Below are 143272 nucleotides of genomic sequence, written 5' to 3'. Positions count from 1 at the left end.
GAAAAACAAATGGTACAAATTGCAAAAGCAAGATTCATCTCTCCTTAACTAGGAAATTAACCCTCCTGAATTTCAGTGAAGAACCTGAAGAGGGGGGAGGAGGGGCAAGTTATACTTGCTATCTTACTACACCAACCCCACAAAAGTTCTTTTTTATTAGTAAGCTAATATATGTATTTTTTAATCCATCATAGCACAAACTACTATATGCTTACTCTCCTTTTATTATGTGTGATCTGCCTTCTCAACTTCTAAGAGGCAGGAATGCTATAATCCAACCGTGTTACTTTCAAATATTTTGTTTTTCGGGAAAAATCCTTTCCTTAAATGAAATTTACTCAGAAGCTCAAAATGAAAAACAGGTAAAAACTGATTTTCTGACTGATAATAAGGGTAGGAATGTAAGCCATTCTTATCTGCAGAGTATTTCCATGGCAGATTAAAAATCAATAGTATAAAGCAAAGTTTCTCAGCCTTAGCAGTACTGCCATTTTGGTCCAGATAACATTTTGTTGTAGGGGACTGTCTTGTGCATTATGGGATGTTGTTACCTCTACCTACCATAGGTTAGTAGCACCCCAGTTTTGACAACTTAAAATGTCTCCAGATACTGCCAAATGTCCCTGGGGTGGAAGGTAACATGGGGGGGAAAACTGCCTCCCCAGAATCACTGGTATATATTTATGTAAGTACCAAGTGGGAATGGAGAGATCTCTTTTAGTTTCTCTAAAAACCAAACTGATTGAGCGTATGACTACACTTTAAAGAACTCTTAGGTGGTAGTTAAGGATATTTGTAATTTGCAAATCTTGCATGCTCTGTATCTTAAGCATGAACCCCTTACCAAACTTCTGAGATGACTTAGGTCCAAATTTCTTGGCTGCCACTGCCGCTTTGTGGATCATGTGTATCCTGAATCCTGTTCCCTCAGAGATTTTTACTAACTCTCTGTGAATCTAAAATGGCAAACGACAAAAAGTTTAGCTGCTAAGATACTTAGATAAGATGTATAGTCTTGTTTACATTATTAAAATAAACCTATTACCAACCCACAAATAACTGAAATTAAACCCATAATAGTATGTGCATTAACCTGGAATCTCAGCATTTTGCAATCTGCTACATACTGTTTTTGGAATACAATGCTATTAGAAAACTATCTCATGCTTGGCATGTGTCTTCTATTAAGTGCATTGGAAGCGTGAAGCAGGTCACTGTGTAGTTTTTCTTTCTCAAAAACTGAGATGAGGTTTCATTTTTCTAGGTGAGAAAAATACATTTTAAGAGAGACTATATATTCCAGTAGCCTCAACTTAAAAGATCTTAGAGCATTTACCAAACAATATCACTAATGTTTAAATCATTGTTTTAAAAAATTATAAAAAGACTCAAAAAACTTGCCCATGTGCAGTAAGATACAAAACAGAGTAAGATACAGTACAGAATATCACATCAAAAGACATGGACCTTACTCTTTTTGAAACCTTTTTCTTACCCTCAAATAAGAAATGACTAAAGCAAACACCAAATACATCCTCCTTCAAAGATACAAGTCATACCTGGTTGGCAAGTTCTCGTGTCGGTGATATGATCAGAGCTCTGAAGCCTTTATTTGTGGGTTGTTTTAGGTGCATCAAAATGGGAATGCTAAAAGCCAAAGTCTTTCCAGATCCAGTAGGAGCAGAAGCCAGAAGTTCTCGGCCCTAAAAACAAGGTATATTAAGTATAAAGTAAGTACATAAATTTTTCAGAGCCTGCCATAGAAATAATGCAACCAGTCATAGAAATAATAAAATAGGGGCGCCTGGGTGGCACAGCGGTTAAGCGTCTGCCTTCGGCTCAGGGCGTGATCCCGGCGTTATGGGATCGAGCCCCACATCAGGCTCCTCTGCTGTGAGCCTGCTTCTTCCTCTCCCACTCCCTCTGCTTGTGTTCCCTCTCTCGCTGGCTGTCTCTATCTCTGTCAAATAAATAAATAAAAATCTTAAAAAAAAAAAAAAAAGAAATAACAAAATAATCATAATGCAACCAGTATAGAAGTAACAAAATAATCATAATGAATGCAATCATTCATATTCCCACCACTTATCTAACTTTTCCCATATTTGCTTTTCTTTTTTTTTTTTTTTTAAGATTTTATTTATTTATTTGACAGAGAGAGACAGCCAGCAAGAGAGGGAACACAAGCAGGGGGAGTGGGAGAGGAAGAAGCAGGCTCCCAGCAGAGGAGCCGGATACGGGGCTTGATCCCAGGTAATGTAAATAATGTAAACGAGACTATAAATCTTGCTTTTCTAACATCATCCACCCCTGCCACCAGTGCCCCAAAGGAGTTTCTGACCATTGCCACCACACACCATTTGACCTGGGTAAAGAATATGGATAACTAAAATCCAAAGATAATTCAAAACCTCAAGTATTTCCTTTATTTCAATTTTTCTTTCCCACCAAACTCTCTTATCAAAGCAAAATTATAAAACCAACTTCCCCCCCGATATCTGTACTGCTTGATCCCTAGGGATGGTTTTAGTAAGTAACAGAATGGCTAAAGATAAGAAATAAAAAGTGGCAATAACCTGAGTGACAGTAATTTATAGGTGACAGTCTTCAAAAAGTCACTAAGACTTTTAGAGCTTTAAGCTGAAGTTGTAACAGAAACAATCTTAAGTGAAAATTAAAAGCAAATTTACTATAATGTGAGGCAACATCATTCAAATGTATTCTCACTTCAGTTCCCAAAGAAAACAAAAAGGGCTAGAACGGATGAAAAGGTAACTCCGACCCTTTGGCTACCCGAACCAAAGGCCATCTTGGCTACATGGGAGAAAAAGTCAGCTCTCATCGGGACAAAAAGAAACCTCAGTAAAATTTAATTTCTGAAACCCTAAGTGAACCCATGCCTCTATCAACAGTAGTTAAACATACTGTGGTATTTTCAAATAACAGAATACTACTCATTGACAAGCTACTATAAATGCAACGTGAATGATCTCAAAAACAATATGCAGAGTGAAAGAAACCAGAAATTAAAAAATAAATAATGGATGATACCACTTCTATGACATTCTATAGAAGAGGCAAAACTAATACCTGGCAACAGAAATCAGAACAGCAGTTCCCTCTGGGCAGGGGTGAGGTGAGGACTGAATGGAAAGGACACAACAGAATTTTCTGAGGTGACAGAAGTGTTACACGTCTCCATTGGGGGGATGGTTATATAGGGTATGCATTGTTGAAATTCACTGAACTGTGAATCTATGTATTTTATTGTATATAAGGTATATTTCAATAACAAAATGTACTGGGGAGAAAGAAGTCAGGCCGTGTACAAGAATTCTGTATTTCTGAAATAGCTCCTGGAAATAATAAACTAAATCATGGATGAATAAACAGAACATAGTCCCTATCCTCAGAGGGTTTACACTCTAGCAAAATGTAAAAGGTAAACACAATTAGTATAACTATACAGTAGTGTAAAGTGTAAGATAAATGTTGCAAAAAAAACAAAAACAAAAACAAAAACACTGAATACCTTGGAGAACTGGTGGCAGAGGAAAGAGTGTTGGTCAAAGAAAAAGATCACATCTAATTGTAGTGATGCGGGGGCCCAGGCATTTGAGATGGACCTTAAAAGCAAAGGAAGGATTTCAACAGGGAGAGAGAAGGTATAAAGGAATACTTCAAAAACAGGGAACAGAATGCGCTAACACACAAAGGAAGGAATGTTGGAGGCATTCTAGACCTTCCTACTCACATGCAGCATAACTGGAATGGCTTGCATTTGGATTGGTGTAGGCATCTGGAAGCCTGCATCGAGAATGTTCTGAAGCAGTCGAGAATTGATTTTATATTCCTGGTCAAGTTGCTGAAATGTAGCAATTGGGTCAGGAAGATCAGTTCCTTGGACATGAATTTTGTGTTTATTCCGGAAGAAGTTTATCTGAAAAGTGAAATAAAGGGTCACCATAGATATGGTCACATATAGTGTCAGATGTTGTAAAGCAACAGTAACAGTTTCTAGGATAAGCTTTAGTAATATATGAACTTTTTGGTTAAATTCAAGCCCTAAAAGATACAGATATTAGATACACTTCATTCCCTTTCATAGACAGAAGACCTTCATAACAATAAAACCTATCTATCTACTTTCTTGTATTAATATGTCAAGGCCATGAGTAATGGTTATTTATATTAATGTCCCACCATGATCATCACAACTTGTAACTTTATATAAGCTTCTAGAAGGCAGACACTGAATCCATCTAGTATTCTCTTTATATGGCACTTAGCACACAAATGCCAATGCTTTTTGATGATTTACTCTAAACTCTAATTATTAAAATTGAGGGCCAAAAGCAGAGTCAAGTGGTGTTGATTTGGTTTGTATTCCCATTCCAAGACAGTGACAGCCAAATTCTGGATTCACGGTTACTGAAGTGAGCTGAACAGTACTCTCCATCTGCAACACAGCAGGTGTGCAGCAGACAGACAATGGTGTATCTGTTATTTCTTCTGTATTCTACTCCCCCAAGGTATAAAATAGGTTTCTTAAGAATTCTAACTCTTGGGGCACCTGGGTGGCTCAGTCTGTTAAGCATCTGCCTTTGGCTCAGGTCATGATCTCAGGGTCCTGGGATGGAGCCCAGACTCAGGCTCCCTGATCAATGGGGAGTCTGAGTCTCCCTCTCCCTCCACTACCCTCCCACCCTGCTCATGCTCGCTCGCTCTCAAATAAATACATAAAATCTTAAAAAAAAAATAAATAAATAAATAAGAGTTCTAACTCTCGAATCCATGTCAGAGGAAATCTTTCTAAACCAGTGAGCTTTGGGTCATAATCCCGGGACCCTGGGATGAAGCCTCAAGTTGGGCTCCCTGCTTCTCTCTTTCTCTCTGTCAAATAAATAAAATCTTTAAAAAATAATAAAAAATAAACCAGTGAGCTTGACAAAGAGAAGAAAGGGGGCAAATTTTACGTTTATCAAGGGGATATGAAATTTTTAAAATTTCATTCCAAATAAGAAATCAATCTTGGAATTTGGACAGGTCAAAAATTCATAGTATATAGTATATGAGAATTGTGTGTGTGTACACACACGCACACACACACACACATCTTTTGACCTGTTCAAGTTTCAAGATACTTCCAAGAATTTTAAACTTTAGGGGTGCCTGGGTGGCTCAGTCGATTAACCGTCTGCCTTATCCCAGGGTCCTGGGATCGAGCCCCGCACTGGGCTCCCTGCTCAGCAGTGGAGTCTGCTTCTCCTTCTCTCTTTGCCCCTGCTCCTGTGCTCTCTCTAATTTGCTCACTCTCTCAAACAAATAAATAAGAAATCTTGGGGGAAAAAAAAAGGATTTTAAACTTTAAAATTTTCAGCCACAGCACAAATACTTAAAGTTTTCATTAACATGAAATCTAAACTAATAAAATTAATCTTCTATCTTCACAAAACTGTATTCACTTTTACCAAGAGAATAATCCAAGGACAAGGAAAAGTTCACTATGTCAGAAAAGCAGCTAGGGCTAAGACATTTTTCTAACCTTTTCTTTTCTGAGATTCTCCAACTTTCCTGAAGTTAGTTTATTTTCTCTTTTAATTTTTTTATCTTCAATCTTTGCTTCCACAGATGATATCCACTGTATAGTAGAACCTTCTTCTTGAGAAGTAATTTCTAAAATATATGTTAAAAATTAAAAGATTTTGAAATGCAACATTCCCGAGAGTAACCAACAGGCCACAGCATCACACTAAACGAAAGTAAAGTACTAGCTAATACAACTAGAGAAAAAAAAGTAATGGGAGGAATAACAATTGGAAAAGGACAGGCAAGTTCTCTGTTGGTAAAATCAAGAGCTCTTCTTTTTGTTAGTTAGTTCAACTGTGTGATATGTAGATAACTGTATACTTGAAAACAGTAAGATTAAATTGAAAATACTTAAGAGATTTCAACAAGGCAGCCAGCTTTTCCATATCCAACCAGTTAGGAAATAAATATGATGAAAGAATAGATTTCACTTATCATAGTGATGAACATAGCACAGTACTTAAGGACTAGTCACTAATATAAAGATAGCACTTCTCACTAATCTGTAACTAAAACTAGTTCAGTGAAAAGTCATGGCAGGATTGTTTTGGAAACCAGACTAGCTGACTTTAAAAGTTCATGTGGAGGGGCGCCTGGGTGGCTCAGTCGGCTGAGCATCCAACTCTTAGTTTTAGCTCAGGTCATGATCTCACGGTTGTAGGATGGAGCCCCGAGTCAGACTCTGCACTCAGCACAGAGTCTGCTTCAGGTTCTCTCTCCCTCTCCCCTTGCCCCTCCCCACTCACGCCTTCTCTCTCTTTCTCTAAAATGAATAAAATAAAATCTTAAAAAAAATAAAATAAAAATAAAGTTCATGTGGCAAAATAAATATGTAAGAATAACCTTAAAAATTCTAAGAAGAGCAATAAGCGAGACCACTTCTGGTATTTCTTTTAAATTTTCTTTCACTTCACTGAGGTAACACTGATGTATAATAAATTGCATTTATTTAAAGTATACAATTTAAGGAATTTTGACATACGTATACATCTGTTAAATCTTCACTACATTCAAGTTTATTTCCATCACCACCCAAAATCTCCTTGTGGCCCCTTGTAATGCACTGCTCCACCCCTAAACGACCACCTACCTGCTTTCTGTCACTCTAGATCAATTTGCTTTTTCTGGAATTTTATATAAATGGAATCATGTAGTATGTACTAAATTTAGTCTGGCTTCTTTCACTCAGAATAGTTATTTTGAGATTCATCCACGTTGGAGCATGTATCAATAATTAACTTTTTATTTAAAGGTAGTATTCCACTGTATGGATATATAAATTGCTTACCCTTCACCTGTTGAAGGACATTTGGGTCATTTCCAGTTTTTGGCTACTGAAAATAAAGCTGCTATGAACACCTGTGTAGAAGTCTCTGTGAGGACACAGGTTTTCCTTTCTCTTAGGTAAATTCTTAGAATGGAATAGGTGGGTCATATGGTAGGTGTATGTCTAACTTTTTAAAAAAGTCCTTTGTCAATTTCTACCCTAAAAGCCTACTGGAATTTTAATTGAGTTTATTTTGCATTGATTCTATAGATCACCTTAGGGGGAAAATATTTAGTTGACCAATCAAAATATAGCATGCCACATTACTCTGTACTATGCCACATATGTGCTACGTTATAGTATATATCTGTGTGTTACTGGTTGCCCAATAGTTCAATCCTTTTCCCAAGTTTGTGGCAGGGGTTTTTTTTTTTTTTTTTTTTTTTTAAACTAATCTTGGTGGAAGGCTTTATCAAACTTCCTTGCAGTCAGGGAAGTAAAATGTGTAACACTGTAACAGCAGAAGTGTGGAACCGGAGTCAATGTCCATACACATGGACTTGTCAAGTCAATTATGGAACATCCCTATAATGTGTAACGGCATACTATGCTATGATTCAATGAACAAAGCAGTGGACTTCCTACTGATAACAGTGTTTCTGGTGGACAATTCCAAAATACCTGAACTTAAAATAAACCCACTGGTTAACTCTGAAATTCCATTTCTAAGAATTTATCAGATATACCCCCCCATACACACAAAGACAAGTGGAATGGCATTTACTGCAACACAGTAATAGCAAAAGTGAGGAAACAAACTAAAGGTCCATCACAAAGGAACTTGTTAAATCAATTATGGAATGTACAATGGGATATATTTTGTGTTAAAATGAAAAAGGCAGGGCACTTCCTACTGATTCCAAACAATCTCCAAGATATATGTGTGTGTGTGTGTGTATTTTTTTTTAAGTGGAGGAGGGGGAAGGTTCAGAATAGAACAACATATACAGTATGCTATTGTTCAGGTTTTTTAAGGGAGGTGTAAATATGGTTAATAGATATCTTTATAAAAATACATAAGAAAATGATTAACAGCAGTTGCCTCTGGAAAAATAGGGGACTAGAAATAGTGGGAAGAAAATTTGCTTTTCAACCCTGTATAACTTTTAAAGACTAGGTGTTAAATATTTACTTTATTGAAAAAGGTAAATGGCTAAGAAACTTAAGAGATATAACAAAGAAAAAGATAAATATCCCTTAAGTACAGGGAAAAAAAACACCCTGTGAAAAACAGGCAAAGAGTAAGAACAGACAATTCACAAATGCTGGGATGTAAATACCCACTAAAGCATATGAAAACATGCTCAACCTCACCAGTTATCAAGAAAATATAAACAAGGGGCGCCTGGGTGGCACAGCGGTTGAGCGTCTGCCTTCGGCTCAGGGCGTGATCCCGGCGTTCTGGGATCGAGCCCCACATCAGGCTCCTCTGCTATGAGCCTGCTTCTTCCTCTCCCACTCCCCCTGCTTGTGTTCCCTCTCTCGCTGGCTGTCTCTATCTCTGTTGAATAAATAAATAAAATCTTTAAAAAAAAAAAAAAAGAAAATATCAACAAAAATTAGTTTCATTCATTAGGTTGACAAAGAATTTAAGACCAATAGTATCCCAGCATTGATATAGGTGTGGGAAGTCATTTTTCATTGTCTGTTCAAAGAAAGAAGTGTGCATACCCTTTCAGCCAATGATTGCACTTTGGAGATGCTAATTACAGAAATAACAGGACCTGTACAAAAGGATATATATACAAGTATCTTTATCGTAGCAATATTTGTAATGGCAAATACCTGGGAACAACCTGAATGCCATTAACTAATGAATGACAGTATACTGTGTGATTTGAACCTTAAGCCTGTATTATTTTTGTAACTGAAAAAAAAATATTATAAAGAGGAAAAAAAAAAGAAACCAAGAACTAACCTGACATCATCATCTTCCTCTTTTTCTTCTGTTCCCTCTTCCTTTCAGTTAGGCTCTCTTCTTTTTTCTCTTCATCTTGAAGTTCCTGATGAGTTCTTGATGCTCCACACTCACCTGGGACAGACTTCTTGTTTCCAAAGAAGTCCAGTCCCTGCAGCACCTCTGAAGAATCAAACTCATGTTTCCTTTTTCCTACCTAAAACCCAAAAAATTTAAAATGCAATCTACTGAAAGACTGACATTGTTTTCACTCAAGCAGTACTGGCAGTAAGGGCATGGGTCTAATAACTCCCCATCTTTTTTTGACCCTTTCACCGAATTTTTTGAGCTGCCAAGTGTGTTTGAGCTAATGGAATACAAGATGACAACTTTTCTGACCTTTTAACAGTAGTAATAATCAAAATAGCAATTACCATCTTTACGCTTATCAGTGTAACACGTATATGCTGTCAGGCAGACTTCTAAGCATGCTTATATATATTAAATTACTTCATCCTTCAACAATGCTAACGGATAAACAGAGATATTACAGATGAAAAAAATCAAGGCATTAGGAGGTCAAATAACTTGACCAAGGTCTCAAAAGTTGCAACTGAAGAGACCCAGTATTTGGACCCAAATAATCTGGCTCTGGAGTTCAAACTCTTAACAACTACACCTACCGCCAGAGAAAGGAGAAACATACGTGTTGCCCAACGTCAAGGTTGATATTGAAGATTTTCTATAATTGGGGCCCAACTAACTTCTCCCGATTTATCATTCACCCACTATTTTCCTATGTAAGAGTCCCCATTTCTAAGTCGCTCTTCTCATTGGTTACTTAACACACCACGAGGTTACAGGAATAAAAAGACCCACGCCCACTAAACGTATATACATGCCAAGCCAATCTGGATAGACTACGGTTAAATGATCTGTTCTCTTCATTTTGGGTTCATTCTGTTTTCGAAATTACTTTCTACCAGTTTCGGAGAAAGAGCTACTTTTGAAAGGATTCTAACTGTGCTTAATAAACTAAAAAGCGGGGAGGGAGAAGGGTTTCTGTGGTGGCCCACCTAAATCTACAAAAGAATAGTAAGAGTTCACTCCGAAAGGCAGGACTTGACCAGGTAGGTCTGCGCGCGAGCCCAACGCAGAGCGAACATGCCCCACGACCAGGCCACGGTCTCCCAGTGCCGGCTCTCCCAGCAGCCAGATCATTCTCGGGCTCCTGTGCCTCTCAAGTTACTCGGGCTTCTGTTTCCCTGCGTATCCTACCTGAAATCGAGCTGCGTCCGCAGAGAAACGTCTCACGTCGAATTTGGCCCCCGCGCCAAGCCGACGAAAGAGATCGTGAGCATCCATTTTTACCCAAAAGGCACCGCGATCCCAAGACGCCTGCGCAGAGGACTTCCTCCCCCGGAAGATCTGGGGCCGGGGCGTTGGCGGAAGTGGCTCTGGGGGGGCGGAGCCTGGGGACTGCGAGAAACTAAACCGGTTTAGCTCGTATAGCCCGATGTTGTTCTTTTAAAAAAATGTTTATTAAGATCCTCTTACGCCGGGCTGTTCAACACTTTTATGCGTACTTTGGTGAAAAACAGCTTAACATTCCTCACCTCAGGAAACTTAGATTTTAGTGGAGACAAAGATATTGTTAATTGAGCAAGATAATTTCTTGAAATTGAAAAATGCTGTGAAGCAAGTAAAGGTGTAATTGATAGAGAAGGGGACGGGGAGCCACTTTTAGGTAGATTAGTCCGGTTCATTCTGTAGAAGTGATATTTGAGCTAAGAGAAGGGAGCCTTTCCCAGATCTGGGAAATGGCATTCCAGATAGAGGAAACACACTTCTGAAGAAGGGGAAATGTTTGCAACAGTGAGGAAATAGAAGGCCAAGGTGACTGGAGCCAAGTTCTAATGAGGAAGTGTGGTACAGATAAGGTTGAAGGGGCAAATAGAAACCAACTCTCACAATCGTATAACAAAGTCATGGTAAGGAATTTGGATTTTAATCTAAGCTCACTGTGAAGGTATTAAATTTTTTTTGTACTGAGAAAACAACATGATTTAGCATATCATTTTATATTTATTTTCTTTACTGTGTTTGTACTGTACAAAATTATTCACTCATGCATTGCCTCTCCCAGGTCTAGAATGAAAGTCCATGAGCACAGGGATCTAATTTGCTTCATTGCTGTATTCCCAGTTTCTGTGCACTCTTCAATAAGTATTTGGTGACTGAATGAGTGAATGCTTTACAAAAGTTTACTCTGGCTATTTGGAGAATGAATCGTAGAAAGACTAAGAGTGGAAAGATGGAGGCTAGTCAAAGTAGAAATGGTGATGGTGGCTTGGATTAGGGTGGGTCTCTGTGCTGATGGAAATGAATGGGTAGATTTGGGATATATTTTGGAGGTAGAGCTAAATGCACTAGATCGATTTTATGTGGAGGTGAGGGAAAGGGAGGAATCACAGAGGCCATTCCTAGGTTTTTTGCTTGAAACCCTGGGTAAATGGTATGCCATTTACTGAGCGAGGAACCATTAGGGAAAAACAGCTTTTTGGGTGAGGTTGAGGCATGGGAGTGGTGGTGGTGGTGGTGAGGAATCAATTGCTATGTTTTGGACATGTGAAGATGCCTAGTTGACTTTAAGTGGAGAAGTCCAAGTAGGTAGTTGGTTCCATAAGTCTGAATCTCAGGGGAAAAGGTCAAGGCTGGAGGAAATAAATTTAGAAGCCATAAAAATACAAATGGTAAAACGGAATGCTATATAAAAAGCGTTTAACATGCTAAAGTTGAGTTATATATATTCAACCAAAGAGTGTAAGAAATACTTTAAGTAGTGTATGTAATTCCTTTACATTCAAGGAAAGCAAGTGTGGAGTAAGCACGAGATGGGGGATGTAAATCTGTTGTATTCTCAGATGGATTCAGCCCCTGATTCCCTCTCATAGTGGGAGAATCTTGCTGTTCCAGTTGTGTCCACTCTTAAAGAATAAGTATTTTTCATGAAACACAGCCCCTACATGAAAGCCCCAAGTACTTCATCCGTTGCTTCATAAAACAACTTATCTCAACATGGGAGGAAAAGAATTGACTTAGAGCTTATTAGGAAATGAAGTGTTGGCCTTCAGTTCAGCACATAAATATGGCCACAACCATGTATAAAATCAACATGTATGAAACCACAACTACCAGACTTTATAGGTGATTAAAGGAATTTCCAAGAATGATTCTACTTCATGAGGTTTCTTCTCTTTATGATCTGACTTCAGAATCCAATTCCTATGTAAGTGGTGACAAGCCCATATCTAAAAGCATGATCATGTGGGGGTGCCTGGGTAGCTCAGTCAGTTAAAAGCATGATCCACATGTGGCCAACAGACACATGAAAAGATGCTCAACATCACTCATCATCAGGGAAATGCAAATCCAAACCACAATGAGATACCACCTCATACCTGTCAGAATGGCCTTAAATCAAAACAATAAACAAGTGTTGGTGAGGATGTGGAGAAAAAGGAACCCTCTTGCCTATAAAACAAAAGGCATTTATATGCCTATAAAGCAAAAGTTTGAGAAGAAGCAACCACTGATAGAAGACAAGGAATATGGTGTCACCAAAGTCAGAAGAAACTTTCAGGAGGAAGGTAGTGATAAGCTGTTTCAAAGGCTGTTGAGAGGTTGAGGAGGTCTCTAGTGACCCTGATAATATCAGTTTAAGTGGCACGGTGCATGGAGATGATTGAGTTGATAAAGGTGGAGGGCGGAGACTGTGATGAAGCCAACTGTTTGCAAAGTTTAGCTGAGAAGGAAAACAGAGAAGTAGGGTGATAACTAGAAGCAGATGAGGGTTCAAAAGAGGTTTTTGCTTTTTGTTTTTGATGGTTTTAAAGATTGGTGCCAGGGGATGTTTGTAAATTGTAAGGAATGATCCAGTGAAAAGACGGAAATCACTAGTGCAACAGAGGATGGAGACTAGTGGACTGGGGGTGGGATGAGATTTTGTCAGGGAGCACTGGAGGGTTGAGAATGGAAGAAATGATGTGAAATAATATCCTCTCGAGTGCGAAAATGAACTTAGTAGGAAAATGCATAACTCAGAGCAATGAATGCCCATTTGAGTTGGAGACAGTGAATTAAAAAAAGAAGCCAATCAGCATAATTCAGCTGCTTAGATAAGGGTGTGAAAACGTTGTAGTGTTGAACTTAGCCAGAGTTAGTTTTTTCAGGTAAATATGATAGAGGGTTATGGCAGAATTCTTTGTCCCACTTTCCCCCAATAAAAAAAAAAGTACCCTGGAATTGGTGGTTCAACAGAGGTTTAGCCTCCTGAGACCCAAGAAGGAAGGAAAAATCCCTAGGGATGGCTCTCCTTATTAAGAATAATACTCTGGGGGCACCTGGGTGGCACAGTTGGTTAAGCCTCTGACTCATGGTTTCTGCTCAGGTCATGATCGATGGTCACAAGATGAAGCCCAGTGTTGGGCTCTGCACTCAGCAGAGACTGCTTAAGACTCTCTCTCCCTCCCTCTCCCTCTGCCCCTCCCCCATTCTCTTTCTCTCTCTCAAATAAATAAATAAATCTTTTAAAAAACAGAATAATATTCTTTTTATTAATATATTAATAATCCATCATGCCTTTATTCTTTCAGAGCAATGAATTGTATTGAATGTTGAATATGTGCTATATACTTTACTATCATAAGCATGTAGCTGGTGTTAAACAAGTCTGAGTTTAAAAACCTCCCAGCCCCTCCACCTAATAGCTGTGACTTATTCAAATTAACCTGTTTAGAACTCATTTCCTCATCTGTAAAATGAGGATCATGACACTTACTTCAGGATTCTTCAGAGAATCAAACTAGGCTCATAGGCAATGGTGTATAGTGGAAAGAGCATGAGTTTGGAGTATCAGAAAGATTTATGGGGGAATCCAGTTGTATCTATTAATGTGATAATCTTAGGCAAGTTATTTCACTGGTCTGTACCTCGATTTCCTCATTGGTAAAATAGGGATTATAGGATTATAATATCTACCTTGAAGGCTAGGAATAATATGATTGTTCACCACACAGGGCTCAAAATGGTAGGAGTGGGTCAGGATCCCATATATATACATTTCCTAACATATAAAGATTACGGTTATTGAATAAAGCATTGGAACAAACTTTCATATATAGTACGTGCTTAATAAATATTAGTTCTTTTCCATCTTTCAGCCCATTCTTCTAGTTGAGTAGTTTTTGACCCTCACTGCACATTAGAATCCTCTGAGGAACTTAAAAAAAAAAAACAAAATAAAAGATGGATTCCCTGGGTGCCTCAGTTGAATGTCTGACTCTTGATCTCAGGGTCATGAGTTCAAGCCCCACATTGGGCTTCACGCTGGGCTTGGAGCCTACTTAAAAAAAAGAAAGAACGAAAAAGAAAACTGGGTCCTGGAAATTCTGGTTTAATTGTTTTAGTGTAGCAGGCCTATAATTTCTGAAAGTTTCTCAAGTGATTCTAATTGCAGTCAGGGTTAAGAATGATTGCTGGGGTGGGGGGATGGGCAAAATGGATGAAGGGGGGTGGGGAATACAGGCTTCCAGTCATGGAATGAATAAGTCATGGGAATAAAAGGTACAGCATAGGGAATATAGTCAATGATATTGTAATAATGTTGTATGATGACAGATGGCAGATACACTTGTGGTCAGCACAGCATATATAGATAACATAGAAACTTGTGGAATCACTATGTTTTACACCTGAACCTAATGTAACATTGTGTGTCAACTATTTTCAAGAAAAAATTTTAAAATCATGAGTTGTGAAGAATATGATGAATTAGATTACACAATCATAATTTGATCAACTAGATGCTATCTGGCCTCATTATGTCTTAAAATATCAGTTCCATTTCTTTCCTCTTTATAGCCCCACACTACATTTTGAACATTTAAAGTAATCGGCATGTATTTGCCAAATTAGTGAACATGGAGAAATAGGAACTCTCATACACTGTGTTAAAAATATATGTATTTGGGGGCGCCTGGGTGGCACAGCGGTTAAGCGTCTGCCTTCGGCTCAGGGCGTGATCCCAGCGTTATGGGATCGAGCCCCACATCAGGCTCCTCCGCTATGAGCCTGCTTCTTCCTCTCCCACTCCCCCTGCTTGTGTTCCCTCTCTCGCTGGCTGTCTCTATCTCTGTCAAATAAATAAAATCTTTAAAAATATATATATATGTATTTGTGTTAAAAAGGTAAAAATGATTCAGCCACTGTGGAAAAAAATTTGTTGGTTCCTCCAAGCGTTAAACATAGAATTACCATATGACCCAGAAATTCCACCCCTAGATATATACCTAAAGTAATTGAAACCAGGTACTCAAACAGCTATTCAAATATATACATGCACATATATGTTCATAATAGTGCTGCTCAAAAAAGTGAATGAATAAATTTAGTTTTAATGTTTGAAAAAATATCACTGCTAGAATTATCTTTCTGAAGTCCGAATGGGAACATGTTGTTTCTTTTTTTTTAAGATTTAATTAATTAATTTGAGAGCGAGAGAGAGCATGAGTAGGGGGAGGGGCAGAGGAAGAGGGACAAGCAGACTCCCTGCTGAGCAGGGAGCCTGATATGGGGCTCAATCCTAGGACCCTGAGATCATGACCTGAGCCACCTAGGCACCCCAACCATGTTGTTTCTTTGCTTAAAAACCTCTCATAAGTCCCCATTGTCTACTAAATGTAGTCTGAGCTCCTGTAACTTGTATGCCAGGCCCTGAACAGTGAGTCTCCATACTCTCAAGAAATAGGACACCCTCCCACGAATAATTTCAGCTTGGGTTCAACTCTTCCCCCACCGCTTTTACTTACCAGCTGTGTGACCTCAGGCAAGTTATCCTCTCTAAGCTGTAATTTTATCATCTCATTTTGGCTTTGCTTCTTCTAACTCAGAACCTTTGTCCATCTTTTTCTTTCTTTTTGGAATGTCCTCTCTCCTTTTCCTCCCTGGCAAACTCCTGGTATTATCCAAAACTCAGTTTTGTATCTCCTGTCCTCTGTGAAGCTTACCCTGAATGTCCCCTCCTTGACATAGTCTATCTTCTTTCCATGAGTTCTCATGCCACTTCGTAAATACCTCTATTTTAGCTCTTTTCCTGTTGCATGGTTATTATGCTTCCACATCTGTCCCACACCAGACTTTAAGCTTTTGGGGGGATTGGGCCTGTATCTCACTTATTCTCATATTATGTTTGCCTGGCATGGAGCCTGTTTCATAGTCAGTGGCCAATAAATCTTGTTGAGTTTAATGAGGTGAAATAAAATAGACAAAGATCCCTGAAACAGCCAACCCTGTGGATTTAGGAAAGGACCTATGTCTTTTGCTTGGTGCATTGTAATAAATTGGGGCTGAATAAATAAAGTCAAATGGAAACTCTCAGACTTATATCAATTCTGATCTTGACAATGTCCAGGTGACTCATTAAGGGACAATTTCCTCTTGGGAAAAAAAAACAAAACAAAGCAATTTAGAACCATTGTCAATAAAAGTGGCAAGGAAATTGAACCATGTTTTGTATAACTGGAATTTCTCCAAAAACCAGTATGGTCTGACTGGTAGACACACATGGTTTCTCAACCGTAGCAAGTGAGAACACAAAGTCTGGACGGCACTGTAGTGGGAGCTAGTTGGTATATCTTGTTTTTATGAACAGAGTGATCACTCCATGCCTTAAGATTATGTTTTTGAAAATATTTTTTTTCTTCTCCATTCCCCGCCAATAGCACCAGGACCAAAGCTACCCCAAATTTGTGGTTGTTGTTTTCAGTGTGCTAGGCGTAGACTAGGGCCTAGGGATACACAGACAGATTGGACATGGTCCTTGCTGTCGAGAAGCTCCAAGTCCGCTAAGGACAGAGAGCTCTTTTCAGACAAAGCAAGAAGACTCTCCAGGTACAGTCGTGTAAGTTATAGCAGGTGAGGGAGTAGGCACTCTGTGTTGGCAGGATGGGATAGGCTTTCCGGAAAGTTAGGAAAGGTTTATAGGGGAGATAAAGTTTGATACCCGTAAAAAATAAGATGTCAACAAATTAGACAAGACACGTAAAGCTATTTTAAGTAAGGGGAACAGTAGCAACAAACATAAAGAGGTATAAAAAAAGCCTGTTGTGTTGCGGATCTACTAGTGGTTCAACAAAGCTGGAATTAGATAAAAACAGACTCTTAATAGAGAGCAAACTGTTGGTTACCGGCGGGGGGAGGGGGTGGGGTGGTAAGTGGGGGGACAGGTGAATAGGTGAAGGGGAGAAGAGTACACTATCAAGATGGGCACTGAGTAACATATAAAGTTGTTGAATCAGGGGCGCCTGGGTGGCTCAGTCGTTGGGCGTCTGCCTTTGGCTCAGGGTGTGATCCCGGCGTTATGGGATCGAGCCCCATGTTGGGCTCCTCCGCTGTGAGCCTGCTTCTTCCTCTCCCACTCCCCCTGCTTGTGTTCCCTCTCTCGCTGGCTGTCTCTCTCTCTGTCAAATAAATAAATAAAATCTTTAAAAAAATAAAATAAAATAAAGTTGTTGAATCATTATATTGTTCACCTGAAACTAATATAACACTGTATGTTAATTATACTGGAATAAAAAAATAGAAGCTTAGTGCAGAGTTCAAGTGGTTGCCAAACAGAAGAAAGTGATCAGCCTCTCACTTTTTAATATTCCTCATCCCGTGAACCTCAGTGTAGGGCTATCCTAGAAGTCCTTTCATTCTTTACATTCTTCACAGAAATTTCATAGTTGCGACCAAAATAAAACAAACAATAAATCTTTTTGCCATCAATATAAAATATATTAAATTGCCCTATTTCTGGATGGGAAGATATATGACATAAGTTACTTATTGACATGAGGTTATAAATTTTATTAATTAAGGCGTTACTATGAATAAATAATTTGTATGCATTTGTATTAATTTAAAAAAAGGTGGAAGCAATAATGCAGCAAGAGATGGAGTTGGATGGTGGGTAAGGACTAGGTTCCATACCCCTTGTAGGATACGAAGGAGTTTTGACTTGATCTTGTAGGCACCGAGCCATTAAAGGATGTTAAGCAAGTGATACAAACAGTCCTTAATTTTACAAGCTCCGTCTAGTAGCAACATGGAAGGAGGCAAGTCTGAAGTCAGAGACCAGAAGAATACTGCAGTAGTTAGTCTAGTGAGGGGATAAGGCGGCAGCAAAAGGGAAGAGGTTAAAGGAGCAGAACTAAGGGACAATAAGGTGGTAACATTGATACGACTCCCTTAGTGATTGAATGTAGGAAGATGGGGAGAAGGAGAAACCTAAGATAATGCCCACATCTCTACCTTATGCAACCGGGTAAGGACGGCTCTGTTCGTGGAGATGGAGAATACTGGAGGGCTAGGTTTGTGTAAGGACCATATAATCAGTTTAATTTGGAAAAGGCTGAGTTTGAGATTTCTGTGGGACACCTGTGTGGAGTTTCTAATGGTCATTTGGAAATGGGAATTATTTCTTTGCAAAGGGAAATCTCACTTTCCCTGGAGCTACATTTTGAATTTTAAATTCCAAGATTCACCTGTACCATAGTAGGTTAGAAATCCAAATCAAGGGGCACCTGGGTGGCACGGCGGTTAAGCGTCTGCCTTTGGCTCAGGGCGTGATCCCGGCGTTATGGGATCGAGCCCCACATCAGGCTCCTCTGCTATGAGCCTGCTTCTTCCTCTCCCACTCCCCCTGCTTGTGTTCCCTCTCTCGCTGGCTGTCTCTATCTCTGCCGCATAAATAAATAAAATCTTAAAAAAAAAAGAAAAAGAAAAAAAAGAAATCCAAATCAAGCGGGTGCCTGGCTGGCTCAGTCAGTAGAGCATGGACTCCTTGATCTCAGGGTTGTGAGTTCAAGCCCCATGCTGGGTGCGAAGCCTAGAAAAAAAAGGAAGGAAGGAAGGAAATCCAAATTAAGTACTATAAAGAATCCAAATTTTTATACTTTCTGTATTTTTTTTTTTTTGCCATCAAGGGTCAACAGAGTGTACTTTTCAGGCTTTAATGTAAGTAGAATGCAATGTAAATGTAACCTCTCAAATATTCTTGTAATCAGGACAGAATTCAAGTAAATAGCCAGGACCAAAGCTGACCTCATGGTGGCACTCCAGTCTTGTCGGAATAAAGTGCTCTGGAATCATGTTACTAACCTGTAAACAGATGGTCCACATTGAAGTAAAGAGTTGGCATAAACCCTAGGTCCATAGACCCCAGAGGGAAACTTACAGAGAAGGATATGCTTTTCTGGTTTTAAGATTTTATTTATTTATTTGAGAGAGAGAGAGAGAGAGTGATCGAGAGAGAAAGAGAGAGTACGAGCGAGGGGTGGGGGGCAAAGGGAGAAGCAGACTCCCTAAGGAGCAGGGAGCCTGACCCCAGGACCTTGTGATCATGACCTGGCCAAAGGCAGACGCTTCACAGACTGAGCCACGCAGGCGTCCCTGCTTTTCTGGTTTTAAATCATCCCTGACCTGAGGCTGGATCAACAATATAGGTGTATAATATAGAAGAATGTCTCCATTGAAAACAGAAATTCCATCAGGGCTTAAAGCTAAAGCAAAATAATATCCACATTATTAGTTTTTAATAGCTGCCATTTATTGGTGCCTATTGTAGGCTGCACACAGTTCTGGGTCCTTTCTCTATTAGAAGAGCTCATCGAAGCATCAGGACAACCCTGTGAGGTTAGTAATTATTCTTGTTTTTCTAAAGAAGGAACTGAAGCTCAAAGACATTAAGTAGCTTGCGTCTGAAATTGCATAGGTAGTATGCAGCCATGCTGCATTTTGAACCCAGTCTGTGTGATTCCAAAACCTGAACTATTTAAGCAAGGCTGCATTCCTTCACCTTATTGATGCCAAGGTGAAAGCAGTAACAAATGAAATGTAGTTTTCTTTGGGTATAGCGGTTTGGCATGAGGTGATTCGCTAATCCCCTATTTAAGGAGACCCAGTGAGGACTCCTATTGCGAATTGGAAGGCTCTTCGTGAAACTCTTCCCTGCATATGAGAAACATACGAGGATATTTAGAGTCCCATGTATGTCCCACAAGGTACTTATTAATTACAAAGAGAAAAACAATACATTTACAGTGGAGAACCCTTGTGGACACTATGTTAACAAAATCATCAAAGTAGAAATGATAAAGCAAATGTGGTAAAATTCCAGTATTTGTACCACAGAGAAATTCTTTTCCTTTGATAGTGGAAAAAAAGAGGGGGGACAAGGGAGGATTTGTTGACATCAGTCAGCAATGGAGCAGAGGACTAATTTCTGTCTTTGATCTTCATCTGTGAAAGCTCAAATCCTGCAGAGGTTTCCAAATGAAACATTTACCTTTCTAAGGGGTAGAGAATTATTAGGGAATCCTAGACTCTGTATAAAGGAAGACTCCCAAAAGAAAGACATAAATAATAAAACTCCAGAATAATGTTATTATACTGACCATAGAGGTGGGAGTTGGTTGTCCTGACTTCTACAGTGCTTAATCAAGAGTATCAAATCATATTTAGAAAGCATTTTTAAAATGCCTTACAGACTTCAAAGCCGTAAAGCTTCTCTGCATCTCTAGGCATTAATGTCCACATTTTGTATATTTTCAGCTTAAGATAATTACCAGTCTGCCTATTTTTAAAGGAACTGTTCTTTTAGTGAGAAGGAAATGATGTCTGGAGAGCTTTTTGTTTGAAATGTCGGTGTTTGCATGATTTACAGTATAATTAACCAGCCTTCTAGCACCAGCAAACTGGCTCCCCTCTATTCATCATGTTTCCAGTGACTTCAAATCATCAATTCCGCTGGGAGGAAATCCCTCCTCCTTAGTGATGTAAAAATATTATGTCATCCCATAGTCAGAATGTGATCTATCCTTATATACCTTTTGTTTTTCAGATCTCAGGGATTTTTCCTTCATTATTTTGGACACTACCTTTGGTGCTAAAATCTAATTAAATACACACATACAAAATCTAATACTACTTAAGAAGAATTTTGTCATTCAATGGCTTATAATCACCAGAACACATTTGTTAAGATATAATTGTGCTGCTTAAAAGGTATACACAGTCTAGTAGCCCAGAATCTAAAACAAAAGTACCTATATGGATAAATACATAATGAACATTATCACAAAAATGACTTTAAATCGCTACATAAAAACTTATTAGGTATCTAAAAACTTCAAAAGTGTTTACTTTTGGCCTAGTAATCCTATTTCTAAGAATTCACCCTAAATATACACTTCCAACAATATGGAAATACATGTGCACAAGGTCAATTATTGCTGCATTGTTTGTATTTGAAAAATATTGGAGACCATCTAAATGCCAATATAGAAGGGAGTGGTTGAATAAACTATGGTACAAGCACATAGTAGAGCAACTATACATCTGTAAGAAAGAATGAGGTAGATGTGGGCAAACTGATACGGAATGATTTCCAGGGATATACTGTTTAATGAAAAAAGCAAAGAACAAAAGAACATTATGCTAACTTTGTGTAAGAAAAAAAAGGGAAGTGAGAAAATAGGCATGTGCTTGATTTTTTTTTTAAGATTTATTTATTTATTTATTTATTTGACAGAGAGACAGCCAGCAAGAGAGGGAACACAAGCAGGGGAGTGGGAGAGGAAGAAGCAGGCTCCCAGCAGAGGAGCCTGACGGGGGGCTCCATCCCAGGACTCCGGGATCACACCCTGAGCCGAAGGCAGATGCTTAACGACTGAGCCACCCAGGCGCCCCCATGTGCTTGATTTTTTACCAAAAAGGAAAATAGGAAAAATAAACCAGAGACTAATGAGACTGGTTATTTACAGGAGGTGGGTGGGAATGTGGTTGAAAGTGTGAGGGGGGTTGGGTACTGAGCAGAAGATGGAGAGTGAAGTTTTTTCTAAATATTACTTTTTGTATGGTTCTGTCTTTTAGAGCCATGTTAATCATTCATATATTTAAAAAAAGAAACACATATACACACACAAATAGGAGAAAATCCTAAAAACAGAATATGAACAAATCAACCTAAGTTTCAAAGACTAATACAGTCACACTGAAATGCAGGGAAGGGGAACTAACTCAAGCCAAATAACTTGAAAATATAATTTTTTAAAAACTATATACTCTCAGACTAAAGAAAAAATGAACTATAAACCTAACAATTATGGGCTTTTGTCTTTGTTTTGTTTGTTTTTGGTAGCAATTCTAAACTTTCTGTGTATTCTGGGATTGGGTAAATAAGTAAAAATATTATGGACAATGGGATTTAAATTTCTCACTGAGAGAAAAGAGTTACAAATAGGGAAAGAGAGACGAGTAGGATATATCCTATAGTACTGGATTAGAATTGGACAAGAGAGATGAACTCATGGCTTTTAATAATAGATAAATATGGATGTGTGTATATATGTATATAATTTTTTAGCTCTGTCCACTGAGAAAGCTCAGAAGCAATGATACCCCAGGAGCAATAAGCACACCTAGGACCCAGGTCATGGTTTCTAAATTCCATTTGCTACTGAAAGGAACCAGGGATCCTTGGAGAATTGGCTGATTCCAGAGCTAGAGCTGGGAAAGAATAAGATGAACCTTATATTATGCCTCATATTAAGCTACTAAGTTAGAAAGAGCTCAAAGAATAGTGGGACATATCCAAATGATAAAGAGCCATACTGAAAGGTCTCCTACCAGCCAAATCTGGGACAATTAAGCATAAAAATAAAAAATGACAGCAATGTATTTTAACCCATAGAATAAAATAAAAATATGTAAACATATAAATAAATAAGAAAAGTGGGAGAAGGGAAAGTAAGTCTTTACAGTAGAATGTCAGCTAATAAATGTAGAAGGATTGATGGGATTAGAAAATCACTATTTGGCAACCATCATAGTAATAATTGAATCATTAATGGATGGTCAAGCTAGTGGGTGAAATTTGGATGAGAAACAGGATATTTACATTGTCACAAAGTATGTTCTCACAAGATATTTATTAATTACAAAGAGAAAAGTATTAAATTTTATAGTGGTAAATCTGGGAAATCTTGGTGAGAGGTAGACAGGAATATTTTTGTACTGTTTTTACACCTTTTCTGTAAGTTTCAAATTATATAAAAATTAAAAATTAAAAAGAAATGGTAATTAAAGGACTTCCAAGGAATTTCCTAAGCTACAGCAAGACAAAAACTCTCATCAATGTAGAGCGAGTTAATTCTGCCTGCCTTCTTAGAAGAATAGCTTATGGGAAGCCATCATTTGGGGAGAAGGGAGTGGTGGGAGGTCAAAAACCTTATTAGATGTTTCCTTGAACAAAATTGTTAAAAAATATTTTTTAAAGATTTTATTATTTTTTTAAGTAGCCTCTACCTACACCTAACGTGGGGCTCGAACTCACAACCCCGAGATCAAGAGTCGCATGCTCTACTGACTGAGCCAGCCAGGCGTTCCTAAAAATATTTTGTTTTTGAAAAGATGTAAGCCTGTTGGAAAAGAGTTTTTGATAGGAATTTTCAAAACTCCCTGTTACGTACCAGGGACAAATTCTGTTTCTAGCTGTTAAAAAACAACAACAACAACAACAACAACAACAACAAAAACAGTTGGATGAAGATTTCAATCCCAGGAGACCTAAAAATCAAAGAAATTGAACAATAAAGAAACGGATTAATTTCTGTTCTCCTCCCAGATAGTAAATTTAAATAGAAACTTACGATTATTACAGCAGTTATAAAGTCTTCATATGACTGATGCTATTTTTTCCCTATTACATGGAAATAAATATAAGATCACGGAAAAGAACTGTCCTGGGAAGAGGGGACCCCGAGGGCCTGAGGAGCCAATTGCACCTCCCAGTGGTCTGAACTTTGAGCCTCCTGTAGTCCTGCTGAACAATTTCACTTTCCTCGGGCTTATGACACTTGAAACTTCAACAGTTGGAGGTTCATGCATTTTGGGACTGGTCAACACTGTGCAGAGTTCAAAGTACTGAGAGACAAGTGAGCAAAATGCCTTCCAAAGGAAAGACAGAGACAAGCAAATTAAAGCGGAATTTAGAACAGTTGGATAGACTAATGCAGCAATTACAGGACTTGGAGGAATCCAGAGAGGGACTTGTTACAGATGACTATGAAGAAACCAAAAAGGAAACTCTGGAGCAACTAAGTGAATTTAATGATTCACTGAAAAAACTATGCCTGGAAATATGACTTTGGTAGATGAGCTAAGTTGAGTGCAACTAGCTAACCAGGCAGCTATCAGCCAGGCCTTTCAAACCCTGGAGGTGATCAGATTACCTGCAAAGAAACAACCAGGTCAGCTTCGGACAAGGTTAGCAGAGATGGATAGAGATCTCATGGTGGGAAAGCTGGAAAGAGGCCTCTATACTCAACAGAAAGTGTAGATACTAACAGCTCTCAGGACACTTGGAGAGAAGCTGACTGCGGATGACGAGGCCTTCTTGTCAGCAAATGCAGGTGCTCTACTCAGCCAGTTTGAGAAAGTCTCTACAGACCTTGGCTCTGGAGACAAGTTTCTTTTTTTTTTTTTTTTAAAGATTTTATTTATTTATTCACAGAGATAGAGACAGCCAGTGAGAGTGGGAACACAAGCAGGGGGAGTGGGAGAGGAAGAAGCAGGCTCATAGCAGAGGAGCCTGATGTGGGGCTATCCCGTAACGCCGGGATCACGCCCTGAGCCGAAGGCAGATGCTTAACCGCTGTGCCACCCAGGTGCCCCTGGAGACAAGTTTCTTGCATTGGCAAGCTCTGAGGTTGAAAAAGCAGAAAGTGACATGGTGTGGAAACGTGGCACATGGAGCACATTCTTGCTGCAAATGGCCATTTGTCTTCTAGGGATTTGGAATCATTGCAAAGAAATCAAGAGACTCTTGAAATGCACTGATAACCTAAGAAAAGGTGACAGAAAAATATACTTGTGGCTTCTGGTTATACCCTTCCTCACTGAGCTTTGTGTAGGGCTGCCTGCCTGAGTGATCCTAGACTTGTGGGAATGAGGGACCCTTTGGGCCTTATTCGTTATGCCTTGTGCGTTCGAGAGAAAACAGAAAGCAGTTTCTCTGCCTGTTTCTATTAATCCTCCTTGTTCTTTTTGTTTGTTTGATTGATTTTTTTAAAATTCATTTGCTGTTCAATGTTTATTTGGGGGCTTATTTTCCACAGGAAATAGAATTTAGGTGTGATATGAGAATCAACATTGGTTTGATTCATGTTCTTTTTTTTATTTTTTAAATAATATTTTTTATTATATTATGTTAGTCACCATACAGTACATCCCTAGTTTTTGATGTAAAGTTTTAAGCCTGCATGTTTTTTTGTTTTTTGTTTTTGTGTGTGTGTGTTTTTTAAAGATACTATTTTATTTATTTGACAGAGAGAGAGCCAGCGAGAGAGGGAACACAAGCAGGGGGAGTGGGAGAGGAAGAAGCAGGCTCCCAGCAGAGGAGCCTGACGTGGGGCTCGATCCCAGGACTCCGGGATCACGCCCTGAGCCGAAGGCAGACGCTTAACGACTGCGCCACCCAGGCGCCCCTGCTTGTGTTTTTTTTTTTTAAGATTTTATTTATTTATTTGAGAGAGAGCACAAGCGGGGGCAGAGGGAGAGGGAGAGGCAGACTCCCTACCGAGCAGGGAGCCTGATGTGGGGCTCAATCCCGGGACCCTGAGATCATGACCTGAGCAGAAGGCAGGTGCTTAACCGACAGAGCCACCCCGGTGCCCCAATCCTCCTTGTTTTTAAGTGCTAATAATAAATGAAAAGATGTGAACTAAAACAAAAAAGGAAAAGAAAAGAAAAGCAAGAGAAAGAAAGAAAGAAAGAAAGAAAGAAAGAAAGAAAGAAAGAAAGAAAGAAAGAAAAAAAGAGGGGCGCCTGGGTGGCACAGCGGTTAAGCGTCTGCCTTCGGCTCAGGGCGTGATCCCGGCGTTGTGGGATCGAGCCCCACATCAGGGTTTGAATTCATGACCCTGATATCAAGAGCCACATGCTCTACCAACTAAGCCAGCCTGGCACCCCCTCCAGATACTATTCTAAATATTGTTCATATATTTATTCTTTTAATCTCACTGCAACCCTGTGTATCAGACACTGTTATTAGACTCAGTTTACAATTGAGAAAATCAAGGTTCTCACACTTTCTTAACTGTGGTCTTAATGTCTCAGTAATTTTTTCATGGTAACTCACACCAAAAGAAATACTTAATAATCCCATTCATAAGTTGTTAGATCCAAATATCTTTTTTTTTTTTTTTTGAGAGAGAGCATGTGTGAGCAGGGGAATGGGTAGAGGGAGAGAGAGAGAGAGAATCTTAAGCAAGCTCCATGCTCAGTAAGGTGCCTGATGTGGGGCTTGATCTCAGGACCCTGAGATTATGACCTGAGCTGAAATCAACAGTTGGATATTCAACCAACTGAGGACCCAGGTGACCTGTTAGATCCAAATATCTTAACATATATTTATGATTTCACAATTTAGTAGCCATTAAAAATAGAAACTGGAAGAGCAAATAGTATTCTTATTTCATTTTTAAATAGTCAGATTACTTGCTAATGGAATGTGTGAGCCTGTTGGGTTTGCACAACTTCAGAGCTCAGATTAGACACGGCCACACTCATTTCCACCTCCATACTGATACTCATGCGGCACTTGATTTCATCAGGGCAACTGCAGGAAACCCAGCTTTGCAAAGATATGACATCATTGAAACCATGATCTACCTCATACTAGAGGGTCACATAATTTTTTTTTAAATTTTATTTTATTATTTTTTTAAGATTTTATTTATTTATTTGACAGAGATAGAGACAGCCAGCGAGAGAGGGAACACAAGCAGGGGGAGTGGGAGAGGAAGAAGCAGGCTCCCAGTGGAGGAGCCTGATGTGGGGCTCGATCCCATAACGCCGGGATCACGCCCTGAGCCGAAGGCAGACGCTTAACCGCTGTGCCACATTTTTAAGTAATCTCTACACCCAACATGGGGCTTGAATTTACAACCCCGAGATCAGGAGTCACAGGCTCTACTGACTGAGCCAGCTGGGCGCCCCTTTTTTAAACTTCCTTTAAAAAAAAAAGAAGTTCACATAATTTCTTTTTTTTTTTTTAAAGATTTATTTATTGGGGCGCCTGGGTGGCTCAGTCAATTAAGCAACTGCCTTTGGCTCAGGTCATGGGATCGAGCCCCACATTGGGCTCCCTGCTCAGTGGGGAGCCTGCTTCTCCCTCTCCCTCTGCCTGCTGCCCCCCTGCTTGTGCTCTCTTTCTCTGTCTCTGTCAAATAAATTAAATCTTAAAAAACCCCAGTAAGTATCACACTCAGTGGGGAAAAACTGAGAGATTTCCCCCTAACATCAGGAATAAGACAAGGATGTCCACTCTCACCACTGTTATTCAACATAGTACTAGAAGTCCTAGCCACAGCAATCAGAGAGCAAAAAGAAATATAAGGCATCCAAACTGGTAAGGAAGAAGTAAAACTTCCACTATTTGCAGATGACATGATACTATACATAGAAAACCCTGAAAGACTCCACCAAAAAGCTACTAGAACTGATAAGTGAATTCAGTAAAGTCATAGGATATAAAATCGATATACAGAAATCTGCTGCATTTCTATACACTAATAATGAAGCAACAGAAAGAGAAATTGAGAAAAAATCCCATTTACGCTTGCACCAAAAATAATAAGATACCTAGGAATAAACCTAACCAAAGAGGTGAAAGACCTGTGTTCTGAAAACTATAAAACATTGGTGAAAAAAACTGAAGATGATGCAAAGAAATGGAAAGCTATTCCATGCTCATGGATTGGAAGAACACATATTGTTAAAATGTCTATAGTACCAAAAGCAATCTACAAATTTAACGTAATCCCTGTCAAAATAACAATGCACTTTTCACAGAACTAGAATAAACAATCCTAAAATTTGTATGGAACCACAAAAGACCCTGAATAGCTAAAGCTATTTTGAAAAAGCAATGCAAAGCCAGAGGTATCACAATTCCAGACTTCAAGTTATATTACAAAGCTGTAATAATCAGAACAGTATGGTGCTGGCACAAAAATAGACACATAGATCAATGGAATGGAATAGAAAACTCAGAAAAGCTTAGGGGCGCCTGGGTGGCACAGCGGTTAAGCATCTGCCTTCAGCTCAGGGCGTGATCCCGGCGTTATGGGATCGAGCCCCACATCAGGCTCCTCTGCTATGTGCCTGCTTCTTCCTCTCCCACTCCCCCTGCTTGTGTTCCCTCTCTCACTGGCTGTCTCTATCTCTGTCGAATAAATAAATAAAATCTTTAAAAAAAAAAAAAGAAAAAAGAAAAAAAAAGAAAACTCAGAAATAAACCCACAATTATATAATCAATTAATCTCTGACAAAGCGGGAAAGAATATCCAAAGGGAAAAGACAGTCTCTTCCACAAATGGTGTTGGGAAAACTGATCAGCTGCATGCGAAAGAATGGAACTAGGCCACTTTCTTTCACCATGCACAAAAATAAACTCAAAATGGATTAAAGACCTACATGTGAGACCTGAAACCATAAAAATCCTAGAAGAGAACATAGGCAGCAATGTCTCTGATATTGGCCGTAGCAACATTTTTTCTAGGTATGTCTCCTGAGGCAAGGGAAATAAAAGCAAAAATAAACTATTAGGACTACATCAAAATAAAAAACTTCTGCACAGTGAAGGAAACAGTCAACAAAACTAAAAGGCAACCTATGGAATGGAAGAAGATATTTGCAAATGACATATCCAATTAAAGATTAGTATCTAAAATATATAAAGAACTTATTCAACTCAACACCCCCAAAACAAATAATCCAATTAAAAAATGGGCAGAAGGCATGAATAGACATTTCTCCAAAGAAGATATCCACATGGCCAACAGACACATGAAAAAATGTTCAACATCACTCATCATCAGGGAAATGCAAATCAAAACCACAGTGAGATATCAACTCACACCTGTCAGAATGGCTAAAATCAAAAACACAAGAAACAAGTGTGGGTGAGGATGTGGAGAAAAAGGAACCCTCTTGCACTGTTGGTGGGAATGCAAATTGATGCAGCCACTGTGGAAAGTAGTATGGGGGTTCCTCAAAAAATTAAAATAGAATTGCCTACCCTAAAATCCTGTAATCACACTACTGAGTATTTACGCCCAAAATACAAAAACATTTGGAGAGGATGTGGAGAAAGGGGAACTCTCTTACACTGTTGGTGGGAATGCAAGTTGGTGCAGCCACTTTGGAAAACAGTGTGGAGTTCCCTCAAAAAGTTAAAAATAGAGCTACCCTATGACCCAGCAATTGCACTACTGGGTATTTACCCCAAAGATACAGATGTAGTGAAAAAGAAGGGGCACATGCACCCCAATGTTCACAGCAGCAATGTCCACAATAGCCAAACTGTGGAAGGAGCCGAGATGCCCTTCAACAGATAAATGGATAAAGAAGCTGTGGTCCATATATACAATTGAATATTACTCAGCCATCAGAAAGAACGATTACCCAACATTTGCACCAACACAGATGGAACTGGAGGAGATTATGCTAAGTGAAATAAGTCAAGCAGAGAAAGGCCATTATCATATGGTTTCACTCATTTATGGAACATAAGAAATAGCAGGGAGATCAGTAGGAGAGGGAAGGGGAAAATGAAGGGAGGATAACAGAAGGGGAGGTGAACCATGAAAGACTATGGACTCAGGGAAACAAACTGAGGGTTTTAGAGGGGAGGGGGGTGGGGGGATGGGCTAGCCCGGTGATGGGTATTAAAGAGGGCACGTATTGCATGGAGCACTGGGTATTATACACAAAAAATGAATCATGGAACATTTCATCAAAAACTAAGGATGTACTGTATGGTGACTAACATAACATCATCATAATAAAAGAAACATTAATTCAAAGAGATACATACATCTCTATGTTTATAGGAGCATTATTTACAATAGCAGAAGTATGGGAGCAGCTCAAATGTCCATTGATGGATGAATGGAGAACGGATAAAGATGATGGGATATATATATATAATGGAATGTTATTCAGCCATAAAAAGAATGAAATCTTGACATTTGCAACCACATGGACGGAGCTAGAGAATATAATGCTAAGTGAAATAAGTCAGTCAGAGAAAGATAAATACCATATGATTTCACTCATATGTGGAATTTAAGAAAGAAAACAAAGAAGCAAAGGGAAAAAAAAGAGAGAGAGAGAGAGAAACCAAGAAACAGCCTCTTAACTATAGAGAACAAACTGAAGATTACCAGAGCGGAGGTGGGTGGGGGATGGGTGAAATGGGTGATGGGGATTAAGGAGTGCACTTGTCGTGATGAGCACTGGCTAATCTATGGAATTACTGAATTTCTATATTGTACACCTTAAAAAATATAACACTGTATGTTAACTATATTGGAATTAAAAGAATAAAAATAAATAAATAAATAAAATATTCTATGTTGCCCCATAGACTTGCTGCTATGGCGCTCTGTGGTGCCTCAGGACCCAGTTTGAGAACTGTGGATCTAACACAGAATTATTTCAGTTTGAGATACAAAACTCTTGAGGAAAAATAAAACTCAGATTGTCATATTTGATATTACTTAATTTGTGTGAATGTTAACAAATTGCATAAAAAGGATTTTTATTCATTCATTTATTTATATATTTTTTAAAGTGTTTATTTATTTGAGAGAGAGAGAGAGAGCATGTGTGAGCAAGGTGGGGGCAGCGGGAGAGAGACGGGGAGAGAAGCAGACTCTGTGCTGAGCTTGAAGCCCGACACAGGGCTTAATCTCAGGACCCTGAGATCATGACCCAAGCCAAAATCAAGAGTTGGATGCTTAACCAACTGAGCTACCCAGGTGCCCCAAAAGTTAGCATTTTAAAAATCTTGCTCTCCATGTATCTTTTATTTGTTTCTTTGTTTCCATGTATCTTTTATTTTTTATTTTTAAATTTTTAAAAAGATTATTTATTTATTTGGGAGAGAGCAAGAACGAGCAGAGGGAGGGGTGGAGGGAGAGGGACAAGCAAACTCCCTGCTGAGACTGACATGGGGCTTGATTCTAGGATCCTGGGATCATGACCTGAGCCAAAGGCAGACACTTAACTGGATGAGCCACCCAGGTGCCCCTCCATGTATCTTTTAAATGTATGTCTCTTATTTTGTTTTGTCTAATTGCTTTGGGATAGACTCCTATTTTGCAGATGACAAAACAGAAACACAATCATCTGGAATGAAAAATGAAATGTTACACCTTATAAGTCAAAGGTGAATCATTGCATTTAAGGAGTGGGAAGCAAGGGCAGTCCTTGATAAACACTTCAGCTGATAATATATTTTCAGCTGATATACATATTTAAAAAATGCTTTATACCACCAAGTGCATAGGGTGAACTCTAGGAACTTTGCAAGTTTAGGTGAACTTCTTCTGTTTTAAGCAAATTTATTATTGAAAATTTGAATGTTCCAAACCAGTATATGAGGGGCTTGTTTGTTTTACAAAAGAATATTATTTGAGACTCCTTGGTGCATTTTTTTTAAGAGAGGGAAAGAGGATGGTGCACAGGGAGAGAGAGAGAATCTTAAGCTGACGGAGGGGTTTGATCTCACAGCCCTGAGATCATGACCTGAGCCAAAATCAAGAGTCAGACACTTAACCAACTGAGCCACCCAGGCACCCTGACATTCCTTGGTGCATTTAAAGTATGAGGTGGTTCCCTGAACTTAACATGTCCTCTAACTTTTTTGAACACGTTATTTTAGAAAATATCTTGTTCACATTGCATTTTGAGTTTCGTCTTGAGGAGGACAGGAAGCAAAACATTCATCTCCTAATTGTGTACAAAGGGAAAATGAGGCACAGAGAGAGTTTACCATCACACAGTAAGAAATTAGAAGGCATCATCTACTTATTTGGGTTATAAAAACTCACGTAAGGCATGTTAGTCTCTAACCATCATAGTTCTTTTCACAATTAGGTGATGATATACAACAATCAAAAAATTAAAAATACCCATTTTTACAATGATTCTGTATTAAACTTTGTGTATGTGGTTTTTGCTCAGGAATTTAACTCTCAATTCTACTGACTGTGCTGACGTAGTCAAAATAATGCCAGCATATGGTATCCCACGGGTGATGTGATTGACACAGGCTTAATGACAGACGAGGGAAATGCTCACTGCTAGTTTACTCCTATAGCCATGATAAAGGGTTTACTTTGATTAGTGTGACATCAGCGTGTATTAGTAACATGAAGAACCAAGAAAGTTTCGCTTTACTTGGCCATCATCATTTTGACGGCAGATTGACTCAACAAACCTGGGGTTCCCAGAGCATTGAGGAAAACAACTCTGAAGCATCTTTGCAAAGTTATTCTGAGACTGAGATCTTCCCGGGGGCCTCTGTTATTCTAATTATGGGGAAATTACGGAGCATTGCCTTCCATAGCCAGTCAACTGCATGTCGCCCCTTTCTTTTCACTGCTCAGACTGAGTATCTGGGATTCTTTAGGATAGAAATAAAGGCATTTCCCTGGGTCCTTGGGAAAAGCAGGGAAATCTAAGATAATCCAATGGAGAAGGCATCTTTTACAGATCTGAATGCTAGACCTATTGTCGTTCAGGTGTCTTCAACAATTGTCTTCAGGACTGTGAGCCATAGTTCCCTATCCAAAGCTTCATTTAAATGTCATGATGAATTGGTTGCAAAAAGAGGATGGGGTGGAATGTGAAAGGGTTTGTATAACAAAGAACCATAAATCATCTCTAGTGCAGTGGGCCCCTATCATTCAGCCTGTGGGCCTCTTGTCAGAGGAGCTGCAGGGAGAAAGAGAAGAGGGACAGGGTCTTCCCACTGCGGGGCGGCAGCATCCCCCAAACCAGGAAGGCCACTTACCCCCAACCAAATCCTTCCTGAGATTATTCATTTATTCCCTTAGGGAATGAATGACAGGGACAGGGAAATCTCCAGCGAGCAAGTGTGTACTGTACTGCAAGGTCCCACCCTAGACACTGCTGGGGTGGGAGGAGGAAGGTGGGGGGGAAGTAGTACCGAGATGAATAAGATACAGGACCTGCCTTAGTACTTACTAGACATGCCTAAGGCAAGGACTCTGTCCACCCCTTCAGCATAAACACCGGGACGTAATTAGGGTGTGCCTCGCTTTATGAAACGCACAGATTTCTGAGCCTTACCGGCATTAAAGTGGATTTCCATCCAGCGATTCTCCTCTACATTCTCCATAAAGCCGTCCGTGTTCCTCTCGGTTGGAATTAGTTTCCTCCTTCCTCACATTCTTCGTCACATCATATCTTCGTCAGCAGGCCTTTTGGAGGCAACCGTCCTGGGGCAGAAAGTAGAAAGAGCCTGGGCCTGGAGCCAAATGGGCTCAAGATAGAATCCCAGCCCCACGACTTATTAGCCGTGTGCCATCTGGATTAGTTTCTCTGTCTCTCTAAGCCTCAGTTTCCTCCTCTATAAAATGGGAATAAAAGTAGTTTCTATGTTTAGAACTTGGTGACGATGAAACGAGATACGGTATGCCTGTATTTAGAAAAGCGCCCGGAATATACTAAGAAGCGTTCAGGAGCTGTTAGTCATGAGTGCCAGGTGCTTCACAGGTGGGGAAACCAAAGCTCATACAGCTTGAATAATTTAGCTCCATCATAACCGGGAGGAAGCGTGGTGCTGCTCTCTCACCTTCCTTTCCCGCCATCTGCGAGTCATGCAACCCTGAATAAATAATTTCATTTTTCTCAGCCTGCATTTCTTTATTTGCACAATGAAGATGATGGTGGCTTATAACATCTGCCTCCCTGCTTATATTCTGGGAATTAAAGAAGATGATGGATGTAAAGTGATTGGCATATGGGATGCTCTCAGAAAACTGGAAGCCGCTACTTTTACCAAGTCACCCAGGTGACAAGTGGCAGGATCTGGATTTAAATGCAATGGGTCTGACTGCCCCAAACTTGGCCTTTTCTAATAAACTCACCACCAGCTCCCTTGCTCTCTGAGCTAGAATTCTAAAGAATTAGCAGATGCAATTTACACTTAGAAGGCTTTTCTCAAGCGCAATAAAAGTAGCTCATTTTCCTCTTTTGATGACTGCTTTACCTTATCTCACAAGTAGGTATTCACACACCCATAATCTTTAACTAGCCTTTCCTGTCTTAATCAACTATATATATGATACACAGAAATTGTGTGTGTGTATATATATATATTCCCCCCAACCTCATAGAAAAATAGCCAACATCTCAAAGGAACACACTGCTGACTTCCCAACTGACAGAAATCTTCAAAACACTTGCCTTTGAAAGAAATCCTCGTCCCACGGAAAGCATTACAGGGACTTTCTTTGCGAGGAGGAATAGGATTAAAACTCAAGCGTGTGGAATGAAATCCAAGCGAAAAGGAAAATCAAGAGCTTGCCCTCTTCCTCCCAGCAAGCCCTGCCTTGCCGTACTGCCCCTCCCCACCACCAGGACGTGAGAGCCCAGCCTAGGGTCAAGGAGTGGTGACCAGGTTAGCAACAAGGGCAACAGAGGGAGGAAGACAAAGGAACAGCATGTGGAAAGGGCTGGCTGAATGCCTGAGCATGTTTTTTTGCTGAAAGAGAATGGCCCGACAACGGCTCAAACTGGGAGAGGGAAGGGTGGAGGGGAAGAGGACAGCTAATGGATGGGGTGGCCCAGCAGGAGTCAGAGGTCATGAGGGCAGTCAGTGAACTAATTGGCCACTCTGTGCATATTCACTTTCTGCTTCTAGCCTACAGCTGGGCCTTAAGAGAAAGCCCTGCGGTTGAGGCAAGCTTTATTTATCCCCCAAGATTTGAAGCCGACTGGTGAAAAGCAGGTGAAACCAAAGAGTGAGATCAGGACACTGATTTTTTTTTTTTTTTTTTTTTTTGGACTCTAGGATCAGTTGACCAGGAACGGCCTTCTGCAAAGCAAAACGCTAAATTCTACTTCATTTGATCATTCATTCATTCATTCATTCATTCATTCACGTATCCCTTCTCCTAATCTCCATATGTTAACTAGAGGCCCTAGGACACATTCCAGATGGGAAAGGATTGTAGACACCTATAGTTTAGAACCCAGATTATCAGAGTGAGGCCTGGCTTTAGGGATCATCCGATACTGCTCTGTTTCACACTTAAGGAAATGGGGAGAGCAGTTTGCTCAGACCCACAGAAAGGTAGCAGAAGGAGGAGCACAGCCCCAGCCTTCTCACTGTGTTCAGCGATTTTTCTAGCACACTCTTCTCAGAAACACATTAACTTTGAAAACTTGTACAGACGGGTTTGGCTAACAGCTCAGCCCCTGGCCAGACAGCCTGAGCTGGAATGCTGGCAACCAGCTCCGAGGCCTTCGGATAGTTACGTAACCTTTCCAAAGCGTCAGTCTGCTCATCTGTAGAAAACCAGGGTTGTTATGTGGATTAAATGAGGCAAATGCATGTAAAGGGAGCACGTGCTGCACTAAATGTTAACTATTACTATTACTACTGCTATGGCTTCAGAGCCTGGGAGAGAGCGGGCTTACGGTGGTAAGCACAATGCACACCAACCCTGTCTTCCCCTGTCGTCTCCATGGGCAACCGTTCTGATGTGAAAATCCTCATTCCCCCTCAGATAAGAAACCTCGTGAGGATCGGAGGGAAACTGGGGAGTCCTGTCTGGACTTTCTGCTGACAGAGCTGTCCAAATTTGGAACGAGCTGACTTGCCGTGAGTCAGTCAATACATGCAGAGGGCTGAGAACAGCGCCAGGCACACGGGCAGCACTCGCTCAAGTTCACTAGCCGTTGTTACTGGTATTGTCACCGGGAGGCAGAATCTCTTTGTCGTCGCGGAGGTCCAAGTGTAAGACTGGCTTACTCTCGGTCAGGAACGTTGTCAGGGAGCATCAGAGACGGGAAGGAGGGTTACCCAAGATGAGATCTGAGCTTTATGATTTTTCTTTGTAGTTTTTTGCCTACGTCTTCCCAGAGTTCCAAAGCAGCCCATCGCTCTGGTACCATTACATGTGGATTCCGGAGCAGGTAAAAAGATGAAAATACATAAAGCGATGTGGACCTTCTACAAACATGGGCTCTCCAACCCCACCTGGGGCTTTACATTAGGGACACGTGGGGTCACAGAGTGGAGACCATGAGCTTCAGCCCAAAATTTATTTATTTTTATCCCTTTTTAAAAAAAAATTAAATTCAATTAATTAACATATAATGTATTATTGGTTTCAGAGGTAGAGGTCAGGGATTCATCAGTCTTATAAAATACCCAGTGCTCATTACATCACATGACATCCTTAATGTCCAGCACCCAGTTACCTCATCTTCCTACCCCCTCAATTGCTTGCTTAGAGTCTGTTTTCTCCAGGTTGCTTTTTCCTGTTTGTTTGTTTTGGTCTTTATTGTTCATGTTAGAGGTCTTCCTTAGGAGTCTGGTGATCCCTGGATGCACTAATATTTAAACATGGGGCACTAAAAAAACTGAAAGCTCTGAGTTTGAGATTATGGTGCTCACTGTAGGGTTACCTTGGTGGGCCGTGTCCTTGGGGGAACCCCTGATATCAGAAGTGTTAAGCTTTTCCCCTTGGACTAGTCAGAATCCCTACAGAAGCATTTCCCAATCTCCTTCCTGGAGGGCATAGGCTCTCTTCAGTTTCAGCATTTAATATATAATCCTCTTGTTCTCTGTATAATAATCTGCCCTCCCATTTGTCTGTTTTTTTTTCTTTTCCACAGACTCTTTGTTTTATTTTCTTCAAAGTTCTGGCTGCATGAAGCAAGAAAGGAAATCTGGGAGCCTATAGGCTTTTTAAAGATTTCCATCCAATCTTGATTATTTTTCACCCCTTCTTCGTCCTCATTGCCTGAGGTATCTGGTAGACTAACATGGGTTACTTCCCAGCTTTCTTCACTTCTACATTGAGATTCAGCTTTCTTCGGTTTTCTTTTCTTTTTTTTTTTCAGTGACCGATTTTATTTATTTAATAATAATAATATTCTTTTATTATATTATGTTAGTCACCATACAGTACATCCCTAGTTTTTGATGTAAAGTTCCATGATTCATTACTTGCGTATAACACCCAGTGCGCCATGCAATATGTGCCCTCCTTACTACCCATCACCAGTCTATCCCATTCCCCCACCCCCCTCCCTTCTGAAGCCCTCAGTTTGTTTCCCAGAGTCCATAGTTTCTCATGGTTCATTCCCCCTTCTGTTTACACCCCCTTCTTCTTCCCTTTCTTCTCCTACCAATCTTCCTACTTCTTATGTTCCATAAATGAGTGAAACCATATAGTTGTCTTTCTCTGCTTGACTTATTTCACTTAGCATTATCTCCTCCAGTCCCGTCCATGTTGCTGCAAATGTTGAGAATTCGTTCCTTCTGATAGCTGAGTAATATTCCATTGTATATATGGGCCACATCTTCTTAATCCAGTCATCTGTTGAAGGGCATCTTGACTCCTTCCATGATTTAGCCATTTCTTCGGTTTTCTGAGTCAGTTATCTCTCATTTGTTTGCTTTCTAGCTTCCAAAATTTATTGCTATAGTCTCCTCTCCCATCCTCTTTATCTTTGTGAGTTTATGCCTTTTATAAAAGAATCTGCTGTCATCTTAGTGAGGTTTTTGGAAGAAATGACAATATGCACAATCTGCCATCTTTACCTGGAAGTCATTCTTATTGTGATTTTAAGTTGCATTTCTCAAAATACTGGTGAGATCAAGTACCTTTGCGTATATTTTTTGTCCACTGTATTTCCTTTTCCATGACTTTCTTGTTCATATTTTTTGCATATTTTTTCTCTTAGTTGTGGGTCCTTTTTAAAAAATTGATTTGCTATAATTTCTTTTTTTAAAAAGAGTTTATTTATTTATTTATTCGACAGAGAGACAGACAGTGAGAGAGGGAACACAAGCAAGGGGAGTGGGAGAGAGAGAAGCAGGCTCCCTGCTGAGCAGGGAGCCTGCTGTGGGGCTTGATCCCAGGACCCTGGGATCATGACCTGAGCCAAAGGCAGACACTTAATGACTGAGCCACCCAGGCGCCCCTGATTTGTTAGAATTTTTTATAAAATCTGGAACTTACTCTCTGTTAGTAGTATTCATTGTAAAGGTTTTTTCCCACTTTGGAGCTTGCTTTTCACTTTGTACTGATTTTTTTTCTATTACAATATAACTAATAAAGGGTTCCTGGGTGGCTCAGTTGGTTAAGAATCTGCCTTTGGCTCAGGTCGTGATCTCAGGTTCCTGGGATCGAGCCCCCTATTGGGCTCCCTGCTCAGCTGGGAGTCTGCTTCTCCCTCTTCCTCTGCCCCTCCCCCTGCCTATGCATGCTTACGCTGTCTCTCTCCAATAAATAAATAAAATCTTTAAATATATATATATAATTAATACATTAAGAATATTTAACATATTAAATCTCCATTTTAACATAGTCAAATTTATTCTTTATAGTATTGTGCTTTTAGGATCTTACCTAAGAAATCCTGCCCTACTCCAAGGCCACAAAACTATTCTCTGATATTTTCTTCCAAGAGTTTTAAAATTTTGCTTTTTCACATCAAATCCTTTAAGTTGCTCTTTATATACAGTGTAAGATAGGAAGACAATTTTAATTTTATTTTTCCATATTGATAATCAATTGTTCTAGCACCATTTATTGATTGTCCATAATTTTCCCAGTGATCTGTGATGCCATTGCTGTAATATACCAAATTCTTAAATGTGTGGGTCTATTTCTGAGCTTCCTATTCCATTTCACTGGAGTTACTTTTCTCTCACTGTGCCAGAATCACGCTGTTTTAATTACTATAGCCTTATTAAAAAATTTCATTTGTGGTAAAGCAAATGCCTCCTTTTCCTTCTTCAAAATTGTCTTTACTATTCTTGGGTCTTTTCTATCATATTTTAAGATTAGCTTGAATGTTTCTTTTACACAGATATGGACAAGTTGAAATTGTTATTAGAACTATATTGAATTTGTAGAGTAATTTGGGATTTAAAAAATAATATTGGGTATTCCATCCATGAACATGGTATATTACTCTATTTATTTAGATCTTCTGACTGTCAATAAAGTTTTATAATTTCTCCATTTGAATGAACACTTCTTTTATTAGATCCATTGCTAACACCTATATATCTTTTAGTTTTTGTGGATATGGTGACAGGAACTCTTAAAGATTATGCTTTCTTTCTTTTTTTTTTAATGATTTTTTATTATATTATGTTAGTCACCATACAGTACATCCCCGGATTCCGATGTAAAGTTCGATGATTCATTAGTTGCGTATAACACGCAGTGCACCATGCAATACGTGCCCTCCTTACTACCCATCACCAGTCTATCCCATTCTCCCACCCCCCTCCCCTCTGAAGTCCTCAGTTTGTTTCTCATAGTCCATAGTCTCTCATGTTTCATTCCCCCTTCTGATTACCCCCCCTTTCTTTATCTCTTTCTTCCCCTACCGATCTTCCTAGTTCTTATGTTCCATAGATGAGAGAAATCATATGATAATTGTCTTTCTCTGATTGACTTATTTCACTTAGCATTATCTCCTCCAGTGCCATCCATGTTGCAGCAAATGTTGAGAATTCGTTCTTTCTTATAGCTGAGTAATATTCCATTGTATATATGGACCACAGCTTCTTAATCCAGTCAAAAGATTATGCTTTCTAATTAGTTTTTGCAGGCATATAAGGATGCTTTTGATTTTTTGATATGCTGAGTCTAAATTCAGCAACCTTGCACAATTCTTGTAATCATTACCATAATTGGTCTATAAATTCTCTTGGATTCTCTATGAAGACAATTACATTGTCAACAAATAGCAATTTTGTTTTTTCCTTTCTAATCATTATACCTTTTATTTCTTTTCTTGCCTTATGGTTTTGCCTGGAATAGCCAGTAAAATATGGATGAAGGTGGTGAAAGCTGATAGCTGTTAAAGGAACATGTCATCTTAACTCTGATATGTCACCAGAACTACAGTAGGCTCTGGAGCTATGCTGTGCCTGCAGGTCTGTACCAGCAAAATGTATATGCCTTTGGTATTTGAGAATAGGTATTTTTATTCTCATTTAATAGATGAAGAAACAGGAACTCAAAGAGGTAAATAACTTGCTTAAGACCACATAGATAATAAGTGGAAGATTCAAACCAGAATCTTCCAATTCACAGTCTAATACTATTTCCATGATTCCAAACTTCCTTCTAGCTATTTGTGCCAATGTGTCACCTTTCTCAGACTACATATTGCATTTTAAAAGGATATTTCAGAACAAACCATGGTTTTACCCAGTTAGATGACTCTAATAGTGGAAGTGTGTTAGGCAGATGTTGTTTTCCCTAAACAGAAGACTTGTCCTACTGATAACTTAAAAAAAAAAAAAAAAACAACTCACAGACTCTTAGGGTTGAATGGCTTCTTATCTTTTCCAACCTCCTATTTAATGTAGTCATCCCTATACCACATACCTGAGAGATCATCCTTCAGCCTTTACCTACTGCTAAGGTAGGCTTACTTCATTGACAAAACAGTTAAATAATAGTCATGTGGATCCACAATTTGCCCACAATCTGGTCCAGAGAGCAATGCATTTTCTCCCTACATTACATCTTTTCAAGTATTTGTTCTCCTTAGATCTTCCCTGTGAGACTACTCACCTCTAGGATGTTTGCTATTGTCTACATGAGATAATTTCCAGACTTTTCACCATTCTGATTATTCTCCTTTCAGTGCTTTCCAGTTGGTCAATGTCCCTCTTGAAAGTGATGCCCAGACTTTAAGGTGTGGTCTGATTGCAAATAAGTGGGGCTCTTGTGTCACATGATAGGGACACAGTCACTTCTATTGATGCACTCTAGATTTTTGTTTTTTTGGCAACTATGGTACATTGCTGACTTAAGTTTAGGGTTAACTCTTCAGCTTTTTTCCCCGTTCCATCCCCTGTACCCTTTCCTGCAGCACTTTGGAGCTCTCTAGGTCAGGGCGAGGTCTGTGCGGAGGCAACTAGGACAGAAATCTACTCTGTTACAGGAACGAAAGGGGAAGCATCTGCAGGTTGGAGGCTGCCAACAGGTTACCAGGAAACACCTGATTAGTCAGGGGTAGGTGAAGTCACTTGGGGCTGCTGTCCTGGGACAGGATAAAACTTAAATTTCAGAGCATTGGTACTTTGAGATTTTAGCTATAGAGTTTAAATTTCTTACATGAAACCAGAAATCTCATGATTTTTAAAACCTTCTTAAGAGATGTTAGAAGAACTCCAGGAAGGGAAGGGACAGCAGGATTCAGAGTTCTTTGCTCCGCTTTATACCATCTGGTTTAGTGGGGTTACCATCCATCCATCCCTCTAGCTGATGAACACAAATGAATTTCAGGGCATGCCTTTGAGCCAGAAATCCTCGCTGCCCAAATCTCCCTTGCTCCTGTCCTGTTCACAAACCCATACTTAAAAATCAATAACCATGTTCCTTGTCTCCACCAAATGTGTGTAATTTTGCCTAGACAGTATTTACAAGGACAGCATTGTGTGACTCCAGTGTTGACAATACAATAATAAAAATTGCAAACATGAGATGGCACTTAGTATGGGCCATCCATTTTCTGAGTACTTGATACACATTAACTCATTTTGTCTTGGCAATAGTCCTTTGTGGTAGAGACTATTATCATTGTTTTACAGGTGAGGAAACTGAGGCACAGAGACTAAGTGCCTGCCCAAGGTCATGCAGCTGAAAGTGGTGTGTGGGATTGGACCCTGGAGCCCCGCTGTGGTGTCTGGGCTCTAAACCCCTGTGGGTTCTGCGTCTCTAAACTGGGAAGGGAGCTGCCATGGATGCCCCATGTGTGGGACCTGCAGCCCCAGACCTGGGTTCCTGCCCCCATTGGTTCCTCCACCAAATAATTTCCTCCTGTTATAATCACCAGCAACATTCCTCTCCAAGGGCAGAATCTTCCAGTAGGCTTCAGCCCCTTTATAGATGAAGAAATGTAAGATCCAAGTGTTAAATCACGTCCTCAGGGTCATGCAAGGAGTAAGTGACAGAATTAGGATGTGAACCCAGGTCTGGGTGACTCTAGTGCCCGCACACCTTCCCTTACACTACAGTGCGTCTACTGAGGGGCCATCTCTCCAGAAACAGCCTAGACACTCTCAGTATCCTTGTCTGTGCGGGATGGAAAATGTGGGGGTGGGGGGGCATTCGTCAGGGAAAAAAATTATCATTGTCATCGTTATTACCAAAAAGTCTTGTTAAAGGTCTAACTGTATGCTGGATGCTACAATCTGGGAAGACTCCTCATGCCTCTTCGAGGGTTCCTGAAAATATGAGTGTTTCATCATTGACCTGGCAGAAGTAAGTTGAAGGGTAAGTAAGGCCTCTGTAAGTCCTAAGATACGTTTCTCCATTTCTTGAGCTGATTGGCTGGATTAATTTCCTGCTTCTCATATACCATTCTCTGCTCTTGCATTCAGATCAAGCATGTTTGTTTTCAGAATGTGAGTCAGGGGCATGACCCCTAGAGAACCACAGGCTGGCGTCTGGGATCACAGGGCTACGCACATTCCCGTGCACACATATGTGTATGGACACACGTATACCTGGCATGGACAAGCGCACACTATACCACCACGTTCAGGGTGAGCGGTTCCTGGAACAAAGGATCGCCTTCAAGGAGCAGCTAGTGCATGGGGTCATGGTGTCCATTCCCGGTACATTCGTGTGGCCGGTTATACCATCCTATGGTGGGGGGAGCCTGCCCTCTCTGAACTGAGTCCTGGCTGGGGCAGTCCTTCCAGAGGTCTATCCAGGGCCCTGTGGACGCAGTTCCCATCAGTCCTTCTCAACACATGCCCTGGTCTGGGACTGGCAGGGCAGGCCAGCAGGAATGCCCACCTCACAGCCCCCTATGGCAGGGTCCTGTGCTCTCGGCTGCTCCCCCCTCTCCACAGCCAGCAGTCCTCTTGCAACGATGGAGGGATGCTTCCTTAGGTCAAAAGGGAAAGCACTGATGCTCTGTGGCCAGGCAAACAAGCAGCCGGCTTTGAAGTCCCAGGGGGGATGTGCTCAGGCTGGAGTTGGGGGTATGAAGGAGCGGCTGCAAGCCTCCCTGAAGCCTGGCTGTGTTTGTCTCGGGCGGAATGGGAGGAGGGAGGCATACTTTGGGGGGGATCTTCAGAGGGCTATTTTCAAGTCCTGCTGAGCCTGCGGTCCCGCTTAGGGGCTGCACGCGGACTGGGGGTGAGTCCAGCAGAGGCCTGCCATGGAAGTCCCCCTCCTTCGGGGTGCTCTACAGGGGTGTGGTCCAGGGCAAACTGCGGAGTGTGCTGCTTCCCTTGGGCCATATTCTTATTCAGGTAGCATCAGGTAAGAATGAACGCAGGGAAGACTGGCATCGAAGGCAGCACTGGTGCCCTTAGCGTCCACGGCCTGCCCTTCCCACTTGCAGCATCTCCTTCTCCCCTTCTCTCCTCGACCAGCAAAGCAGCACAAGGTGGGCCATTTGCCTTTCCCCAGGGACAGACAGCTCTCTGTGCTCCTGCCTCTGAAACTACAGCTATGACCTGAGACATGGCCCACCTGCCCTCTCCCCCAATAAAATGCACTGGGTGAGGACCTCGGGGGTGGGGGAGAAACTTCTGGAGAGTAGAAGCCTGGGTAAGACAGTGCCTCCCTGGACTGGCTCTCTGGGCTTGCCTCGGGATTTCACGACATTCCACAGCATGTTTAAGGCCTTTCAGGCCTGGGCCACAGAGAATGAGATGAGAGATCAAGCATTATTTTTAACCAGTTCAATATCCCATACGATATTAGCCACAAACAGCTTCCCCCGCCCCCCGCCTGTCTCCTCACTCCTGCTCTCCCTCCCTCCTGAACTCCTCTATCTGCTACACAAACGTGCACACTTCTGCCAGATTCTCCCCTCCCCAATGCCCCTCTCCAGTCTGTCCCTGCCTACCTGCCCCCCTGCCCTGCCCCCAATGTCGCGATTGAGAAAGAGCTTGTGGACGATAAGACCTGGAAATCTGGAGCTATAAATCCTTCCAGCACAGCTGCCCTATCTCCGTGCTGATGCTTGTGGTGCCACAGAAAGGAGGCTCACCTGCTTGTGACCCAGCCCCTTCCTCCCCGGAGCTCTCTGCTCCTCCTCTGCAAACAGGGGACAATGAGCAAATGGGAGGTACCTGTCTCAACAGGTGTTAGCCTGGCCTCACTTTCCTCCAGGGTGATGGGGAGGTCACCCTCCGGCCCACCCACTCTGGGCATTCCCGCGATTGTGGAAGGCCCCCTTCGCAGCCAACCCCCTGATTTTAGGTGTGGGGGGCCAAGCCCACCTCAGTGGCTTTAGAAGTTTCCACGTCAGCTGCCGTGTCTGCCGGCGAGAGAGCAGGCAGCGCTCGTACTGTCTGGGAGCGTAGCTTTCCCTGCTAAGCCACAAGCCGCCTGAGGGAAGAGTGTTTCTTATTTGTCATTGAATCCCTATGCCCAGCAGACTGCACAGAGCACAATTACTTAGTAAACGACTCATCACTATCTAGGAAATTGCTGTCATACTCATCACCAGGAAATATTTGAGAGCATCTCATGTGCAAAGACCCCCCCCCCATGCAATAGGGGGCACAAAGATGAATTAGACATCATTCCCACTTACGCCAGAGTCAGGAAGACCCAGAGGAGCTTCCCTTGCCAGGCGGTCACAAGAGGGAGCTGGAGCTGGGGCCCCCGGGGAATCTGCTTTGACAACCAAAGTTTGACAAAGAGTAAACCAACAGCAGATAACCCCAGACCCAGGTCCCCGTCACTGTGGATCTCTGCATATTCAGAGTAGAGCTGTTAACTCACTGGCCATCTGCCTGTCTGGCTTTTTCCTATGTCATGTCAGTGTCCTTGTCTCAAAAATGTGAATAAAAGTAAAAAAAAATAGCGTCTCTATTTGGAACAAATTTCTTAAGCCATGAGCCTGGGCACAGAGGAAGTAAAATTTGCCCCCGCTGCACGGTGACTGGAGCTGCACTCCAGTGAGCTGTGGCTCTGCTCTTGGGTTTGGGCTCCCCTTGGGTCTGTGGCTAGGGCTGCCACTGCCCTCAGGAGGAAGGAAGGAGGCGGTGCAGTTGTCTGCCGGGGGTTCAGCTCATCCTAACCCACCTTAACGGAGTGGCTCATCCGTGCTGAGTGCTGTGCTGGCCAGAAAGAGAGCAAATGATAACGGGAGTATCACTCCTCTTCTTGGACAGGGGACTTATGTCTCCGAGAGCCTGGGAGGAGAAGGACAGCAAGCTGATCTCTTGGAATCTGAGGGTCAGCCCAGATGATGGGAGAGGCTGTTGCTATACCAATGCCATTGTCTCATCAAGGGTACCTTCTCTGCACGGAGTGGGGGTCTAGCATCATGCATGGGCAGCTTGTCAATGGGTGGCATTTTCTGCACGGCTCTTTTAGGCCCATGCTTCTGAAACGTTTTCTATTGAAGTATCATTAGTGGCAGAGAAGAGCGAATTCACGCTTCTTAAGGGGCCTGGGGTTTTAGATCCCTAAAAACAGGAGATTTCTTTGAAGCCCCATATTTCATCTCAAAAATGTGTGCCAATTTTGTATCATGATCATGCATTTGCTTTTATATAAAAATGCAGTTAAAATTGCTTATTTCTGAATAAAATTGATGCCCTGGGAAGATGAGCTATTTTTCCCATGGCCTCTTGTACTCCCTATGGCTCACTGCCCTATGCCCCAGTTTGAGATGCATGCCATGTAGGACATCAGACCCAGACACAGGCACCACATTCAGGGGTACCATCCTGAAGTGGGTCCCGAACCTGCTTGCATGGCCACGCCCTTGATACCAAAACACTCCTCTGAGTCTGTCCTATGCTGCCCTGGCCACACCCTCCTCTGGGCTGACCCACAGGATTATCCCTTCCCCTCTGGGCTTAGCCTGGTTCCTCTAGCAGGATTTGGAGGACAGGTGGCCTGTAACACTGTTCCCCAAATGTCTAGGGACAGTGGCTCTAAACCCTTTTGCAGTCTCCTTCACAGGGGATGGGCAGGGCAAGGCAGGGCAACAGCAGCATGAGATCCCGAGGGGCTTGAAAACAACTCCTAAAGTAGATACTTAAGGAACTGATTCCCTAAAGGGCTAGGAATTGTCCTTGTGGCTCCTTGGTGGACTTTAGCACCATACCCCACCTTGCTTTCCCTGACACAACTGCTCCGTCTGTATAAGGGAACTAGGAATCAAGGCAGCTGCTTACCTGACAAGGTAGAAGCTAGGTGATCGGAAGTCCACCGTAGGTTTGTTATGGAGTCAGGATATCAATGGTTTTCAGATTAAAAAAAAAAAATACAACCCATTGATTTAGTCATTCATGCATTCACACACGTGTTTATTCATTCCTATGAGGTCCTGGAGATAGAACGGTCACCAAGAGGGACACAGTCTGGGCCCCTTTAGAACTTGCAAATGGGAAGCCCTCCTGTGCCACCTTCCCCTCTCTTCCTCGGCACTGCCTGCAGAGGTGGCAGCCATCTTCTACTTGGCAACATGGCCGCCCTCAGACTTCTGGGGAAGCGCAAGGTTGTTAAAAAGAGGACAAGCAGTTCATCCAGCACCAGTCAGACCAATACGTCAAAATTAAGTGCAACTGGGGGAAACCCAGAGGCATTGACAACAGGGTGCACAGAAGATTCAGGGGCCACATCTTGATGCCCAACAATGGTTATAGGAGCAACAGGAGAACAAAGCGCATGCTGCCCAGTGGCTTCTGAAGTTCTCAGTCCACAATGTCAAGTGCAACAAATCTTATGTGCAGAGATTGCTCACAATGTCTCCTCCTAGGACCACAAAGCCACCGTGGAAAGAGCAGCCCCGCTGGCCATCAGAGGCACCAAGCCCAATGCTAGGCTGTGTAGCCAAGAAAATGAACAGACAGTTTACGTGCACGTCGATTTTATGTTAAGAAAACTACAAAAAAAAAGATGAACTTACAAATGGCAGACAGAATTAAACAAGAATCTCCGAGGAAGTGAAAAAAACCTCAGCCAGGGCCAGCCCAGGGCCTTCTGCCACCAGCTGCTCCTTCCCCGGAATGTTCTGTCCACAAGTGTAAGGACACAAACAGCAGGCTCTGGACTAAGTCAGAGGTAACGGTGGATTTACCATCTGCAACTTCTCGTATGAAGGTAAGAAGCATAAAACAAGATTCCCCTCCAAGTCCACCTGCCCGACTGCCCCAGGACAATGCACCAAACCCTAGGTGTGTGAACACCCTTGAGGGTGAGGAAATTCACTGGATCCTCACTTTGGAGCTATGACGGTTAGTAGCACCTGAAGTCCCCCATTTCACAGACGCACAACCCGAGGCCTCAGAGAAGCAAAGCAGCCCCTTGACGCTCACCTGGCCAGGACAAGACCGAGATGGGGTCACCAAGGGGGTGGGAAGGAGTAGGGCCGAGGATGTGACTCTTGATTCTAAGGAGCAGTGCTGGGTTGGAGGCCTCCAGTAACTTGCCAGACAGACCCCCATGGTTCTGGAGACACTGGCCCCTGCCCCTTATCTTTCCTCCCCATGACATGTGCAGATCTGATGGCTCTCATGCAGAACTCTGGACTCCAAACCTCAGCCCTGAGCTGGTGGGACAATGGACACATGGGCTTTGGAATGTATGCAAACAACCCCCAGCCCTGTCCCCCTCCGCCCCAAAGACTGACCAATGACCCCTACGTCAGTGCCTGAATTGTTCCTAAGAAACCTAGTGTGGCTTTGGCGACTGCCTGACAAAAGATTGTCACACTTGTCTACCCTTCACTTTGGCAGTATCTTCATCTGAACCCGCGCTGCCGTTTATAGGGGAACTCAACCAAATGTGGACTAGGTTTGGTCATATGGCTAATCACGTTGAGAGTCACCTTCCTATGACATTAAGGCCTCCAGAGAGTCACTGAAAATTGTGTGAGGTCTGCTAATTCCACTGTGAGCGAGGAATGTGTTTATTCTTCCATGGGGCAAAGATCCCCCACTCGAAGTGACGCCTGCCACATTGTGTAACCAGGAACATGAGTTGTTGCTGATGTAAACACAGGGCCAGGGGCAGACCGGCCAGGAGCCCAGTCTCCTTTTCCCAGAGGTGTTTCTTATGAATGGTTGTGCCCAGTGAAGCAATTTCCTGCCCTGTAAACTTCTGCCCAGCAAACCACATCTCCTATCTCTCGCTGCCTGGCTCTGGGTCATAAAGCAATTCCCCAGAGACCAATCTGAGCCCGATCAAGAGTCCTTGAGTAACAAGAAAATTACCCTCCACCTGCAGACGTAATGACACTTTGCAAGCTAGTGGCTTTGCAGTTTCTGAACGTAAACATCACATGCCTTACCCCATGCCTTCCTCTGCTCATCAGAGATGTGGGGCCCACAGATTTGATTCTCAGACTCTGGTCTGCTCCTTGGAGGCACTGGCTGGCTAGTGACCCATTACCTTGACCTGACGACCTTGCAGCCTGGAGAACATATTTCACTGTGTCAGATCATGATTTACAGAACCAGGGCAAGAGAAGTTCAGACAGGGGTCCCAAACATGCAGAAGACAGAAGGTTTGGGCTCAGACAACACTGGGAACTCATTGATTTGGACATTCATTTTGCATGTTGTGGTCCCTTGATGTGGAAAGTCGCCCCCCCCCGTGAACTGTCACTCATTCTTTATGACGTAGTTCAAGTGTCTTTCAAAGAAACTTCTCTGATTTCTATCTAAACAGAATTGCTTCCATTGTCCAACCAGTCTGCCTTCTCACACCTGCACACTGCAGTGCAATCACCTGCTAATCTGTCTGTCTCCCCAGCCAGGTTGGGAACTCCCTCAGGGCATCTTGGAACCCCCAGTACCCACCACACTAAACCGGCTCAAAGTCAGTATGCAAAAGAGGTTTGTTGAATGAATGAGAGAATGGGAATCTGTTATGTGCCTCTCCACCATACTTAGATGCTTTGTATAATGAAAACATGCAAAGAACACAGTTAAAGGAATGAAGACCTGGGCTGGGCTGGTAAGGAAGGCATAGCCTAGGGCTTCTGTCCTTGAGAAGGTGGCAATCTGGTCATCTTCCTGTGGATGACAGGAATATTTGGAGATGGAGTATAGATAGGGCCCATGGGCAGAGGGAAGTGGTCTGTTGTTGGTTCTCCTCCTTGAACGTCAGCAGAACGGGTTCCAAGCTGGTCTAACTAGCGCTACTTAGCTTCTATACCAGCCATAAAACATTACCTAGGACCTCCATTTAAAAAAAAAAGATTTCAGGGGCGCCTGGGTGGCACAGCGGTTAGGCGTCTGCCTTCGGCTCAGGGCGTGATCCCGACGTTGCGGGATCNGATTTCATTTATTTATTTGACAGAGAGAGAGGCAGCAAGAGAGGGAACACAAGCAGGGGGAGTGGGAGAGGGAGAGAGAAGCAGGCTTCAGGGAAAGCAGGGAGCCCGATGGGGGCTCAGTCCCAGAACGCTGGGATCATGACCTGAGCTGAAAGCAGACGCTTAACGACTGAGCCACCCAGGTGCCCCCAGGACCTCCATTTTTACTTATTTCCTCTCTTATCCCCATGTATAAAAGTAATAACAATGAGGGGCACCCGGGTGGCTCAGTCCGTTGGGCGTCCCACTCTTGGTTTCGCTCACGTCATGATGTCAGGGTCCTGGGATGGAGCCCCGTGTCAGGCTCTGCACTCAGCAGGGAGTCTGCTGGAGATTGTCTCTCTCCCTCTCCCTCTGTTCCTCCCCACTGCTTTCTCTCTTAAAAAAATAAATAACATCTTTAAAAAAATAGTAATAATGACTTGCTCCTTCCTTTGAAGTTTGAGGAGTTTGAGATAGTGGTGGTGGTAGGTGGACAATGGGTCATTTTCCAGACATTGGACTAGTAAACTCCATGACGTACATACACACATTCATTCACTCAAACAGTATTTACTGAGCACCTAATATGTGCCAAGTACCGAAGGATGGGTCCAAACATTGAAAAAACACCAAGTGTCTGTTCTCACAGAACTTACATCCTGGTCGGGGGAAGACAGTCAGGGACAGTGGGTTGAGGCCCGTCATGTTTTCTCACATGGTCCTGGAAGGACTGGAGGCTGATAACGAGCACGTTGTGAGCACGTTCTCTATACCAGGCAAAGCGCTTGACGCACCTTGCATCTCCTTTAATCCTTATGACCACCTTATTTGCAGATATGGAAACAGGCTAAGGAGACGTCCCAAGATCACACACCTAGTAAGTGGCAGAGCCAGGATTTGAACCTCGATTTGTACTGGCCTTCTGCCTGAGCTCTTCACCACCACTCCATACAACAGCAGCAAATATTTACCAGACGAACAAAGACGTGGATGAATGGTTAACCCTAACTACAGTGCTAGGCTGTTGTTTTGTTTCCGTGACACAAACGTGAGAAACGTGTTTAAGTTTTTCATTTACTTATTAATTCAAGCTCCTCCAAAGTATGGCCCCTGTTGAAAGTAGGTTTCCCAAAGATTGAGAAACAAGCACCTTTCTCCTTACCATTCACGTTTCCTGGGCACGGCAATCTGTCTTACAAATATGATTTTTTTTCTGCTAGTTTTATTGAAAAATAATGGATATATAAAACTGTGTAAGTTTAAGGCATGCAGCATGAGAATTTGATTTATATATATTGTGAACTGAAGAAGAATTTTTAGAAAAGATTTTATTTATTTGAGAGAGAGAGAAAGAGAGAGAGAGAGTGCGTGCAAGCAAGAGCAGGGGGGAGGGCAGAGGGAGAGGCAGAAGCAGGCTCCCCACTAAGCAGGGAGCCTGACGTGGGGCTCGATCCCAGGACCCTGAGATCAGGACCTGAGCCAAAGGCAGCCACTTAACTGACTGAGCCACCCAGGTGCCCCAAAATAATCGTGAATTTTAATTGAAAAAGTTGTACAAAAGAAACTATCACCTTAAGTTCTCTTCTGGGTTTGTGGCAAAGTCTGTATCTGGCTATATGATGACCCCCAAATATATCAGGTCTTAAACCCTGGAAGTTGTAAACGTTACCGTAAGAGGAAAAAAGAGTCCGTGCAGATGTGATTAAAGGAACTATTTTAGATAATCCAGTGGGCCCTGAATGCGATCACACATATCCTTATGAGAAGGGGAAGGGGATTCGACACTGCAGAGAAGGGGACAGGACCATGGAGGCGGGGACTGGGGATGCGGCCACCAGAAGCTGGAAGAGACAGGCAACGGAGCCCCCCACAAGCTCCAGAGGGAGTATGACCTGCTGACACCCTGGTTTTGGCCCAGTGATACTGGTTTTGGACTTCTGGCCTCCAGAGCTGTGAGAGAACATATTTCTGGTATATTGCTGCAGGAACCACAGGAGCCGAATACAGTCTCCCACAGAGATCCCCCTACCATGAGTCCACCTCTTTCCCCACCCCACCCCCTTTCTTGGCTATTTGTTTCTTTCTAGTATCCATCCATACCTGGCATAGGGTATGTTTCTGTACCATTGTTGGCTTCTCCCAGCCGAACATAAGCTGCATGGGAAAAGTGACTTTTTTAGAGAGAGAGTGAGTGAGAGAGCGAGTGGGGAGGGGCAGAGGGAGAGAGAGAACCTCAAACAGGTGTTACTCTCAGTGCAGAGCCTGACGTGGGGCTCGATCTCACGATCCTGAGATCATGACTTGAGCTGAAATCCAGAGTTGGATGCCCAACCAACTGAGCCACCCAGGTGCCCCAAAAGTGACCTTTTTTAACAGTTTTTTCCCTGAGCCTAGAAGAGTATGTAGCACATAGTAAGTACTCAATAAACATCGGTTGTATGAATGACTGAATGTCCTGTTATGGCCCCGGGAGACCTCCGACACCACATCAGGACTGTGATAACAGCAGGCGCGACCCCTCGGCCTACTAACAAGGTGCTTCCTAATGTGCCACTTTAAACAATATCCGAGGCAGAGTCCATGGTCCGACAGCCTGTCTTCTATTTTCTACAACATCAGTTGCTATTTCCTCCTTTGTTCAGGCCCCCAAACCTTGCAACACCCTTTAGTGCCTCTCTCACCCTCCATGTGCAAACCGCAGGAAATCGTGGGGCCTCCAAGTGCTCTCCCTTCAAGAGGACATCCACAATCACACCGCCTCTGTTCACCGCCACCGCCGCCCTGGTCTCAGGCCGATGACGGCAACAGCCTCTGATGGTTTTCTGCTGTCCCTCTTGGCCCCTCCCTAGGACTCAGTGGCCAGAGGGATCCTCTGAACACCGAAGTTCTGTCTTGTCCCTGCTCTGTTCTAACCATCTGACGGCTTCAGGTCCCTTAGAGTAAAACCCGGGTCCTTGTGGCAGCTTACAGCAGTCCCTTCAGATGGCGACAAGGCCCTCTGTCATCTGTGGTCATGCCTCGCACCCTGCCTTCCTCCCTGACCCATCGTTCTGTCACTCAGCTCCAGCTACTCTAGCCTCCCTGCTGGATCTTTCATAGGTGTTTTTTGATTTTGCCTTTTTAAAAAATATTTTATTTATTTGTCAGAGCACAAGCAGGGGGAGCTACAGGCAGAGGGAGAGGGAGAAGCAGGCTCCCCACTGAGCAGGGAGCCCGATGTGGGACTTGATCCCAGGACCCCGGGATCATGACCTGAGCCAAAGGCAGACGCTTAACCGACTGAGCCACCCAGGCGCCCCTCATAGATGGTTTTGTCATCACGCACCATTCACAGTTACTGCTTGCCTCCCCCATCAGAATAAACTTTAGGACGGGAAGGGTTTTTTAAAGTAATCTCTACACCCCGAGCAGGGCTCGAACTCACGATGCCAAGATCAAGAGTCACATGCTCTACTGACTGAGCCAGCCGGGCGCCCCAAGATGGGGAAGGATTTTTATGTATTTGGTTCACTGATGTATCTTCAGTGTCTAGAACAATGGTGCCCGGCACACAATAGGTGTCAGTAAATATTTCTTGAATAAATAAATGAGAGACATTATTTTGGACTAGATGATGTTTCCAAAAGCAAAGGGATACGTGGAAGGTCAGGAAATCAGGGATACTTTCCTTATAGTGGGATTTTCTTTTTTGTCTTTAAAAAAAAAATCAGCTTTCTCTTTTTATCCCATTTGTAATTGAGAATAATTTAATATAGTTGGCTTATTAGGGTTGTGTGGACAATAGGCACAGAAGAGAAACCTGCATTTTGGGAATGTAACAGTATGTAAGAAAATTAAATAGGTGGAGACTGCAAAGAAATATCTCGTGTTTGTGTTGTGTGATCTCTTGGCATAAACATACATATGCGGATGGTGTGAAAACCGCTTTGATGATTCCTGCTTTTGATGTTACCCCCCCTTGTTTGCTCTGCTCTGCTCTCCCTTAGAACGTGTTTCCTCTCTCTATATGCGCACAGCACTGTACATACACCCAGGAAAAAATGGTCATTCAGGCGTGTGTGAAGTCCTGCATACCCCAAAGATTCATTTAAAAAAATACGGTCATGTTATAAATCTTGGCTGACAATCTAGTATTTGCCTAGCCAGAATGACCTCTGCACCAGAACTGGGGGCAGAGAAGGGGGGGAAGAGAAGAAGGGAGAGGGAGAAGGGGGAGAGGGAGTCAGGAGGGGGAGGAGGAGAGAGGGATGGAGAGGGAGGGACAGGCTTTATAGGCATTTGGTTTAGCGGATTGTGGCTTCTCATGAATACTCAGCCTGTTTGACGCAACTGGGTGTGTTTGAAGTATTAGAACATGGATATGTCATATGTCACTGCATTGGCAATCTTATATTCCAGAGCAGATTTTGATGGTGTGTGTTTGAATTAATTCCTAGTTCAAAGGGGACACATCAGCCCTGATTTTCCTTTGGAAGGAGTTTGCTCCCGTTTCTTCCTGACCCACACCATTCCTTGCTCTGGGCAGTCCTCCTCTGTGGCCCCCACCCACCTTTAAGTCTGGGCCCCCCGGCTCTCACGCTTCCTGAAAGGTCACTGCATTTTACCTTCTTTTCTTCCCTTAGGAGACAAAGACTCTCCTCGGTCAGGCCTCTCCTCTCTCCGCAGACCTCCCTCCCGGACGCATCCTTGGTTCCCGGCCGGATTTGCCGTGTACCATAGAAATGAACAACATCAGTTTACCAGTAATTTGGCAGTTTTCTTTACCAAGCATCAAACTGGCGATGAGGTTCTCTGGAAATAGCCACAAAGCCCAGAAGACAACACGAGAAGCCAACGTAGGATGACAGGTGTCCACGTAGCAGGTACACTTCCAAGCGCTCGACATGTATCAACTCACGTACTCCTCAAACCACCTTATTCAGTCGGTACTGTTATCATCACTCAGTTTTATGCAGGCGACAACGAGGAGGGGGTGGAGTGCTGGAGTTGGAGATTCTGATCAAGGCATCCCGGCTCCAAAAGGGCTATCAGACACTTGCCCCCCTCCCCAGCTGTGGGCCAAGCGCTCGGCTTCCCCGGGTGTCTGCATTGTGTCCTTATCCACCCGAATCTAGCAGCTGACCCTGCAGTAATCTCCGCCCTTGGTGGGGACAGTCCACGGCTCGACACGGAAAAGGTAAAGGCGGGTCTTCATTGTCGATTTCCTCTCGCACCCATGAGTTAAATGAAACTAAGTTAAAATGAAATCTGCTTCCCTAGAGCTCACCCTAGAAAATTACAGTAGGTCATGGAAAAAACAGGTCCATCTGTCTGTTAGTCTAGGCCCCAGGTGTAAAGAGAGAGCCTGGAAATGTCGGTCCGTAAAGTTCTGGAGGAAGAATGGGGGTTTTTAGCTGCAAGTGAATCTTCAGTGTTGATAATTCCACCTGAACCCTCCATGGTGACCCCCTGCCCCGCTTAGAGCCAGTGTAGGAGGGTCCCTGCTTGATTCGGAAGGGAGCTGCTAACCTTCCCAGCGTTGTCTCCGTGTGTCTTGGTTTCTATAGGGCTTGGTTAGGAAAAGTCCCTCGAGACTTGCCCCACCCATCCATCCTCGCTCCCCTCAGCCTCCAGCTCTGCCCACATGACCTCTTAGATGAATAAGGCCTTCTGGGTTCTCAGGGTTATTGCAACAACGCAAGATCTGAATCTGTCAAATGCAGATACTTGCTGTCCCAGAAACAACGTGAGTCCGGATAGAGGGTTCCAACTGAGGCTGCGGCTTGAGGCCTACGTTCCCTTCCTCTTCCTAGAATTCACAGGAGCCATCCAATAGGACATCTCAGCAAGTGACAGGGGATCTTGGCCTCTCTTGGCACGTGATGGTTGGCCTTCGCACCCGCTCCTCTCAGCCCAACCATGAGTTTTCTCTTGACCCCTTTGGGTCCAATTACATTTTCTAGGGGAGCCAGGAACCAGAGAAGGTCGGCATTTCCGTATCTAGAAATCCCTGTCCTGGGCACGTAATAAGTAGGTTCTCCATAAATCTGCAGAGTTCACTGAAGTTCATCCCCCAATGTGCTGGGATTTTGTAAAGCCTGTTTCTTGGGGCCCGCTCAGCAGAACTCCCTTGCTCACACCTCGCCTAGGAAATGCTTGGATGAGAAGCAAGAAGCCACGCGCTGGTAGGGCCCATGCTGTACAGGACACAGCGAAGCAGACAGATACCTCCTCCTTCCAGTGGATTATCTGCGGCAAAGCCCCTGCAGGCAAACAGTCCAGGCCTTTGGCTTTTTGCCTTTTGGACTATTTTGTGTTTATTAGCATCCTTGTCAGAGGGGAAAACCTGGGCAGGAGGCAACACTCACGGGAGCCCGTTCTCTTAGTGACTAATGGCTCCACAGAAGTTAGGAAAGGCTGGGCTTAATGCTTGAATGAGGCCGAAAAGGTTACCCACAGGGTTCCCATTCTTCCTGCTTTTTTCTGTTCCTATGACCAAGAGTCACCAAGAGCTGGCTCTATCCCTTCACTCCTGTGAGCGTGGCGAAGAAAAAGGTGTTGCCTCCCGCTCTGGCCAGAGCCCCTCTGAGGGGCTTGTGGAGTCTGGCTGGGGGATCAACTCTTCTTACCTTAGTGGTGCAGCCGGCACGGAGACACTGGGACACGCAGCCACGAGCCCAGTGGAATACGTGGAAAATTCCAAGGGGAGTCGGGGCCGGGGGGTTCTTGGTGGAACCCTGGCAGAGGAAGCGTCAGAGACAGAAATATGAGACTCTGGGCAGTGATAAAATAAACTGTTTTAATGGGAGGCTTTTGGAGAGGGTCACGTTTTCTTGTGCTATCAAGCAGCCAGTTTTCCTGCCTTGCGGTGTCTTGGTGGTGGGCTGGCTGAACCCCCTGGCCCCACCGGAAGCTGGGCTACTAGTCTGACACCAGGTTCAGCCCCTCCAGGATCCAGACGTGTGTCTTCACAACAGGAGACTGGAGAAGGCTGGCGGTCAGTCCCGCCTCTACGGTCCCAGTGTGTGTGTCCAGGCCTGAGGGACAGGGGCAGGAGCCTTCACGTACGACTCAGGCTATTTCTCCATGGGGGGGAGGGAGAAGGGGGCCAATCACTTGGAAAATTCAACTCCGACCTTTAAAAAGAGAACTAATAGACACTTTAGTATTATATACAGGGTGGGGGGGAAGGAAGCGGAGGGGGGTAATTGCACTTAATTACAGTAGGTTATAGTTTACACCCATTGGAGAAATTTGCTTCTTCAAAAGAAATCTCAAGATCAGCTGGGATGGGGGGGGTGGGAGGTCGCTGATATTTACAGTGTGTTTGGCTCAGTTCAATAGCACGTGTCCTCCTTATTCAGTAACAGATTCAAGTTTTTCGCATCCGTTTGTTCGGTGAAGGAGCGCAGCATAGACACGGCAGCTCTCTCTCTCTTCCTCCTCCGTGGCTTCTGGTCTGACCCGCAGGCCAGATGGGAGTACTCGCCGTCCTGGGAGAGGCATGGCGACAATACTGCATAGAAGGGGAGGGAAGCTGCACTCTGGGGCTGTGCCTCCCAGCGGGTTGTCCTTGTCCAGGCGCCAGCAGGATGTCAGGCAGGCAGGGACCTCTCTCGAAGGTGCTTGTCAGGCCACTGGCCTTTTCCGCGACAGCTGCCCGGAGGGGGACGGTGTGGAAAATAGGGTCCTTGTTGCTGTGCGCAAAGTAAGTGATGGGTGGGCATCACCAGGCTTGGAGGGGGCACTGCAGAGAGAGGAGAGAGAGCTCAGCGGTGTGCATTCAGCAGACAACGCCATTCATCTGGCTTCTCCGGGGGAGACGAGACCCCCCTCAGCCAGCCGCGGGCTGAGGACCCAGTGCCCGCTCAGTGCCCCGGGGTTGGTCCTGAAGCACGCTCCCTTTAGGAAAAGTCGCGAGCCAGGTTTCCCGGCCACTTCAGAAGACAGCAGTGAATTGCTGCGGACCTTGAAACAGTTGTAACTCGCTGACCTTTATCCAGAAGTCAAGCTCCGCTTTCTGTGAGCATGGGGTTCACAGCACGCTCTGTGCGGTTGCAACGGCAGCCAGATGGGAGCTCTTGCCTCTCGTGGACGTAAGGGTCCTTTTCCTAATGCCCCTAAGGGTCCCCTAGACCACTGATCCCCAAACTTTAACGGACCTATGAATACCGGAGAGCCTGTGAAAAGCTGGATTTCGATCGAGTGGGCTTGCGGTGGGCCTAAGCACCTGTATTTCTTTCTTTTATTTTTTTTTTAAAGATTTTATTTATTTATTTGACAGAGATAGAGACAGCCAGCGAGAGAGGGAACACAAGCAGGGGGAGTGGGAGAGGAAGAAGCAGGCTCTCAGCGGAGGAGCCTGATACGGGGCTCGATCCCAGAACACCGGGATCACACCCTGAGCCGAAGGCAGACGCTTGACGACTGAGCCACCCAGGCGCCCCAGCACCTGCATTTCTCGGCAGCTCTCAGACTGGGCCAGAGCTGCTGGTCTACTTGTGCAACAGGCCATGAAGCACAGGAGAAAATCGCCACTTGCTCAAACGACCCATCAGGGAAGGCGTGTGGGAAACTGCAAAGTGCTTTCTATAGGCTTGTTCCCATTAAGACAAGAACTCTGGGCTGAAGGCTTCTGGTGCCAGACTTCCAGGTGGGCGGGGGGGGCAGGAGACCCCAGAACAGATGGAGAAACCCTCCAAGAGGAGCCACGCCCCCCATCCTGGGGCAGCTCCCTTTCCAGAGCCCTGGGCCTCATTCATTTCGGCTGTGGTGGAACATCTTTCCCATCTTTTTCTCTCCAGGGAGCCCCTTTCGCTTCCCTCTGTCTCTTCCTTCCCTTTCACTTGTTTTGGCAACTAAGAGGAATGTTCTGCCTTTTGGCTTAATGGCTCTTTCTCTAAAGATTCTTCCTTAAACACTCAGGAGCTTACACATGCGTGTACACACACACACACACACACACACACACACACACACCCCTATCATTACTGTTAAAGGCCTATTATCGCATTATCTCATTAATCAGCACTCCCAGCCATAATCCTGTAGAGGTTGCCATTATGTCCATTTTACAGATTAGGAAGACAAGCTCAAAGAAAGCGAATTATCCACGGTTTCAGAACGAGGGCAGCGTAGAGACAGAGATTCAAACTGGTTCTGGGTGACCTCGGGCACGTGTTCTTTCTAGTACGCTCTGAGGTGAAGAGTCTTCTCCCAGCTTTGTGTTCTTAGTCAAGGCACTCTCTCTGTGCCTCAGTTTTCTCACCTGTGAAATGGGGGCCGTTGAGGACTCAGACGAGCCGATACACGGGAAGCGCTCAGACCTAACACTGGGCTGCGCAGGGCGCCCTGGGCTGCGAGCCCTCTTCAGAGTGTGACTGAGCTGTGCATTCATTTGAGGGGACAGGTTCTGACCCTTTTAAATTCTTGAGGCCCTGGTCAGGGTCCTCTGATACCCTTTGCCTCCTCTTCCTCCCGCCCCCCACCCCCACTTCTGAGTCTCTTTACTTCCCACTATCAGCCTTTTTTCCAATTTTCAGATTTCAGGTGAGGAGAGAGAAAATGGCTTGTGACCTTGCAGGTTTCAATAGAAGAGCAAACAAGAAGGGCAGATAAGGAGACGCCAGCGAGATTCTATGACCTGTCATTAGGGATGGGCTTCCCAGCTATCAAATGTTTGCTCACATAATAAAATGGTGGCAGAGCCCTAAATGTTGTCAAAGGCACTAGAGTTATTCGTCCCCTTCAGAGTCTAAACACAAACAGCTGATAAGGGGTGCACTGTGGTCCCTCAGAACCAAAGCCTGGCACACCCAACCCCACGGGGGCCCTGCCCAGAGGATCTCTGAGGGAACCCTCCCTCTGAAAGGGGTGGTAGTAGCTGTGGTGATGGTTAAGGACGTCCTTGCTCTAAGGGAGCGGATTACATATGGTCAGAGCTAATGTTTACTGAGGTCCTACTGTGTGCCAGGCACTGCGCTAAGTAAGGGCTTTACACACATCCTTGTATTGGATTCACACATCAGCCCTTTAATACAGGTAATTATCATTCATTCATTTAACACATTTTTGAATGCTTTCTACAGGTTTAGCACTTCTTTAGGCACGGGGATGCAGCCATGAATAAGACCCTGTCCACATCCTCACAGAGTTTATATTCTAGAGAGAGTTTTGAACAATAAATAAGTAAATGAATATATGTGTGTATATATATATTGCACATGTGTCTCTAAGTAAAATTTCAGGGGGAGACGAACGCTCTGTAGAAAAATAAGCATAATAGCAGGTTAGGCTGATCTGAAGGAAAAGGGAATCATTTACAGAGGGCAATCAGGAGGGGCCTCCTTGAGGTGGTGACATTTGAGCTGAATGAGATGAGGGAGCAAGCATGCAAAGATGTGCATTATGGAGTGTTCAGGGCAAGTCCTGAAGTGGGATCACTTCAGTTCTGGCTCAGCTGAAGCCCACTGGAAGAGGGAGGATGGGAGGGAAGTGAGAAGGCCAGGGTCCACAGGGGGCTGATCACACTGGGCCTAGGAAGCTTCCATTTCGGCTTGGTTGCAATGGGAAGCTACTGGAGAGTTTTGATAGGGCAGGGGGGACATGATTGGATTCCCCTTTTAAGAGATAATTCTGGCTGCTACGTAGTGAACAGACCATAACCACCATCGTGGGGCAGGAGAGAGAGCAGGAGTGGGAAGTTGCGGCCACCGTAGGGAACCAGTGAGGGAAGGGGCTGGACTGGTGGGGTGGTGAGAAGCATTCAGATGTGGGATGCATTTTGCAGGATTCCTAGCAGAACTTATCCAGGGACTGGTTGTGGGGTGTGCAGAGAAGAATCAAGGAGATTCTCAGGTCTCTCCCCTGAACATCTGGTACCATTTTTGGAAATGGAGAAGCCCAAGGAAGAAGGAGTTTGGGTAGGGAGAAAGGGGCAAAATGAAGAGTTCCCGTTTCAGCGAGGCGTGTCAGATATATTAAGCACGTATATATCCATGCCAAAGATGCACCGGATTTGCGAATGGGCTCTCAAGGGAGAGGTCTGTAAGGAGATGAAACTACCAGATCCCCCCGTGTGGACACTTGATCCGAAGCCATGGGATTGGAGGAGATCATCCAGGAGTAAACGCAGTAGAGAATGAGCCCCAGGGCCCTCCAACAACTGCATGTTGGGAAGACAAGCTGCCGGCTATGGAAATGAGGAGTGCCACAGTGGGGAGCACCAGGAATGGGTACTGTCCTAAAATCCAAGTGAGAAAAGGAGGGAGTGATCAGCTGTGTCAGAGGCAGAGACGGAACAGTACCCACTGGTTTGACAACATGGTGGTACTAGTGAGTGGGACAGGAGAGGCTTCAATGCCGTGTGAGGACAAAGGCCCGTCAGGAAGAGCTTCCAGACAGAAGTGGAGCTGAGGACGTAGAAACACTGAGTACAGATAACTCACCGCTATTATGATTGAATTAGATTAATTATGGCTCTATTAATTCAAAGTAACAATGGGGCACCTGGTAACAATGGTGCTCAGCTGGTTTAGCATCCGACTCTTAATTTCAGCTCAGATCATGATCTCAGGGTCATGAGATCGAGCCCCATGTCGGGCTCCATGCTAGGTATGGAGCCTGCTTAAGTTTCTCTCTCTTCCTTTCCCACTGCCCCTCTCCCGCCTTTCTCTCCCTCTCAAATAGATAGATAGATAGACAGACAGACAGACAGATAAATCTAAGATTATACTTCCAGTTTACCAATAAGGTAACTGAGGCCTGAGAGAGACTGCAAGTAATTTGCCCAGAGCCTCACAAGGGACAAGTTTGTGTCCTTGACACAAGGAACATTACTTCCTTCTACCGTCTGAACGTGGGCGCAGGAAAATAAATGCCCTCTGCCGTTTACAATCCTCCTTCCTAAGCTGGAGAGACGCACGGCGTTACCAGCAGGGGAAGCTGCCATCGGCTGGGTGTTCTGAGCCTAGCGCTGAGCCAGGTGTCACAAGACTTCCTGCCTTTAGTCCTTTCGTCATTTTCGTATTACTAGCAAGGAGCCCGGCACTCAGAGAGGCCAGGACCTTTCCCTGAGGTCACACAGGTAGAAAGTGGTAGGCTCTCAGCCGGTCCTGCCTGACCACCAGTGGAGAAGGCTGGGACGTGGGGAAGCTGCCGGGGTTTACGAGAGGCCGTCCACCTCCTTGTCAGCATCCCTGAGCAGTGACGGCTGGGGGTGGGGGGAGGGGCCTCTCCTGACCTCTCTGTAAACTAGGAAGGGGAGCAGTGGGTACAGAGGCTGTGGAAACATGATTCGGCGCCCAGCCTGCCCACACTTGTTCCACCCCATGTCAGGGCTTCCCGCAGTCTCGTTCCAGGCTGGTGGGGCGTTGTTTTCTAGGAGCTCAGGTACAGACCCATGCAGATGGGAGCTCGCTGGCCCCCACGGCGGAGGGGGAGGCACACAGAGCGAGCCCCCGCCCGGGGGTTCCGGGAATGTGATCCACAACGAAAACACCTGGATCAGATACAAGTTCAAATCCTGCAGACGCCTGGGTGGCTCAGTGGGTTAACCATCTGTCTTCGGCTCAGGTCATGACCCCAGGGTCCTGGGATCGAGTCCCACAGCTTCTCCCTCTGCCTGCCCCCCCGCTCCTGCCCGTGGGCTCTCTCTCTCTGACAAATAAATATCTTTAAAAAACCAAAGCAAAACAACACAACAAGTTCAAGCAGGGAAAGGTAAGAATGGCAAAGTGCCTAGAGTGTTGCTATGCAAATGGGAAGTTCTCAAAAAATGCTAGTTCTTAACTCATTCATTCGTTCATTCATTCATATTTACTGAACGTCTACTATAGCCCCAGCATTTGGCTAAGCACAAAGGGCTCTGGTGCTCTGGGAGGCCCCTGCACAATCTGCTTTTTTCCTGGGAGTCCAGGGGTGAGAGCACATCTGTGAGTCAGCATAAAAATGGGAAGCAGGGGTCTGGAGCCCAGGCGCAAGAAGGGGACGTGCTTGAGAGATGGTCCTCATCCTAAGACGTTTTATTGATAGAACCTCCTTTGACCCCATGTAGACCAAGCAATGAGTTAAATTTTGAAGGAGTCGATAGAAGGTATCTCCGAAGGGATCACAGGTAGAAAGGAGAAGGAGGGAGTCAGCACTTGGAGTACCTGACCATGTCCCAGCCACTCTCTCAGGCACTGTGAATATCCTGAGATGGGGGTAGGATTTTCCCCACGAGAGATGCAGAAATGGTCTTGCAGGGCAAATTAACTGCCCAAGGTCACATGAGGGGGTGGGCGCGGGGAAGGGACCGGGGTTAATGCAAGGCTGCTGGCTCTTCCTAGCACTCTGTCTTGAGCACTGCCCGGGAGGAGGCCCTTGGCCCACAGAACCTGTGCGCCCTCAGGGCCCCACTGCATGCACACATCAGCATACTAAAGATTCAGGGGAGCCCTGCCTTGGGGTGTTGAGCTGTTGAACCCAGCCGTTCCCCCAACCTACACCAACAAGGAAACCTCCTCTCCTCACACCATGCGCCCCCCCACTCCCAGCAACGGTCCTGAAACTCCTTTTGGAAAAGAATACTTTAGAACAAAGAGAAAGCAGAATTGCCAACCAAGTCTTTTCCAGAATTCATTTCTGACCCTTTGCCTGGGGACCAGAGTTAGTACAAATTTTCTTCACCTTGGTTCTTTCTGTCGGCAGGCAGCACCTCTACCCTCACTTGACTTCATCGTGCTTTCCCAGTTCTCTTCTCCTTCAGTTTGGAGGAAGAAAGTTGCCTGATTGGAACACCTTTGTGGGCTGAATTTTATGCCTGCTCCTGACCGTTAAGACTGCAAGAGCAGCAAATGCCGTGGGTATGTCCGAGATGGAGATCGGAAGGCAAGTATTGTTTAGGTGGAAGGAATCCAGGATTTAGAGTCAAAGCCCAGAGTCTGAAGGTCCAGCTCTAGAACTGACCACCTGTGAGACCTTGGGCAGGTCACTCTCCCTCACTGAGCCTCCGTTCATTCCTTTGTACCAAGGAAGTTGCAATAAAAAGAAAATGATGAGATCGTGTTCGTGAGAAGTATAACCCTGAAGTGCTCCGTGAATAGTTTGATTCTAAGTGGAATCATCTTTCTCACTGTCCCAGAAATGCGTCTACCGCCAGACTCCTGAACGCCCAGGGACTTAGGGACAATGCCACGGTGGTTCTCGAGGGCTGTTCCTGCAGCTTCGAGGTCGGCTGGCCACTCTGTCCAGCGGCGGGGAGAAGCCACCTGGGGGCCAGTGCCGCGTCTCAGAGAGCATCTCGAAGTATTTTGATTAAGAGACCATTTCCTGAATTCAGAGGGCTTGTTTCAACAAGCAAGCATCAAAGTCAACTTGGGAAAGACAGGAATAATTAATCAGAGCCCTGTCTAGGGCTGACCAAGCGGCAGATGGATTGATAAACCTTTCAAAGGGGAAGGTATTCCCAAGCAGGGCTGCTGCGCCTGGCTGCCCCCTGATTGAGATTTGTGAGCGCAGATAAATGTTTTCCCTGCTCACTACAAAGAGTGGGAAATCACACGGGAGTCGAAGGGCAGGGCAACTGGGGGGTGTCCTTTCATCTTCCATTGGGTGAGAGAAGAGTGGCAGAGCAGGTCCCACACACCTCTCCCTCTCCCCCCAGCTCAGGAGCCCAGCTGCCTAGGCCGCATGTGTGTGTGTGTGTGTGTGTGTGTGTGTGTGCGCGCGCGTGCGTGTGTTCATGAGCACACACACGCACACCTAAGACATGCCAGGCACTTAATCTACATGACCTCATTGAATCCCCAGAACAAGTCCATGTTATGACTCTCATTTTAAAGGTGAAAAAATGAGGGCTCAGAGAGGGCAAGGTCACCAAACAAGGGGCAAACCCAGGAACAGAACCCACCTGCTCTCCAACACTGCAGGAACAGAAGGAGATGTGGGCACAGGGAGGAGCAGAGAACCCAAGCCCATGAGAAAACCTGCTTGGCAGCACATGGTAAAGGAGGAGGTGTGAGTCGTAGGACTCGGATGGAAAAAAGGCCATCAACAAGCCCAAAACCGGCTGAGAGCCTCTGACATGAAGTTCAAGGCTGTCACCTACTTATCTAGTAATCAATAGAGGCCAAACAGTTCCCACACTGCACAGACCCCAGCTCCTAAAAGGTCCTATTGTATTATTCTGGAATTGTCATGCGTGTTCAGACATCTTGTCCTGTTTCCTGACTCTTCACGTCCTGTGACAGTCCAGCTGTCCAAGCTGCAGTGACGAGCCTCGTCTTTGGTTGGCTTTACTGCTCCATCAGCTCTACCTGGAGATGGGAACTAGCCACCCCCTCAAAGGGGGACTAAGCCTCTGGGTTCCCCACTTTTAGTGTACCGGGAAGTCAATTCTAAGTTGACTTGATAAAACACCAAGTAAATGCAGGCCCCTGTAAGGCCAGACTGTCTACTGGGGAATCTCCACGGGTTGGGAGAACTGCGTCATTCTCTGGAACTTACAGCGTTCTGGGTCCAGCATGCATCCCAGATGGGGGAATCGGCCTCAGGACCCTGGTTCCCTCTCCCCTTTTCTATGGATTAATTTGTGGAACACCTTTAGGGATCCCTCTTGCAAAGCATGAAACTCTACAGAGGGTGTGACTTTCCCCAGTTGCCCTTGGAAACACCTTTTCCATGGACCACCGATCAATCCACGGGGGAATACTCAGTCTCAATACCTAAAGGCCCCATGTAACCCAGTCTCCAGTGATTTTTCAAGCTCTGTCATTCAGTGCTCTTGTTGGGGAAGCTGGGGGAGCAGAAGTCCCTTTAGCCTGTGGCCCATCTTCTTTGCCCTCTGACCTCGGGGATTCCTTTAGCAAGTAACGAGGAGCCTGGGAAGGACCAAGCTCGGCCCGCACGTGCCATCCTCTCTGCACATCGACAGCCTGGGTCGTTACCCCCTCCCCCACTGCCGGCTGCCGTTACCTGTTTACTGGAAGACATGTTGGTAAGCGTACTGATGCTGTTCGTATCCGTGACCACCATCGCAGATGGAAACCGGGAGGTGTGGGAGTACTGGGGGGGTTCCTGCTTGTGTGTGTACACTGCAGAGACAGAGCAAAGACAAAGTCAAGGTGCAGATCACACAGGCCGATACGCAGCTACAGACCCCCCATCCCACACCACAGCTCCATGTTCCGAGACAGAGAAAAGGGGGGCGGTGCTGGTGATGTTTTGGAAGGCAGGGTGATGCGGCAAAAAGAACGTCCATGTGTTTAAATCCTGGCTCCTCAATTAAGTTACATAACCTCATTTCCTCATCTGTAAAGTGGGAATGATAGTTGCTGTAGGATTAGAAAACTTCATGTGTAGGGGGCCAGGGTGGCTCAGCGTTGAGCATCTGCCTTCGGCTCAGGTCATGATCCCAGGGTTCTGGGATCGAGCCCCGCATCGGGCTCCCTGCTCAGCGGGAAGCCTGCTTCTCCCTCTCCCACTCCCCCTGCTTGTGTTCCCTTTCTTGCTGCCTCTGTCAAATAAATAAATAAAATCTTTAAAAAAAAAAAAAAAGAAAACTTCATGTGTAAAGTACTTTGTAGCAAATAAACAAACAGCTTTGCACAGTGTCTTGTAGACAGTAGTGGGCAGCACTTCTGTTCTCCTGACTTTCAGTTAAATGTTCGATGCCTTGGCATCAACAAATGGCCCTCAGGCATATGTGCTGCATTGGAGATTTTTGGTCAAAAAAAGCTCTAAGTCGCTAGTAAACATACACGAGCCGGCCGGCACAAGTGTATCATACCTGCCATAACTCAAGCACCAGGTCTTACGCAAGCAATTATGAATTAATTAATAATTATAATTAGACATGGGTGTAATTCATTGTATAATTCTGGGTTGTTCCAGTTTGTGCTAAAATGACATCACAAGTCATATTATGACATCACATAGAGATGAAGGACAATAGACAAGGGAGACTAGATGCAAATAAGACATTGGGGAGCATGTGACTCATTTTTCAGTTTTTCCAGTACTTGTTCACCAAGTCTAGAACCTTTTGACTCGTGTGATTTATCCATTAGATTTACATACATTCTAAGTCATGTGACCAACAGGAGCATGTGGATGTTTGGCCATGAGGGAGGGACCAGCCTATTCTATCTACCACAGCATCCTCTAGTAGGGGACGGGGTCAAGGTCACTGCCTGCCACCCCAGCTTGTCCTTCCTGCGGAGGGAAGGTGGTTGTTGCCTGGTCCTGGGGCCCCCCGCTGGGCCTCGGCAGTCCAGAGCTCACTGGGGACCACTCTCTGACAATTCCACCTGGGCCTGGCAAGGGGGCAGGGACAAGTGGGGGCATATTGTCAGGCCCCAAACAGAAGGAAAGTGGATACATGTGGTCCCAGACTCTGCTACAGGTTATGGCAGATTTTTCCAGAAGCCACAAAAAAATGTGGCTGGAATGTGAGATGGTACTTAGACACCAGCTCTGCAGGCCTGGGGTGGGGAGAGTGCCCCGAGGAAAGAAGGCTGAACTTGGCTGCTCTTCCTCAGACCCACCGCTCTGACTGAGGCAGCCAGGGGAGAAACAAAAATCCTCTTCCCCATTCCTGCCTCCTCCCATGAAAAAGTCCCTTAATAAATCATCACCTGCATTTCTGTAACTCTTACATTTACCAAACGCAGTTCATACCTATCCTTATTTCATCTCCATAATCCCTCTAAATAATCACCCCACATTATTTACCTCATCTCCACAATCATTCTACTTTTCATTTTATGGATGAGGAAATTGAGGCTCAGAGTGGCGAAGTAACTTTACCAACGGCTACACAGCTGGTAAGCCTGAGAGCCAGGATTTAAATCCTAGGTTTGTCTGACTCCAAGACGATCACTCTATTCCAGAGCCTTCTCTGGTATTCCTTGGGACCATGCCTGCTGTGATTTCTCCCCAAACTTGTAGGCCAAGGGCTGTATCCTGACCTGGCCAGAGGGCTGGCTGGGGGCCTGGGGCTCAGGATGGAGGGCAGACACACAGTGGGTGGGAGTGGGTGGGAACTAACTGGTTGAAAGATAGGACTTAAGAGTAGGTGTAGGAATGGGATATGAGAAATAGCCTGGGGGCAGGGAGGAGCACAGAACCGCTACTATTCCTTACCCAAGATGGCGCGTGGGTGGTATTTTCCACCCATGTCCTATGTCCATGTTCTCAATTAGAGATGTTTGGGGTATATAAATTGGACAGCATGGGGATTCTAGAAGATTCTTCAATTTTAGGGAATGCAAACTGCATGCCCACTCTTACCATTTGCTAATGGCTACCTGGAATTTTAGACTAAAAAGGCTAAGTTGAGGCTCGTGGGGAAAAGGCGTGGTTGCCTGCTGAGATCGTCCACGGTTGCCAGAGTGGGAAACTGTGGTATGTGTTCCATACAGTGTAACCCCTGCTCTGTATCTCCAACTCCCCTTTACATATAGGCCTCGACTGTCCTCTTCAAACCTTCCCCCAGGAGTCATGGAGGTAAAGGGTAGGTCTAAGAAAGGCACAGACCACACAAGAGTGAGAGATTGTCTGGGTTGATAATAGGTAGGGAAAAGTAACCAAATCAATATACTTCTAATCAAGTACAGATCCAGAGAGGGCGGGGGTGGGCTGCTTAGGGCCCTTGGTGGTGACCTCCCCCCTGCACCCCCCCCCCCCCCCGCGTCCTTACTGTGGGAATTCTGCAGCTGAGTCACCGCTGCCATGAAGGGCTGCTGGGTCATGTGGCTGCCGGGGCTCTGCTGCATGAGGGGCTGCTGGTGAGGGCTGTGTAGCTGCTGGGAGAACTGGACAGGCTGCAGGGCTGCCAGGCTGCCGGCCACACTGTTGATGACGGGGACGCTCTGTGCTTGGGAGGTGTTGAGGCCTGTGGGAGCAAGATGGAAAGATCAGAGGTGGCTTCGGGGATGGGGCAAGGCACGGCCACCGACTGAGCCCCTGCTATGTGCCAGGCACGGCTGGGCCTCGGTGACAGATTGCACGGGAAATGTTTTTATAGATCCATTGTACAGACAAAGAAAGTGAGGCCTGGAGAGATTGACTTGCTCACATTCCACCGTGAGTTGTGGATGGAAATGGGCTTACACAGATTCGAGGCCTGACAGTCATCCTGGCACCTCCCAAACTTGGCTGCCCTGAGGTTGCCAGGACCCTGAGAAGGTGGCCTCTAACTAGCTCACTCCCTCCAGACCAGACTCCAAGAGAGGCCTGCCTGGGTGGGTACCCTACCCGCAGCTAAAGGCCGCCACTCTAAGGCACAGATCAGCGCCCAGAGCTGTCTGTCCAGCAGAGGGCAGGAGTGTTCAGGAACTCACATTCTGATAAAACAAAACAAAAACAAAACAAAAACAAAACAGCCGCACTGTCCTGTCCTAGGAGTATGAAGCCAGAAGACCCTCATTTAGCGAACCCGAGCAAAGACCCTGGCAGAGGTCAGGTGTTTATTCTCTTGACTGTAGCAGAGAAGGGGGAAGACACCAGACCTCGGCCAGTCTATGAAGTAGGCCTATCTTATCTGGAGGCTCAGGGCTTGTGGCCTCAAAAGGCCCAGGTACTGGGAGGAAGAAGTCGTAAGTTAAAGGCTAGCAGTTCACAGTGGCTCCTGCCATCTTTCTGCTCTGGAGGTGTGAGGCCTCTGGTGCTGTTCGGTGTCTACTTCCTGAGGCCCCTTCAGAACTGGGGCCAGCACTGCAGAGCCTGGGTCCCAGGCCCCCCTCCCCCTCACTCCATGTGCTCCCTGGGTGGGAATCTGGGGGAGAGAGCCAAGCCAGGGTGGGAGTGGGGATGAGAGGCTCAGGGGCAAGACACCCCGACCTCTTCCCCAGAGCTGCCAATGTTCCTTTGATCCTGCCTTCTGTGAAATGGAGGGGGCAGGATGGAATGAAGAAGAAAATCCAGAAAAAGGTCTCTTTCAGGCAAGCATGGAAGGGACCCCTAGAGGACCTTTCCTGAAATGGAGAAGGTTCCAGAAGCAGGTTTGTGGGAAGTCCTCTGTGGAGACAGCATGAAGACCTCAGCTGTTGCCTACTCAGGGCTTTAGCTGATACTGTTACCAGGAACCTAAAAGGTGAGACCCCTGAGCACAAGTGAAGGGAGAATAAGCCCCTTCCTGGCTCTTTGGGGGTGGGAGCCGGGGCCGGGTCCTCTGATCCCATTCAGAATGGCACTATCTCCCATTCCCCAGGGACTCAACTCTCCAAGCCCGAGTCTCACCTGATACCCTGATACCCCATTTCCCTCTCCTACCTTCCACTGGGGTCTCCTGGGAGGCCCCATGGACTCGCTGTTTTCCTGGGAGCCCATTATTGCTGCTCTTCTGGGAAATCTCTGCCTAGAAAAGCAAATTACCCTGTCGACAGTGGATGACATTTGAGGGCACAGTTCTGAAACCTGCCTGTACTTCAGAATCATCTGGGGGAGCTCTTTAAGAAATATACATTCCTCTGCCTCACCCAGGACTTAATGAGTCAGAACCTTCAGAGGTGAGGCCCAGGAATCTTATTTTCAACACAGTCTGTGATCCTGTGCCTCAATTCCAGGATCGAGAGCCACTGATGTCATTCCAGCCCCACGGGGTGTGACTCCCGGCCTTTTCACCTGTTCTCTGGGCGCTGCTTCCTGCCTGAGAAGCATGTTGTCCATCCAGCAGATGAATACAGAACGAGGGGCTGGCAGTGCCAAGTACTCTATTACGACGTTCTGCCCAAGGCAGGACCCGCAGACTCCACGGGACGAGAGCTGGCCAGAGGAGGGTGCCCACAAGCACCCTTCAGCCTGCCGCTCCACCGGCGAGGCCCACGTGTCTCAGCCAAGATCCCTGGCGACCCTGGCCATGCTTCATGCTCCCCCCACCGCAAGCACGCACACACACATGCACATGCGCCAGGCACACCTGTGCTGCCCGTCTGCGGTAGGAGATGAAGAATGCAGCAAGAGGGTAGAGAAGCATGGGTGGAAGAAATCAGGAGGAACAAAACCGAAAACATATGGAATAGCTTCTGGGAAAATTTTAGCTGAGACAGTGCCTAAGAAACATAAGAATTGTGTGTGTGCCAGGCAAAGCTTGATGTGGGAAGAAAGGAGGTAAGTGGGATGGTTTGTGTATCTTTTTGGTTGTGGGAATAAAGAGGTGACACAGCTTACCCGTGGGTCTTTTAACCAAATCTTCTAGAAGGCAAGCAAGCTGGTTTTAGGTATCCTAGCTCACTCTCAAACCCTGGTGTTAGTATGGTTACCATATTCCTGTGAAAAGGCAGTAAGTTTAAAATAACTTTTTATTTTGTGAGTCCTCTAAAAGTTTCTCTAGTCTCATTTCTCTCTGCAGAAACAAAAAACAAGAAATAAAAAAACAACAACTGCGGAACGCATCAATTTCTGAGCAGTTGAGGATACAGCGAGAGTCACACATGCTCAGTAAAGCTGTGAGCCTCCCGTGGGCCTAGCCCTGTTTTGCCCTCCAAGAGCACATAAGCCACTCTCCTCAGGAGTGATCTGAGTTGCCACCTCAGCTAGAGCTGACTTAGAGAGAGAAGAGAGAAAGAGGAAAAGGCAGGAACAAAATGAAGAGGTGGTCAGCGTGGGCACTCAATACGGGGAGGCCACAAGGACAAGCGGGCGATATCAGGTGGAGAGAAAGATGAGCGATGTGCCACCCTCAGATCTCTCCCGAGACTTCTCGGGATGTCTTCCCAGGGTCACGACGATGACTTGGCCTGAGCTCTCAGGAGGAAGCTGAGAACACACCGGATCCTCATCAACATTAGAATTCTGAGAGCAGCGTCCAGAGAGGCGGCCCCCGTCAGCCTTCCTGTGCCCTCAACTGGCCCGTCTGTGAACAAGAGCCTCCTAGAGCTGGAAGGACCGGATCCATCCCCCGTCTTCAGGCATGGTTCTCCTTAAAGACTCAGAGACGCTACAACAGGTCCTCTCAGAGTTCTCTCTGTACTTTTACCACTGGCCAAAAAGGTGTCCTCTGACCACACCAAATGCCCTGTTTGGAAGGAAGCCCATCACTGCTCCACCTTCGCCAACGCCCAGAAACCTCAGCACAGCTTCCCGGAACATCTACCACATCCTCAGGGGTAGAAATGGACCCGGGACGAAAGTATAAGCTCTGCTATTACACATACTCACGCTTTATAGACTTGCAAGCATGTCTCTATGCCCTGTTATTTGATCACCTCAGCAACCCATTTTACAGATGAGGAAACCGAACCTCATTAAGGTTAATGATTTGTCCCAGGATGCACCGCTGGTGAGCCATGGCCAAGATTCAACGTGACTCCATTGTTTTCTCTTTCTTTAGGCTGAACAGTCCAAATATTGTTGAGGAGGGAGATAAGGAGCTAAACATAAGTAGAATCAAATCTATAAATGGCAGGTAAGTGTGAGGGGGGCCTTCTCCAAACCTTTTTAAAATCAGGTTGACTTACTTCCCACCCTTCTTCTCCCTGCTCCCCTCCCTCCTCCCCCCAGGTTTTCTGACCAAGAACGGAGCTTACTTTGTGCAATGGCCATGACTCCAGAGAGGGGGGTCATGATGAGGTTTTGAGATTGCTGGGGATTATGGTGGGACAGGCTGTGGATATTCGTCAAGGTGCTGACAGGGGGCAAACCACCTCCGGAGACGGAGATCTGCTGGGGAGAAAAAACAAGAGCAACGTTGAGTGGAACAGGGACTGCAAAGAGCAGGGTCCAACATGACATGGCTTAGCAATTCCTCAGCACAGCTAACTCACCCACCCATTCATTCACTCACTCACTCATTCACTCATTCACTCACTCACTCATTCACTCACTCACTCACTCATTCCTTCACTCAACAACAATTACAAAGCATCCGCTGTGGCACAGACATAGTCCTAGACGCTGAAGATCCAGAAGCAAAATGCACAACCACCCCTCCCCGTATGGTGTTTCTATCTTGACTATCTGAGCTATCTGACTGCCTTAGGGATTCTTCTGCTCCTGGGTAACACGGGACTGTCACCTGCTCAGATTGGAAGTATCCTCTGTTCTGCTCCATGCCTTCTCTCTTACTGGTGCTAAAGACACGTGACTGCTAAAAATGACGACTCAAGTCTGCCCGAGTGAGAGCAGGTTAGGGACTCGGCAGAAGCACAGGAAAGCTCTCACGGACGCAGGCTCCACTAAGTACCGCTCACACGGTAACCGGGAGGCAGACACTCCATCGTAGATCTGTATCAGCTGGATACGGTATCAGGTACACACATCACTGTTTCACTGATGAAAAACCCGAGGCTCAGAGTAGATATGTATATTGCCTAAGATCCAATAACCCAGCAAGTGGTATATGTGGTATTCAAACCCAGGGCTGCCTGACTCTGGAAGTCAAGTTCTTACCTTTTACAGAGGACCTTTCCCCACCCCTGCAATTATTACTAAGGGTTGGGGGAGATCAGCCATCACTGGGCTTCTCTTCCTTTTCCGAATCTCCACTATCCATTAAAAATGGTTATTTTTTTTGGTCAAGGAGCTGATATCGTAAAGACAAAGCTACTAAATGATAAGCCCTGGGCCCCAGGTGCCCCCATTCTGTTGTACCATTATACTTTAATGACAGATGAGTAAGAGAAAGCTACTGATTTTAATGTGTTTACTTCACACATGGCCACTTTGCATCCTTTCATTGAGGATCAAATCCTTTTATTTATTCCTCATAGTGTCTTTTCCTTATTGATTTTCTTCACTTTTCCAAGTGTATAATGGCATCACAAGCACACATCTGATAGGGTCTCTTCCTTGCTAGTACTAATATGTGTATGTGTCTTATTGGATTGGTTAGAACTTTCTAAATAGTATTAAACAACAATTGTCATAGATGTGCTTGCTTTGATTCTGATGTTTTCAGAAATGCTTCCAATGGTTCCCATTAACTATAAAGAGCTATCAGTTTTACACACACACACACACACACATGCACGTGCACACACGCACATACTTTTTTTGGTGACAAAGTAGTTTACTATTTATAGTTTTAAAATAATTTCTAAGGGCGCCTGGGTGGCACAGCGGTTAAGCTCCTGCCTTCGGCTCAGGGCGTGATCCCGGTGTTATGGGATCGAGCCCCACATCAGGCTCCTTCAGTGTGAGCCTGCTTCTTCCTTTCCCACTCCCCCTGCTTGTGTTCCCTCTCTCGCTGGCTGTCTCTATCTGTCGAATAAATAAATAAAAAATTAAAAAAAAAAAAAAATAATTTCTAAAATTATTATTAAGAAAGGATGTCTCCGGGCACCCAGCTGGCTCAGTCGGTGGAGCATGTGACTCTTGATCTCGGGGTTGTAAGTTCGAGCCCCACATTGGGTGTAGAGATTACTTAAAAACAAAATCTTGAAAGAAAAGAAAAGGAAAGGAAAGGAAAGGAAAGGAAAGGAAAGGAAAGGAAAGGAAAGGAAAGGAAAAAAAAGAAAAGAGAGAAAGAGAGGGAGAAAGAGAGAGAGGTGGGGGAGGAAAAAGGAAGAGAGATGCCTTCTGTCATTCTGAACTACTCCAGATGTTCTCGATGGCATCAGGACCACCTGGAGGTACGTTAGTGTTAGGATACATACATTCATGTCTGAGTAGTCCAGTTGCCCTTCTTCCAGAGCTTTGCCAAATTGTCAAATGATTGGTCTCACACCAGCACCTGGATAAGACACTATCTCCAGCCCTGACCTTCTGGTCAACCCCAGAGCTTCCAAGGTTAATTTGAAAAAGAAAGAAAGAAAAAACCAAACAGGTTTGTTTGTGTTTTTAAAATGGGCATCAAGAAATCAGTTGGGGGGGGTTATCATGTGACCAAGAAGGAATTCTGACCACATCAAACAAGAGAGAACCAGCCTGTTCGCTGGACTTGTTTTTCGAAATGTCAGAGTCATTAAAAAAAGAAAGAAAGAAAGAAAGAAAGAAAGAAAGAAAGAAAGAAAGAAAGAAAGAAAGAAAGAAAGAAATCGGTAACCTGCCTTCAGTTTTCCTTTGGGTAATGTAGTCCTTTGGAGAAAGTCAATGAAGTGACGGTAATCTCTGCTGTTTCAATGTTTGATTTTAATGGTGAAAGAAACGCAGATGCCAACCATAAAAACACCTTCGAATGTGCACGGCTTTAGAGCCTGTCAAGTGCTCCCACTGATTGCCCTCAACAGATGACACAAGCAGGGAGGGCGTTCTCACCACTGACCCTGCGTTACCAATGAAGAGACTGATCTCCCCAAGAGTGGACAGACCAGCTCTATGTCACCTGACTAGTGAATGAGGAAGGCAGACTTCACACCCAGTTTTGCTGGAGTTCAAATCCCTTCCACTTACTATTTTTGGGTAATCTTGGTCAAGTTCCTTCCCACTCTAAAATGCAGCCAGTATTTTGTCCTTGCCTCCAGGACTGAAGGAAGCCAGGGGTTGCCAAGGACACAAGTCATGATTCTTACATGATAGTTTGCTGCATTTGAATTACGTGAATGCTGCCATTTGCAGTACTTTCGCCGACGCTAAGTGCTTTACTGCCTACAACCTGCAAGGTTGGTGTTGCTTTCCCCACATTGCGGACATGGAAATGGAAGCTGAGAGAAGTTAAGGAATGTGCTCAAGAAGTGGTGCTGGTGTTCGGGGCGCCTGGGTGGCACAGCGGTTAGGCGTCTGCCTTCGGCTCAGGGCGTGATCCCGGCGTTATGGGATCGAGCCCCACATCAGGCTCCTCCGCTGGGAGCCTGCTTCTTTCTCTCTCACTCCCCCCTGCTTGTGCTCCCTCTCTCGCTGGCTGTCTCTATCTCTGTCAAATAAATAAATAAAATCTTTAAAAAAAAAAAAAGAAGAAGTGGTGCTGGTGTTGAGAGCAGGCCATCTATCTCCCAGGCCTGAGCTCTTCACTGCTAGGTCATACTGCTTTAAACTATGGAAGTATCCAGTATGTGTTTTTTAATTTTTATTGTTATTATTATTTTTTCTTAAGTAAACCCTATACCCAATGTGGGGCTTGAACTCGTGACCCCGAGATCAGGACTTGAGCTGAAACCAAGATTCAGACACTCAACCGCCTCAGCCCCCCAGATGCCCCCCAGTAGGTTCTTTAAAAAAAAAAACCAACAACAATGTTCAACACACACAAACCACAACCCTAAATCTGGCCAGCTTTTTGTCTGTGCACTTGGGTACAGGAGAGGGAACAGACAGTGCAAAGGAAAGCTCACAAGGATCAGCAATATTTCCAAAACTAATCCCTGGGGGAAGATTTTGAATTCACATCCTACTGAATGTCCGTACACAAGAGATTGCCACTCCTTGCCCAGGGCTCGTCCAAAGAACCACAGCGCTACAATCCATCCTCACACCAACCCCACAATGCAGGCATTATTATTATCCCCCATTTCATAGATGAGGAAGCCGCAGTTAAGCAACAGCCACCCTACTGCTGATAAACAACAGAGCCCAGGACCTGGACACACGGGTTCTCTTGCCTGCGTTATTTTTAACCATATTCCACTCTTGCCTTGGTGGACCACAACCTGTGATGCACCTGTTATATATTAACAGAAAACAGATTCTTGCATTTGGGCATCCAGTAATAGTGACATAACATATGAGCCAGGGTGTTGGAGACTAGTAAAAAGCCGGTCCCCGCAAACAAGCTTCCAGGTGTTTGCTAACGTTGAGGCGTGCTCTCTTGGTCAATCATCAATCCAACAATGTACTGCCCATTAGGACACTGCTGAGTGGAACAGGAAGCAAGAAGTGTGTCTGCAGGCTGCCTTTGGAGCAGCCCTGGCCTGGGCTGAGGCCACTCGCCTCTTGGGAGAAAGAGCAGGAGGGTCCAAAGGGAAACCCTAAGGACCTTCAAAAAAGAGGAATGGAGACTTGGAGGGTTTCGTGGACTAAATCGAGACCTCTTTCAGAAGCCCCCCTTCTCCAGAGCAGCTTGGGCGATCCCTACCCCTAGCCCGTCTGGGTCTCAAAGTGACTCATCAAGACTGGCCTGTGCCTCTTACAAGGTACTGCGTAAACTGTTCTTCATGAAAGAGCAGCTTAAGGGATGAGGGGAGGGCAAGGGGGCTGCCGAATGCCTCCCCCAGGAGCACCTTTTCATTGTCGGGTGCACAGACCACTACCCGGGCTAGCCCTCCCCTTGGAAGCTACACTCTGTTGACTCGTCCAGGGAGCTGGGGGCTCAGCCACCTGTGACTCACCCTTCCTGTGTTGCCTACACAGCGCGCACACGTCAAGGTCTGAAATGGCATCTGCTCCCCGTCCCCTTCCCCCGCTCTGGCCCGCACCTGCCTCTCTCTGGGTCAGACACCTTGGGGGAATGTGTGCAGCTCCACCTTGAGGGTGGAAGCCAGGAACCTGCAGCCCCTCCCCCACCAAAACACAGAGCATGACCCAAAGAATAAAGTTTTCCATTTCCTGCCCTTACTGGTGTCGTAATGCTTGTCTCTCTCACCGGCCGCGCTCCCCTGCCCTTGTGTTGCTAGAGAATTAGAGCCTTGCGAATTCAGAGTCTATTCCTCACCAGGTGTGCTAAACTTACATCTGGGCGTGTGGTGTGGGTATGACCACAGAAAACTTCATTTAAAGAGAGGAACACGGACATTCACATCACACCACCACCGCTGGCATTTCCTGACTATTTGACACCTTGCTGAGTCTCTCCCTTGTTGGCACATTTGTTCCCCCAACAACCATATTGTGATTACCGCATTTTATAGTTGAGAAAGAGAGACCTAGAGAAGTTCAGTAACCCGCCCAAGGCTACACAGCTAATAAGTGCTGGAGCTGGGATTTGAACCCTGGTCCCTGGAACTTCAAAGTCCGTGTTTCTCACTTGCCTGGCAAGCATCGCCCCGCCCCGCCCCACCTGCCATTTTGTGCAGTGCTCTTCCCTCAAGTACCGTCGGATGTCCCCGCTCAAGAGGTCTCTCTCCACCCCCCGCCGCCCCCTAAATCCTGACTTAATTTCTCTCCTTGCCACAGCACCAAGGGGTGGTGAAGAGAAAGAGGGGGCTTGTTTCAAAGTGAGGTCCTCTCGGAGGTGAAAAGCCTGGCTTTGGAGGCCTTGGGGGGGTGGGTATGAATGAACATTTTATCAACAGAAATGTCACTGGAGGCCCCAAAACAAACAGTGTCCCACCCGGCTTGCTCCTTTATGAGGCATTCAATCAATAAAACGAGAGCAGAACTCTGTCAGATTTATTGGCGAGGTTCAAACCGAACACCTCTTCCACCCGCCAAAGGCTGGGTCACCAGTCCTACCTTTCCGTTCCAACTCTGGACAGCCCCCATTTTCCCCAATGGGGCTACAATGGCTCATTGTTTGAGGCAGGCCTTGTGAGAAGTTGTGTTTGTTCTGCCTCTTATCTTATCAGCTCCAGAGCTACAACGGCCCAGGTGTACTCACCATTTTACCATCAGGTGAGAGGAGATTGTGGCCAGGATCCAGACTGGCTGGGGAGACTTGCTGTAAAACAGACTGGCTGGTCACCATGGCGCTGTTGCCATGGTGGCTGATTGTTGAGGCGGAAGTGACCTCATTGTTCCCCGGCTGGCTATAGCGCACGCCTGCAAAACAAGACAGACCCAACAGCAGCCATAAGTGCCCCCAGGGCCCATCGACTCGGCTCCCCTTGTTTGCAAGGGTGGACGCCAAGAAAGCCCAGTTGCCTTCTCCTCTCGTCTGCCCACAAGAAACACTGGCTGTCTTTCTCTAGGGTAAAGGTGGCGTGGGGTCGACTTCAAATTCCAGAACGTAAGCTCCATGAGGACAGGGCATTTTTGTCTGTTTTGTTTTGTTCATGACGGTATCCCTAGTGTCTTGGCACTTGGTAACCACTCAATATGTATCTGTCAGAGGCAAGAAGGGAAGAAGGGAAGAAGGGAAGAAGGAAGGAAGGAAGGAAGGAAGGAAGGAAGGAAGGAAGGAAGGAAGGAACTCGAATGAATGAAAGGATTCCCCTTGTTGCTTCGGCACAGTTCTTTCAGGATTTAGGTGCTCAGACTGGCCTCTTTCTGGCGAGAGTATTTCTTTTATTCCTTGAAATGCCTTCTAGAAATGTCCCCCTAGCATCTCTTGGCAAGATGGGGCTGCAAAGGATGAGTAGACCCATCGACAAAGAGGCACTGGCCCAGGGACCCTGTAAGAGCCACGGAAGGCATCCGTCTCTGCGCACCACTGTTTCGGCTGAGCCTGAAAGGCCCTGGGGAGACGTGGGCAGAGCAGGACAGGGATGGGGCTGCAGCTGGGAGTCTGTGACTCTGGAACTCACATTGCTCTGAGGGGGTCCCGCCTGGCTGACTTCCAGGGCCCAGGGGAAGGTGCGTCTGCCAGGACAGCGGGGGCGGGGGGGGGACGGACGGACGGACGACAGGCAGCACTTACTGGCGGGGTATGGATGCCTCAGTAAACTACTGCATTTTGGTCTGCAAGGGAGGCGAGAACCAAGCATGGTCACAGCCTCGCTGCTGGACCCTCCCTCTTGCTCAGGAACCAAAACAGAGGTCTGCGCCCGGGGAAAGGGAAAGTGCGGTGCAGAGGCGGCCTCTGGAAGGAAGCTGGGGGGGGGGGGGGGGAAGAACCTGGGCCCGATTTGCAGGGTCAAAGTCCTGCTGGACATGCCCACGAAACAAAGACAAAGCTGGGGGTCGCTGGGACATCTCACCCTAAGCTCAAAGCTGACAAAGACCGTGTTCTTGTTTTTCACTTTAGATTCAACAAAAAGGTTTGAGGGACCCTGTGTCCACCTGCAAGGGAGGGAGACCAAGTGCTCCGGCATGCAGTCATTTGGAGAGGCGAGCCAAAGCCATTTGCCAGCTTCCCCACATTAACCTTCACCGAATCAAGCACACTGATTCTGTCGGTCGTCTCCCCTGGCCCTGCTTCCTGCTCCCCCTAGAGCCACACCCTCCCAAGGAGGCTACGAAGTCCCTCCAGGAGCTCCAAATCACAAAGACGAAGCTTGCCAAGAGGAGACCCAAGCCAGTTTTCCTGGCATCGTCTGAAGGACGTTACCCAAGGCTGACGTGACCTAGAGCCTCAGAGGGCTGGGAAGAAACAAATTATAAAGCAGGGTTCTAACTTTCAAGGGCAACCTCCTTGACTCCGAATGGCTTGATGTGTGCTCTCTGGGCTTCTTCTATTGGTGGTTGTCCCCTCCTCTGATGCATGGGGCCGCCGGTGGGGGTGGCGGTGGCAGTGGGACAGCATTGGACTTTGGTGGTTACTGGTCTAGGGCACTACACTTTTGGGGGAACCGGAGCCATGGAGTTAAAAGGAGGCAGCTCTGCCTTCTAACCAGCAGCCCCGGCCCAGTCCTGCCCGTGTTGCCCCACAGCTGCCTGCGGCCCCGAGGTCTCCTACTTATCACCTTCTACTCCGTCCCATCGGGTCACATTAAGTTCTTTTTCTCCGCTCACATTTGCCACTGGGCTCCTGGCGGGATGCGTCCAACAGCGCACAGTGTGGTTATGCAGAAGAAGAAAGATGTGTGCCTTGTGAGCTCAGGAGCCAGACCAGATCCAACGATAAAGAGGGGAGGCAGGTTTCAGATCAGTAAGAGGAAGAATTTTCTGACAAGGAGGGACAGTGAGAAGCCTGTGGGCTTGGGAGCCAGACAAACTCAGGCTCGAATCCCGACTTTGCTCTTTTGAAGGTGGGTGGGCTTGGGAAAACGACCTCCCTCTCTGGGCCGTAGCCTCCTCTCATCCGACGGAGGTAATGCTTCCTTAACAGGGCTATTTGGGGATAGGAGAAAATAGCTATAAATCTCCTAGCACAATGCTAAATAAATGGTAACTATAGGTGGGGAGGGAGTTGGTATGGAGAGGGACCCCAAGGTATCTGCTCTAAGACTCTAGAATTCTAGACAACTTAGGGCAGATGCTAAGTACTGAATGAAGGACCTGTCCATGGACAAGGGCTCCCAAAGGATCCTACTCTGCAGAAGCCCTGACATTTTGCTCTGGAAGCAACTTGGGAAGCAGGCCTGGCCCCTGCCCCTCTCATTCTTTCCTTTTGGAAGGACTGGACTTCACCCTGTTTTCTCCTGCTTTCTCTGACTCTCTGGCCAGCTATTTACCTCCCCAAGATGCTCTGCTCCTGAGAGAGTGGTGATAACGCTGGGGGTCAGGTGTGTGTTCACCTCCCAGCCTGTCCCCATCATCGATTCAGCCTCAAATCAAACAGACTCTGGTTTTAGCCTATTTAATTTGGCCGAAGAAGAGGGCCAGTCCTCTGATGATCAAATATGGGTCACGGGGAGGCTTCTCCCCTACCGCAGGCTACATAATTATTTATTTAAAAATAATTAACCAAGGATATCCGCAGGAAACAAAAGCCTTCTTTAGGAAGGAGCCTGGCAGAAGAGTGTCAAGAGCCATTTGTTAAAACCCAGGCAGTGTAGCCCAAGGCGGCTGTGGTTTTTAAGCCTTGTTTTCTCCCCCAGCAGAACCTCATTCTAGTAGAAATGTAAGGGTGGAGCTGTTCTGTTAAAAGACCGGTGGCAAAGGGAGAGCATCGGGCTGGGAGTTAGGGGATCCCTGTTTGATCTCAGCTCTGCCTTCAGGGTATTGGGTGAACTCCAGCTTCCTCCTCTCTGAGCCAGAGGACTGCCAGCTGTGGGAGGGGGCCATTCTCACTGCCGAGTGGGGTGGGAGCGAGGCAGGGGACTGCTCACCAGCTCCGGATTCACCTGTAACCTTTCCCACCGGTGCTCCTCTCACCAGGATTTTGGCAAACCCTCTGGGCCCCGAGAAGGTGGCTGCAATCGGGCACCGCCTTAAAGGAGGTGTGGAGGTGGAAGGTGTATCACAAGATATCTGCTGGCGATCCACCAGGAGTAGGTGTTCTTGTTAGAGGAAGGAGAGGCTGGGTCCTTGTGGATTTCACAAACCCAGAAGAGCGCTTCAAAGGAGAAGAAAAGTGGAGGCGGCTCTGGAGCCAGGCAACCCAGGGGTAAATCCTGGCTCTACCACAGATCAGCTGTGTGACCTTGGGGAAGTGACTTAACCTCCCCCGGCTTCAGTTTCTTTGCTGTTAACAGTCTCTGCCCCTTAGGTCACTGGGAAGAAGATGAATGACTTAAGGGATGGGAAAGTCCCCAGAACATGCTTGGCACGTAAGAGTGGCTCAAGATACCTCAGGTCCTTCTATTTGGGGACTGTCTTTGTCTAAAAGACATTTTCAGGAAGGCTGAATTCACAAAACTTCACTGAGCCCCTATCACATGCCAGGTACTGTGCTAGGGAGGTGGAATGGCTTCTTCCCTTCTTCCTTCACCCTTGCAAGCTCTGAACATGAATATAGCACAGAGGCTCTGGTTTAATACTGACTGACCAAAGATGGTGGGTTAACAGGCCCAGAGGTCCCCAGAGGAGATATGACGCCAAAAGGTGGCCCTGTACCCTGCACTCACTTCCTGGCTCAAGGCACTCATTGACCATGTCCCCACTGCTGGTCCTAGAAACGACAGCATGTGTGTCCAGCAGCAAAAGTCATTCCAGCAAGAATCTAGAGACATCCCTGAGATCCTGGTGAGGAGCTGACCTGCTTCACCTGTTCCTAGGCCTCAGTATCATGACCTAAGCATGGCTCTTTCTGAATTCCTGATGGCATGTGGGACAGAGACAACTCATCCGGTTTCTATGCAATATGACTGATCAGAGGTATCAAAACATGAACAGAGCTCATGGTTCCAGAAGCCAGCATCTCCATGCTCTGCTTCCTGCACCAACACCCTCCTCCAGGGCACTCTTCACACTGCTGCAGCTTGGGATTTCTTTCTAAAACAAGCTCGCACCATGTCACTGCCCTGTGTGGAAACCTAGGACAGCCCCTCACTGCCTTCTGGAAAAGCCCCAACCGCAAAGACTAGCAGAATTGTGTTTTGGTGACTCCAGCCCCTTAGCTGCGTCATCTCGCACAACATCCCACACAGCCGTGTCAGAGCACCTGCTGTCCACCATGCTGGCCCACCCAGCTCCTGCCTCTGTGCCTCTGCTGCTTCTGTTCCTTCTGCCAGGAAAGCTCTTCCCTTCTTCTCCATGTCGCATCTTTTTAATAGGGCTAAATGTCACCTCCTCTGTGAAGCTCTCCTTGATTCACCCTGGTAGCTATCTGCTTTGCCCTTTGCATTTTACATGCAGCTGAGCCCCTCAGAGCAGGAGCCGGTCCCCCGGCACCATGGTGTTCCTATGGTAGGAACCCTCTTTCCCTCTTAAAGGAAGGGATGGCTTCTTATGCATCGTTGCATCCTCAGAGCCTAACAGAGGGCCTGGGATGCTGAATATTTACTGGAAGAAGAAATGAGCACTCTGCTGCTTTGAGCATGCATGTTCTAGAACAAGCGAGCATCCCTTCTGCCAGAAGGAGAAAAGGCAGTCAGTCCCGCGGCAATGCTGGTATTAGAAGCGTGGACCTGTTCCAATTCTATTGGTACATTATGGAATAATCTGAGCGTAACATGCATTTCACATTTGAGGAATTCAGAGACTGCGCCCAGCTGAGCGGAGCCACATGGGAAAACGCTAAGCACGTTCATGTGCGTGCATGCGCGCACACGCACACACATCCCCTTCAAGCATCTACCAGCTTCCTGCAGTTTCCTGCATGTGCTATAGGCCACATCCAACCACATCTAGAGTTAGAACATTCCCTCCGATTTCCGACACCCGTCTGCCCTCCACTTCACACAAACTCACAAGCTGCGGCCCTTCTGACGCCTGCTTCCTTAGGCAAGCTTCAGGATTGTTTCAAGGTAAAATGCCATATTTATTGTTGCACTGATGCATTTCCTAAGCAGTTAACAGGGGTAAAACTCTGCTCATCTTTTTATTAGATTCTTATCTTTTTAAAGGGTGTCACTGAAGTTTTGAGTAGCGCGTCCTTAACCCCATTTTTTCCCCCATAAATCCCGTGGTTTTTATTGCGTGACTTTACAGAGCATGGTGGTTTTTATGATGTAAATGTCGGGTTCTATAGAACTGACCGTGCACCTGTGTTCAAAGACAGACACAAGTGCCTTGCCGGAGGACCCGGACAGGACTTGCTCAGGGTGTAATTAACCACAATTCCAGAAATCAACAAGGCATCAGTCTAGACACTTGAAACAAATTCTCTCTGTCTCTCTGCCTTGAAGAGTCTGGGCCAGTCAACTTTGGGGTCTTGGCATTTTTAGCTACAAGATGGGTATATGGATCCTCCTTCCTCAGAAGCTAGAATGATGAATGAATAAAATAAGGTGAGAGAAGCACTGGGTTTTCCTGGGAGAGAAAAGGCTGGGCAAACAGGAGAGCAAGGTCAGCCAGGAAAACATGACCAGAATCGCTCTTTTATAGAAAGCAGGGGGAAGAGGGAGGTGGGGCCTCCTGGGCAACGTGAGGCTCGACTTGCCCCCACGTGGCCTTTGGGGCCGAAGCCAGGGGGTCCATTTTACTGGGGTCTGGGAGCTGCACCCAGAATCTGGTGGGATGCCTTTCACCCTTCACATTTCAAAGCCAATCTCCCATCCCTGATAATGCAGGAATGCTCCTCGGGCTGATGGACCTCTGCCAGCGAGAACGAGCGTCCCAGCCACCAACAGAGTAAACATTACTCAACTGGCCAGAGCTCTGTCACACACATTCTTCCCGTGTGTTCCTAACCTCATGCAGAGCACAGCCCAACCCTGTTGGGTCTAGAAACTGGGAATTTAAGCCCAGGCAAGAGGGAGCGTGTGAAGGAGAAAAGGAAACAACCCTGCCCATCAATTATGGGTAGACAGAGCTGTCTTTCCAATGACGCCAAAACACAGCGTCGGGGAGGGAGCCAGGAGGAATTAGGCCAGTCCTGATGGGCCCAGTAACGCATCCTCAAAAATCCACTACCCCTTTGCCCACAGAGGAGTCATGTTCTTGAGGAAAGAGGCAGAGATACAAATGATTCTGTCTAGGGAACTTCTGAGACGCTCATCTGGGATAAAAGAATGTGCACCGTTCCCTGGGCTTATAACTGGGAACCCCAGAAATGAAAGCTTTCCATGGATGGGACAGCCCTGCTGCCTCAGTGTCCTCAGAAGTGACACGCGACTCCTGCCAGTTCTTATTCCTATTTCCTCTTCTGTGGGGATAAAGATTAATGTTTGCAGAGAGTTTAGGAGATTAAAAATCTGAAAGCCTGAAAGGAAAAAGCTGATGTAAGATGAAAGCAGTTTAAACACTAGGCTGGTTTCAATTCCACATGGCTTTCTACCCGAGGTGGCTCAGCGAGGAGGCCGGATCGTAAGAGGAGAAACACAGACAGGCCTGCGGGGACGGTAAACACTCTTGAACTCAAGGAGTAAAAGTGGAGTGATACTTAAGGGAAGCCCACAAACTGGTTTCCTTATAAAAAAAATCAAAGCAAAGGGAGCCAAGAAAAGAAAAGGAAAAAAAAAAGTCGTCTTCCATCAAAAGCATCTTGGCTGAGAACAGACGCTAACGTGCACAGCGCGCCTGAGAAAATCACACATGTGGGGAGGTAGAAGGGCAAGAGAAACTCTGCCTGTCCTCCCCACGAGGCCCGCCCCGGCCACCCCGCCGGGTCCTTACCACAGAGCCAGTCTCTGCGGGCAAACATCAGACGATTCGCAATGAGCACTTGAGCCTGGAGGCGGCGGCTACATGTGAAAAGAGGCCAGGCCAGCACTTGAGAGCTCGAGAAGTCCTCACCTCTGGGAGTGCTCTACACACGCTGCTCTCCGTGTGCCACAGATGCCCATTTGACAGAATGGAAAACCGAGGTTCGAAGAGGAAGAGGTTATTTTCACTACCTCTTGCTAAGGGTCTCCCCCAGCAAAGCAGTGGTATTCCGAAGCTGACCCTTCTTCCTCTTTCCCATAAGTCCCGAATCGATTCCAGGTATGCTGAGCCTCCACTGTGACCCACCAATGGATTGAAATGATTTTGTTTACTTGTTGCTTGGCTGTATCTCTCGCTGGAACGTAAGCCCAATGAGGGCAGGACCTTGCCTGCTTTCTCCACTGTGTCCTCAGCACCTCACACAGGGCCTGGCCCATTTATTTTTATTTTCATTTATTTATTTAAAGATTTCATTTTTATCTGAGAGAAAGCGAGAGAGCACAAGCCAGAGGAGCGGCAGAGGGAGAGGGAGAAGCAGACTCCCCGCTGAGCACGGAGCCCGACGCGGGGCTCAATCCTGAGACTCCTGGATCATGACCAGAGCTGAAGGCAAACGCTTAACCGAATGAGCCACCCCGGCGCCCCGAGCCTAGCCCATGCAGGCACTCAGTAAATACTGGTGGAATGAGCAGCTGATGAATGAACGATCCCCACTTCAACTCCGGCCAGGCTCCACACTGTTCGCCTGCTGAGCTGAGCGGTGGAGAAGAGGCCACGGGACACATTTCTCCTCTCGATCTCCTGGTTTTGCTGAGGTTAGTGGGAGCCATGCCTCTTAAAGAAGGGCAAAGGGGGAGCGAGAGAGGAGAAAGAGAGAGTAAAATGCCATCGAGGTGGAAATAGCGCTGACACGTTGGGGCAACTCGGCATTTGAAGGCCGGAAGGGGGTGCACGGCGGAGGAAGTACTACGTAGGAAGCAGCAGAGATCGCGGGCAGTGCTTCACCTAGTGTAAAAAAGGGCCAGTGGGGCGCCTGCGCGGAGCTTACCCATTCCCCACTTCTTGAGGCCTAAGCAGAACACCGTTACTACGGTGCTTGAAGGGGGATGGGAACGGGTGCTTCCATGAGCACAGGCTGAGCATTTCTAAAAGTTTGGGGCTGTGGGTGGGAACCCCAAATTTAGACTCACTGTCTTATAACCCAGTTTGGGGCCTCATTGGGTTGACTTTGAGGAAGGATCAATTAATGGGAATTTACTGTGGCAACATGAGTCACTTAAATGCCTTTTTCTCCAAAGGAAGTTGGAGTAACACTAAGAAGGGTTAATGGTGGACATCATTAGGCCTAAAGGCCGTGAGGACAGACAGAGCCCGGCCGCAGTCTGGCTCCTGGGGTCTCTTTTCTCAGAGGCATCCTTTGCGGGGAGGGGTAATGTGGCTGCAACAAAGGCCCCCGGGCTTGGCTGGGGAGGAGAATGATGATGCCTCTAGTGGGTCTGGGCAACAGGGGAAGGCTATAAAGCCATCAGCAGACTGAGCCACTGGGTGTCCACACAAAAGTAAGGTCCTAAAAACAGACATCTGTATTGTGACTGAAGGGCTCATAAAATTGCCTCAGAAAGGAGAGGTTTTCCTCCGCGACCTATTCATAAGCAGGGCCCTGCTGGGAAGTGACACCCAGGGAGAAGATCGTTTGAGGCCTAGCAAGTGTCAGAGCCGCCTCGTCAGGGGCATTTGCCAGGCCAGACCCCAGCCTCTTCATCACCACCGCCAGGGCAGCTCTGTCAGCGGCATCATCACCATGGCCGCATCATGACAGACAGCTATTGGTCACCAGCTCGTGGACACGGGTCCCAGGCAGCATCCGGGGTTGGGCACTGAGGCTCCGAAGGCTGGATGGTTACTGGCTTCCACTGAACAGGAGCACCAGCAAAGCACTCAGGGAGCACTCCCCAAGGACGATGGCGGCTTAGAGCCATCTCACCAAACGACTCTGATCTGCAAAATGTCCAGTCCCTTTTCTAGACCTCAGTTCGCTCAACAGAAACTCAGAATAAAGGGCACCTGGGTGGCACAGTCGTTACACATCTGCCTTTGGCCCAGATCACGATCCCCCGGGGGGGGGGTCCTGGGATCAAGTCCTGCATCGGACTCCCTGCTCGGTGGAAAGCCTGCTTCTTCCTCTCCCACTCCCCCTGCTTGTGTTCCCTCTCTCGCTGTCTCTCTCTGTCAAATAAATACAATCTTAAAAAAAAAAAAAGAAACTCAGAATAAACTTAGCTCTTTTCTTGACCAAGGGATGCTGGTAAGAGATTATAAGAAGAACTAATCTAGTAGAACATTAAGCTAACTAGTAGAACTAAATCAAAGGAGTAGACTAAACTAAGCTAGTAAACTAAACTAGTAGAAACTAAACCAGTAGAACATTAAGGGAGAATGAATAATAATACGCTCTTTGAAAACTTCCTGGTGGCGTTTAACGTAGGAGGTTGTGTGTGTGTGTGTGTGTGTGTGTGTGTGTGTGTGTGTGTGTAGCTTGGTTAAGCAGCATCAATGCAGGCAGAGCTGCACGACACTGTTCCTAGAAAAGGGAACACATGCTTTAAATACTAACATACACTATGTTATGTAAAATCAAACAAATTCCATGCTCAGTGTAAAACTGAGTAACAGATTACAAAGCAGGGGATTTATGCTGTCAGCTTTCCAGACGAGAAGCCCTCTCTAACAGATCTCATCAGCACAAGATACACAGAACATCTGCCGTATGCCAAGCACCAGCCGTGGACTGAAGACCCAGCAGTGAAGAAAGCCCACTCGGGCTCAGACGTTGGCAGGGCCCGGAATTCTACCATTCGGAATACATACATGGTTCTCCAGACTTCCGGAACGACTTTCTTCGCAGAGAGAACAGACTTACTTGGTTTGTTCCTTTTTCTTTGACGCGTAGGGATGCAAACCGTCTACTTCACCTGGCAGGAGGATTCTCAAGGAGGAGGAGGCGGCTCATTCTGTTTCCATTCCTAAACTTGAATGTTTCCATTCGCAAAACATCTTGAGATAAATTAAGCAGCTATTTTGTGCCTACCATGCAAATCGATGTGACACAGATGGGAGATGTTATTTAGAGGTTTCCCACCCTCACTGTGCAAAAACTCACGGCTTTATCGCCAACCCAGTCCAACAGGTGCTGAGCAGGAAGAGGCTCCATGAGTGTACAGGCTGCCACTCAAAAGCCCTGAAAGTGTTAACCTCGGACAGTGATAGGTGTCTCGTTTACACCCATTATAAATCTGTTTATTGTGACTGGCCCCACCCAATCTGCTGGTGCTGTAAAGCTCTAATGGTCCCTAATAAAGGTGGAAGGATTGAAACAGCACACAGTTCCTGAAATGGGGAAGGAGCGAGGGAGACAGATGATGAGCTTAACAATAAGATATCGCAACGGCCAACCTCCCTCTGCTACTTCAAGCAGCAGAGTGCTGGGCCCCAAGACTCGATAGGACACCCAATCTCCAAATAATACCTGTCGGAGCTGAGAGGTCCAACACCCTCATTTGCCAGAATCCCTGAGAAGTTAAGTGATCGGCCCAAGGTCACCCCTGCTCATTCACAGCTCTGGTTTCCTGAATCTGAGTCCAGGGCCCTGCCCTCCGCTGCCTCACCTCTTCCTAGTTCAGCAAAGGGCCAACAGGATAATCATCAAGCCCTCCAGGACCCTCCTGTTCCCTCTAGCCTAGCGACATCCAGCCCTGACCACACCTCCACATCTCTCCGGGAGTTTGTTGAAACTTCCCGTGCCTGACCCCCCACGCCAGATTTTGATTCTAAAAGGCGTTGGTAGGGGAGACATGGCTGTTTTTAATGAGCTCCCCAGACGCCTTTTATGAGGCCTGGGGAAGGAGATGGAGAAGCCCAGGTCTTGCCAATACTGGGATTTCATGGTTTCTGATGCCTCAAATGAGAAGCAGGGCTCCTGCAAAGGGAACCTTGCAGGGTAAAACTGCAAACCACACCCCTGTCAAAGACTCAGGGAAACCCAAAGCTCTTTCTCTCTCCCAAGGCGCTGAGGGCTCCTGAGCCAATGCCTCAAGACCTTCCTCAGCGGGCACTGTGCTTGGTGGGAGGCTGTGGATCGTGCGTAAGCCTCTCAACAGCCCTCAGGAGATAGTTGAAAAAGAAAGATCCCTAGATGAGGAAACTGAGGTTGAAAGAGACTAAGTAACTAGGGATGTACTGTATGGTGACTAACATAATAAAAAATTATTATAAAAAAATAAAAATTAAAAAAATTAAAAATTAAAAAAAAAGAGAGAGAGACTAAGTAACCACCAGATGGTGAAAGAACCATAGATCAAGCCCAAGCCTCTCTGGGGGTCCTACCCCCTGGCAACCCAGATTAGCTAACATGAGCGCCTGCTAGTCCAACGTGCCTGACATACATTCTCCCATTTAGTCCTTGTAGCATCTGCGTGAGTTGGTGACCCCATTTTACAAACTGAGAAACCGGGGCTTAGTGATCCCAGAGATCCACCCTTCTGAGTGTGGTCCGGGCAAGGGGCTGCCTGTAGCGAGCCCGCTTGCCTCAGGGGCTGCAGACTTCCCTCTGGACAGTCATGAAACACTGAAGATACCTGCGCTGCGTTCCTCCCACCTGGGAAGCACGTGAGTATATGGGTCCTAAGAAATCTGGTTCTCGACTTCCTGAAGGCATTAGAGACTGAGCTTCATTGCCTGTCGCCTCCGTGGCTACACTCACACAGCGGTGCGTTGGTCCTGCTGCTGCAGCCAGAGCGGAGGGCAACGGGAAGGGTCTGCGGCAGACGCAGGATCCCAGGTGGAGGGAAGCAGCGTCCTCCGGAGCCTCTGGGGTTCCCCGCATTCACCGCAGGGGGTGTGCCCACCCTCCCCTTTCTGCTGCTCTCTTTGCCTGAAGTTTGGGGGAGCTTCCCTCCTCTAAGAACTAAGGCCATTAAGCTTCTCAGATTCGGCTTCCACCAAGAAAGTACCACACCCCCTCTAATTGGCAGGTTCCCGGGGCTAATTACTCACAAGCAGGGTGCTCACGCCTCCTTAAATTAAAGGAAAAAAATGCCCTCCAGGAAATTCAGGGTCATCTTATGAACCTGACCTCCTGCTACATGGTCATGAGCCTCCACCCCTCCCCACAATCCTGGGCACTTCCTCTCTTTCTCTCCGTTTAGTGCATTTGCACTACATGCCTATAGTACTGGGTATGGCACTGGAAGCGTGCTATGCATGTCACGGAACAGTCCTCCTTGGAAGAATGAGAAACTGCCTTACACTCAGTATGCTACGAGAGGCCAACCTTAGCCAGCCGCAAACACCAAGATGAGTATCTAGCTGGAAACACTCAAATTCTCTAAAAGTCAGGGGGCGCCTGGATGGCTCAGTCAGTTAAGCATCTGCCTCCAGCTCAGGTCATGATCCTGGGGTCCTGGGATCGAGCCCTGCATCAGGCTCCTTGCTCAGCGGGGAGTCTGCTTCTCCCTCTGCCTGCAGCTCACCCTGCTTGTGCTCTGTGTCAAATAAATAGATATTAAAAAAAAAATTCTCTAAAAGTTTGGATTGGAAAAAACCTCCAAGAAGAATGGAGGGAAAGGGGGGAACCCCAAAACAAGGCTCTGCAAGGAATGGTATTAGCTACCATTTATGAGCACCTGCTATAGTGTGCTTGACATACACCATCTCATTTAATCCTTGTAGCATCTGCATGAGTTGGTGTCCCCATTTTACAAACTGAGAAACTGGGGCTTAGTGATCCCAGAGATTTGCCGAGGGTCGCACAGCTAATAAGTGGCCAAGCTGAAGCTGGAATTGGGGTCTGCCCACACAGCCTATGATTTTGTTGCTACGTCACTGGATTTATAAAAGCATTTCCCCAGATTATCTTCAGTGTGTATCACATGTCTGGGTTATTGATGCTATGGTGCAGCCTGGACACTGGGACATCTAGAAGCTCCCAGCTGATTCTAAAGTGTGGCAAGGTTTGGGAACCATTATCCTAGGGTGGGGGTCGGCAAAGTAGCCTGTTTGTGTAGGACCCATTAGCTCAGCTTGGTTTTTACATTTTTAAATGGTTGGGGGAAAAATATTTTGTGATGTTTGAAAATTATAGGAAATTTGAATTTCAGTCTCATAAATAAGGTTTTACTGGAAGACAGCCACATTCGCTCATTTACATTTGGTCCATGGCTGCTTTTATTCTGCAAAGGCAGAGTCGAGGAGTTGTGAAAGAAGACTATATGGCCTGAAAAGCCTAAAATATTTACTACCCAGCTCTTTACAGAAGTTGTTTGCCAACCCCTATATCACAGTTCCAGGACCGCTCGGGTGATGACCACAACTGAAAGTTGCATTTGACCTTATTTTGGGGCCATGTTTCATTCATCTCTACATACCTATATACATATATACCTATATCTATCTTCCCCATTTGTGCTTATACTTCTCCTTGAAAAGTGGGTAGAGGCAAAATGCCCGATCTTGGGCCTTCCCATCAAGAAGTTCGCTTCAAAGACCCTTGTATGGATTTTGGCTGCTCTCTGCACCTACGTGCTTAACTCCCCCCCCCCCCCCAAAGTTCCTGTTCGTTCCCATCAAACCTTCAACAAACAGGGGTGCCTGAGCGACTCAGTTAAGTGTCTGCCTGAGCGACTCAGTTAAGTGTCTGCATGATCTCAGGGTCCTGGGATCGATCCCCGTGGAAGACTGCTTCTCTCCCTCTCCCTCTGCCCCTCGCTGCTGCTCCTGTGTGTGCGCTCTCCCTCTCTCTCTCTCAAATAAATAAAATCTTAAAAAAAAAAAAAGAAGGACACTTCAACAAACAGATTCCAAGGGCACTTCTCCAGGAACCTGCTGGCTGGGCTTCTGTCCTTGCAGACAGCTTCCTTCCTCCTCCGAGCTGATTGGAGACAACAAGGAGTCCTTGAATCATCTAAGGGTCCTTCAGGGGGATTAGGCATGGCCAACCAGGCTGCCTACAGCGATAGCTCTCCAGTATCTCCCGGCCCCTTTGTGCAGAACCTCTGAGCCCCACCAGCCCAGCAGCCAGGTTTCTTTGTATGCAGACCGGGGTTGGTCCACTATCAGGAGGAGGTTGCCCGCAGAATCCTCCGAAGGCTGGGCCTCTTAATCTCATTAATATCCTGATTGTCTTCCGCAATCTAGTGGCAGCCGATGGGGTGGTACCGCAAGATAAAACGACCTTCAAATTTAGCAGATAAAATGGCCGTCAGATAAAGTCCTTCTGAAGCAGAATAGGGGAGCCGGTCTACCGCCCAGCGCCAAGTCAGTGCCAAAGTGTTTCCTCAAACGCCAGCTGTTTCGAGGCAGGATTTGTTTCTTTTCTGAACTGGAATAATCTGCTACTGAGGGACAATAGGGCTTGTTTACCATGGGGACCTTCGTTGTGGAGATGAATATTTTTACAGCCGCCCCCATAAACCCCCCCCCCCCCCCCCGNTACAGCCGCCCCCCCCCCCCCCGGCCCTTGACGGCTGCCCGGGAGGGGGCGGAGCTCCAGAGGTGCGCTGCGGTCCGCTGTCTCCCAAGCCCCATTAAGTCGTTAAGGCATTTAGTGCCCCAGACAGTGCCGACTGCAAGGCCAGTTCAAATCCCTGCCCAGATGGGGCTGGGGTCATGAAAGGGGGGGGCTTGAATTTCTTCCCAGGGCAGGGTGCAGAATGTTCCTTGGTCAGGGGCAACAGTTGGTGCGGGGGAAGCAGTAAACTAGCCTGGGAGACCACCCCCATCCTCCGCCACACTCTCCTGAAGGCTTTTTGTCATTCAGAGGGGAGCCATAAGACTGGGAGAAGAAAGGACTGTGGGGTTAGAGAGAGAGAGAGAGAGAGAGAGAGAGAGAGAGAGAGTGAGTGTGTGTGTGTGTGTGTGTGTGTGTGTGTGTTTCCATGCCTGCAAAGTTCTCAGCATAAAGCAGAGAGATGGTCAGCATGTGATAGCTCAAAACCTGTCTGCCACTTACTAACTACATGAACTTGGGCAAATTACCTACATTCTAAACCTCTCCCCTTCCCTGACTGTACGGGACAGAAGGTTTCTACCCTTACAAGGTTGCTGTGAGGCTTAAATAAGATGATGCATGTAGGTGCTCAGCCCAGGGCCTGGGACCCTGGAAATATTTAACACGAAACGTTATGATTATTCACATGTAGCCATAACCCCTCCATTGGGCACTTTGGAGATTTCCTTGGGTCCTACCGATTTCAGCATCAGGGGAAAAAGCAGCAACCACACAGATATCCTGGCCCAGAGTTCAGTTTGGCTAAGACCCAGGCTAGGATTCTTGTGGGTGACTTGGGAGGACATGTGAAAGGGGCCAAGGGGACATGGGCGGCAGGATTCTCTGGGTTTTGAGCTCTGATCTGACCATTGGGGCAATCAAGTTCACGGGGCTCAGAGAGGGGGCAGTGAGAGTTTGAAGGGAGGCAGGAGGAAGCAGCCACAGAAATAAAGGCCCCCACTTCAAGAGGCTGTCAGTCAGGGTATCCAAAGATTCTTCTGGAAGGGCTCCCTCTCGCCTCTGTGCCTCACTTTCTTTCCAGGAGGATGAGCCTCAATCTCCTTCTCGAAAGATGATACAAGAGTGAGGACAAGATATGTGTGGCAAACGAAGGCTGATGAGGACCGTCTGCCCCTCCCTGGCTGTCGCAAGCTGGCCAGGTGAGTTTGCTGCAGACCGGAGCAAAGGGTACAGGGAGCACCTCAGCTCATGCAGCTGGATCCCAGGGCTTGGGCCAAGGCTAGCCCCACTTCCATTCCACGCCAACTTCCTCCTCCTCCTCTCCTCCTCCCTGAGGCAATCAATACAAGCACCTGTCTCCAACCAGTCCCTTTCCTCGCCAAAGCCCTGCTCTCTGACCTTTTGGGGGCCTTTCTCTTGATTCCGCTCCAGAATGGAGGTAGGGGCCATCACTCCGGGCCTGCTCAATGGCCTCAGAATGGGCTGTCACGGGGCCTATAACCAGGGACAGCTCCTGCTGGCGAGAGCTGGAATGGGGGGTGCAGATAAAGGCTTCCAGGCCGAAGATAAATGGCTGCCTGCAGCCTGCTACAGTAACTTCAGGCCCCCAAGAAGAGCAAACAAAGGGGGCCCCTGTGACTCTCACTGGAAAGATGAAGGCCCATCAGTGGCAGCCAGGCTGGTTCAAAGCCTCAACTTAATTGTCAATTAAGCATGCATAAGGGAGACCAAGCCATGACAACCCTGGCCGCATGCTGGTGTGTGATTGTAAAGCCGGGAGGGGCAGCGCCGAAAACAGCTGATCCTGCTGACAGTGTGTTTGCAGGGCACCTTGTAACCAATCAGCTGCTGACAGAGGCAAAGTGCTCCTCCTGCCACTCCTATTGTGCGGGACATTCCAGCACCCGGGTCACACTGTGGTCACTGTGGGCAAGTGGGCCGCAACGCACCGAGACTGGCTGGGAGACCAGGGGCTCCTTGGAGATGGGATGCTCTCCTCTCCAGGAAGAAGGTTCAAGGGAAAGATGTGTCTCTAAGGTGCCTCCGGGCCTCCTGGCTCAGAGGCTGGCGTGCGGAGGGGAGGGAGCGCGGGGTAGGAGGACTGGGGCCTTGTGTCCACCCCCGTCCCCCAGCTTAGCCTTAGAGGGTGCTAGTGCTGATGCTGACTCTGGGTCTTGGTTTCTCCTTGGCCCCCCCTGAGCTCTTTTTGTATTCTGCATCCAGGTATATTTTGGGCTTGGCTAGAGGTCATACCTTGGTCTTGGGGCCCATGATAGGAAGCACACTGCGGGGCTCTGCAGACTGTACGTAGCCCACCCTGAGTTCCGGGCTCCAGCCTGCTGTCTGCCTAACCTGGGGGGCATTGCCTAGGAGCCCCAGCACCAGCTCACATGCCACCCTGGTAGCCTGAGAGGGGGCCACAGTCACCCCTCCCAGCATCCTGCACCCCAGGCCCCAGCCCGGTCCCAGGGCCGGGTGCATGTCACCGCCTCTTAGGGATAATGCCCCGGGGTGTGAATGTTAGAAGGAAATGGACTGCAGCTGCCTGCCTTTCTTTCCCGTGCTGCTGCTCGCAGGAACGAGAGCAATAACGATAGTCGTCAGCGTTTATTGGGAAAGATGGTGTTTACACATTCTCTCATTTAATCCTTACGTGGGCCCGATGAGGTAGGTCCTCTTTCTTTGTTCTACAGACGGGAAAGTCAGACTCAGAGAAGTGATGTGACTGGGTCAAGCTGCAGTTGTGGGGATCACCCTGGCTGGCTAGGCGCAGGACTCAAACCCGAGTCTGGAGAATACCCTTTCTGGGTGTGTACAGGGACTCTTGCGATGAGCTCCAAGGGGAAATTCAGGCGGAGGTGAAGGCAGCCACTGAACATATACAGTGCCGTGTAATTATTGCTCCATGAATAGGAGTTTCTCCCTAGAAGGACACATGAAGCCCTGGAAGACAGCCTTGGGCCCTAGATGGTTCTGGGCACTCCATGCCAGCTCCTGGGGGCGGGGACGCACACGCACCTACCTAGCGCAGAGTGGGAGTCAGCGGGCCTGAGTTCTAGGCGCATCTGCCCCTCGCTCTGTTAGCTCTGGGAAGTTACTTCCGTTCTTGGGCCTCCTCCTTTGAAGCTCCTCCCAGTTCTGGCATTCCATGATTTTTTAAAAGGCTGAGATTGGGGGGGGGGACCCTAGAGAACCCACTCCAAGGGGGCTACGCCTTCAGGGACGCCAATCAGAGAGCTCTCGGGCTGGATTTGGCACCCACCCTGCTCCGTTTCCAGCACCTGCCCAGCCGCTCCGGCCCCGCTCTGTGTCTCCTGTCAGGATACAGAAGGCCTACGCCAACGACCCCGTGGTGACCTCACCACAACCCCAGCTTGTCAGAAAGCTGCCCGGCCTTTGTTCGGCTTGCAGGCTCCCTGACTTTGGTGTGGAGATCACAGGTCCCAGCACAATAGCCATTGTCTTCTCAATAATGCCCCTTGCCCCAACCACGCCCCCCGCCGCCCCAGCTCCAGCTCCAGCTCCCTGCATCACCGCGGGCGGGCAGCAAGTGCCCCAGTCGTGCTCCGTGCTGGCCACATGCCGTTTGCCTCTGCCCTCTGAACCCTGCTTTGAATTTCCATTAAGGGACGGAGTAACTCTGCCATCAGGCTAGTAGTGCTCTTTGGGGAGGCTTCTCTGCCTCTCAAGAATAACCCGAAATTTCTCCCCGTGTGGCTGAGCCCTTCCCTTCTGCGGGAGTGGGATCCAGAGAAGGCCCCAGCCCTGGCCCAGGCTTTCGTGCTGGGCAGTTTCAGGCACCCAGAGGCCCTGGAATTAGTTGTGCTGTGGGAGCACAGTGTGTAACAAATGCTTGGAGACTGCCCAGCCCGGACCCCCCAATCCTAAGGCCAGCCCCAGACCTCAGGCCGCTCCCAGCAGAAGAGCAAGCGGCAGGCAAGCGGGCAACAGGCTTCAGGACCAAGCCTGAGTTGCAAATGGGGCTTGGCTCTCCTTTTGCAAGCCCTTCCCTGGAGCAGGGGGCCGACCGTGCCACCCTCTTTCTACACCGGCACCAAGCCAGCCTCAGTAAGCACACTCATTCTGGGCAGCCAGCTTTCCTGGAAGGACTGAGCCCCAGGGGGAGAAGTGCTCACCCTCAGCATACAGGGGTGCTTTCCCACAATGATGTAGGCTCCCATCCTGACAAGCCCTCAACCCACAGCAGAGCCACCTAATGCAGGCCAGGGCCCTACAGTAGCACACAGTAGGTATTCAACCAGTTTTGGCCAACTCAGCACCACCAAGATTTTAAATGACCGATTCCGCGCTTACTGTGGCAGAGAACCGAAGCCAAACAAGCAGGGACTGACTTCCAACAGAGCGGCCCTTCTGCACAGGGCCCCGGGCTCCTCCTGCTATGGCTGGACGGAGCCCTGGGGTAGGATGCGGACGGGGCAGAGGTGACCCCTCTGCCTGCAGTCTGGACCTGGCGTGCCAGTAAGGCAGCCTCTCCATGTCATCTGACACAGTCGCACTGCCTTGCTGAGTCAGCAGCCACACAGGGAGAAGAAAGGGGACTCAGAGAAGGCTGGGGAGGGAGGCTCCCTGGAGGCTGAGGAAGGACTCAGAGGAAACCTGACCACAGCCACACACTGTTTTCACAAGAACATCCTGGCCATGGGAGGAGGCCAGCCCTAGCACCATCCCACCATGTCCTCCTCCGAAAAATCTTGAGCCAGATGAGACCGGTGGGGAGGAGCAGGACGGCGGGGTTGCCGAGGCAGTGGGGCCTGGGCTGGGCTTACCTGACAGCTTATTTGGGGGAGAAGCGCTGGGCTGGTGGTGGGGAGAGCCGTGGGAGAGCAAGGGGTTCAGGTTGTGCGTGTGGTTGGAGCTGTAGGCATCCATGGCCAGCTTCTGCCGGAACGCCTCCTCCTTCCTGCGGTTCGCAAACCAGTTGTAGACACGGACCTCAGTGACCAGGTTGGAGCCCAGGCCATGGGCTTTGGAGGGGGAGACGCCTCGCTGCAAACATTCTGCCCTGAGGATGGACCAGGGGGGAAGACGGTGAGCGAGTGCAGCCAGGGGAGGCTTGCTGGTCCTTGGCCCCAGACACACAATCTCAGTGGTCTCGCTTAGGGGCGTGAAGAGGCCAAGGATAGAGTTGGGGCCTGGGGAAAAGCCTGTCCTGAGAAATGTCCAGCCCATGTAGTTCTCTGATCACATGGCTGGAGTGGGACCCAACACAGGGGCCGCACAAGCTCTGTGGCCTGGGAACTGAGAGGCTTAGGCCTCCAGTGTGGCTCCCAACACAAAGAGAGCAGCCAATGGGCAGGTAATGCAGGGAGAAGGTCCAGACTAGACCTCTTGACATCTTACATTGCTATTCTTCCCAACCTACAAAAGGTAAGGACCTTTACTAGCCCTGTCTGAACCCCTTCAAAGGGACTTCTGGTCGACTGGGGTTTGGACAGACCCAGAAGGGTGCCAGGGAAGCCATATTCCTTATTTGTGCCACAGGAATCCTCTTCAAAGGGCAGGCTGTGTGAGGTGAGAGGATGCCACGCAGAGGTGGCTGGTCTCCAGCTTCATCGCTGCTGGTGAAACCCCAGGGGCCAGGTGTGAGAGGGACTCTCAGACACCACTGGGTGCTGGGGGGCTTCTCATTAGCAGGGGGACAGAGTATAGCCTGGGAACTCTGTGTCACGTCCCTTCCTCGCTTTACCTGCCTAGCCATATCCTTCTACTGTCAGAGCCAGCCCAGGCCACAGGTGAACAGAGAGCCCATGGGTCTTGGCCAGAGCAAAGACCAGACTTTTTATTTTATTTTATTTTATTTTATTTTATTTTATTTTATTTTATTTTATTTTATTTTATTTTATTTCATTTTATTTTATTTTTATTTTGTATTAGTTTATTTTATTTTTTTATTTTATTTTATTTTATTTTAGAGCAGGAGAGAGAAAGAGAGCATTTGTACAAGCCCTCACACAAGCAAGGGGTGCAGGGCAGAGGGAGAGGGACAGAGAGAACCTCAAGCATGCTCCATGCCCAGTGAAGAGCCTGACATAGGGCTCCATCTCATGACCTAAGATTATGACCTAAGCCAAAATCAAGAGTCAGACACTTAACCGACTGAGCTGCCCACACACCTTGCCTTTTTAAGACCAGACTTTTTAGAAAGTCAAAGTCAATGTTGGAGTCAGGGAAGATGGCAGGAATGGGAAAAAAAAAAAAAAAAAAGGATATTCCAAGGATTTCTAATAGTTTTCTTTAAAATTACATGTGGTTGTTAAGATACAAAAAGAACTCTAATCAATGCAGGCAGAGCGGATTGGACAGATCTGACCAGTTTTTTTCTTCCAAGTTTCCTCTTGGACCAATGGTTGTACAACAGCTGGTCAAAGCCAGAGCCAGTCTCCGGCTCAGGGACAGTGTCCCCTGGTCTGCACGGAGGTCAGACACATGACTCTCCTTCCCCTGGCATCATATCTTAGGTCAGCATCCTCCAAAGTATCTTCCCTATTGTAACAGTTCGTGATGTAAGTATTCCCCAGAAAAAAAGATTCCATGCCTCACAATCAACTCGACAAAGCTAAGTAAGTTTCTCAACCCTGACTCGGCCTTCTCTGGCCTTCTCGGAGTCTTTACTACGTTAATATACATCCGGACTCTCCAGCAGGAAGCATGCACCGGAGGTTTCTTAAACTTATTTGTCAATAACTGGACATCAGGGTTCTATGGAACACACTTTGGGAAACCCTGCTGTAGCCACACTTAGCTGGAAAATCAGTACTTCAATATCCCAGCACAGAAGGGATGGATCTCAGGTCCATGTGCTCGCCCGCCTGCTCGAGTGAGCTTCTGGTGGTGTTACCTGTTGCACTCCTCCACTAAGGCCTCCCTCTCTTCCTTGCTGGGGTTCTTTTGCCGGTCGTAGGCCTGGTACAAGATTTGCTGGGACGCGGGCCCCCATTTGAACCGGTTGCGACGCATCTTCTTGTTGGCGGGCTCAGAGCAGGCGTCATCGGACTGCCCAGGCCCCTGGCTCTGTTGACTGAACTCTGGAAAGAGAAACAGCAGCTGATCCTGACTGCTTTTGTCTGTCATATTTCCAGAACTCTGGACTGTCTGGTTGAATTCTGAAAAGAGAAAGGAGTAGATTTGATAGGGTCTGTAGCCTTCACTTGGCAGACAGACAGACAGACAGACAGACAAAAACACCTTTATTCCTCTCCCCTAAGCTCTGCCAGCCGCCGTTATTATGTGTGGGGCAGTGGGGTCCAGAGGGGAAGCCCACAACAGACCCCTCACTGCCCCCCTCAGTTCGTTCCACCAAAGCCACCCCTTTCCTTTCTTGGAAGGAGCTCACATGTGGCCCAGCCACTGTTTTAGTGGCAATGTGTATTCGTTGGCTCACGGGCCTTCAGACATGAAGCAACCCTCTGAGTCCTGAACTCTTGTATTCTGGTGTCCAAGGGGAGGAGCTCAACCAAGTCTCAGGTCTGGAGGTAAAGGGCTCAAAGGTCCAATATGCACTTAGACAAACTATTCAGAGACTAAAAAAAGCTCTCCCCATCTGCCCTCTCTTCATGTATCCTAGGCATCTCCATTATGATGCTATGCTCTTAGAAAGCCCCAAGACCCAAAACCTGTTCACTATTACTTTGAAATAAATATAACTGGAGTTTTAGAATAGAAAGAGAAGAAGCTCTCTGGTTTCAGATCATTTCAAAGGCAATGGTGTGTGTTTCCAGGGGTCCATTTAAGAGGGAAACAGCCCGAGAGGGAAAGGTCTTATGGATCTGCCTACACTTTTGAAAGATGGCAAATGCGGAAGACTGCAAACACGCAACCTTTCTAGCAATGGCACTGAATGAGTTGGACAAAGATAAATGTGGATGAAGTGATGTTCCCCGTCCTTTCAATTCCCAGGATCCGGGTACACAGTGACCCTCTATACATTTTTTTATTGAATGAATGAATGAAAGGTGGCCACTCACCCAGTGGGGACACCCTAGCCTATACGGTTTAAATGAGATTTGCTATTTACTTGTGGGAGACGAGGACTTTGTTGTTGTCTTCCTCAGACCTACACGAAGCAGGGTTCGGAGTCATTAGTTCCATTTTACAGATGAATAAGCATAGAGGCCAACCACCCTGCTGAGCAAGGACACGTGACAGATCCACTTCCTAACTCCCGGTCCCCAGGTTCTGGACCTTGATGTTCTTCTTTCTTGGTTCCTGGAGTCACTCCTGCAGGTCTCCGAGGCCACTCAACCCAAAATTCTCCAAGGTTCAAAGTCGGGCCACTATTTAATGCTTGAATCCCCTCTATGATACCCTACCACGAGGTCTTCCAGTCTATACCTCTCCGGTGACGGGGAACTTACTACCTGTCTAAGGCTCCTTTTCCATTTTGGTCCATCGTCAGGAACAGTGGGCTTCTAACCAGCCTGGACCCAAGGCTCAGCTACAGGTGGTACTGGGTTTCCTTTGAACCGGTTGCCGATTGGCCAAATTATAGGCAGTAACAGAACGTGTTGCTGGGGCATTTGATTTGGGCCCTCCCCACTTTGGAGGATTCTCAGGCCACTTACAGCCCTTTGTTCACTGATTCCCAACAATAGCTTCAGATACCTCGAGAAAGTCTCTGCCAAATCTCCTGGCAGGAAGCCACTGCTTCAGTTTTGGACACTGGAGGGCCCCAGCCAAGTCACCTAGCTCCCCCCTCTCTTGGCCTGCCCCGCTGTGGAAGGGGATCGGGTGAAAACCTAAGGGGGCACTCAAGTGTCTTTCAGAACATCTACCTCTCGTCAGGATGAAGATGGGGACCCAAATTCCCAGGGAGGCCATGTTTTTCAAAGTGCTTTCACACCTCTTATGTTATTTGGTCTCCAGGGCCACCTGAGGGACAGGAAGAGGCGGAGAAAGAAGTTCCCTGCTCCGAGGAGGTCTGTCTTAATGTCTCCTCTCCTCCCTGTGGCATCACCAGGAGTAAGAGGTAAAGCCAGTACAGATAATCCCAAGGACCCAGGATCCACACGAGGCTCTTCACGTGCTACGAACAGATGTCATGACAATAAGTGTGTGCTGAGCCACCTGTGTGGTAGGGTACCCTACAAGGTCCACCTAATTCTCACAACCTCTCCACCAAGAAGGATTGTCTTCGCCATTTTGTAGCTGAAGAAACGGAGGTTCGGACTGGTTACATGACTTGCCCAAAGTCGCACGGATGCAGGGCACGGGCAGGGATGCGAGTCCAGCCTACAGACACTAAGCCTCCTTATCAACAGCCTTCGCATCACCTCTTGCTAAAAACCAAACCCAAACAATACATCCACAAAACCTTCAAGTCTGACCTGGGTGCAGGTAACAGAACTGACTCCGGGTGTGTCTGTGGTAGGTGTGAGGCCCACTCACAGCTGCTCGGAGCTCGGGGCTGCCTCTGTCTCCCCTCTGGGGAGGCAGCCCCGCACGACTGTCAGAACCCAGGACGCGCCAGGATCCGCCAGGCTGCCTCAACTGCAGGTGCCTGGAAACATCCGGGTTCTGCCCACCTCAGGACCCTAGCCTCTCAAGTTTTGAAGAACTAGACTTCAGCCCGTCCTCCAGCCACCACCACCTTTCCCTCACTTCCTTCTAGATCAATGCGGGGAAGAGAGGAGACAGAAAATGTTTGCTGCCCATAAAAATTAACTTGGAGAAGCTGGTTTCAGCAGCCTCTTTATAGGCTCAGGAGCCAGCTTGGACAAGCAGATTCTCTACGTGTAGATGAGTCCATGAATATTATCACTGATATTATCATTTTTAGCTTTCCAAGAAAATTTATGTCCTCTTTTTAAATGCTCCCCCCCTTTCTTCTTCCACACATTCCATCTTACTTGCTAATTTTTGTCCCATGCTTGTGTGTCTTGTATTCATCCTTCAAGAATTGGTTCCAATGCCACCTCTTCCAGGAAGCCCTCTGTGATGTCTCCAGGCAGTCTAGCAATTCCTCTGCTGCCCCTTGTGTACACCTTTATAACAGTTCTTAAAAAGCAGTCTGTCATGATTTGCTCAAATATGTCATCTCCCCCATTAGGTGGTAAGTCCCTGGAGAAATAGGCCTGTGAATCTCACAGCCCAGGACAGTGTTTGGCACCTAACAGATGTTCAAATAATAAGTACAGAATGAAAGAATGTATCTTAAGGTTTAGGTCTCGTGTGGCTTTAAAACAGTAATAATTAAAAATCCCCTGCAAGGGATGGTCATGTGTTTTTTGTAAACCGCCTCTTCTCGAGCATCTTGAGAAACTTCCTGGGATGTGTGTCTTTTTCACAGCTTCTAGCTGGCCTTTCCTGTACCCCTGTGCTTTCTGAGAGAACATCCACTGAACACAGGGAGGCAGCTCAAACTGGAGATGCCACGTGAAGCTTGGATGGGAGCGAGGGCAGGCCCAAGGGTTCTCTGGCCTTTGGACACTGTGGCTCCTGAGAGAATGTTCTCAGACTTTCCAGGAATGACAGAGAGTTGCTTCATGTCAAAAACACAAATTCTTCAAGACCTAGCCACCATGGGTGGTGAATCAACCTGGAGTTGAAAGGGGGTCTCTTCTCCTATGCAGCAAAGGGCTCTGGCTTCGCTCTTCTGATCTATCCTTTAATGCTTCGAACAAACAGCCACCGTAAGAGACGGAGTTCTAAGACCTGTCGTTCCACCATGAAGGCCTTTCCGGCCCACGGACACGGAGACAATAAATACTGAAACAATCCCTTCAGAGCAGTGTAGGGCAGAAAACAAGAATGATTTTTTAAAGGTGGCCATCCAGCGAGAGGGGGATAAAAAATCCAACCCAGAAAGTGATAGGAATCAGTATCTTAACAAAGACAGAGGAGCTCACGGCCCAGAGGAGAGCGTACAGGAAGAGTAAAGCTCATACAAAAATTTCCCGGGTAAAGGGCCAGATCAAAATAATTAACAGATAATGTAAAAGTCTACTTTCCTAAGAATAAAAATAGCACATCATTCAAATGCAGTTCAAACGTCCCTATGCTTCAAAACAAAAATCTCTTGATATTACTGAGGGGCAGAAATCCTGGGACAGAAAGGAAATCTGGGGATGGAAGTGGGCATGACAATTATTGATTGGTCAGCGTCCCAAACGCAGACACTGTGGCTGTGTCCTGATGTAGCCAGAGCGGCATCTTCACCAGACAGGTCATCGGCTGAAGTCTCAAAACTGCTGATATATTGAGTAATCACCTTCAATTGCTTCGGGATGCAGGCGCACCCCCCTCCCAGAAACTGGGTCAAGTTCAGAATAGATCTATATAGAGTATCTTCTAATTGGTACACTCTCCCCAGAGGGGAGGAAAAGAACAGTAATAGCGATCAATAGGTATTGATTGCTACAGAATGTCTTCCTCGGGAACTCCAGTCTGTGGCCATATCAAGGGGAGCTGCCTGGCTTACTTTGGGGACAATATTCCACTGCTACCTACTTGGTTTCAAAGAGAAGAATGCTGGAAGCAGGGACCAGAAAATTCAAGGTACACTGCACACTAACGGACTTGTCAAGGCGGCTGGCTGGGCAGTAAGGGACCGTGGGAGAAGAACATGACGGAAGTCAATCCACTGTATGGTCACTATGAAAACCAAATCCACCTGCCAGCTTCCTTCTATCTGCCAAGTGCTACGCAGGCCTTCTTGATGAAAAAGAAACTGAGGCATCCCACAGGGGTCAGAGTTAGGGCAAAGGTCACTCCGGGTTGAGGTCGAGGGGGCGGTTCGGACACTTACGTCGGAGGATCTCTCGTTGCTTTCGGACGTACCAGGTGTAGAGGGCTGCGCGCTTCTGGGTCTTCATGGGGGTGCCCTTGTTGAGATGCTGAGAGAGGTGGGACTGGTTGAGACCCGTGACGTCGACCACTTCCCTCTGGGGGATGTTGTGCTGCTGCATGTAGCCCTTGATCATTTTGGCAGCCCTCCAGGGGTCCTCGCTAGACAGATAAGCACATGGTTAGGATTCTGGCGGAAGATGTCTGGGGAGAAAGATTCTCTTTTTAGGGCTTTTGCCTACACTCTGTGCAAAACTCTGATCTTCACCTACTTCTTCATGTGCCCAAGTGACAACCTTGGGAGAGAGGTGAGACCAAAACAGAACCTAAATACAAGGGAGACGAAAGTGCACTCTGTCCCTGTCATCGGGGATCAGGAGAGTAAAGGTGACAATGACTTCCCATCTTCAGGGATGGGAAGGCACTACTAGCACTCACTTTCTTAAGCAGGAAGAAAAGTTCCTGTTTTATTTTGCTTCCCTTCATTTTCCTGGAAAGTGAGGGACGTGAAGGCAAGAGGCCTTCTGGAAAGCGGAGATGCCGCCAGCTTGGGGCCGGCTGGCTGATCATACGACAGGGGGGCAGCATCAGTTTGAATCCCAGAACTTTTCCACATTATTTCCCTTCTGAGCGGGCACGTGGGCATCTCAGCTTCTTGTCTCATAAAATCGGAGTGAAACGTTTGCGTCCATCTCCTGAGAAGCAAGGAGGACTTTTCTGCCAAATGTTAAACAGTTTTCAGAGCTTCAGAAAAGTTTTAAGAAATACAACGAGGACGTTCCTCCTGGAGTGAAGAATCCCTCCAGTGAGGCGAGGCACGTTTAAAAACAAAAACAAAAACAACCCTCCACAGCCCCACTTCTCAGATGAAACCTAATGGGGATGAATAATTTCAAATCAATGTCTGAAAAAGATATTAACCATCCCAAATGCCAGGGTTTCCTGTATTCTAACCCTTACCCTATCAGGGAAGAAATGTTATCTGGAAGGCAGTGTTTCTCATACATTTCAGGCATGGGATAAGAACTTGCTTATACTTTTCATTTCTCAGAAACACAGGTACCCAAAAAGCTGCTTTATAGCAATGTAACTGCCTTTGAATTTTATTTATTTAAAATGCTTTCAACTTTGCCAATATCTTTTCTTGCTTAGGTGACTTTAAAGCGAGAGGTGTAACTTAAATTTAAAAAATGAGGCACAGTATAGAACAAAAGTATTCATACAATACATCCACATATACTATTCATTTAATACAGCTGTATATTTAACTTAAAAAAAAGACCCAGCACCCCTTTCCTATATGCCGATGTGTATAATAGCCTGATAGAACATGAAAAAAATAAAGGGAAAAAATTAGTTTTATATGAAAGGATAAAGAACGTATAAAGCAGAGGACAAAACAGATACACTGTTGCAAATGAAATTTTCATTTCTAAATGGTGCCTATCACATGGCTAATAAAATTAATTTTTGTCTGAATTTAAAAATCCAGTAAGTAAACATTTTGTAAGCATTTGCATAACTGTGGTTATTTTCAACAAGTCTTTGATATTAAATTCGTGAGATCACAGGCTTTAGTAGAGACGTTTTGAAAGACAAACTTTTAAGAGTATACACACACACACACACACACACACACATTTCTCAAGTATTTATAAAGGTACATCCAAGTAATGAAATGTAATGAACTAATAAGGACAAAAAAAAAAGAAAACGCAGTCCAGTTCCACACCTGGAAAATATCCAGGGAATGCACATACTCGTATAAACATCAGCGATCATTTTAAAGCTTATTTCTGACGAGTATTTCCACAGGTATTTTTTAGGGTGCAAAAACACTTTCAACAGATACAAACAATCGCTTCGGAAGTTAGAAAACGTGTTTGGATTTTCAAAGTTAACATCGCTTTAACAGATTCTTTGACTCTGTTTTGTTTAAATTTCTTTACCTGTGTTCATTTCATGTGTCTAAGAAACCTCCCCAAACAGTTTACTGTTCTAAGATGGAAAGGTTCTGTGGAAAGAATAATTAGCTTAACAATTGGGAAGGTTAAGAAAACAACAACAGGGAAACCCTACAAACTCGAGCGAACTTCAGCCCGCATTTAATGACCAGAGTCAGGGGTAAGATGGCGTAGTTACACCTTCACAGCTCTTTGACCACACAATTCACCTGTGTTCACCGGGAGGACCCCAGACAGCTGGTTGCGTTAGTCCGTTTGAAAATACGGCTTAGACTGAGAGGTTCCAAACCCCGACAAATACACGAATCCGGAGAAACACAAGCGGCCACTCTGCTCTGAGCTCAGGTGTCAACCGCGCGACCGCGGCGCCCGAGTGGGCCCAGCACGCTCCTTTCCAAACGGTGACTCTGCGGCCCACGAGCAGGAAAGCCCTGGACGCCAGCACAGTTCGCCCCACGCTCCTCCAGAAGCCTCAACTCTGGCTTCCTTCCTTTCCAAATGCCCCTGGGCGCCCCAGCCTAGAGGCCGGCGAGCCAGGCGGCTCCGAGCCCGAGCCCGGGGCCAGGCGGCGCGCAGTCCCCGACATTCCCTTCTCGCCTTTCCTCTCCAGGAGGTACAAAAAGCGGCCAGGCAGTCCCCAAAGAGGCTTCTGTTCTTTTCTTTCCACTTTACGGGAACAGGGTGGGCAAAAAAGGGAGTGCTCAGGAGTCGGCGCTCAGGAGCCGACCGTGCGGTGACCTGGGAACCGCTAGCAATTTCTTGAAAAATTACTTTAATAAAGTCTGAGCACTCCCGAAGGTGGGGGAGGGAAGGCGGCACCCGCCTGGGAAAGGGGGGAAAACCCTGGGTCTGTCCTGCGTCTCTACGTCTCCACCGGGGTGAGGGTCTCGGCCCCTCGCCTCCCTCCCCACCCCGCTGGAGCCAGGCGCTGTGCGGAGGGCACAGGGCCGAGGCCCGGGCAGGGCCCGCAGGTGTGCACCGCCCCGGGGCGGCTCGAGCAGCCCAGGGTAGGCGGCGGAGGGCTTGTCCCGGAGCGCCCCGCAGCGCCCCGCAGCGCCGAGCGTGCGCACCGGGCCGCGGGCTGCCCCACGCCGGCGTTCGGACTTCCTTCCCCCTCTAAGCCGCGTTTACAACTTCACCAATGAATAACCCGCCTCTCTTTTCAACCTAATCACGACTCTGTGTATCTTTCTGTTGATGATTTATAGAAATAAATTAATAACACCCTAACTCCACGTGCTGCCGTTTATGTTACATCTCTGCTGCGTCCAGCCCTGCGCGGGGCTGGGTGCGGAGGGGGCCCTGGGTCGCCTCGGGCTTCGCAGAACCTCCCAGAACCCCGCTAGAAGACGGGCGCTTGGGGCCGGTCGATGGGCCTGGGCCCGGCGGGCTTCCCGTGGCAGGCGGCCGGGAGCTCGGTGAGACTGACCGGCCCTGCTCAACCTCCAGGCCGGCCTGGAGCCCCAGCCGCTCCTCTTCCGGCCCCTCACCTTCCTGCGCCTGAACCCCGGCGGGAAAGAAACCGCCGCCGCTCGGGGGAACGGCGAGGGTGGAAACTCAAACCTAAGAAGAGCAAAAAAGTACTTTGGGGTAAAAAAAAAAAATATATATATATATATAAAATATACATATATATATATATATATATAAAAATCCCCGACTGTCTTTGCTAGAGAGTAAGCCGCTGGGTCTCCAGATGGCAAATTCAAATGCAAGGTCACATCCCACCCCAAACTGCTGCTGCGGCCGTGCGACCGAGGCTGCCTGAGTCGGGCGCAACTCTGGTCCCGGCCCCTGCCCTGAAACCTCGGCGCTGAAGTGTCCGCGGCCATGCACGGGACTCGGTCCTAAAGCCAAGCGGCCGGGAACGACGTGCGGTCTAAGGGAACCGCTCGGCTCCCTGGATAATTAGTAACTAACTAGCTGTCAAAGCCCTAGGCCGGTCGGGGAGGCCCAGCAAAGGATCCCAGAACCGCCAGCCGGCCTGAATTCCCCGAGGACACCGGGAAGTCGGCGGCCAGATCTGGAAACACCCTTCTTTCTCAGAATGCGACCAAATCCGCTGCGAAGGGGGACTTAGCCGCCCTTGCCCCTGGCTTGCTTAGATACGTGATCCTTTTGCCCCGTGCGGGTCCACCCCGGCCCTACAGCACGCATTTTCTTCTGCAAATCTAACCCGGCCCTGGGGATTCCGGATAACCCCAGGGCCTTGCAGGGGCGCTGCAGATGGGAGTGCCGGCCAGAAAGCTCGCCCCCGGGATCCCGGCCCCGGGTGCCGCCAGTCCTTCTGCAAAGAACAGCAGGACTCTGTGCCCGAGGCCGGCCCGCGTTTCCCGGGACCGGAGAACGGCGCGCAGGAGAAACACTTGGCCTGGGACCTGTGCGAGCCGGAGCCTCTGCTCCCGGGAAATGACCACTGATTCTCTGCACCCACTCGCACCCTCAGTCGCGCGCGCACACCTCCCGCCAAGGGCTCCACCGCTCGGGTTCTCCCAGGCCCAGGGGCCCCTCGCGTCCCGGGCGCAGGCCTGGACACTGGGAGATGGAGCCTCGGGATTCAGGGCCCTCCGACTGCGGCACTGGGAGGGGTCCAGGTGTTGGGAGAGAAGCGGAGCGCCCCCCGGGGGACTTCTCTGGTGGGAAACAGGGTCGGGCGCAGCGTCGCTCAGGCACAAGGCCCGGGCTCAAGGGGCTGGGGCGCGTACTCCCCACCTCGGTGCGCGCCTACCTGAGCATCCGGTCCACCTCCGCCCGCTGCTCCGCCGCCTCCTCGGTGTTGAGCGCCTGCAGCTCCTTGAGGATGGGAGGGGTGTCATAGTCGTCCCCGTCCTCAGAACCCTCGTCCCCAGACAAGCGGCCCTTGGCGTGGCCGTTCGTAAGCGTATGGAAGACTGGTTTGGTGTCGGGGTCGGCCCCGTTCCCGGGGGACAGGGGCAGCGTCTCCAGCTTCACCCCGAAACTCGGGGATGGCAGCAACTCCTCTAAGGCCTGGACCAGCACCTCCTTGGTGACCCCGGAGCTCAGCAGGGCGCTCAGGAGTTCTTGCTGGAGCGACGTGAGCTTGGACACCATTTTCCAAGGACAGAAAAAGAAGGGGGTGAGGGGGTGGGTGGGTGCGAGAGAGGAGGGTGGAGGGGAGTTTCACAAGCGAACCCCAAGTCCAGGAACGCCCCCACCCTTCAGACTCCAGACACCTGTTACTCCCCGGGGTCCCGGAGTCTCCTCCGAGAGGAGTCAGAAAACTTCTAACTTGCCATGATCGCCACCATTAGGCCATATAAGATATGCAAATTAGCGGGGAGGGCCCGGCTTTCGGCAAGATGCAAATAGTCATGGGGAGGGGGGAAAGGGAGAGAGGGAGAGCTTGAAGGCAGACGTGGAGAGCTGGAGACCCGGGCCGGGAGCAGGGCTTGCCAGGGTCCATTGTACTCACGCTGGGGGGCTGAAGACCTTCTTGTACCGGTTCTGTTTATCAGCCAAACTTTAGCTGACCTTTGGACTTGGTAAGCAAGTAGCTTGCAGCCTAGTGTGGGAGGCTCCGGGGCTTTTCCAGCCGCTGCGGGTCCAGTTTTAGTCTGGAGAGAAGAAACTACACTTCGGGGGTGCAGGTGAGAGCTGGAGGAAGTTGGGGTGCCCTTGGAAGAAGACGATGGAGGGGTATGAGAAGAGTAGACGCATCTCAAACGACCCTGGTGGTGGGCAGGGATAGTCCGACGGGCGAGGAGAAACTGACCCCTGGGGAATGGACGCGGAGACTCGGGAAATGGGGGTGTCAGGTGGGGTGAGTGCAGATCGCAGGGACCCCATTTAGTTCTACCCGGGCCACTTCCGCAGATTCCAGGCCCTGACCAGACGAGTCTGAGGGTTTGGATTCACAGAACTGCTGGGCCTGAGAGCCAGTGAGCATAGGCGAACGGGAAGGAGGCCCAGAGAACCCTTGGGAGGAGGCGCCCACAAATGTATGGTCAGGGGAGTAGCCAAAGTTGAGCTCCCCCCCCCCCCCCCCCCCCCCCCCCCCNCCAGCACCTAGGCTGGCCAGGCCGCGGGGGAGCTGGCCGCTTGGGCCATGCTTTCCTGTTCAAACCCAGAATATCAAAGCGCCTCCGCTTTCCTGGCAAAACTAGGGTTGCCGGGCCTCCTTTCTAACAGTGAAAGCAAATCTTGGACTGCAGCTAGCTGGATGGACAGTGGGATTCGCGTGTCCCCCAGGGCCCACTGCCCTCTGGTTTATCGCAGCTCCAGGACACAGCGGTTCCCAGGGCCAGGGACGGCGCTCTGCGGACCGGAGGTCACCCGGCAGTGGCGGGAGGGAGCAGGCGCCCAAAAAGCAGCTGAAAGAGTGGAGATTTTTACCAGTTTGGCCTGGGTCAGGAAGGAAGGCAGAACCTTTCAGTTCTAAGGGAGTTTCACCTGCATCTCCCCGGGTCACGGAGGGGGAAGGAAGGAGGCCGGCGGAGTCCCTGGACCTACAGGCTGGCCCTGACCTGCAGAAGAACAGGGCAAGGAGCTTTTCAAGATCCACCATTCATAGACCCATAGCTCCTGGGGCAGAGGACCCCCTACACTCTCTAAGCCTCAGTTTCCTCATCCGTGAAATATTGATGCCAACAGTGCAGGGGGAGGGGCGTGGTATACATTGAATGAGACCACCTGTGAAACCCTTGACTAAATAATTGGTGTTCACACTTTTCAGTCTGGGAAGGGGAGGAAGACAGTTCCCAGTAGGAAAATCTAACCCCTGGCGGGGGGGAGGGGCACTTAGCTTCTCAGAATCAGGCAGATCCAGAGCTGGGCTTGGAGGGACTGGAAGATTAGGGACAAAAATTCAGAATCAGCAGGGAATTTGCAAAGGAGCATCTAACCAAATTATACCATTCCCACCTTTAAAAGACAATTAGGAAGTTGGGCCTAGTTCTGAGAAAAGAGGAATTTCAGCAAGGGAGAGGAAGGGTCAGCAGCTCTCATCTGCTTGGTTCTGGATCACATCTAGGTGTGTGAGAGTTCCACGTGTCACTGATCCGAGTTTGGCTGCTAAGGAGTGAGGCTGCCTCTTTTAAACACAGGGTCAGCTGCGGGTGCTTGGGACACGTGCTGGGAACGAGAAGGAAGGGGGTGATTGTGGGCGTGGAGCCTTCAGGGAGGTTTACACTATCTCAGGCTCTTTCCTTGAGAAAGGGGAAATAAATACATGGAAATGAGGGCCCTTCATTTTACTCTATTGTCTTTCACTTCGTTGTGACATACGGCAGGTCCTTGCCTCTCACAATTGGGCCCAATGGGAGAACTTTCTCTGCCTACCGAGCTCCCCCCAACCAGGATAATGAAGTATTCAGGGTAAATGTCCCTAGAGAACAATATCTCTCTCTCTGACTCTCACTTGCTATCATGATAGAAGCAGTCAAGTGTAATGAAGATCAGTTTCTGTGTTTAGCTGGGAAAACCCATTAAAAAACCAGCAATCACTTCCCTTTCAACAGCAAAGCTTTGATTTGTAGTCTAACTACTGAGCGCCAAGTCTCACTCAAGCTTATCTCTCAAAATTCAGGTGTTAGCAAACCTGTTCTTTCCACTCTACCCCAAGCCAATGATGTCAATGTACAGGAAGTTTCACTTTGATGGGGAAATTTCCTATGAGTGTCTAGGTACACCTTTCAGGTAATCTGGCTGTCTGTATCCAGCAACTTCTTGTAATCCCTGCCCCCCCCCAGACCTACCTTGAATTTGCTACCTGGTAATAATATGGGTGCTTACTAAGTAAAGGCAGTTATAGACCTGTGAGCAGATCCGATTCCTACCTCTTCATAGGAACATTTAAAAGGAAAGTGTAAGTATCTCAGCAGACAGTCCTTCAGGACGTGGGTCATAAATGCTAATTGAGTTATCTCCTAAAACTCTCTGGTTCAACATCCCCCAAATAGAGGAAACCAGAGTACAGTTGAAATATTCTGGGTTTCAGCTTCTCCCAGGATAAAATGGTTATGAATGGATACAGTAGCCTCCTTTGAAAGGTGGGAAAATAGGGGTGCCTGGGGGGCACAGCTGTTAAGCGTCTGCCTTCGGCTCAGGGCGTGATCCCGGCATTGTGGGATCGAGCCCCACATCAGGCTCCTCTGCTATGAGCCTGCTTCTTCCTCTCCCACTCCCCCTGCCTGTGTTCCCTCTCTCGCTGGCTGTCTCTATCTCTGTCAAATAAATAAAATCTTAAAAAAAAAAAATAGAGGTGGGAAAATAAAAGGTAAGACACTTTGGGGCGGTGGCTCGTAGCTGCTGGAGTAAGTGAAGGGCGGGGGTTGGGGCTCAGGACTGGTGTGCCTGGTAGGATGAAAGGGGAAAGTCTCCAGCTTGTACTGCTCTGGGAGATGGGAAGTTGAAAGCAGGGATTCTACGAGGCAGAAGTGAAGGATCCACAGCAGAGAACTAGAGGGTAGATGCCGAAATCAGACCTAAATGTGGGTCTCAGGTTTGCTCAGCCAGCCCTGGGACTTGGGCACATTACATCATCACGTTGACTGTTTCTTTATGTGGAAAAAGATAATAATACACCCTACTGGGTTTTCTGTGAGGATTCGGTGAGTTAGGAACTGTGGGTTCTCCGAGGATGACCTGCCCTGCTCTCCCGTGTTTAGAAAGAAGCAGCAGCATGTCCTGAAAACCGGCAAAGAGGCTGGGCAGCTGATCTCTTTGACGTCTTTCATTTTCAGCTTGTTTTTTGGTTTTGTTTTGTTTTTGGAAGAGTTACTGAATTTGAAGAGATTATATTTGGTTCTTCTACACAAACGATGCTTCTGCAGATCAAATCCCAATATTTGCTGTGGCGAGTGCGGACCCTGTTGTAAGATCATTTAAAATCCAGTTGGCTCATCACTCTATGATGACCTTCTGAGCGCCATCTTGGAAATTCCACAGAATGGCAGATGTGGTTCCAGGAGACTCAACTTTCTGTAACTTCACAGCATAAGTGATATTCCTTTCCCGCTCTTGGGTGTGCCATCTTCCCCCCACTTCCCACCGTCTGCTTTGCTTAGAGCAGGGAGAGCCTGGTCCCCTCCACCTTCTGCCACTCCACTCTCCAAGGCTCTCCCATTGATCTGGCAGTCTCTAGAAGGCCTCAAAATGAAATCATCTCTAGAGTAAAACTTAAGTACTGTACTATCCTGGTCTGAAGGGGCGTGGGGCCTTACTGTTAGAGAGTACTGTTACAACCTAGGGAACATTCTAGACTGAAGAACTAGAGCCTCAGGTCCTGGCTCTGGATACAGTACTCCTCTCTGGAGGACTCTTCACCTTCCCAAGGCCTTTGGTGAGCACCCTTCTCTTGGGCCTCTCATCCTGCTTTTGAAAAATGGCCATTTAGCACCCTTACCCCATAAAATGTGAAGGGATAGATGAAGCATGACTGGCAAACTGGTTATTATTTCTGAAGCTGAATGATGACATCTATGGGGTCTTGGACTCTTCTCTCTATTTGTATGTTTCAAATGTCCCATAATTTTTTTCTAAGTTCTCAAAAATTTCAGTGACAGTCTGAGCTTGGAAACACGGTGGCATTCTCATGATGGCTCCACCATGGTGGGATGAAGGAGATTATCAGACTCCTTTGTGTGGGCTTCACGGCACCCAACCAGGAGGAAAGAGCATATTTCCCACAGGACCCCAGTAAATTCTATGCTAAAAAATGGACATTGAGATGCTACTTAGTTAATTCAAAGAAAATGAAATGTCTCCCCAAAATGAGAAGATTTCTCTTCAATAACCTTTAATGCATTCTCTTATTCATAAAAGCACTTCTTGAAAGAAAGGGGAAGAATAGGCCAGTTAGTCCGTATGACCATTTGCACTCCCTAACTCTTCTATGATTTGACATTTCTAAATGGTTCCATATTACCAGGGTGTCCGTTTCTAGGCCTTTGGGGAGGTGCTTACGAGCTCAGGCTGGACCTGTATGTGGTGCTGGCCGTGGGACTTTTGAGCAGCCCTTGAAAAACCGTACCACATACAGGAGGCCCCGTGTGGGCAGGGACCATCTCGCGTCTTCCCCTTCGATGCCTGGAGAGGTGCCTGATGACAGCACATGCTCACTAAAATACCCGTGGAGTAAATGAACAAGGGATCATCTCTGGTTGACGTCATTAAGGAGGATCTTCGTTCTCTTACATGTACAGCTCGATTCTCCAAACTGACAGCAATGAAGTTGTAATTTAAAATGAAACACCGTTCCCGGGCACATGAACGGTATACACTCTTGTGATTCCATTTACAAGAAGTTAAAAAGCAAGAGGAAGTGATCCATGGTGATAGAGGCTAACGTGAAGGTTGCTCTGGGGGGCTGCGGGCTGTGTTCACAGGCATGGGCCACGAGGGGGCTTTCTGGGGTGCCAGGAAAGTTCTCTGTGTTGACATGGGACGGTGGCTATGTCATCAGGCTACACATCTAGGACTTGTACATGTTGCTGTGAGTTGTAATGTAGTGAAAAGTGAATTTAAATAAATAATTACAAAGCGTAACTTGCAGATGGTGGAAGTCTCCCACCTCCCCAACTGTTCACAATTGCTGTGTGGTCCTGGGGATTCTTTTCCATTCGCCATGTATGGTTTCTCGCTATTAAAACCTATGTGTTGGTATATTCCAGCGGCCGGCCACCTTTGTATATAAAGGGTCAGACAGTAAGCATGTTAGGCTTTGTGGCCGTACGGTCTCTGTCGCAACTGCTCAGATCTGTTACAGATGAGACATAGATGACCAGGTGTGGCTGTGTTCTGATGAAACTGTAACAACAGCTGGCCGGCTGGATTCGGTCCATGGGCCACAGTTTGTCAACCCTTGGATAAAGCACTTCTACGGATAGAAATCCAAAGATCTGAAGAGACCTTGTCGTCATCCCACATCATAGTCCTTATTTTTCAGGTTGGGGAAGCAGATTCAGGAAGGAGAAATGACTTTCCCAAGAGATACAGCACATTGCACTGGAGAAATCCTAACGCTGGGGCCAAACAGACCAGTGGCTCTCTGGGGTGGGGGGGGTTTGGCTTCGGGCAAATTCCTTAATTTCTTTGAGCCTTTATATTATCACTGCATATAGATGGTAATAGTAATGGAATTTATACCTTATAGGGTTAATGGAAGATTTAAATTAGATAACACAGGAAAACACCTTGTGTGGGGCCTGGCACAAGCAGGGCTCACCTTCGAGTCAAGGGCTTCCTCCATCAGAGGACATGGCTCACGGCGTCCCTCCCCCTTGGCCTCCCTGCCTCTCCTCTGAATACACCGCTTGGGTGTGAGTTCCCGGACAAACCCTATGAGGCGTCTGCTATGTGTGAAGTTCTCCGGGGAGAGTTGTGAGCGAATAACAAATGATTACGGGGAGATCTCAAATCCCATCAGCCCTAGCCCTTGGCTTGCTACCTAGAAATCCCTTCCAGCTCCGTGCTTTTATTTCCCAAACATGCCGCTATCAGATGATCTTCGCCAGGGAAACTCCTAAGGGTAGAGGAGAGTTCTCTCCTTTCGATGCAATAACTCACATCCTTCTACAGGGTCATTTTTAGAAATGCAGTAGCTTGTAAAAGATTAAATTAAAAACTAGCAATCTAGTATGATATTAAACTAATAAATACTACACCTAAGCGTGGAGAGCCTTTACGCCGCAGCAATAATCTCCTCCTCCCCCCACAGCCGTGAAAAGGGATTGGCAGTGGGCCCAGCACCCAGCAAGTACTCCATAAATGTGTGTTGGATAAGCGATGTGAGCTAGGGTATGGTATTTAGAGAGAAAAAAAAAAAACAGCAATAATCTGCGAAAATTTCTTGGAATCTGTTTTCAGATTAATATTCAAATAAGTTTTGCGAGGTGCCCTTGCTGTATCCTCCCCTTCTCCTCACAGACCTATGAAGCAGGCAGCAGCATCCCCGCTCTCCCTCTGAGAGGGAGAGTCTTTTGTGGCCCAGGGACCCACAAATGGTTAAGGAGCAAATGGGATTCGAATGGTGGACCTCCTAATCCCATGTTAGGTGCCTCCTTCCTGGCTCTTTCCGGCAGCTTCCAGGCCCCTTACCCTCCCAGACAGAGGAGGGAGCTCACAGGAGCACTCGGAACGGTCTCGACCCAGAGAAAAATCTTGTGATTATGTGTGTGAGACAGATGAGTCCTTCCTGACCAAGGAGATCTCTGCCACGTGAAGAACTAGGATATTTGAACAGGGTTTTATGATGTGCAAAGAGCTCTCGCCTTTCATTTGTTCCTCAAAATAGTGCAGGAAAAAAGGCAAGGCAGGCGTTACTCTCCACATTTCACAGAGGAGGAAGCTGAGGCTCAGAGAGGAAAAATGATCCCGGAAGTTTCCAGAAGCACCATCTCTCGGCCCAGGTCTTCTGAATCTAGACGCCACAACACTGTGTTTGTGTAACACAATGAGCACAAGTGCAGCCCAGGGGCAGGTCCAAGACGGAAGAGGAGGACACGATCGGAGACTCCTATTTCCACGCCCGATGTCAGGCTCGAGCGATGGAAAAGCTGTAAGGGTGCTGGGGAAGGCATCAGGACCAGGCTCTCAGTCAGGAATGGCTACCCACTTGGTGGACCCTTGGCCTCCCCCGACCCTCATCTCCCGTGCTCTCACGGTGGGCCCTGTGCTCGCTCTGCCTGCTGTGGCTCGGGCAGGCGTGCCGTCCATGGATGCACCCAGGGCATGAGAGTGACCGCCGGGCCCAACGCTGAGGGATGGTACCCTTTAATGCTCTGGTGACTAGACACGGTCCCTGCTCCCGGCCCGGGGGTAAAGAGCACTGCAGGGCTGTTGAGTCAATGTAGCACACATTTACTGGGCCTCCGCTATGTGCCAGGCTCTGCGGTAGGTGTCCGGCCCCGAGAGGAGCAGGATTCAGCACTTCCTCCGAAGCAGGTGTTTATACAGTGGGAAACAGAGACGTGGAGACGCTTCTGTCTCCAGTTAGGGCAGAGCAGGCTTTATAACAGGCCCGGCGCTGAGTGCTTTACATGAAACACCTCCTGGACTCCTCATCACAGCCCCAGGAGACAGTATTATCAATTCCTACCTTTAGTTTTCTCTGCCAATGCTCCCAGAGCTTGAGCTGCAGAGAGCCTGTGGTTGCTTACACCAAGCTGAAAATCAGCAGAGCGCTGCCTGGCTTCTAAGTCGTCAGTACTACCAAGGGGTGGAAGCCGTGGGGGCATCGGTGAGGGGCCTGGAGTCAGGCTGAGCTGGCTTTGAAATCTGTCTCTGCCTCTTCCTAGGTGTGACCTTGGGCAAGTTGCCACTCTGACCTCCATTTCTTCATCTATAAAAAAGAAAACAGTAGAATTTGGCAGGAAAGGTAATATACATAAACCATCTGGCACAATCAATAGACGCAAATGCTAATAATTTGGGGGAATTTCGGGGAGCCAGCAAAGTTCTGTGGGGGCTCAGAGCCCTAGAAGGATAAGTCGGATTTCGACAAGAAGTCACAGAGCATTTCAGGCAGAAGCAAGAGCTGAGCAAAGGTGCAAAGCCCAAATCAGATTCTGCGACCTCTCTGAAAACTTGCTTTAAAATTCACGAGCCACAGGAAGCTTTCCTGATGAGTTCTGTCCCTTCTAGCAATTCCCTGCCCCCCCCACCCCCAACCTTCTGGGATCGGCTGAGGGAATCCCAGCTAACCCCGGTATGAGTTCAGTGGTTCCTAACCGGAGGCTGGTTTGGGCATCTAGGGGAGATCCGACATTGTCTGGCAGGGCTGGCTTCGTGGATGTGCTTAGGGTTTAATGCTCTGTCCTGAAATTCTTAATAATCTTACCTTTGAATTTCTGCTTTGTAAGTGAAAACTGCTTCTGGGACAACGGAGCTTGCCCCGGGTGGGGGGGGGGGTTGGGGGCTTGGAGCCTCAGATCACTGGGTTCGTCTCCTGTCGCCTCCCTGACTTTCTGGGATGGAATTCTGGCTCCAGCTCCTGCACAACCCCGTGTCCCCAGCCCTGTCAGGCCTCTCTGTCCCCACTCCCACCCGGCAGGCATCGCTGCCCTCTGTGCCTTTCGGGGACCTGACTGTGGGCACGGGGAGGTTGGGATAGGCTGCTCCAGCCCCATGATGGCTCAGGGTGGGGCATCAGACGGTGACCACCCCTGAGGCAGGCTGACAGTGCCACAGAGCATTAGGCAGGTGACTAGGGAAGCCCTTCAACAACCCACATCCTCGTGATACCTTTGGGGGTTGCCGATCTGTGATGGCTGGGAGCGGCAGCCAGGGGAGGGGTCCCCACGCAGCTTGAGTTCCACACCTTCAGCTGGGTCACGGTGTGCACCGGGCCGGCAGCTTGTCAGAGGGGGAAACCCGCAGCTGGCGGGCCGAGAGCACAGGTGCACAGAGTCACAGAGCAGTCTCCAGACCCCAGGGGGCTGGCGCTAACCCCACTAGCATGTCCATTCCCCAGGGAACGTGACATGAAGTAGCACATAAAAACGGGGAGGGGGGGAGAGAGAAACTGGGGGGGTGGGGAGAGAGAGATCACTGAAGATTTGAAAAAATCTTTCTTAGTATCTTTAGTAACACGTCATTCCCCTGCTTTTTGAACAAAGGGTTCCACGTTTTCATTTTGCACTGGGCCCACATCATCCGCAGTCTGGAGACATTTCATCCAGTAAGTGCCCCTATCCAGTCAGTGTCACAGCTAGGGGTTGTACCGCGCCTGGAGGCAAGAGGCCAGGGATGCTGTCACACACCCTGTAATGCCCAGGACGGCCTCCCAAACCAAGAATTACCTGGGCCCCAAAGTCAACGGTGCCAAGATTGAGAACCCTTGGGTTATTTGTTCCTCCTTTCTGCTTCCAGAATCCTCTGTGCTTTGCCTCAGCCCTTTGTCCGTGTGCTTGAAATGACCTCAGCAGGTGTCTAGATGGTGTGTGTGTGTGTGTGTGTGCGTGTGTGTGCATTTTCATCTATGTGTTGCCAGGTCCTACGGCATTGTCGGCTCATAATAGGTTCTCAATGCCTATTGACTGGCCGGACCAGCAGGGCCTACAAATTTACCTTCTGTCATTTAAACCTGTCATTTTGTGTCTGTTGGAAGCATGAAACCACTTTTAGCTCTTCCGAGGCACTACATGATTCTGTCTCATCTCCTCTAAGTGGATCGGAACTATCTAAAACCGTGGAAATAAACTCTCTCCATCTCGGGTGCTGCTCGGTGGCCCTGAGAGCGGGCACAACGTGCAGCCAGCGCTCGCTCTCTCATGCATGGGCTTCCTAACTGCTTTCTCTGTGCTGAGTCCGCCTTTCTGCCCGCCCAAGGCCCAGCCTACATTCACTTATTCATTCAACAAACATCTATCAAGCACTTACTGCAAGGGAATGCTGGGGGTTTAAAGGTGTTAAAGGGTCAGCTCCTACCCTTAAGGAGTTCAGTGTGGCCAGGGAGTCGGAGAGCGTTCTAAGTCAGCGTAATCACGCATCACAGTGGCTGTGACATTAGCCTTCAGAAAAGTAATGACAAAAAAGAGAAGAGATCGGATCCATGACCCCATTTGTTTGCTCACCCACTACCTGTCTGTGTGGGGCACAGTCCTCGGGGGCAGGGGGTGGCCCCGCCTCACAGAGCTCTCACTGCAGTGAGGGTGGGAGACGCACAACAGAACCAGCGAGACTCTGGAGAAAGGTCAAAGGGCAGCAAAGGGAAAGGGCGTGTGGGAGACACTTGGTAATGAGGGGTCTTCCCAGGGAAGACTTTTCAAGTAAGTGACAGTGCTGAAAATCAAGCCTGGCAGCACCCCCTCAGCTCAGGCCCTGGGTGCCCAGAAATCCCCGGCGAGCTCAGTCAGAGGCACTCACTCCATAGGAATGGGTTGAATGAAGGGTTAGTTTTAAGGGGCTTTTCCTTAAAGCCGGTACCTGTAAGTGGGTGTCCCGATTATTCCTCTCAGTTCAACTAACAAGGTTTGAACACCTCGATCCTATTATCCTGTAAGTGATTTTTTTTTAAAGATTTTATTTATTTATTTGACAGAGAGACAGCCAGCGAGAGAGGGAACACAAGCAGGGGGAGTGGGAGAGGGAGAAGCAGGCTGAGCAGGGAGCCCGATGCAGGGCTCGATCCCAGAACGCCAGGATGACGCCCTAAGCTGAAGGCTGACGCTTAACGACTGAGCCGCCCAGGCGCCCCTATCCAGTAAGTGATTAATACACGTACCCCATGTGCTGCTGTACTAATACTTGACGCTCGTTATGAAGCAAACAGGAAAGTTCAAAAGGCCACGGAGTTAATGCAAACATGAAAGTAAGACCTCGTGTTTTCCTCCTGTCCCCGCAGTGTACCACCTCGTGTGCTCTGCTCTCAGACCCCTGTTCTAATGTACTAGAGTGCCACATTTTATTTTATAAGTGGAAACCTGGGCAAAGGCCACCAGATGTCTGCCTCTTAGGAATTTTTCAAGATTTGGAAAAAAGGGGAAATTGATTGGAGGCATAGGATGAGAGAGAGGTTCAAAGGAAGAAAAGGAGGATAATGAGAAAAAGAAGATTAATACCATTTTAAAGGGAAAGGAGGAAAGAGAAAAGGGAGAGAAGGAAAGAGAAAGAAAGAAAGAATGAAAGAAAGAAAGAAAGAAAGAGAGAAAGAAAGAAAGAAAGAAAGTGTGGAGGAGGCAGACAGGTAGGGTACAGGGAAAAGGTCCCCAGGATGGCACTGGATAGAGGCAGTGTGGACGCTCTTGGGCCGGCCTTTGCCCAGACCTCACGGCATTGTAAGAATGTCTCGTCACAGTCCATAGGCTGGACCTTGGCCTCTTTCCACACATTCGGAATCACCGGCTAATGAAGTGGATATTGTTTTCTGGTCCTTCTCTCTTACCCTATGGCTAGTTCCCTTCCGTGGCCTCCACTTAGCAGTGGTGTCGGGAGTGATGGAGAGGCTGACCTTTTCCCATCACTGTCCGCACACTTCATTAACTCGCCCTCGCAGCTGGAGATGCCCGTCACGGGCTAGGCAAACGGATGGGTTCTTCAGAGAGCAGAGGAATGCGCAGTTTCCCAGAAGCTCCTGACCCAGGGCTTCTCTCCTGTAGGACATGGGAGACGATCTTCCGGTTTATAGAGCTAACAAAAGAAAGTCATGTGGGAAGGTCTCAGAGAGCCCCGAGCACTTTCTTTCTTTTTAGAGTCTTGCTTCAAAGACAAAGGAACGAGACAACGTGTTTCAGTGTGGGTACAAAAATACTACACAAAATTATACATAATGAAAACTCAAGCAATGCTCATTGAATGCTTATTTCTAATTTGATCTAGCCCTGGGCCAGGAGGCACACAATATTTGTTGACTAAATGAATGGTGAATTTTCACAACAATCCTGTGATTTAGGCAAGACGGTAGTGTCTTCATGTAACCGAGAAGATGAAGGCCCAAGAAGTTAAGTGCCCAAGGTCATGCTGTGAGTAAGCAGGTGACAAAGTCCTATCTTCCTTTGTCACTGGGGCCCTGCTTCCACACAGTCCTTTTGTTACGTTTGGGAAAAGCTGTCACTAGCCTAGATGCTCTGGCGAAGACATTCCTTTAGTCCGTGTAGAATGCGCGCCCACCACAAGACAGCACGGTGCTGGGCATGGGGTGGGAGGGAGTATAGAGCTTCATGGCCCCTGCCCTCGGGAATCACGCAGCCCAGCAGGTGCTCCTAGAGCCCGTGACGACCTCAATGACCCCTAAGCCCATCAACTCCACCCACTATTGTCTTCCAGGCCTCATTATTATTTTTTTTAAAGATTTTATTTATTTTTTTGACAGAGAGAGAGACAGCCAGTGAGAGAGAGACAAGCAGGGGGAGTGGGAGAGGAAGAAGCAGGCTCCCAGCAGAGGAGCCTGACGTGGGGCTCGATCCCAGAATGCTGGGATCACGCCCTGAGCCGAAGGCAGAAGCTTAACGACTGAGCCATCTAGGCGCCCCCAGTCCTCATTATTAAACGTGTTTTAATCTATGTGAGTGTTCACTTAAAAAAAAACTTTTATTTTTTAAATTATAAAACTTTGAGTATCATCATATGATCCAACAATTCCACTTCTGGGTATATACCCAAAAGAATTGAAATCAGGGTCTCAAAGAGATATTTGTACACCCATGTTCCCAGCAACACGATTCCCAACAGCCAAAAGGGGGAAGCAAGCCAAGTGTCCATCAATGGACGAACGGAGATGCAAAATGTGCTATGTACATACCACGGAATATTATTCAGCCTTAAAAAGGAAGGAAATATGGACACATGCTATTAACACGGATGAACCTTGAGGACATTATGCTGAGTGAAATAAACCAGTCACAAAAGACAAATACTGTATTACTCCACTTCCGTGAGATGTTGACTATAGTCAAATTCATAGAGACAGAAAGTCGAATGATGGTTGCCTGGGCGGGGGTGGGAGGGAGGGAATCAGGAGTTAGTGATTAATGGGTACAGAGTTTCAGTTTTGCAAGGTGGAAAAAGTTCTGGAGACGGGCGGTGGTGATGGTGGCACGAGAGTATGAATGTATTTAATACCATTGAACTGTACATTTAAAATTGATTAAGATGTGTACTTTAAAAAACCAAAACAGGATTTCTGATTCCTTCTTTTGCATCGTGTACTCACTCCTCAAGGGCAGCCAAGAGCAGCACTTAAGCGCATCGGCAGTAGGGGCACGTGGCTGGGCTGAATTTCCATTCTACTCTTTACTGACTCTGACCATGGGCTAGAGACTCTCCCCTCGTGAATCTTGGTTTCTTCATGTGAAAAAGGGTATGCAATTATGGTCAGACCTAAGAAGAGGAGTGGCAGATGCTTGGCACATAAGAAACAGACAATAAGGGCTGACTGCGGTTGTCCTTCTCTGGAAGCTTGCTTCATGACCTGGGCTCTGCGAGCAGTCAGGGCTCAAGGAAGTCCACAGCAAGGCGGGGGGAAGGGAGGGAGGGCTGTCCAGGAGGTGCTATGGTCATACTTGCCATGTGTGTATCATCTTTCCACAGAGGGGCTAGCTAAGAACACGTGATTAAGAAGGCATTATCTTTATCTTTCCGGCAATCAGGAGTAGCTGTTATGTACAGATGTCCTTTTCAAAACAGCAGATCCTCAGAGTGAAAACTCATAATGTAAACTTTTAGGAGGAGGTGACAGAACAGAATCCAGGAAATACTTAGGACTCGGGTTATGTGGATAGATAACCAGAGGGGTGCATGGGTGGCTCAGTCGGTTAAGCACCTGTCTTCTATTCAGGTCATGATTCCAAAAAAAAAAAAAAAAGGTCATGATTCCAGGGTTCTGGGATCGAGCCCCGAGTAGTCAGGCTCAGCGGGGAGCCTGCTTCTCCCTCTCCCTCTGCCCCTTCCCCCACTCATGCTCTCTCTCCTCTCTCAAATAAGTAAATAAAATCTTAAAAAAAAAAAAAAAAGAAAGAAAGATGCTGGGGTAGTGGAATATGTGTACCCCTTACCATCAAAAGACCTGAGTCCAGGGGCGCCTGGGTGGCTCAGCCGTTAAGCATCTGCCTTTGGCTCAGGTCATGATCCCAGAGTCCTGGGATCGAGCCCCGCATTGGGCTCCCTGCTCAGCGGGAAGCCTGCTTCTCCCTCTCACACTCCTCTTGCCCGTGTTCCCTCTCTCGCTGTCTCTCTCTGTCAAATAAATAAATAAAATCTTAAAAAAAAAAAAAAAAGACCTGAGTCTAACTTCTGTTTTATGATTTTGTGTAATCTGGAGTCATGCATACTATAAACTCTTTGAGCCTCAGTTTCCTTGTCCTGAAAGTTGGCACCATATTGCATATCATATAAGATTAGTATGAGGATTAAGGTAAAGCAGAATGCAAACGTGCTTTGCAAACCATAAAGCTCTCAGCAGGTACAAATGATGATTACTGAGTTTTTGTCACCGATGGATTTGTGCCCACGTCCTGCCACAGAGGCCGAAGCAGTAGTGAAATTCTCTTTTTCATGAGTGGATGTAACTTGCTTTTTGTTGTTGTTCTTCGTAATATATAACCATTATAAAAAATTAGAGCAAAATGAGAAAGTGCCAGTTTCTTTAATTTCAAGTGCTATTGATACTTTTTCATCTTTACTTATTGATTTATAGATATCTCAACATATTAAGTGAAAAAAGGTTTCAAACATTTTTATAGTGTGAGCCTATTTATGGCTTGTGAAGTCCTACTAATCAAGTATCCGTGATGAGAAGAAACATACAAGACACTACATGAAGATCATATGATCTTTTAGGGGTTTTATAATTCGGATATTCTGTCAGTTATTTCTAAAGAGGCTTCTTGGGGCACCTGGGTAGCGCAGTCATTGGGCGTCTGCCTTTGGCTCAGGGCGTGATCCCAGAATTCCGCGATCGAGTCCCTCTTCGGGCTCCTCCGCTGGGAGCCTGCTTCTTCCTCTCCCACTCCTCTGCTGTGTTCCCTCTCTCGCTGGCTGTCTCTCTCTGTCAAATAAATAAATAAAATATTTTTTAAAAAAAGAGGCTTCTTGTATTTATTCTAAAATAGGGTTCCAGTTAGGACCTAGGGTCTACACAGGTCAAATGTAGTGTAAATTCACGGGTTTGGTGAGGATTAAATTAGATAATGCACAGCGATGTCACAGAGCGAGTCTTCAATAAACGTTAGTTGCTATTATTGTCAATAACAATACGTTAAAGTAATCTCGTTCTCTGTGTCTGATTACCAGTGGGTAGTTGATCTGATTAACCCATGATTACCCTAGATAAATAATGTAGACGATTTTAGGAGCTAGGATTCTCAATTCACCAGGTGTGACAGTAAAGCAGAAGAAAGGATGAGCGAATGAAGACTCTTTGAAGGTCGGGAGTGGTGGATTTCTAACCTTGGAAGGTCGGGAGTGGTCCTGGGATTTCTAACCTATGGTGACCCACTGTGGCTTCTCTGGTCTAAACTTTAACCACTATTCCTGAAATTTCGTGTGACTTTCTCCCCATCTCCCCGTCCAAAGCTGCCTGAGGGTTATTGCCAGATTGGCTAATGTGTGAGGAAATAGTACCATTTTCCCCCTCTGCCAATGATGGGAAACTTATTATGCGAACCATCTCATAATTTCAGAGCAAAAAAGGTTTGCCCGTTTAATTCTAAAGTCTTTTCCTACCACTGTTGGAAAAGGGATTATTAAATGTTGTACACGCGACACCTGGGACCAAACAAGAGACATACATACTGGTTTTTGAAGTTTAAAATTATTTTTTAAAACAGCATTTGCTACCACAGGGAATTTTTTCTGTATCAAGGAAAACCTGTTAAAATACACACACACACACACACCCTCCGAGTTTTCAGTGAACGGTATACGACACAATTGGGACTCTAACCACAACAAAAAATGTGTCACCTGTTAGGTGGTCTTTGAGGTTTACTTTCTAAAAACTGTTTTGAGGAGCTGCCAAGTTTTGGTTTTGGGTTTTTTTTCTCTGATCACTGCTGACTGACTAAGGACTTCGGGCTGTTTACCGGAGGGACAGCTTTAGATATGGTGATTTGTGTGGCATTGTATCAGGCCCTCAAATATTTGCCGGGAGGTTTGGTGGAAAATGTCTAGACCAGTGCAAACACTGCAGGCCCCAGAGAAATCCAAGAGGCTCAAAGGGACCATTCAAGAGGCCCTGCTCTGTCCTGTCGTCACTACCAGGAAGCCCTTGGAATCTTCACCAGCCTGGATGAGCCCGCTGAAGAGACTGGAGAGGGTCCAAGCCGAGGAGAAGATCCCGATCTCACCCCCGCTGCTCTCCTTCATGCGTGAGGGGAGGGCGGGGCGAAGCCGCAAGAACACTGACCTCCAGCCCTAGCTCTGCTCCTCACTTGCTGGTCACTTCGGGAAGTCACTAGCCCTCTCTGAGCTCTCGTAGTAGTCGTTTTCAAAGGAGGTGATGGAGCAACATGGTCTTTAAGGTCCTTTTCTTCAGTCCTATCGGCCTGTTAAGAACCTCCTAGATGTAGTCCTCGGGCCGGGCCGGCAGCGGACAAGCTCTCTGCTAGATGTTTCAGAAACTTCGTCTAAGGAAACCTCATGACAACCCTGTAAGGTGGGCAGCGCCATCGCCATTTTACACATGAGGAAACCAAGACTAGAAAAGTTTACAAAGTCACCCAACATCGTATTTATAGCGAGAGGCTCCAAATCCAGCTCTCCTTGGCTCCAGAGACTGGTCTCCTTGCACTGTCCCTCTGCCTCCGGGGCTAACATTTTGCATTTTACAAAGTGCATCTACACAGCCCGATCACGAAGACAGTAGGTCAGAGCACAGAGCGCTTAAATGATGGGCCCCAAATCCCTTGGCTGGCGGGTGGCGAATGTGGGGCTCGAAACCAGGTGCTCTGACTCAAAAAAAACCAGGGCTTTCCCCACCTCGCAATATCGCTTGTGCATGCGGTGGCGGACCTGTTTTGTCAGAATTTTGGACACTCCCCCAAGATGGGGCAAGCCTGCCACATGTCTCTTCCCTTCTTATTGTTTATACACGGCTTCCTATTTCCCTTCTCAACCTTGCTTTTCCTGCAATCTCTCCCAATTCCATGAATGGCAATTCCGTCTTTCCACCAGCTTGTGCTCCAAACAAGAACTCATCCCTTTCTTTTCCTCCTGCATCTAATCCCTCGGCAAATCCTGCTGCATCTTCTTTCAAAACAAACCCAGAATCTGACCACTTCTTGGCACCTCCATCAACATCCTCTCGGTCGCACAAGACATCTTTTACCCTTCATTGTCTTCTCTGGTCCTTCGGTTCCTGTCCTTGCTCCCTCCAGTCTATTCTCGGTGCAGCGGCCAGAGGGATTTTGTCAAATCAAAAGTCAGATCATGTTCTTTTCTGCTGAGAAATACCCCAATGGCATCCCTTCTCACTCAGAGCAAAAGCCCTACATGAAGTACTTGACTCCAGCCACAGAGCCTCCTTGCTGTTCTGGAACACACCAGACACAAACCTGCCTCAGGGCCTTTGCACTTGCTGTTTCCATGCCCTGGGACACTCTTCCCCCAGATATCTGCACAGCTCACCTTCATCTCCCTCAGGTCTCTACTGAGTTGTCAACTTCTCCAGCATCCAGAGCAATGCCTGGCACTTAGTAGGTCTCGATGTTTTTTGAATGAATGAATGAATGAAACTTCTCTGGCTCCTGACGGTATTTGAATTTCTGCCCTGCTGGGCCTCATCTTTATGTGATCTGCAGAACAGATCATTTTACCTCATCACCTGGCCATTCTTCTGAGGTATGGTTCGTTTATCACTGCCTCTTCAGCCGAACCCAGCTCCTACCTAAGAAGTTCTCCAAAGAGGCTTGGGTGGTCTGCTGCAATCACGGTGGCCGCTGACCTAACCCCACATTCTGCGAGTTTAATGAGGGACATTTACTCCAGTGTCATCCTGGACACCTCCAGAAGACAGGGCCTTCGTGTACCACATTCTCATTCTTAGGAGCTGCCCGGCTGCTAAAGGTCAACCTTCAGCTTATTGAATGTTAATTATTTAGTTGTGCCTGGTCATATGGGAAATGTTCAGCCAGTAATGAAATGAGGATGAATCAGGACAAGGGAGAAGCCCATAATATTGCCCCTCTTTTCCCCTTCGCCAGGAGTAAGTAAATATCCTCTAAAGAGCCCCTGGACGTCTGGGTTGAAGAGAGGGCAGGAGCAAAGGAGGAGAGGCAAGACTATTCCTTTTGTAATTTGCAAAGAAAGAAGTTTGAGATCTTGAAGGGTATAATTGCCGTTCAAAATTTCTTTAGGGGTAATGTTGCTAATTAAAAACAAAGCCGGTGGTCCTGTTTTATGAATGAGGACACTGCCACACAGGGAGGGTCACGTTCTCCGAGAACAGCAACAGCCCAACCAACCCCACCCCTCCTATCCAGGGATAGTCATGTTTGCTCCAGCTACCTGATGAGTCCCAGACTGTCCCTGGAGACGTATGTCATCACGAAAGTTACCCGCCGCTGAGAGGAAGAAGTGAAACTCACCTACTAGCCAAGCCCCCAACACTGTTGAAGCAGGGGTGAGGACAGAGCAGGAAAATCTGGGAATAACCTTAGAAGTGGCATCAACGACCCAGCTAGCGTGGTCCCCAGAGGTCATCCAGAGAGACCTCAGAGGTTATGTGCACACCGGCAAGCTGAGGTGCAGAGAGGAGAATGACTCCGGGTCACATGGAGAGCTGGTGACTGGAAAGGAGCCAGAGCTCTCCCACCTTGAGTCTCCACCTGGGGCTACGTCCAGGGTCCTCAAATGACCTTGTGACCTGCTGCTCACATACTCTCATTTTCCAGTTGAGGAAACAGAGACCAGTAAGGCAGAAAGAGCAATGAGGCCGAGGAGGACTCAGGAGGCCAGAGAAGATATTCAGAATGGACCTTTGCCCCTTCGGATTCTCTTGAGTTTACGTAAGCAGGACTTGCAGTTCTTTCTGTCTTCCTTTCCTTCAATGTCACAGTAACTTCTACACCGATTTCCTCTAGTTCCTGAGGAAATGGCCTTGTGAACTTGAAAAACAAACGCCTAAATGCACTGAACCAAGTTAGCTTCTTGTACTGTCCCTTCTGTTCCATGCCAGTGTTTCTGGCCAGAAGTGGAGTCAGTTAGGTCGGAGCAGGGAGAAGAAGTGCACGGACTCCCCCAGAGCCACGGTTTGGCAAGGAGAAAAAAACGCCCAGGACATTCTCCTCAGAGCAGACGATCCCAGTGTTCTTGGCATACAGCAGGCGCTTAGCAAACGGGTGGTGGATGGCTTTGTTAGGTGCCGTGCTGGACAACCTGTAGGTTATTGGTTTCACAACTGATCAATGGAGGAGCTTCCTGATTGCTCACCTCCCCTGTGTCCAGAATTACAGTCAGAACTGTGCAACGGTCAAGAGACATAAGTGTTTTGAGTCTTACCCTCAGGGAGCTTGAGCTCTCATTGGGAAGTCAGTTCGGCCACACATGATACGAACTGAGCAAAATACAAGAGTTGGCATGTGAGACCCTACGACCTCGACAGCATTGTGGGAGTGGACGTCACAGCCATCTGTCTCCATCACCACAGTGATAGTAATAATAAAAGCTGCCTTTCTTTGAGCAGTTACTGTACTTACTACTAGGCACGTGCTAAGCACGTGACAGGTATTGTCTCATTTCATAAGCACAACGACCCCACCAGGTTGGTACGAATATTATTCCCTTGCCCAAGGTCACGCACGTAGCTAGAGTGTAGAGGCATGAACCCTGGTCTGTCTTGCACATACTCAGCCTTCTGCCCCACTGTAGGCCTCCGTGTGTAAGGGGTTTCCTTAATTATTATTCCTCCGAGACCTTTTAAACTCCCGTCATCCTGGGGCCACCATGTGTGGCCCAGACCAGCAGTTCTCCAACTCACCTAATCGGGTCTAGATGAGTGAGAAAGAAAGGGGAACTGCTCGTAACCTGTGACCCATTTGCTTCCACCCCAGCTGGGAGGGAGAGGCACAAGCAAACCCTGCCACAGCATTACCAGTCAGGTGGAATAAGTTGAGAACCGCTGTTCCTGGTCACCCCCCTCTGTTCCTGGTTTGCCCATGCCCTTCCCGCTTTCCTGTGTTTCACCTTGCTTTCCTGAAGCCTGTCTTAAATGACAGGGACAAAATCACCTCTAAAGCATGGGGAGCCAGCCCTCCTCGATTTACCAGGAGTCTCCCGAGTTCCTCAGAGTACTCCCAGTTGTCATAACGCAGTTATTTTGTCCTAAGCGGGGGTTCAGACATTGTGGGCGCACAATCGCTGCTCCACCTTGTGGTTATTCCTGGGAACTGCAGCTCTCTTCTGTTATTTAGGGCGTAAGGACAACCAGCCCTCCGCAGGTCGGTGCTGGGTTTCAAATCCACCCGTCTTCCGCTCCACCGCTCACTTAGAAAGTCTTCCAGTTTCATGTGGAGCTACACCAAGTTGACAAGCCGATCTGACCTCCTCAAATTACTACCTTGGCTTCCGGGTACGCTGAGATTAAGATTACCCTGATACTACTACGACCAGCAACACTACGGCTACAACTACTATCAACCCCCCACTACTAATATCGCTGCTGCTGCTACTTCTGCTACGAAGACTTGCTGCGTGCTTCCCTCGTGGGACATTACTGCAACTGTCTCATTTAATTTAATTCTCACAACAACCCTTGAAGTAGGAAATGCTGTGATCCCTAATTTACAGACTAAGCCTTGGCAGGTTCCGTGATTTGTCAGAATTTCCACTGCTTGGTAAGAGGCAAGTCAGGGTATGGATCCAGACCGTCTGACACCGGAGCCCAAGCACTTGTCTGCTCTGCTAAACGGTCTTCCAGTGTAAGGGGGTGACATTGGCTTTGGCGTCAGGGAGAGCAGGGTAGCCTGGGAGTCAGTCCGATCTGTAAAATGAAGTGCCCCCTCACATGTGTAGGATTCCTTTAGGATTAAATGAGTATATAAAACATGTAACAGAGAAGCTGCCATAATTCACCCGACTCGCAGGGAGCCTAACAGACCTTCCGTCTTGTGACCCTCCTCCATTAGCCAACAACAGGTGCTCTGCATTCATTTGCAGGATGACCCACTCTCCGCTCAGGCCCTATCAACACCCTGCTAATCGTTCGTTTGTTCACTCATCTATCATACAATCACTGAACACCTAGATGCCAGGTATTGTGCTCGGACCCCGGGGGAATTAGAGGGTGAGGCGAGCCCTTGCAAAATGTGCGCTAGTGGAGTTTTCCATGTGCAGACTGTTGGGTGTGCAAAGAACAATGTGGACAGGCAAGGCACGTAGCATCTAGTGATCTTGGAAAGAAAAGCAAAATAAGGACATCAACAACTAGGCACAACAAAGATTCATGTCTTAAGAGATCAGAGGATGGATAGTCGAAAGGGAGAGAACTCCTATCAGAGAAACAGAAATCCCCAGGGTAGCCCGGTCAGGCAGAGCTTGGTAGTATCGATAGGAAGGGAAAGGCAACGGCCACAGGTGGCAGCCAGAGGGGCATGGCCGGTCCTCAGTGCCTTGTCTCGGAGGCCACTGACCAATTCTTTCACAGCACTTTCACTGGAGAAGGGGACCTTCAAAGTTCCTCTAGGATCAAGAAGGGACAGATGATTAACCAAAGGGAAAATACTCCCCTATATGCTAGGCCCTGTGCTGGACCGCACTCTTCATTAGAAGGTAAACCAGTAGTATCTACCATAGGATTAAATCAGTTCAAACAAGAGGAACTCGGCCCAAGGCATATGTATGGGAAGCCCTCCACGCATTTGAGTTATCAAGCATTCTTTTATGAAGAAGGGCTTAGGGCCGTTCTGAGGACATGCTGGTACCCCAGAAGCAGCTCCTATGTTTCCTTTCTTCCCAAGACCTGCCGAAATCCTGGTCACCATACCCCGAACCTGTAAGTCAAGTGGGTGTTTCATGAACTTATGAATTTTTATAAGATTCTATTTTTGCAATTTCATGCAATGCTCCAGTGCCACAGGACACGTCAGCTCCTGACCTTTCGGTCGGCAAGGCACTTCCCATCAACAGAGCCATAAAAGCCCACTGGTTCTCTCCTTGACAGGCGAATTTGTTTGGTGCTCTCCCTCTCTCTTTCACCATTTGAATAGTGATGTCATATTCCAACAGCCTCTCACCTCTGCTGAAAAAGACCGACCCGTGATTCCCTCCTGGGTGCTCAGCAATCCCCAGGGGGGAAGTTGTGGTTTCCCGCATGGAGCAGGCATCATGAAACCGAGAGAGCACCGGCTGGCAGGGGGGAGGAGTCACCTAAAGGTAGGGGACAGAGAAAAACGGCCTTGTGTGCTCACTGAACCTCAGGTTGGTGGCGGAGGCAGGTTTTGTTTTTTGGGGTTTTTAAATTTTTTTTTATTCCTGAGGCCTGCTGTTAAGACACTGGTATAACATTCAAGGAACTAGAGATAGAATAAAGCCCCCACCCATCTTTCCCCCTGAATGCTAGCCCAGCTATTTTTTCTGGGACTGCTTTTAGTTTTTACACATATTTTTAGGGAAATTATAATCACACTGCAGGGTTTAATTTGGGGTGCTCCTCCTTTTCCCCCAATGTTATTGCAGGAAGCCCTTTCCTGAGCTCCTGCGTCGTCTTCATGTTTATCATGGGAGCTGTTGCATCGTGGCTCATTCCTGAGACTCGCCGCTCCCGGGGGCTTGGTCCTAAGCAGTCCTAGGGATGAGTGCAACAGTTGCGAAGTCTTCAGTTCAAGCCTTGCATCTGCCATTTGCTAGCCTTGCGACCCGGATTCTGTTCCCACTTGTGCTCTGAGCCTCGGTTTCCCTGTCTGTGGCACAGTGGCTGTGAGGTTTTAGAAGCATGTCGAGACCTGTCAGAATTTCTTCAACAAAAGGCAGCTGTCTATTTAGAGAACTGTTGTTGGATAGTCTAACACTATGAAGGACATCTGTTATAAATGTTCTTCTCCTTTTGACTTCTCTTTTGGGGAAGAATCCCAGGAGTGGGATTAGGTAGCCCGAGGGTATAAACATTTTTGTGGCTTTTGAGACACGATGCCAATTTGCCTTCTAAGAAAGCTGATACCAATTCACGTGGTTGTTGGCAATGTCACCTGTATTTGACCCAAAGCTAGCAGCCAAGGGGGAGGTCTGGGGACGAGTAATGTTAGTCCTGCCGCTCACCAATAAGCAGGTTCCTTAAGGAACCAAGACACAGCAGTTAGTGGAATTTTGATGATGGAAGTCAGGAATCTGCAAGAGTGTATGGCGGTGATGGGAAAGAGGCTGGGCCTAGTTACACACTAACCAAAGGCCGATAGTTGCCATCTGGGTGTCCCTGAAAGCTTGTGCTCCAGGAGAGCTCAAAGTACTTGATATTAAAATGTGACTTTTCCCAAATTTATTTCTAGTTTAAAGCCTAAAATGAGGGGAGCCTGGGTGACTCAGTTGTTAAGCACCTGCCTTCGGCTCAGGGCGTGATCCCGGCGTTATGGGATCAAGCCCCACATTGGGCTCCTCCGCTGGGAGCCTGCTTCTTCCTCTCCCACTCCCCCTGCTTGTGTTCCCTCTCTTGCTGGCTGTCTCTCTCTCTGGCAAATAAATAAACAAAATCTTTAATAAATAAATAAATAAAGCCTAAAATGAAATTTCTGCTGAAGCCTTGCATTGATGGTTAACATGGCTAGTTCTCTTGGGGAGTTTACCAAACTGTTAAAAACCAGTGGCTCCACTCATGTCTTCCTGATTTGTAGACTACGTCCAGGCTGTTGCTTTGCTGGTTTTTATATTCCACTCAGCCAAACAGTAGACCGTAGTGCTCGAGCTATTTTCCCGTTTGGAGGGTGTGGAGTGGGGTGCTGTGGTATTTTCATTCACACTTTAGGATTTGTACCAAACCTCTGCAGTGGGGCGGGGAGCACCTGGAGGGGAGAATTGCTTGATCTGGGGTCACGGCCGGGTTCTCTCATCATCTCACAGTGTCATTTGAGGCAAATCACTTTCCCTTCCCCAAACACTGAGGCCTTCATCCTTGGAAACTTCTGGCTGTGGTGGCTGAGTTACTGGTGATGATGAGAATATAGCCCTTGGCCTAGGGTCCCCTTCCATTATTTTTTTTTTTTTTAAGATTTTGTTTATTTATTCGACAGAGATAGAGACAGCCAGCGAGAGAGGGAACACAAGCAGGGGGAGTGGGAGAGGAAGAAGCAGGCTCCTAGCAGAGGAGCCTGACGTGGGGCTCGATCCCATAACTCCGGGATCACGCCCTGAGCCGAAGGCAGACGCTTAACCGCTGTGCCACCCAGGCGCCCCCCCTTCCATTATTTTTCATTCCTAAATGTGAAGATTCTCTGATTTCCCAATGCAAGGGCGTGACTCTGCTCTGTCCATCACCCAGCTGCAGGGTCGTGTAGCCCCTGCTGGAATCCACATCCTTAAGTTGAAGACATTAAATGTGATAATACTGAAGGTCTCCAACTACCTCTTATTTCCAGAAAAGATTAAGGGGATGTTGGAATTGATCCAGGAGACCCACCTGGGCACTGAAAAGTACTTAGGTGACTATCTCTTTTCTTAACTTTGATTTACACAGGTGGTAACTGGAAACAAACGGAGTGTCCAACAGTAGGGGATAGTGAATTGTGGCACGTTCACATCATGAAGTGTTTTTGTGGCCATTAAAAAGATGAGATTTTGAAATAACATGGAAAAAAGACTTCTGGGATAACGTTCAGTGATAAAATCAAGTATGATGTCAAGTAAGTAATGTCAATGTGGCTGTGTATAGAGAAAGAAAAACTGGAAGGAAACACTCAAATGACCTATGATGCTTTTTGCTAGCTATTCAGATTTTTGATGATTTTCTCTTTTTCAACTTTTCTATATTTTTCCAAATTTTATATAATTTATTTCTATCTTTTTTATAATCTGAAAAGATATTTTCACTCAGGCTTTATAAAAATTTTGAAACTTTATTAAAAAATTTGAAACTGCTCTAATCTAACCAGGAATCAAATTACCCCCACATTTAAAACTTTCTTATGTTAGAAAGTAATGTAAGAATAGTCAATTATAATAGTCAAATAATATGTGGAAAAAATGGGCAAATATTCCCCTTTTTGACAAAATAAAACAGGATGATACATGAAAGGGTTTTGAATGGGAGTCAGGGAACGTGGGTTCAAATCCCAGTAGAATTCTGGTTGAATGACATTGGGCATAATTACTATTTCTGACTTTCACTTTTTTCATGTTATAAAATGTACGTCTCAGGATTGTTGTGAGGTCTAACGAGACAATGTCTGTAGAACCCTTCTGTGAAATGCTAAGTGTTATATGGAAAGTGAATAACTGCGGGGGTGGGGGGAGGAGAAGGAGCCCTTCTCTGCTTTCTTTTATAAGGAAAGTAGCATGTGTTTCAAACCGTGGGTCCTGAGCCATTAGTGGGTCATAAAATCAATTTATTGATTCATGAAAAAAAAAAAGTTTTTTTTTAAAGAATATAATTGAAAATGCCAAACCATACTGCAAAGTAATGTCATTGTTTTGGGAAATGTACATACCAGGGTATGAGGTGAAACAGATTTGTCAGGGCCCTAAGCACCTAAGGAGACTGGAGAGGCCTAGAGAGTCTGTCTGTTGCTTCAAGGTCAACAGTCATGGGAAGACCAGAATAGCAAAAGCTCCTTTCTCTTGTTTGGTACATGAAACTCAACAGAATTGGTGTCTGGTGGCTTGTGAGTCAGTTTCAGGATGAGAGGGGAAGTCAAAGAGAGGACAGTTTATTCTACTGCACAATGTGATAGTTACATATGCATCATGCCATGCCATTTATAAATGTTGTAGTGCTCAGGACCGACCCTTCCTTCCTTCCTTCCTTCCTTCCTTCCTTCCTTCCTTCCTTCCTTGCAAAAAATTATTTATTAGGCACCCAGTGTTATGGACTGAATCGTGTTTCCCCCCAATTCACACGTTGAGGCCCTGTCCCCCAATAGGACTGTATTTGGAGACAGGGCCTTTAAAGAGGTAATTAAGGTTAAATGAGGTCTTAAGAATGGGGCCTTAATCCAATTGGAATGGTGTCCTTTTTTTTTTTTTTAAGATTTTATTTATTTATTTGACAGAGAGAGACAGCCAGTGAGAGAGGGAACACAAGCAGGGGGAGGTGGGAGAGGAAGAAACAGGCTCCCAGCAGAGGAGCCTGATGTGGGGCTCGATCCCAGAACGCCAGGATCACACCCTGAGCCGAAGGCAGACACTTAACGACCGCGTTACCCAGGCGCCCCTGGAATGGTGTCCTTAAAAGAAGAGGAAGAGACACTCGGACTATGTGTGCACAGAGAACGGGCCACGTGAAGACACAGACAGAAGGCGGCTGTCTAAAGCCAAGGAGAGGCCTCAGGAGAAGCCAAGCCTGCTGATACATTGACCTTGGGCTCCCAGCCTCCAGAACTGTGAGAAAATTCACTTCTGTCCCTTAGGCCACTCAGTCTGTGATATTTTGTTACGGAAGCCCTAGCAAACTAACACACCTACTCTATGCCAGGTGTGGCCCCAGGTCCCGGGGGATCCAGAGACGCAAAGTTCAGGTCCCTGTCTTCCTGGAGACAGATAGCCAAATAACCACTTACAATGCAAAATGTCAGTTGTGATACAACCCCAAGTGTGGCTCAAGGTCCAAAGGCACTGAGCGGCAGCTGTCTCCGAGTCTTCCCAAGGGAGTCAGGGGCAGCGTCCCAGGGGAGGAACTTCTAAAGGCTTTAAGGATAAATTTTATTTCTTCTATTTTCCAATACCGTTAATATCATTAAAGCCCAAGTCCCTGATTTGGATACCTTCATTTCTGACTGTTGATTCCTAACACCCCACAGCAAAGGGTCTCAGGTGGGAGGGGCATCTGTGACATCCACACAGGAAGTGCAGTGGTCTTAAAGGGACATGTCAGGGGAACCACCAGGAGGCCTAACGGGGACCTTTGGGGCTAATATAGCCTGTCGACTGAGGTGAAGGTGCAGGACAGAGACAGCTCACAGAGACTTGACCCTGATTCTCTACGCACAGGGGCTTAATTCTTGCCCTCTCAACACACAGTCCTCTGTAAGCTGCCAGGGATTTTTCTTCATGAGTCCTATGTTCCCCCTGGGCGGTTTTTAGCTTTAGATGGCAAAGCCTGGGATCACTTCCAAAATCCTGCTCCAAACCTTTCTTCTCTACCTGAAGGGTCTGCAAGTGCTCTCTGTGAAGAGCAAGATGGTCAATGTTTTTGGCTTTGAGCACCCTACAGTCTGTCCGACTCCTGGACTCTGCGGCAAAAGCAGCCGTGGTTAATATGTAAACAGATGGATGAGGCTGTATACCAGTAACATTTGATTTATGGACACTGAAATGTGAATTTCAAGTGATTTTCACATGTCGTGAAATGTTATTTTTCCTTCTTTTCTTTTCTAACCACTCTCAACTTACAGGATATTCAAAAGAGCAGGCTGTAGTTTGCCCACCACTGACTTACATGGTTTCATGCATTTTTCATTAATTTGGTACTTTTTCCCCCAGATGAATTCAGGGAATCCTAATAGATCAGAGAAAGGTAAGGATGGTTGAGTCTGCTTTATACAGCTTTGAGCTTTCATAAATTGTTCTGAAGTTCTCTATGACAATGCGCAAGGGATTTTTTTTTTTTAAAGCTATATTTATTTAGGGCGCCTGGGTGGCTCAGTCGGTTAAGTGCCCAACTCTTGATTTTAGCTCAGGTCATGATCTTGGGGTCATGAGATTGAGCCCGACATGGGGCTCTGCTCTCAGCGGAGTGCCTACTTGAGATTCTTTCTCTCCTTCTGCCCCTCTCTCCGCACACTCACTCTCCCTCTCAAATCAATTTTATTTATTAAAAGAGTATTTATTTATATGAGAGAGAGTGAGAGCACAAGGGAGGGAGGGGCAGAAGGAGAAGGAGAGAGAGAGAGAAGCAGACTCTCACTGAGCATGGAGCCATGACAATGTGCCAAGGGATTATAATAAAAGAATTTATCCATATATATATATATTTCTTAAAGATTTTATTTATTTATTTGACAGAGATAGAGACAGACAGCGAGAGAGGGAACAGAAGCAGGGGGAGTGGGAGAGGAAGAAGCAGGCTCATAGCAGAGGAGCCTGATGTGGGGCTCGATCCCATAACGCCGGGATCACGCCCTGAGCCGAAGGCAGACGCTTAACCGTTGTGCCACCCAGGTGCCCCTATCCATATATTTTAATAAATGCATTTAAAATACCCTAGGGGTGTTTGCACAGTGACTTTGGGGCATCCTTTCCTCTAGCTTGGCCTTAGTTTCCCCATTTGTAAATGAGGGGGTTGATTTCGGCAACTGCTCAGGTCTTCCTGTCTGAAGTTCCACGTGTCTCCGGAAGAGCTGCCCCCACCCCGCGCCCCCGCTCGCGTTGAGGGCTGCGACAGCACCTCTGAGCTCTGCCCTTGACCATGCACTTGAGGCCTGCGGACTTTGTGGCACTCCGCTCAGTTTAGCTGCTTTCCCCCTGTTAATCTTTAAGAAAAAAAGCATTAAATATACAGAATTGGAGAGCTGGGCCCTTTGCATCTTTCTTGGCAATAAAATAGAGGGGCCCCTTCAAGGAATTTCCTTCCTCATCTTTGTTGTCTTTCCTAGCCTATTCGAAGAGCCACTTGGGGAACTCACTGCCAGACTTGCCATGCCCATCGCCTTGGGGAACAGTGCGGACTCTGGGCAGCAATGGGCTGGCTCAGGGAAGCCCCTCTCAGTTTCTCTTGCAGGAAACGACTACGGCCTGGGGGCCCTAGACACTGTATTATAGGCCACCTTCATTGCCAGCGAAAAAAAATGCCCTGGGCGATGTAATGAAATGTAGATGAGATTATTTCTGGAACAAGTTTTTTCTCCCCACCTCCCCCTTTAAGAAAAAAAACAACCCAACAGGTTTGTGGAGTCGGAATAGCAGAATGAAGGGGGTCTCACTCTAGAACACCACCAGCTAAAGGGATGAACACAGACAGGCGGACGGTCGGCCCTTACCACAATACCTCTCCCTTCCCGATACCGTCCGAAGAATTCAGGCACCCGCAGCCGGTCTGGGACCGTTTCCAAAAAGCAGGTGGGCTCAGAGAAGCCAGAGGGGCTGACATCTCTACCAGTGGAATCGAACTGAGTGATCTGCTGTGGTTCTGGCACCAAAACCTCAGCGGCATCTGGGGTATGTGAGAGGATGGGGTCCCGGGGCTCACGAGTGAGCATGACTGAGGGAGGCTGCCTTGTGAGTTTCGCTTGAAGACTCTGGAAAAAATATCCTTGGCATTAGTCACCAGAGAGGGAAGTGACTGCCCTGCAAGGAAATACAGTCGAGCTCTTTCTCTGTGGTTCGCCCCGGGGAAATGATTGGCCCTTCCTGTTCCCCGTGCACCTAGGACACGCGTACACAGAGCCTCACCGTGACCACACGGTGTCTGGCTATAGCTTCCGGTAGCCTCTGAGCTCAGAGCGTTGAGAGTCTGGGTCTTTCTCTCTTAGCTTTTGTTGGTCTTTTCTGACCCCTCGCCTCCAACCCCCATGGCCTGCGTACATCAGCTCGGTCTTTGGCTTGTATCAGACCCTTGCTAGTCAAAGTGGGGTCACAACCTCAGGCCCCACCCCAGGTCTCCTCAATCAGGATCTGCATTTTTATAAAGCTCCCTGGTGGATGTGTAACACATTAAAGTCTGAGAAGCCCTGAATTAGAGGAGAGATGTTTGCTGAGTGTAGGACAGGGCAAGTCAAGAGACATGGGTCCTACCAGGGCTGCTGTCACTTCCTTTGCCATTCTCTTTGTGAGCAGTTGTCAGCAAGCAGTGTAACAGCTTTGGGCCTCACCTGCCTGTGGCCTGGATCGAATCATACACAAGCAATTTTTAAGCAGAACTTTGTAGGAACTATAAAAGACGAACCATGTGTGAACCCTGCCCTCCAGGGGTTTCCGTTCCAGTGACGGAGAGAAGAAAAAGAGGCAAGAGATGACAATACAGAGTGAGAAGTGGCAGGGGCCCCAAGGGAAGTGCAAAGAAGGGGCTCTGAGGCTGCAGAGAAAGAGGGGGCTCCTGCCAGCTTATTCCTAACTTCTGCCCTTTTACGGCTCCAAAGGAAAACAAATGGCATGTGTAGGGGCTGGTTGAGACCCCCACCCCCCAACTCTACAAGCCACCAGGAAAGGTCCACAGAAGCTGCAGGGCTCCCACTGTTCAGGAGGAAGGGAAATTAGAATGTCGAAGATTCTAAGTAGGTGAATAAATGAAATTAAAATTTAAAAATGAAAATACATTTTAAAAATCATAAAAAAGCTCTTATTTGCCATCCATGCTCAATATCATCCAGACTGTCAGGATGAGGAGGGCAGGGGGCTCATCCTGTTCGTCTCTGTGGCCCCAGGGTGCGCCGTGCTGCCGGGTCCAGAGCAAGAGCTCAACGAACATTTGTAGCACTGAACCAAACAGCGGTGATTTTCGTGGGCAACACAAGCACACCCTGGGGATGCAGGAACATAGCCTTCTCTTGGGCGGTTTCAAGGCAGTATGCACAAAACCCTATGATGTAGCAAATTATTATCTTGTCTTCATTCTAGACAGGCAGATTCTAGAAAGTATTTCCTTCAGTTGCTCAGGCATGTATGGGAATTTCCTGAGGACCATGTCTCAGTCTCCCTCCAGTAAGACCTGGGCATTTCTGTATTTTTTTTTTTAATAAGCTCTCCACCCAACATGGGGCTCAAACGCATGACCCCACGATCAAGAGTCGGATGCTCTACCAACGAGGCAGCCCAGCACCCCAAGACTTGGGCATTTCTATTGCCCACGAAGAACTTATCAGGGAGGTTCCTTGACATTTGATTGTTAGCCTTTTTGGGAATACATTAGGATACACAGAACTTTTATTTGTAAAGCTCTTTAAAATGGTTTTTTAGGTCTTCTAATCCTCCACAAATTGGGTCAATAGAATCGCTTCCATTTTTTTTTTAAGATTTTATTTATTTATTTGTCAGAGAGAGAGAGAGAGAAAGAGAGCACGCAAGCCACAAGCAGGGGGAGCAGCAGGCAGAGGGAGAAGCAGGCTCCCAGCTGAGCAAGGAGCCCTATATGAGACTCTATCCCAGGACTCTGGGATCGTGACCTGAGCCAAAGGCGATGCTTAACCTACCGAGCCACCCAGCATCCCGAATCACTTCCATTTTGAAAAACAAAAAAGCTAGGCAAATTTTCTGTCTGTTGTCTCCAAACGTAACTGGGAGCAAACCTTAGTTTATGTGCTAAAACATGTGTCCACTGGGGTCTGGGGACCCTTTGTCTATTTCCACAGAGAGATCTGGAAAGACGCCCAGGGTATTTGGATTTCTCTTTCTGATGTTAAGCTTCTCCTCCGAGTCCACTTCAAATGACAGACTTATGACCTGAAGGGACCTTGGATATCATTCATTCATTCATTCATTCATCATAAAGAAATTTCCAGAGACTTCTGGTTAATGAGACAGGCTGACGTGGGTTTGTTTCTCTAAAAATTCATAGACAATCTGATTAACTAGAACAACATTTTTTTTCCCAAATACATTGTGGAGTTTGTAAGAAAGTAATAAAGAAGAGGGTTCAAAGCTGGAGTAAGCACTGAGACCCTGATGGCTGACAGGGGTCTCAGATTCAGAGACAGGTGCTAGGTGCTGGAGGTTACATTTCAATACTAAATGGGCACAAAAGAGAAACTCTGAGGACAGAGAGAGGTGAGGAGGTGTGGTGGATTCTAAAGGTTCCCCTGTTCATGAATGGGAACTGGAAACTGCTCCCCACCTATGGAATTTACAAGGAGCCTTAATACCCTCCCAGGACTGTAGGTGGGAGAAGAGACACCCATGAGAAATAGTAAGCCAAACCTGTGTCATAGGTCGGTGTGGAGTCTGAGTTTATAATATCCCGGTGAGGAAGCTTAAGAACCAGTTTAAACCAGTCAAATCACCAGAAACCTAGAGGAGGCATATATGAAACTGCACAAAACATAATCCCTTCTGAATCCCGTGATGAAAGTTACAAACTATGCTAGGAAATGAAGAGCCATGAAGGAGAGTTAACAAAACCAAGACGGAGGAGTATTAGTATCCCCAAAATTGCAGATAGTAGGACATTCTGAAATAAATCATAAAATAAGTGGGTTTTAAGTATTTATTGAGGTAAAAGGTCAAGAATGGGATACTAAAAATGAATTAGTTAATCTGAAAAAGTGGAATTTTCAAAAATGAAAAATACAGTCATTGAAACCTAAAACTGAATGGGACAGCTGGATGATAGAGCAACTACAAACAAAAAGAGAGAATTAGTGATACAAAATATGGATCTAAAGAAGTCATCTGAAATGAAACATGGATAAATAAAGAGATACACATCATGGAAGGAGGCTAGATGTGAGACAGAGAACGGAAAGTTCCCACACGCTTTTAAGAGAGATTTTAAAGAGTGTCTGGAGCAAATGTAGAAATGGCAATATTTAAAGGGATCCTGGCTCCCAACATTGAAGATATACGAGTGCTTAGGTTAAAGGAGTATACTGAGTCCTGTGCAAGATAAACCAAACAACCATATGCTCAGACACATCAGCATAATGAAGCTGCAGAAATAACACAGACCAAAGCAAAATAAAACCCACAAAAAACAAAAACGTCAGAAGCTACCGGAGATTAACACAAACACATTTGCTATACAGGAATGACAGACTGAAGCAAGACTTTTCATCAGCCACCAAAGGTGCCAGAACGCAGTGGAAACAGTCTTCAAAGTGCACAGGAAGAATGACCATCAATGTAGAAATTTATTTGACCCAGCAAAAGTACTATTTAGGAGGGATGCCAAAATAATGGTATTTTCAGGCAAAGACAGAGTATATCTGTCACAAACCCTCACTGAGAGGGCTACTAAAGGATGTGCTTCAAGAAGAAGAGAACTGAGCCCAGATGGAAGGAGTGGTGTTGCAAGAAGCAAGATGAGATAAATTAAAATTTAAAAAAATATATATATATAAAAAATCATACTGCTATATCTCAATAATCACTGGCTATACAATTTTTTAAAGTATTTGGTGGGTGTAAAAATAAAATGAAACTAAAGTACTAAGACACAATAAGGTTGAGGAAGTTAAAGTGTTCTAAAGTTTTTATATTCTGAGGAAAGAGATCAGAGGTATTATTAACTTTATAGTTATTAAGACAAGAATTTCTGTTAAAATTTTAAGGGTTCCCACTAAAAGAAGGTAAATAAAATGTAAAGCCTCCAAAGAAAGAAAAAAAATACAGCCAATTTAGTACAATGAAAAAAGAAAGGGAGAGGGAAGGGGAGAGAGAGAAAAAACAAAAAGTAAAGATAAAACGAAAACATGAAGCAAAATGACAGAAAAAAGTTCACAAATCATAATGACTCTAATTGGATGAAAGTTGAAGTTTCTGAACACACGCTTGATGCCAGGTAGTGTGTGATGTGTGGGGGCTACAAAAAGAGATAAACTATAGCTTTTTTCTTCAAGAAGTTCACGGTCTCCTTGGGGGAGCAGGAGACGGAAAGCAAAGCAGTAATAATAGGCTGAGTGTCTTGACAAAGGGAACTAAAGACAGGGGCATGCAGCTCAGCCTGCAGGGAGAGGGTGGAGGAAGGCTTCCTGAGG

At 47.0% G+C, this 143272-nt stretch overlaps 2 protein-coding genes and 2 pseudogenes across 7 annotated transcripts in view; 2 read left to right on the top strand and 2 right to left on the bottom strand.

Annotated features, from left to right (window-relative positions):
• DDX52 (DExD-box helicase 52) overlaps nucleotides 1-10221 on the bottom strand; it is a 21784-nt gene extending 11563 nt beyond the window's left edge. Inside the window, exons 1-6 of the mRNA XM_002924888.4 lie at nucleotides 10092-10221; nucleotides 8835-9030; nucleotides 5546-5676; nucleotides 3755-3940; nucleotides 1560-1703; nucleotides 845-956 (exon numbers count right to left, since the gene is read on the bottom strand). Coding sequence (XP_002924934.1) covers nucleotides 845-956; nucleotides 1560-1703; nucleotides 3755-3940; nucleotides 5546-5676; nucleotides 8835-9030; nucleotides 10092-10178 — 856 coding nt within the window. The 5' untranslated portion in view covers nucleotides 10179-10221. The remainder of the gene's footprint in view (nucleotides 1-844; nucleotides 957-1559; nucleotides 1704-3754; nucleotides 3941-5545; nucleotides 5677-8834; nucleotides 9031-10091) is intronic.
• Nucleotides 10222-23860: 13639 nt separating this feature from the next.
• On the top strand, nucleotides 23861-35613 carry LOC100474065 (annotated as a pseudogene).
• A 10835-nt stretch (nucleotides 35614-46448) lies between these two features.
• LOC117795569 lies at nucleotides 46449-46886 on the top strand (annotated as a pseudogene).
• Nucleotides 46887-56025: 9139 nt separating this feature from the next.
• Nucleotides 56026-117424, bottom strand: HNF1B (HNF1 homeobox B). 6 transcript variants are annotated; one of them, XM_034641188.1, is made up of 10 exons: nucleotides 117172-117424; nucleotides 108844-109750; nucleotides 104114-104313; nucleotides 99209-99473; nucleotides 97137-97372; nucleotides 77656-77816; nucleotides 71774-71909; nucleotides 67945-68139; nucleotides 65220-65338; nucleotides 56027-57012 (listed from the first exon to the last, which is right to left on the bottom strand). In XM_034641188.1, the coding sequence occupies exons 2-10, from the start codon at nucleotides 109185-109187 to the stop codon at nucleotides 56992-56994; spliced, it is 1677 nt and encodes a 558-aa protein (XP_034497079.1). In that variant the 5' UTR covers nucleotides 109188-109750; nucleotides 117172-117424; the 3' UTR covers nucleotides 56027-56991. The 6 variants fall into 6 exon arrangements, with proteins under 6 accessions (XP_019661121.1, XP_034497079.1, XP_011230194.1 ...); XM_011231892.3 differs by lacking the exon at nucleotides 117172-117424 and having other exon boundaries at nucleotides 108844-109856; XM_002924886.4 differs by lacking the exon at nucleotides 117172-117424 and having other exon boundaries at nucleotides 71774-71906; nucleotides 108844-109856.
• Between the last annotated feature and the right edge of the window lie 25848 nt (nucleotides 117425-143272).

Source organism: Ailuropoda melanoleuca, chromosome 13, assembly GCF_002007445.2.
Source record: "Ailuropoda melanoleuca isolate Jingjing chromosome 13, ASM200744v2, whole genome shotgun sequence".
Taxonomy (NCBI): Eukaryota; Metazoa; Chordata; class Mammalia; order Carnivora; family Ursidae; genus Ailuropoda; species Ailuropoda melanoleuca.
Note: the sequence above shows the minus strand (reverse complement) of the source record. Positions and strands in the feature narration are given on the sequence as shown.

What these genes read in the sequence shown, in the direction of transcription:
- HNF1B (XM_034641188.1), bottom strand. Translation starts at nt 109,187, where the DNA reads ATGGTGTCCAAGCTCACGTCGCTCCAGCAAGAACTCCTGAGCGCCCTG. An exon ending in TCTCACCTGATGGTAAAATG is followed by an intron (nt 71,910 to 77,655) that starts GTGAGTACACCT and finishes TTTTCTCCCCAG; the next exon opens with CAGATCTCCGTCTCCGGAGG. An exon ending in AGTCATGGCCATTGCACAAA is followed by an intron (nt 68,140 to 71,773) that starts GTAAGCTCCGTT and finishes TTGCTCCCACAG; the next exon opens with GCCTCAACACCTCCCAAGCA.